We start from the raw sequence: 144,179 nt of genomic DNA, 5'->3' as shown, positions 1-144,179 counted from the left end.
TACAAGGCAGGATGGATCCATGACACCACCACCACCAGCCTGAGCCGCTGATACAAGGCAGGATGGATCCATGACACCACCACCACCAGCCTGACCCGCTGATACAAGGCAGGATGGATCCATGACACCACCACCACCAGCCTGACCCGCTGATACAAGGCAGGATGGATCCATGACACCACCAGCACCAGCCTGAGCCGCTGATACAAGGCAGGATGGATCCATGACACCACCAGCACCAGCCTGACCCGCTGATACAAGGCAGGATGGATCCATGACACCACCACCACCAGCCTGAGCCGCTGATACAAGGCAGGATGGATCCATGACACCACCACCACCAGCCTGACCCGCTGATACAAGGCAGGATGGATCCATGACACCACCACCACCAGCCTGACCCGGTGATACAAGGCAGGATGGATCCATGACACCACCACCACCAGCCTGACCCGCTGATACAAGGCAGGATGGATCCATGACACCACCACCACCAGCCTGACCCGCTGATACAAGGCAGGATGGATCCATGACACCACCACCACCAGCCTGACCCGGTGATACAAGGCAGGATGGATCCATGACACCACCACCACCAGCCTGACCCGCTGATACAAGGCAGGATGGATCCATGACACCACCACCACCAGCCTGAGCCGCTGATACAAGGCAGGATGGATCCATGACACCACCACCACCAGCCTGACCCGCTGATACAAGGCAGGATGGATCCATGACACCAGCACCACCAGCCTGAGCCGCTGATACAAGGAAGGATGGATCCATGACACCACCATCACCAGCCTGACCCGCTGATACAAGGCAGGATGGATCCATGACACCACCAGCACCAGCCTGACCCGCTGATACAAGGCAGGATGGATCCATGACACCACCACCACCAGCCTGAGCCGCTGATACAAGGCAGGATGGATCCATGACACCACCACCAGCCTGAGCCGCTGATACAAGGCAGGATGGATCCATGACACCACCACCAGCCTGACCCGCTGATACAAGGCAGGATGGATCCATGACACCACCACCACCAGCCTGAGCCGCTGATACAAGGCAGGATGGATCCATGACACCAGCACCACCAGCCTGACCCGCTGATACAAGGCAGGATGGATCCATGACACCACCAACACCAGCCTGACCCGCTGATACAAGGCAGGATGGATCCATGACACCACCACCAGCCTGAGCCGCTGATACAAGGCAGGATGGATCCATGACACCACCAGCACCAGCCTGACCCGCTGATACAAGGCAGGATGGATCCATGACACCACCACCACCAGCCTGAGCCGCTGATACAAGGCAGGATGGATCCATGACACCACCACCACCAGCCTGAGCCGCTGATACAAGGCAGGATGGATCCATGACACCACCACCACCAGCCTGACCCGGTGATACAAGGCAGGATGGATCCATGACACCACCACCACCAGCCTGAGCCGCTGATACAAGGCAGGATGGATCCATGACACCACCACCACCAGCCTGAGCCGCTGATACAAGGCAGGATGGATCCATGACACCACCACCACCAGCCTGACCCGGTGATACAAGGCAGGATGGATCCATGACACCACCACCACCAGCCTGACCCGCTGATACAAGGCAGGATGGATCCATGACACCACCACCACCAGCCTGACCCGCTGATACAAGGCAGGATGGATCCATGACACCACCACCACCAGCCTGACCCGCTGATACAAGGCAGGATGGATCCATGACACCAGCACCACCAGCCTGACCCGCTGATACAAGGCAGGATGGATCCATGACACCACCACCACCAGCCTGACCCGCTGATACAAGGCAGGATGGATCCATGACACCAGCACCACCAGCCTGAGCCGCTGATACAAGGCAGGATGGATCCATGACACCAGCACCACCACCAGCCTGAGCCGCTGATACAAGGCAGGATGGATCCATGACACCACCACCACCAGCCTGAGCCGCTAATACAAGGCAGGATGGATCCATGACACCACCACCACCAGCCTGAGCCGCTGATACAAGGCAGGATGGATCCATGACACCACCAGCACCAGCCTGAGCCGCTGATACAAGGCAGGATGGATCCATGACACCAGCACCACCAGCCTGACCCGGTGATACAAGGCAGGATGGATCCATGACACCAGCACCACCAGCCTGACCCGGTGATACAAGGCAGGATGGATCCATGACACCACCACCACCAGCCTGAGCCGCTGATACAAGGCAGGATGGATCCATGACACCACCACCACCAGCCTGAGCCGCTGATACAAGGCAGGATGGATCCATGACACCACCACCACCAGCCTGAGCCGCTGATACAAGGCAGGATGGACCCATGACACCACCACCACCAGCCTGAGCCGCTGATACAAGGCAGGATGGATCCATGACACCACCACCACCAGCCTGAGCCGCTGATACAAGGCAGGATGGATCCATGACACCACCAGCACCAGCCTGACCCGCTGATACAAGGCAGGATGGATCCATGACACCACCACCACCAGCCTGAGCCGCTGATACAAGGCAGGATGGATCCATGACACCACCACCACCAGCCTGACCCGCTGATACAAGGCAGGATGGATCCATGACACCACCACCACCAGCCTGACCCGCTGATACAAGGCAGGATGGATCCATGACACCACCACCACCAGCCTGACCCGCTGATACAAGGCAGGATGGATCCATGACACCACCACCACCAGCCTGACCCGCTGATACAAGGCAGGATGGATCCATGACACCACCACCACCAGCCTGACCCGGTGATACAAGGCAGGATGGATCCATGACACCACCACCACCAGCCTGAGCCGCTGATACAAGGCAGGATGGATCCATGACACCACCACCAGCCTGAGCCGCTGATACAAGGCAGGATGGATCCATGACACCACCACCACCAGCCTGACCCGCTGATACAAGGCAGGATGGATCCATGACACCACCACCACCAGCCTGAGCCACTGATATAAGGAAGGATGGATCCATGACACCACCATCACCAGCCTGACCCGCTGATACAAGGCAGGATGGATCCATGACACCACCAGCACCAGCCTGACCCGCTGATACAAGGCAGGATGGATCCATGACACCACCACCACCAGCCTGAGCCGCTGATACAAGGCAGGATGGATCCATGACACCACCAGCACCAGCCTGAGCCGCTGATACAAGGCAGGATGGATCCATGACACCACCACCAGCCTGACCCGCTGATACAAGGCAGGATGGATCCATGACACCACCACCACCAGCCTGAGCCGCTGATACAAGGCAGGATGGATCCATGACACCAGCACCACCAGCCTGACCCGCTGATACAAGGCAGGATGGATCCATGACACCACCAACACCAGCCTGACCCGCTGATACAAGGCAGGATGGATCCATGACACCACCACCAGCCTGAGCCGCTGATACAAGGCAGGATGGATCCATGACACCACCAGCACCAGCCTGAGCCGCTGATACAAGGCAGGATGGATCCATGACACCACCACCACCAGCCTGAGCCGCTGATACAAGGCAGGATGGATCCATGACACCACCACCACCAGCCTGAGCCGCTGATACAAGGCAGGATGGATCCATGACACCACCACCACCAGCCTGACCCGGTGATACAAGGCAGGATGGATCCATGACACCACCACCATTAGCCTGACCCGCTGATACAAGGCAGGATGGATCCATGACACCACCACCACCAGCCTGAGCCGCTGATACAAGGCAGGATGGATCCATGACACCACCACCACCAGCCTGACCCGGTGATACAAGGCAGGATGGATCCATGACACCACCACCACCAGCCTGACCCGCTGATACAAGGCAGGATGGATCCATGACACCACCACCACCAGCCTGACCCGCTGATACAAGGCAGGATGGATCCATGACACCACCACCACCAGCCTGACCCGCTGATACAAGGCAGGATGGATCCATGACACCACCACCACCAGCCTGACCCGCTGATACAAGGCAGGATGGATCCATGACACCCCCACCACCAGCCTGACCCGCTGATACAAGGCAGGATGGATCCATGACACCACCACCACCAGCCTGACCCGCTGATACAAGGCAGGATGGATCCATGACACCACCACCACCAGCCTGACCCGGTGATACAAGGCAGGATGGATCCATGACACCAGCACCACCAGCCTGACCCGCTGATACAAGGCAGGATGGATCCATGACACCACCACCACCAGCCTGAGCCACTGATACAAGGCAGGATGGATCCATGACACCACCACCAGCCTGACCCGCTGATACAAGGCAGGATGGATCCATGACACCACCACCACCAGCCTGACCCGCTGATACAAGGCAGGATGGATCCATGACACCACCAGCACCAGCCTGACCCGCTGATACAAGGCAGGATGGATCCGTGACACCACCACCACCAGCCTGAGCCGCTGATACAAGGCAGGATGGATCCATGACACCAGCACCACCAGCCTGACCCGCTGATACAAGGCAGGATGGATCCATGACACCACCACCACCAGCCTGACCCGCTGATACAAGGCAGGATGGATCCATGACACCACCACCACCAGCCTGAGCCGCTGATACAAGGCAGGATGGATCCATGACATCACCACCACCAGCCTGAGCCGCTGATACCAGGCAGGATGGATCCATGACACCACCACCACCAGCCTGACCCGCTGATACAAGGCAGGATGGATCCATGACACCAGCACCACCACCAGCCTGACCCGCTGATACAAGGCAGGATGGATCCATGACACCACCACCACCAGCCTGACCCGCTGATACAAGGCAGGATGGATCCATGACACCACCACCAGCCTGAGCCGCTGATACAAGGCAGGATGGATCCATGACACCACCAGCACCAGCCTGAGCCGCTGATACAAGGCAGGATGGATCCATGACACCACCAGCACCAGCCTGAGCCGCTGATACAAGGCAGGATGGATCCATGACACCACCACCACCAGCCTGAGCCGCTGATACAAGGCAGGATGGATCCATGACATCACCACCACCAGCCTGAGCCGCTGATACAAGGCAGGATGGATCCATGCTTTCATGTTGTTGACATCAAATTCTGACCCTACCATCCGAATGTCGCAGCAGAAATCGAGACTCATCAGACCAGGCAACGTTTTTCCAATCATCTACTGTCCAATTTCGATGAGCTTGTGCAAATTGTAGCCTCAGTTTCCTGTTCTTAGCTGAAAGGAGTGGCACCCGGTGTGGTCTTCTGCTGCTGTAGCCCATCTGCCTCAAAGTTGGACGTACTGTGCGTTCAGAGATGCTCTTCTGCCTACCTTGGTTGTAACGGGTGGCGATTTGAGTCACTGTTGCCTTTCTATCAGCTCGAACCAGTCTGCCCATTCTCCTCTGACCTCTGGCATCAACAAGGCATTTCCGCCCACAGAACTGCTGCTCCCTGGATGTTTTTTCTTTTTCGGACCATTCTCTGTAAACCCTAGAGATGGTTGTGCGTGAAAACCCCAGTAGATCAGCAGTTTCTGAAATACTCAGACCAGCCCTTCTGGCACCAACAACCGTGCCACGTTCACAGGCCACAAATCACCTTTCTTCCCCATACTGATGCTCGGTTTGAACTGCAGGAGATTGTCTTGACCATGTCTACATGCCTAAATGCACTGAGTTGCCGCCATGTGATTGGCTGATTAGAAATTAAGTGTTAACGAGCAGTTGGACAGGTGTACCTAATAAAGTGGCCGGTGAGTGTATAAGATAAGGTTATAACTTCAATATGTGTCTTTAAATTATGTTAATGTCATGTACTGCTTATGTTTTCCCACTCGTTTCTCATGCATTTGTTTAACTGTCAAAATCGATGACATCCGTCATCCACTTATTTTCCTGCATGGCGCTTCCCGCTCCGGTACCGCGCCAAAAAATATGTATATAAAGATTGTCCACAATCAGACTATGTAATACAACTGAAGAAGGATCCGGTCCGGGTCCAAAACGCATCTTGATTTTACCAATTTTTAATGATTTTTAATGGTTTTATTGGATCAATAAACCTAATTTTTGGAACACAGTGCGCTGGGTCTTTTCTAAGATCTAAGGGGCAGTCCATCGGGTCTCCAGCAATAGAGACCACCCTCTACAATTGTCCTCATCGGTACCACCACCGAAACTACTCCCCGAAGGCAGCATCCCGCTCCATTCTACATGCGATCATATGCGTTGTGCCATCAGCACAACACAACAAGGTGAGTGCGCACTCAGCACATGCACCAAACTATAACTACTGAGGATTTCTACACATCGAGCGCCCCCGTTCTCCCCTCTCTTATCCTCTCCTGTGGGATACTGCTGAGCTGTGTATCTAATCCTATCCTGTGTGATACTGCTGAGCCGTGTATCTAATCCTATCCTGTGTGATACTGCTGAGCCGTGTATCTAATCCTCTCCTGTGTGATACTGCTGAGCTGTGTATCTAATCCTCTCCTGTGTGATACTGCTGAGCTGTGTATCTAATCCTCTCCTGTGTGATACTGCTGAGCCGTGTATCTAATCCTATCCTGTGTGATACTGCTGAGCGGTGAATCTAATCCTCTCCTGTGTGATACTGCTGAGCCGTGTATCTAATCCTCTCCTGTGTGATACTGCTGAGCCGTGTATCTAATCCTCTCCTGTGTGATACTGCTGAGCCGTGTATCTAATCCTCTCCTGTGTGATACTGCTGAGCTGTGTATCTAATCCTCTCCTGTGTGATACTGCTGAGCTGTGTATCTAATCCTCTCCTGTGTGATACTGCTGAGGTGTGTATCTAATCCTATCCTGTGTGATACTGCTGAGCGGTGAATCTAATCCTCTCCTGTGTGATACTGCTGAGCTGTGTATCTAATCCTGTGTGATACTGCTGAGCTGTGTATCTAATCCTATTCTGTGTGATACTGCTGAGCTGTGTATCTAATCCTCTCCTGTGTGATACATGCTGAGCTGTGTATCTAATCCTCTCCTGTGTGATACAGCCTGCTGAGCTGTGTATCTAATCCTCTCCTGTGTGATACTGCTGAGCCGTGTATCTAATCCTCTCCTGTGTGATACTGCTGAGCTGTGTATCTAATCCTCTCCTGTATGATACTGACTGCTGAGCTGTGTATCTAATCCTATCCTGTGTGATACTGCTGAGCCGTGTATCTAATCCTCTCCTGTGTGATACTGCTGAGCTGTGTATCTAATCCTCTCCTGTGTGATACTGCTGAGCTGTGTATCTAATCCTCTCCTGTGTGATACTGCTGAGCTGTGTATCTAATCCTATCCTGTGTGATACTGCTGAGCTGTGTATCTAATCCTATCCTGTGTGATACTGACTGCTGAGCTGTGTATCTAATCCTATCCTGTGTGATACTGTCTGCTGAGCTGTGTATCTAATCCTCTCCTGTGTGATACTGCTGAGCTGTGTATCTAATCCTCTCCTGTGTGATACTGACTGCTGAGCTGTGTATCTAATCCTATCCTGTGTGATACTGTCTGCTGAGCTGTGTATCTAATCCTCTCCTGTGTGATACTGCTGAGCTGTGTATCTAATCCTCTCCTGTGTGATACTGACTGCTGAGCTGTGTATCTAATCCTATCCTGTGTGATACTGACTGCTGAGCTGTGTATCTAATCCTATCCTGTGTGATACTGCTGAGCTGTGTATCTAATCCTATCCTGTGTGATACTGACTGCTGAGCTGTGTATCTAATCCTATCCTGTGTGATACTGTCTGCTGAGCTGTGTATCTAATCCTCTCCTGTGTGATACTGCTGAGCTGTGTATCTAATCCTCTCCTGTGTGATACTGACTGCTGAGCTGTGTATCTAATCCTATCCTGTGTGATACTGTCTGCTGAGCTGTGTATCTAATCCTCTCCTGTGTGATACTGCTGAGCTGTGTATCTAATCCTCTCCTGTGTGATACTGCTGAGCTGTGTATCTAATCCTCTCCTGTGTGATACTGCTGAGCTGTGTATCTAATCCTGTCCTGTGTGATACTGCTGAGCCACTGTGTATCTAATCCTCTCCTGTGTGATACTGCTGAGCCACTGTGTATCTAATCCTCTCCTGTGTGATATTGCTGAGCTGTGTATCTAATCCTATCCTGTGTGATACTGCTGAGCGGTGTATCTAATCCTCTCCTGTGTGATACTGCTGAGCTGTGTATCTAATCCTCCCCTGTGTGATACTACAGAGCTGTGTATCTAATCCTCTCCTGTGTGATACTGCTGAGCTGTGTATCTAATCCTATCCTGTGTGATACTGACTGCTGAGCTGTGTATCTAATCCTATCCTGTGTGATACTGACTGCTGAGCTGTGTATCTAATCCTATCCTGTGTGATACTGACTGCTGAGCTGTGTATCTAATCCTCTCCTGTGTGATACTGCTGAGCTATGTATCTAATCCTATCCTGTGTGATACTGCTGAGCTGTGTATCTAATCCTGTCCTGTGTGATATTGCTGAGCTGTGTATCTAATCCTGTCCTGTGTGATACTGCTGAGATGTGTATCTAATCCTATCCTGTGTGATACTGCTGAGATGTGTATCTAATCCTATCCTGTGTGATACTTCTGAGATGTGTATCTAATCCTGTCCTGTGTGATACTGCTGAGATGTGTATCTAATCCTATCCTGTGTGATACTTCTGAGATGTGTATCTAATCCTCTCCTGTGTGATACTGCTGAGCTGTGTATCTAATCCTATCCTGTGTGATACTGCTGAGCCGTGTATCTAATCCTATCCTGTGTGATACTGCTAAACTGTGTATCTAATCCTATCCTGTGTGATACTGCTGAGCTGTGTATCTAATCCTATCCTGTGTGATACTACTGAGCTGTGTATCTAATCCACTCCTGTGTGATACTGCTGAGCTGTGTATCTAATCCACTCCTGTGTGATACTGCTGAGCTGTGTATCTAATCCACTCCTGTGTGATACTGCTGAGCTGTGTATCTAATCCTGTCCTGTGTGATATTGCTGAGCTGTGTATCTAATCCTCTCCTGTGTGATACTGCTGAGCTGTGTATCTAATCCTATCCTGTGTGATACTGACTGCTGAGCTGTGTATCTAATCCTATCCTGTGTGATACTGACTGCTGAGCTGTGTATCTAATCCTCTCCTGTGTGATACTGCTGAGCTATGTATCTAATCCTATCCTGTGTGATACTGCTGAGCTGTGTATCTAATCCTGTCCTGTGTGATACTGGTGAGCCGTGTATCTAATCCTGTCCTGTGTGATATTGCTGAGCTGTGTATCTAATCCTGTCCTGTGTGATACTTCTGAGATGTGTATCTAATCCTCTCCTGTGTGATACTGCTGAGCTGTGTATCTAATCCTGTCCTGTGTGATACTGCTGAGATGTGTATCTAATCCTATCTTGTGTGATACTGCTGAGCTGTGTATCTAATCCTCTCCTGTGTGATACTGCTGAGCTGTGTATCTAATCCTCCCCTGTGTGATACTGCTGAGCTGTGTATCTAATCCTCTCCTGTGTGATACTGCTGAGCTGTGTATCTAATCCTATCCTGTGTGATACTGCTGAGCTGTGTATCTAATCCTCTCCTGTGTGATACTGCTGAGCTGTGTATCTAATCCTCTCCTGTGTGATACTGCTGAGCCGTGTATCTAATCCTATCCTGTGTGATACTGCTGAGCTGTGTATCTAATCATCTCCTGTGTGATACTGCTGAGCTGTATATCTAATCCTGTCCTGTGTGATACTGCCTGCTAAGCTGTGTATCTAATCCTCTCCTGTGTGATACTGGTGAGCTATGTATCTAATCCTCTCCTGTGTGATACTGCTGAGCCGTGTATCTAATCCTGTGTGATACCTCCCTCACATCTCCTCTTATTCTTACAGTTTGGGTTATAATAATCTCCCAGACACGTCCTGCGTCCCGTTGGCTTCTGTAATAAGGAATAATCCGGACCTGAAGACACTTGACCTGTCTGGTAACCCCCTGGCTGGTCCTGACCTCAGTGTCCTGTCTGGTAACCGCCTGGCTGGTCCTGACCTCAGTGTCCTGTCTGGTAACCGCCTGGCTGGTCCTGACCTCAGTGTCCTGTCTGGTAACCGCCTGGCTGGTCCTGACCTCAGTGTCCTGTCTGGTAACCGCCTGGCTGGTCCTGACCTCAGTGTCCTGTCTGGTAACCCCCTGGCTGGTCCTGACCTCAGTGTCCTGTCTGGTAACCGCCTGGCTGGTCCTGACCTCAGTGTCCTGTCTGGTAACCCCCTGGCTGGTCCTGACCTCAGTGTCCTGCTGGAAGCTCTGTCCGGTCTCCGCAGGTTGGAGGGATTAGAGTAAGTATAAGATATAATGAAGATTCTCTGGGTAATAGACACTTTGGGGCACATTTACTTACCCGGTCCAGTCGCGATCCAGCGGCGCGTTCTCTGCTCTGGATTCGGGTCCGGCCGGGATTTATGAATGTAGTTCTTCCGCCGTCCACCAGGTGGCGCTGCTGCGCTGAAAGTCATCTCATCGCGCCGGAATGCACCACCTCGGACCAGGTGAAGGTAAGCGCTCCCCAAGCGACACTTTTTCGTTTTTTAAATGCGGCGGTTTTTCCGAATACGTCGGGTTTTCGTTCGGCCACGCCCCCCGATTTCCGTCGCACGCATGCCGGCGCCGATGCGCCACAATCCGATCGCGTGCGCCACAATCCCGGGGCAATTCCGGTACAATTGGCGCAAATCGGAAATATTCGGGTAACACGTCGGGAAAACGCGAATCGGCCCTTAGTAAATGACCCCCTTTGTATCTAATCCTCTCCTGTGTGATACTGCTGAGTGGTGTATCTAATCCTCTCCTGTGTGATACTGCTGAGCTCTGTATCTAATCCTGTGTGATACCTCCCTCACATCTCCTCTTATTCTTACAGGTTGTATAATAATGATCTCCCAGACACGTCCTGCGTCCCGTTGGCTTCTGTAATAAGGAATAATCCGGACCTGAAGATACTGGACCTGTCCTATAACCGCCTGGCTGGTCCTGACCTCAGTGTCCTGTCTGGTAACCGCCTGGCTGGTCCTGGCCTCCGTGTCCTGTCTGATAACCGCCTGGCTGGTCCTGGCCTCCGTGTCCTGTCTGATAACCGCCTGGCTGGTCCTGACCTCAGTGTCCTGCTGGAAGCTCTGTCCGGTCTCCGCAGGTTGGAGGGATTACAGTAAGTACAAGATATAATGAAGATTCTCTGGGTAATAGACACTTTGTATCTAATCCTCTCCTGTGTGATACTGCTGAGCCGTGTATCTAATCCTCTCCTGTGTGATACTGGTGAGCTGTGTATCAATCATACCCTGTGTGATACTGCTGAGCCGTGTATCTAATCCTCTCCTGTGTGATACTGCTGAGCTGTGTATCTAATCCTCTCCTGTGTGATACTGCTGAGCTGTGTATCTAATCCTGTCCTGTGTGATACTGCTGAGATGTGTATCTAATCCTATCCTGTGTGATACTGCTGAGATGTGTATCTAATCCTATCCTGTGTGATACTGCTGAGATGTGTATCTAATCCTATCCTGTGTGATACTGCTGAGATGTGTATCTAATCCTCTCCTGTGTGATACTGCTGAGCTGTGTATCTAATCCTCTCCTGTGTGATACTGCTGAGCTGTGTATCTAATCCTCTCCTGTGTGATACTGCCTGCTAAGCTGTGTATCTAATCCTCTCCTGTGTGATACTGCTGAGCCGTGTATCTAATCCTCTCCTGTGTGATACTGCTGAGCTGTGTATCTAATCCTCTCCTGTGTGATACTGCTGAGCGGTGTATCTAATCCTCTCCTGTGTGATACTGCTGAGCTGTGTATCTAATCCTCTCCTGTGTGATACTGCCTGCTAAGCTGTGTATCTAATCCTCTCCTGTGTGATACTGCTGAGCTGTGTATCTAATCATCCCCTGTGTGATACTGCTGAGCTGTGTATCTAATCCTATCCTGTGTGATACTGCTGAGCTGCGTATCTAATCCTCCCCTGTGTGATACTGCTGAGCTGTGTATCTAATACTCTCCTGTGTGATACTGCTGAGCTGTGTATCTAATCCTGTCCTGTGTGATACTACAGAGCTGTGTATCTAATCCTCTCCTGTGTGATACTGCTGAGCTGTGTATCTAATCCTATCCTGTGTGATACTGCTGAGCTGTGTATCTAATCCTCTCGTGTGATACTGCTGATCTGTGTATCTAATCCTATCCTGTGTGATACTGCTGAGCTGTGTATCTAATCCTATCCTGTGTGATACTACAGAGCTGTGTATCTAATCCTATCCTGTGTGATACTGCTGAGCTGTGTATCTAATCCTATCCTGTGTGATACTACAGAGCTGTGTATCTAATCCTATCCTGTGTGATACTGCTGAGCTGTGTATCTAATCCTATCCTGTGTGATACTACAGAGCCGTGTATCTAATCCTCTCCTGTGTGATACTGCTGAGCTGTGTATCTAATCCTATCCTGTGTGATACTGCTGAGCTGTGTATCTAATCCTCTCCTGTGTGATACTGCTGAGCTGTGTATCTAATCCTCTCATGTGTGATACTGCTGAGCTGTGTATCTAATCCTCTCCTGTGTGATACTGCTGAGCTGTGTATCTAATCCTCTCATGTGTGATACTGCTGAGCTGTGTATCTAATCCTCTCCTGTCTAATACTGCTGAGCTGTGTATCTAATCCTATCCTGTGTGATACTGCTGAGCTGTGTATCTAATCATCTCCTGTGTGATACTGCTGAGCTGTATATCTAATCCTGTCCTGTGTGATACTGCCTGCTAAGCTGTGTATCTAATCCTCTCCTGTGTGATACTGGTGAGCTGTGTATCTAATCCTCTCCTGTGTGATACTGCTGAGCTGTGTATCTAATCCTCTCCTGTGTGATACTGCTGAGCTGTGTATCTAATCCTCTCCTGTGTGATACTGCTGAGCTGTGTATCTAATCCTGTGTGATACCTCCCTCACATCTCCTCTTATTCTTACAGTTTGGGTTATAATAATCTCCCAGACTCGTCCTGCGTCCCGTTGGCTTCTGTAATAAGGAATATTCCGGACCTGAAGACACTTGGCCTGTCTGGTAACCGCCTGGCTGGTCCTGACCTCAGTGTCCTGTCTGGTAACCCCCTGGCTGGTCCTGACCTCAGTGTCCTGTCTGGTAACCGCCTGGCTGGTCCTGACCTCAGTGTCCTGTCTGGTAACCGCCTGGCTGGTCCTGACCTCAGTGTCCTGTCTGGTAACCGCCTGGCTGGTCCTGACCTCAGTGTCCTGTCTGGTAACCGCCTGGCTGGTCCTGACCTCAGTGTCCTGTCTGGTAACCGCCTGGCTGGTCCTGACCTCCGTGTCCTGCTGGAAGCTCTGTCCGGTCTCCGCAGGTTGCAGAGATTAGAGTAAGTAGAAGATATAATGAAGATTCTCTGGGTAATAGACACTTTGTATCTAATCCTCTCCTGTGTGATACTGCTGAGTGGTGTATCTAATCCTCTCCTGTGTGATACTGCTGAGCTCTGTATCTAATCCTGTGTGATACCTCCCTCACATCTCCTCTTATTCTTACAGGTTGTATAATAATAATCTCCCAGACTCGTCCTGCGTCCCGTTGGCTTCTGTAATAAGGAATAATCCGGACCTGAAGATACTGGACCTGTCTGGTAACCGCCTGGCTGGTCCTGACCTCAGTGTCCTGCTGGAAGCTCTGTCCGGTCTCCGCAGGTTGCAGGAATTACAGTAAGTACAGGATATAATGAAGATTCTCTGGGTAATAGACACTTTGTATCTAATCCTCTCCTGTGTGATACTGCTGAGCTGCGTATCTAATCCTCCCCTGTGTGATACTGCTGAGCTGTGTATCTAATACTCTCCTGTGTGATACTGCTGAGCTGTGTATCTAATCCTGTCCTGTGTGATACTACAGAGCTGTGTATCTAATCCTCTCCTGTGTGATACTGCTGAGCTGTGTATCTAATCCTATCCTGTGTGATACTGCTGAGCTGTGTATCTAATCCTCTCGTGTGATACTGCTGATCTGTGTATCTAATCCTCTCCTGTGTGATACTGCTGAGCTGTGTGTCTAATCCTCTCCTGTGTGATACTGCTGATCTGTGTATCTAATCCTATCCTGTGTGATACTGCTGAGCTGTGTATCTAATCCTATCCTGTGTGATACTACAGAGCTGTGTATCTAATCCTATCCTGTGTGATACTGCTGAGCTGTGTATCTAATCCTATCCTGTGTGATACTACAGAGCTGTGTATCTAATCCTATCCTGTGTGATACTGCTGAGCTGTGTATCTAATCCTATCCTGTGTGATACTACAGAGCCGTGTATCTAATCCTCTCCTGTGTGATACTGCTGAGCTGTGTATCTAATCCTATCCTGTGTGATACTGCTGAGCTGTTTATCTAATCCTCTCCTGTGTGATACTGCTGAGCTGTGTATCTAATCCTCTCATGTGTGATACTGCTGAGCTGTGTATCTAATCCTCTCCTGTGTGATACTGCTGAGCTGTGTATCTAATCCTCTCATGTGTGATACTGCTGAGCTGTGTATCTAATCCTGTCCTGTGTGATACTACAGAGCTGTGTATCTAATCCTCTCCTGTGTGATACTGCTGAGCCGTGTATCTAATCCTCTCCTGTGTGATACTGCTGAGCTGTGTATCTAATCCTCTCCTGTGTGATACTGCTGAGCTGTGTATCTAATCCTCTCCTGTGTGATACTGCCTGCTAAGCTGTGTATCTAATCCTCTCCTGTGTGATACTGCTGAGCTGTGTATCTAATCCTATCCTGTGTGATACTGCTGAGCTGTGTATCTAATCATCCCCTGTGTGATACTGCTGAGCCATGTATCTAATCCTCTCCTGTGTGATACTGCTGAGCTCTGTATCTAATCCTCTCCTGTGTGATACTGCTGAGCTGTGTATCTAATCCTATCCTGTGTGATACTGCTGAGCTGCGTATCTAATCCTCCCCTGTGTGATACTGCTGAGCTGTGTATCTAATACTCTCCTGTGTGATACTGCTGAGCTGTGTATCTAATCCTGTCCTGTGTGATACTACAGAGCTGTGTATCTAATCCTCTCCTGTGTGATACTGCTGAGCTGTGTATCTAATCCTATCCTGTGTGATACTGCTGAGCTGTGTATCTAATCCTCTCGTGTGATACTGCTGATCTGTGTATCTAATCCTCTCCTGTGTGATACTGCTGAGCTGTGTGTCTAATCCTCTCCTGTGTGATACTGCTGATCTGTGTATCTAATCCTATCCTGTGTGATACTGCTGAGCTGTGTATCTAATCCTATCCTGTGTGATACTACAGAGCTGTGTATCTAATCCTATCCTGTGTGATACTGCTGAGCTGTGTATCTAATCCTATCCTGTGTGATACTACAGAGCTGTGTATCTAATCCTATCCTGTGTGATACTGCTGAGCTGTGTATCTAATCCTATCCTGTGTGATACTACAGAGCCGTGTATCTAATCCTCTCCTGTGTGATACTGCTGAGCTGTGTATCTAATCCTATCCTGTGTGATACTGCTGAGCTGTGTATCTAATCCTCTCCTGTGTGATACTGCTGAGCTGTGTATCTAATCCTCTCATGTGTGATACTGCTGAGCTGTGTATCTAATCCTCTCCTGTGTGATACTGCTGAGCCGTGTATCTAATCCTCTCATGTGTGATAATGCTGAGCTGTGTATCTAATCCTGTCCTGTGTGATACTACAGAGCTGTGTATCTAATCCTATCCTGTGTGATACTGCTGAGCTGTGTATCTAATCCTATCCTGTGTGATACTGCTGAGCTGTGTATCTAATCCTATCCTGTGTGATACTGCTGAGCTGTGTATCTAATCCTATCCTGTGTGATACTGGAGAGCTGTGTATCTAATCCTATCCTGTGTGATACTGCTGAGCTGTGTATCTAATCCTCTCCTGTGTGATACTGCTGATCTGTGTATCTAATCCTATCCTGTGTGATACTGCTGAGCTGTGTATCTAATCCTCTCCTGTGTGATACTGGAGAGCTGTGTATCTAATCCTCTCCTGTGTGATACTGCTGAGCTGTGTATCTAATCCTCTCATGTGTGATACTGCTGAGCTGTGTATCTAATCCTGTCCTGTGTGATACTACAGAGCTGTGTATCTAATCCTATCCTGTGTGATACTGCTGATCTGTGTATCTAATCCTCTCCTGTGTGATACTACAGAGCTGTGTATCTAATCCTGTCCTGTGTGATACTACTGAGCTGTGTATCTAATCCACTCCTGTGTGATACTGCTGAGCTGTGTATCTAATCCTCTCATGTGTGATACTGCTGAGCTGTGTATCTAATCCTGTCCTGTGTGATACTACAGAGCTGTGTATCTAATCCTATCCTGTGTGATACTGCTGAGCTGTGTATCTAATCCTGTCCTGTGTGATACTGCTGATCTGTGTATCTAATCCTCTCCTGTGTGATACTGCTGAGCCACTGTGTATCTAATCCTCTCCTGTGTGATATTGCTGAGCTGTGTATCTAATCCTATCCTGTGTGATACTGCTGAGCTGTGTATCTAATCCTCTCCTGTGTGATACTGCTGAGCTGTGTATCTAATCCTCCCCTGTGTGATACTACAGAGCTGTGTATCTAATCCTCTCCTGTGTGATACTGGTGAGCTGTGTATCTAATCCTATCCTGTGTGATACTGCTGAGCTGTGTATCTAATCCTCTCCTGTGTGATACTGCTGAGCTGTGTATCTAATCCTCTCCTGTGTGATACTGCTGAGCAGTGTATCTAATCCTCTCATGTGTGATACTGCTGAGCTGTGTATCTAATCCTGTCCTGTGTGATACTACAGAGCTGTGTATCTAATCCTATCCTGTGTGATACTGCTGAGCTGTGTATCTAATCCTATCCTGTGTGATACTGCTGATCTGTGTATCTAATCCTCTCGTGTGATACTGCTGATCTGTGTATCTAATCGTCTCCTGTGTGATACTACAGAGCTGTGTATCTAATCCTGTCCTGTGTGATACTACAGAGCTGTGTATCTAATCCTATCCTGTGTGATACTGCTGAGATGTGTATCTAATCCTATCCTGTGTGATACTGCTGAGCTGTGTATCTAATCATCTCGTGTGATACTGCTGATCTGTGTATCTAATCGTCTCCTGTGTGATACTACAGAGCTGTGTATCTAATCCTGTCCTGTGTGATACTACAGAGCTGTGTATCTAATCCTATCCTGTGTGATACTGCTGAGATGTGTATCTAATCCTATCCTGTGTGATACTGCTGAGCTGTGTATCTAATCCTCTCGTGTGATACTGCTGAGCTGTGTATCTAATCCTATCCTGTGTGATACTGGAGAGCTGTGTATCTAATCCTCTCCTGTGTGATACTGCTGAGCTGTGTATCTAATCCTCTCATGTGTGATACTGCTGAGCTGTGTATCTAATCCTGTCCTGTGTGATACTACAGAGCTGTGTATCTAATCCTCTCGTGTGATACTGCTGATCTGTGTATCTAATCCTCTCCTGTGTGATACTGCTGAGCTGTGTATCTAATCCACTCCTGTGTGATACTGCTGAGTTGTGTATCTAATCCTGTCCTGTGTGATACTACAGAGCTGTGTATCTAATCCTCTCCTGTGTGATACTGCTGATCTGTGTATCTAATCCTATCCTGTGTGATACTGCTGAGCTGTGTATCTAATCCTATCCTGTGTGATACTGGAGAGCTGTGTATCTAATCCTCTCCTGTGTGATACTGCTGAGCTGTGTATCTAATCCTCTCATGTGTGATACTGCTGAGCTGTGTATCTAATCCTATCCTGTGTGATACTGCTGAGCTGTGTATCTAATCCTATCCTGTGTGATACTGGAGAGCTGTGTATCTAATCCTATCCTGTGTGATACTGCTGAGCTGTGTATCTAATCCTATCCTGTGTGATACTGCTGAGCTGTGTATCTAATCCTATCCTGTGTGATACTGGAGAGCTGTGTATCTAATCCTCTCCTGTGTGATACTGCTGAGCTGTGTATCTAATCCTCTCATGTGTGATACTGCTGAGCTGTGTATCTAATCCTGTCCTGTGTGATACTACAGAGCTGTGTATCTAATCCTATCCTGTGTGATACTGCTGATCTGTGTATCTAATCCTCTCCTGTGTGATACTACAGAGCTGTGTATCTAATCCTGTCCTGTGTGATACTACTGAGCTGTGTATCTAATCCACTCCTGTGTGATACTGCTGAGCTGTGTATCTAATCCTCTGCTGTGTGATACTGCTGAGCTATGTATCTAATCCTGTGTGATACTGCTGAGCTGTGTATCTAATCCTGTGTGATACCTCCCTCACATCTCCTCTTATTCTTACAGGTTGGCCCATAATAATCTCCCAGACACGTCCTGCGTCCCGTTGGCTTCTGTAATAAGGAATAATCCGGACCTGGAGATACTTGTCCTGTCTGCTAACCCCCTGGCTGGTCCTGACCTCAGTGTCCTGCTGGAAGCTCTGTCCGGTCTCCACAGGTTGGAGGAATTAGAGTAAGTACAGGATATAATGAAGATTCTCTGGGTAATAGACACTTTGTATCTAATCCTCTCCTGTGTGATACTGCTGAGCCGTGTATCTAATCCTCTCCTGTGTGATACTGGTGAGCTGTGTATCAATCATACCCTGTGTGATACTGCTGAGCCGTGTATCTAATCCTCTCCTGTGTGATACTGCTGAGCTGTGTATCTAATCCTCTCCTGTGTGATACTGCTGAGCTGTGTATCTAATCCTGTCCTGTGTGATACTGCTGAGATGTGTATCTAATCCTATCCTGTGTGATACTGCTGAGATGTGTATCTAATCCTATCCTGTGTGATACTGCTGAGATGTGTATCTAATCCTCTCCTGTGTGATACTGCTGAGCTGTGTATCTAATCCTCTCCTGTGTGATACTGCCTGCTAAGCTGTGTATCTAATCCTCTCCTGTGTGATACTGCTGAGCCGTGTATCTAATCCTCTCCTGTGTGATACTGCTGAGCTGTGTATCTAATCCTCTCCTGTGTGATACTGCTGAGCGGTGTATCTAATCCTCTCCTGTGTGATACTGCTGAGCTGTGTATCTAATCCTCTCCTGTGTGATACTGCCTGCTAAGCTGTGTATCTAATCCTCTCCTGTGTGATACTGCTGAGCTGTGTATCTAATCCTATCCTGTGTGATACTGCTGAGCTGTGTATCTAATCATCCCCTGTGTGATACTGCTGAGCTGTGTATCTAATCCTATCCTGTGTGATACTGCTGAGCTGCGTATCTAATCCTCCCCTGTGTGATACTGCTGAGCTGTGTATCTAATACTCTCCTGTGTGATACTGCTGAGCTGTGTATCTAATCCTGTCCTGTGTGATACTACAGAGCTGTGTATCTAATCCTCTCCTGTGTGATACTGCTGAGCTGTGTATCTAATCCTATCCTGTGTGATACTGCTGAGCTGTGTATCTAATCCTCTCGTGTGATACTGCTGATCTGTGTATCTAATCCTCTCCTGTGTGATACTGCTGAGCTGTGTGTCTAATCCTCTCCTGTGTGATACTGCTGATCTGTGTATCTAATCCTATCCTGTGTGATACTGCTGAGCTGTGTATCTAATCCTATCCTGTGTGATACTACAGAGCTGTGTATCTAATCCTATCCTGTGTGATACTGCTGAGCTGTGTATCTAATCCTATCCTGTGTGATACTACAGAGCTGTGTATCTAATCCTATCCTGTGTGATACTGCTGAGCTGTGTATCTAATCCTATCCTGTGTGATACTACAGAGCCGTGTATCTAATCCTCTCCTGTGTGATACTGCTGAGCTGTGTATCTAATCCTATCCTGTGTGATACTGCTGAGCTGTTTATCTAATCCTCTCCTGTGTGATACTGCTGAGCTGTGTATCTAATCCTCTCATGTGTGATACTGCTGAGCTGTGTATCTAATCCTCTCCTGTGTGATACTGCTGAGCTGTGTATCTAATCCTCTCATGTGTGATACTGCTGAGCTGTGTATCTAATCCTGTCCTGTGTGATACTACAGAGCTGTGTATCTAATCCTCTCCTGTGTGATACTGCTGAGCCGTGTATCTAATCCTCTCCTGTGTGATACTGCTGAGCTGTGTATCTAATCCTCTCCTGTGTGATACTGCTGAGCTGTGTATCTAATCCTCTCCTGTGTGATACTGCCTGCTAAGCTGTGTATCTAATCCTCTCCTGTGTGATACTGCTGAGCTGTGTATCTAATCCTATCCTGTGTGATACTGCTGAGCTGTGTATCTAATCATCCCCTGTGTGATACTGCTGAGCTGTGTATCTAATCCTATCCTGTGTGATACTGCTGAGCTGCGTATCTAATCCTCCCCTGTGTGATACTGCTGAGCTGTGTATCTAATACTCTCCTGTGTGATACTGCTGAGCTGTGTATCTAATCCTGTCCTGTGTGATACTACAGAGCTGTGTATCTAATCCTCTCCTGTGTGATACTGCTGAGCTGTGTATCTAATCCTATCCTGTGTGATACTGCTGAGCTGTGTATCTAATCCTCTCGTGTGATACTGCTGATCTGTGTATCTAATCCTCTCCTGTGTGATACTGCTGAGCTGTGTGTCTAATCCTCTCCTGTGTGATACTGCTGATCTGTGTATCTAATCCTATCCTGTGTGATACTGCTGAGCTGTGTATCTAATCCTATCCTGTGTGATACTACAGAGCTGTGTATCTAATCCTATCCTGTGTGATACTGCTGAGCTGTGTATCTAATCCTATCCTGTGTGATACTACAGAGCTGTGTATCTAATCCTATCCTGTGTGATACTGCTGAGCTGTGTATCTAATCCTATCCTGTGTGATACTACAGAGCTGTGTATCTAATCCTATCCTGTGTGATACTGCTGAGCTGTGTATCTAATCCTATCCTGTGTGATACTACTGAGCTGTGTATCTAATCCTATCCTGTGTGATACTGCTGAGCCGTGTATCTAATCCTCTCATGTGTGATAATGCTGAGCTGTGTATCTAATCCTGTCCTGTGTGATACTACAGAGCTGTGTATCTAATCCTATCCTGTGTGATACTGCTGAGCTGTGTATCTAATCCTATCCTGTGTGATACTGCTGAGCTGTGTATCTAATCCTATCCTGTGTGATACTGCTGAGCTGTGTATCTAATCCTATCCTGTGTGATACTGGAGAGCTGTGTATCTAATCCTATCCTGTGTGATACTGCTGAGCTGTGTATCTAATCCTCTCCTGTGTGATACTGCTGATCTGTGTATCTAATCCTATCCTGTGTGATACTGCTGAGCTGTGTATCTAATCCTCTCATGTGTGATACTGCTGAGCTGTGTATCTAATCCTGTCCTGTGTGATACTACAGAGCTGTGTATCTAATCCTATCCTGTGTGATACTGCTGATCTGTGTATCTAATCCTCTCCTGTGTGATACTACAGAGCTGTGTATCTAATCCTGTCCTGTGTGATACTACTGAGCTGTGTATCTAATCCTATCCTGTGTGATACTGCTGAGCTGTGTATCTAATCCTGTCCTGTGTGATACTGCTGATCTGTGTATCTAATCCTCTCCTGTGTGATACTGCTGAGCCACTGTGTATCTAATCCTCTCCTGTGTGATATTGCTGAGCTGTGTATCTAATCCTATCCTGTGTGATACTGCTGAGCTGTGTATCTAATCCTCTCCTGTGTGATACTGCTGAGCTGTGTATCTAATCCTCCCCTGTGTGATACTACAGAGCTGTGTATCTAATCCTCTCCTGTGTGATACTGGTGAGCTGTGTATCTAATCCTATCCTGTGTGATACTGCTGAGCTGTGTATCTAATCCTCTTGTGTGATACTGCTGATCTGTGTATCTAATCGTCTCCTGTGTGATACTACAGAGCTGTGTATCTAATCCTGTCCTGTGTGATACTACAGAGCTGTGTATCTAATCCTATCCTGTGTGATACTGCTGAGATGTGTATCTAATCCTATCCTGTGTGATACTGCTGAGCTGTGTATCTAATCATCTCGTGTGATACTGCTGATCTGTGTATCTAATCGTCTCCTGTGTGATACTACAGAGCTGTGTATCTAATCCTGTCCTGTGTGATACTACAGAGCTGTGTATCTAATCCTATCCTGTGTGATACTGCTGAGATGTGTATCTAATCCTATCCTGTGTGATACTGCTGAGCTGTGTATCTAATCCTCTCGTGTGATACTGCTGAGCTGTGTATCTAATCCTATCCTGTGTGATACTGGAGAGCTGTGTATCTAATCCTCTCCTGTGTGATACTGCTGAGCTGTGTATCTAATCCTATCCTGTGTGATACTGCTGAGCTGTGTATCTAATCCTATCCTGTGTGATACTGCTGAGCTGTGTATCTAATCCTATCCTGTGTGATACTGCTGAGCTGTGTATCTAATCCTCTCCTGTGTGATACTACAGAGCTGTGTATCTAATCCTGTCCTGTGTGATACTACTGAGCTGTGTATCTAATCCACTCCTGTGTGATACTGCTGAGCTGTGTATCTAATCCTGTCCTGTGTGATACTACAGAGCTGTGTATCTAATCCTATCCTGTGTGATACTGCTGAGCTGTGTATCTAATCCTATCCTGTGTGATACTGCTGAGCTGTGTATCTAATTCTATCCTGTGTGATACTGCTGAGCTGTGTATCTAATCCTCTCATGTGTGATACTGCTGAGCTGTGTATCTAATCCTCTCCTGTGTGATACTGCTGAGCTGTGTATCTAATCCTCTCCTGTGTGATACTGCTGAGCTGTGTATCTAATCCTCCCCTGTGCGATACTGCTGAGCTGTGTATCTAATCCTCTCCTGTGTGATACTGCTGAGCTGTGTATCTAATCCTCTCGTGTGATACTGCTGATCTGTGTATCTAATCGTCTCCTGTGTGATACTACAGAGCTGTGTATCTAATCCTATCCTGTGTGATACTGCTGAGCTGCGTATCTAATCCTCTCCTGTGTGATACTACTGAGCTGTGTATCTAATCCTATCCTGTGTGATACTGCTGAGCTGTGTATCTAATCCTGTCCTGTGTGATACTACAGAGCTGTGTATCTAATCCTATCCTGTGTGATACTGCTGAGCTGTGTATCTAATCCTATCCTGTGTGATACTGCTGAGCTGTGTATCTAATCCTCTCCTGTGTGATACTGCAGAGCTGTGTATCTAATCCTCTCCTGTGTGATACTGCTGAGCAGTGTATCTAATCCTCTCATGTGTGATACTGCTGAGCTGTGTATCTAATCCTGTCCTGTGTGATACTACAGAGCTGTGTATCTAATCCTATCCTGTGTGATACTGCTGAGCTGTGTATCTAATCCTATCCTGTGTGATACTGCTGAGCTGTGTATCTAATCCTCTCGTGTGATACTGCTGATCTGTGTATCTAATCGTCTCCTGTGTGATACTACAGAGCTGTGTATCTAATCCTGTCCTGTGTGATACTGCTGAGCTGTGTATCTAATCCTGTCCTGTGTGATACTGCTGAGCTGTGTATCTAATCCTATCCTGTGTGATACTGCTGAGATGTGTATCTAATCCTATCCTGTGTGATACTGCTGAGCTGTGTATCTAATCCTCTCGTGTGATACTGCTGAGCTGTGTATCTAATCCTGTCCTGTGTGATACTACAGAGCTGTGTATCTAATCCTATCCTGTGTGATACTGCTGAGATGTGTATCTAATCCTATCCTGTGTGATACTGCTGAGCTGTGTATCTAATCCTCTCGTGTGATACTGCTGAGCTGTGTATCTTATCCTCTCCTGTGTGATACTGACTGCTGAGCTGTGTATCTAATCCTCTCGTGTGATACTGCTGATCTGTGTATCTAATCCTGCCCTGTGTGATACTACAGAGCTGTGTATCTAATCCTCTCCTGTGTGATACTACAGAGCTGTGTATCTAATCCTATCCTGTGTGATACTGCTGATCTGTGTATCTAATCCTCTCCTGTGTGATACTACAGAGCTGTGTATCTGATCCTATCCTGTGTGATACTGCTGAGCTGGGTATCTGATCCTCTCCTGTATAATACTGGAGAGCTGTGTATCTAATCCTCTCCTGTGTGATACTGCTGAGCTGTGTATCTAATCCTCTCATGTGTGATACTGCTGAGCTGTGTATCTAATCCTATCCTGTGTGATACTGCTGAGCTGTGTATCTAATCCTCTCGTGTGATACTGCTGATCTGTGTATCTAATCCTCTCCTGTGTGATACTGCTGAGCTGTGTATCTAATCCACTCCTGTGTGATACTGCTGAGTTGTGTATCTAATCCTGTCCTGTGTGATACTACAGAGCTGTGTATCTAATCCTATCCTGTGTGATACTGCTGAGCTGTGTATCTAATCCTCTCCTGTGTGATACTGCTGAGCTGCGTATCTAATCCTCTCGTGTGATACTGCTGATCTGTGTATCTAATCCTCTCCTGTGTGATACTGCTGAGCCACTGTGTATCTAATCCTCTCCTGTGTGATATTGCTGAGCTGTGTATCTAATCCTATCCTGTGTGATACTGCTGAGCTGTGTATCTAATCCTCTCCTGTGTGATACTGCTGAGCTGTGTATCTAATCCTCCCCTGTGTGATACTACAGAGCTGTGTATCTAATCCTCTCCTGTGTGATACTGGTGAGCTGTGTATCTAATCCTCCCCTGTGTGATACTGCTGAGCTGTGTATCTTATCCTATCCTGTGTGATACTGCTGAGCTGTGTATCTAATCCTCCCCTGTGTGATACTGCTGAGCTGTGTATCTAATCCTATCCTGTGTGATACTACAGAGCTGTGTATCTAATCCTATCCTGTGTGATACTGCTGAGCCGTGTATCTAATCCTCTCCTGTGTAATACTGCTGAGCTGTGTATCTAATCCTATCCTGTGTGATACTGCTGAGCTGTGTATCTAATCCTATCCTGTGTGATACTGCTGAGCTGTGTATCTAATCCTCTCGTGTCATACTGCTGAGCTGTGTATCTAATCCTCTCCTGTGTGATACTACTGAGCTGTGTATCTAATCCACTCCTGTGTGATACTGCTGAGCTGTGTATCAAATCCTGTCCTGTGTGATACTACAGAGCTGTGTATCTAATCCTATCCTGTGTGATACTGCTGAGATGTGTATCTAATCCTATCCTGTGTGATACTGCTGAGCTGTGTATCTAATCCTCTCCTGTGTGATACTGCTGAGCTGTGTATCTAATCCTCTCCTGTGTGATACTGCTGAGCTGTGTATCTAATCCTCTCCTGTGTGATACTACAGAGCTGTGTATCTAATCCTATCCTGTGTGATACTGGAGAGCTGTGTATCTAATCCTCTCCTGTGTGATACTGCTGAGCTGTGTATCAAATCCTGTCCTGTGTGATACTACAGAGCTGTGTATCTAATCCTATCCTGTGTGATACTGCTGAGATGTGTATCTAATCCTATCCTGTGTGATACTGCTGAGCTGTGTATCTAATCCTCTCCTGTGTGATACTGCTGAGCTGTGTATCTAATCCTCTCCTGTGTGATACTACAGAGCTGTGTATCTAATCCTATCCTGTGTGATACTGGAGAGCTGTGTATCTAATCCTCTCCTGTGTGATACTGCTGAGCTGTGTATCTAATCCTCTCCTGTGTGATACTGACTGCTGATCTGTGTATCTAATCCTCTCCTGTGTGATACTGCTGATCTGTGTATCTAATCCTCTCCTGTGTGATACTACAGAGCTGTGTATCTAATCCTATCCTGTGTGATACTGCTGAGCTGTGTATCTAATCCTATCCTGTGTGATACTGGAGAGCTGTGTATCTAATCCTCTCCTGTGTGATACTGGAGAGCTGTGTATCTAATCCTCTCCTGTGTGATACTGCTGAGCTGTGTATCTAATCCTATCCTGTGTGATACTGCTGAGCTGTGTATCTAATCCTCTCGTGTGATACTGCTGATCTGTGTATCTAATCCTCTCCTGTGTGATACTGCTGAGCTGTGTATCTAATCCACTCCTGTGTGATACTGCTGAGTTGTGTATCTAATCCTGTCCTGTGTGATACTACAGAGCTGTGTATCTAATCCTATCCTGTGTGATACTGCTGAGCTGTGTATCTAATCCTATCCTGTGTGATACTGCTGAGCTGTGTATCTAATCCTCTCCTGTGTGATACTGCTGAGCTGTGTATCTAATCCTCTCATGTGTGATAATGCTGAGCTGTGTATCTAATCCTGTCCTGTGTGATACTACAGAGCTGTGTATCTAATCCTATCCTGTGTCATACTGCTGAGCTGTGTATCTAATCCTATCCTGTGTGATACTGCTGAGCTGCGTATCTAATCCTCTCGTGTGATACTGCTGATCTGTGTATCTAATCCTCTCCTGTGTGATACTACAGAGCTGTGTATCTAATCCTGTCCTGTGTGATACTACAGAGCTGTGTATCTAATCCTATCCTGTGTGATACTGCTGAGCTGTGTATCTAATCCTCTCCTGTGTGATACTGCTGAGCTGTGTATCTAATCCTATCCTGTGTGATACTGCTGAGCTGTGTATCTAATCCTGTCCTGTGTGATACTGCTGAGCCACTGTGTATCTAATCCTCTCCTGTGTGATACTGCTGAGCCACTGTGTATCTAATCCTCTCCTGTGTGATATTGCTGAGCTGTGTATCTAATCCTATCCTGTGTGATACTGCTGAGCTGTGTATCTAATCCTCCCCTGTGTGATACTGCTGAGCTGTGTATCTTATCCTATCCTGTGTGATACTGCTGAGCTGTGTATCTAATCCTCCCCTGTGTGATACTGCTGAGCTGTGTATCTAATCCTATCCTGTGTGATACTACAGAGCTGTGTATCTAATCCTATCCTGTGTGATACTGCTGAGCTGTGTATCTAATCCTATCCTGTGTGATACTGCTGAGCTGTGTATCTAATCCTATCCTGTGTGATACTGCTGAGCTGTGTATCTAATCCTCTCGTGTCATACTGCTGAGCTGTGTATCTAATCCTCTCCTGTGTGATACTACTGAGCTGTGTATCTAATCCACTCCTGTGTGATACTGCTGAGCTGTGTATCTAATCTTGCCCTGTGTGATACTACAGAGCTGTGTATCTAATCCTATCCTGTGTGATACTGGAGAGGTGTGTATCTAATCCTCTCCTGTGTGATACTGCTGAGCTGTGTATCTAATCCTCTCCTGTGTGATACTGACTGCTGAGCTGTGTATCTAATCCTCTCCTCTGTGATACTGCTGAGCTGTGTATCTAATCCTCTCATGTGTGATACTGCTGAGCTGTGTATCTAATCCTGTCCTGTGTGATACTACAGAGCTGTGTATCTAATCCTATCCTGTGTGATACTGCTGAGCTGTGTATCTAATCCTATCCTGTGTGATACTGCTGATCTGTGTATCTAATCCTCTCCTGTGTGATACTACAGAGCTGTGTATCTAATCCTATCCTGTGTGATACTGCTGAGCTGTGTATCTAATCCTCTCCTGTGTGATACTGCAGAGCTGTGTATCTAATCCTCTCCTGTGTGATACTGCTGAGCAGTGTATCTAATCCTCTCATGTGTGATACTACAGAGCTGTGTATCTAATCCTATCCTGTGTGATACTGGAGAGCTGTGTATCTAATCCTCTCCTGTGTGATACTGCTGAGCTGTGTATCTAATCCTCTCCTGTGTGATACTGACTGCTGAGCTGTGTATCTAATCCTCTCGTGTGATACTGCTGATCTGTGTATCTAATCCTCTCCTGTGTGATACTACAGAGCTGTGTATCTAATCCTGTCCTGTGTGATACTACAGAGCTGTGTATCTAATCCTATCCTGTGTGATACTGCTGATCTGTGTATCTAATCCTCTCCTGTGTGATACTACAGAGCTGTGTATCTAATCCTATCCTGTGTGATACTGCTGAGCTGTGTATCTAATCCTATCCTGTTTGATACTGGAGAGCTGTGTATCTAATCCTCTCCTGTGTGATACTGCTGAGCTGTGTATCTAATCCTCTCATGTGTGATACTGCTGAGCTGTGTATCTAATCCTGTCCTGTGTGATACTACAGAGCTGTGTATCTAATCCTATCCTGTGTGATACTGCTGAGCTGTGTATCTAATCCTATCCTGTGTGATACTGCTGAGCTGTGTATCTAATCCTCTCGTGTGATACTGCTGATCTGTGTATCTAATCCTCTCCTGTGTGATACTGCTGAGCTGTGTATCTAATCCACTCCTGTGTGATACTGCTGAGTTGTGTATCTAATCCTGTCCTGTGTGATACTACAGAGCTGTGTATCTAATCCTATCCTGTGTGATACTGCTGAGCTGTGTATCTAATCCTATCCTGTGTGATACTGCTGAGCTGTGTATCTAATCCTCTCCTGTGTGATACTGCTGAGCTGTGTATCTAATCCTCTCATGTGTGATAATGCTGAGCTGTGTATCTAATCCTGTCCTGTGTGATACTACAGAGCTGTGTATCTAATCCTATCCTGTGTCATACTGCTGAGCTGTGTATCTAATCCTATCCTGTGTGATACTGCTGAGCTGCGTATCTAATCCTCTCGTGTGATACTGCTGATCTGTGTATCTAATCCTCTCCTGTGTGATACTACAGAGCTGTGTATCTAATCCTGTCCTGTGTGATACTACAGAGCTGTGTATCTAATCCTATCCTGTGTGATACTGCTGAGCTGTGTATCTAATCCTCTCCTGTGTGATACTGCTGAGCTGTGTATCTAATCCTATCCTGTGTGATACTGCTGAGCTGTGTATCTAATCCTGTCCTGTGTGATACTGCTGAGCCACTGTGTATCTAATCCTCTCCTGTGTGATACTGCTGAGCCACTGTGTATCTAATCCTCTCCTGTGTGATATTGCTGAGCTGTGTATCTAATCCTATCCTGTGTGATACTGCTGAGCGGTGTATCTAATCCTCTCCTGTGTGATACTGCTGAGCTGTGTATCTAATCCTCCCCTGTGTGATACTACAGAGCTGTGTATCTAATCCTCTCCTGTGTGATACTGGTGAGCTGTGTATCTAATCCTCCCCTGTGTGATACTGCTGAGCTGTGTATCTAATCCTATCCTGTGTGATACTACAGAGCTGTGTATCTAATCCTATCCTGTGTGATACTGCTGAGCTGTGTATCTAATCCTATCCTGTGTGATACTGCTGAGCTGTGTATCTAATCCTATCCTGTGTGATACTGCTGAGCTGTGTATCTAATCCTATCCTGTGTGATACTGCTGAGCTGTGTATCTAATCCTCTCGTGTCATACTGCTGAGCTGTGTATCTAATCCTCTCCTGTGTGATACTACTGAGCTGTGTATCTAATCCACTCCTGTGTGATACTGCTGAGCTGTGTATCTAATCTTGCCCTGTGTGATACTGCTGAGCTGTGTATCTAATCCTATCCTGTGTGATACTGGAGAGTTGTGTATCTAATCCTCTCCTGTGTGATACTGCTGAGCTGTGTATCTAATCCTCTCCTGTGTGATACTGACTGCTGAGCTGTGTATCTAATCCTCTCCTCTGTGATACTGCTGAGCTGTGTATCTAATCCTCTCATGTGTGATACTGCTGAGCTGTGTATCTAATCCTGTCCTGTGTGATACTACAGAGCTGTGTATCTAATCCTATCCTGTGTGATACTGCTGAGCTGTGTATTTAATCCTATCCTGTGTGATACTGCTGAGCTGTGTATCTAATCCTCTCGTGTGATACTGCTGATCTGTGTATCTAATCCTCTCCTGTGTGATACTACAGAGCTGTGTATCTAATCCTGTCCTGTGTGATACTACAGAGCTGTGTATCTAATCCTATCCTGTGTGATACTGCTGAGATGTGTATCTAATCCTATCCTGTGTGATACTGCTGAGCTGTGTATCTAATCATCTCGTGTGATACTGCTGATCTGTGTATCTAATCGTCTCCTGTGTGATACTACAGAGCTGTGTATCTAATCCTGTCCTGTGTGATACTACAGAGCTGTGTATCTAATCCTATCCTGTGTGATACTGCTGAGATGTGTATCTAATCCTATCCTGTGTGATACTGCTGAGCTGTGTATCTAATCCTCTCGTGTGATACTGCTGAGCTGTGTATCTAATCCTATCCTGTGTGATACTGGAGAGCTGTGTATCTAATCCTCTCCTGTGTGATACTGCTGAGCTGTGTATCTAATCCTCTCATGTGTGATACTGCTGAGCTGTGTATCTAATCCTGTCCTGTGTGATACTACAGAGCTGTGTATCTAATCCTCTCGTGTGATACTGCTGATCTGTGTATCTAATCCTCTCCTGTGTGATACTGCTGAGCTGTGTATCTAATCCACTCCTGTGTGATACTGCTGAGTTGTGTATCTAATCCTGTCCTGTGTGATACTACAGAGCTGTGTATCTAATCCTCTCCTGTGTGATACTGCTGATCTGTGTATCTAATCCTATCCTGTGTGATACTGCTGAGCTGTGTATCTAATCCTATCCTGTGTGATACTGGAGAGCTGTGTATCTAATCCTCTCCTGTGTGATACTGCTGAGCTGTGTATCTAATCCTCTCATGTGTGATACTGCTGAGCTGTGTATCTAATCCTATCCTGTGTGATACTGCTGAGCTGTGTATCTAATCCTATCCTGTGTGATACTGGAGAGCTGTGTATCTAATCCTATCCTGTGTGATACTGCTGAGCTGTGTATCTAATCCTATCCTGTGTGATACTGCTGAGCTGTGTATCTAATCCTATCCTGTGTGATACTGGAGAGCTGTGTATCTAATCCTCTCCTGTGTGATACTGCTGAGCTGTGTATCTAATCCTCTCATGTGTGATACTGCTGAGCTGTGTATCTAATCCTGTCCTGTGTGATACTACAGAGCTGTGTATCTAATCCTATCCTGTGTGATACTGCTGATCTGTGTATCTAATCCTCTCCTGTGTGATACTACAGAGCTGTGTATCTAATCCTGTCCTGTGTGATACTACTGAGCTGTGTATCTAATCCACTCCTGTGTGATACTGCTGAGCTGTGTATCTAATCCTCTGCTGTGTGATACTGCTGAGCTATGTATCTAATCCTGTGTGATACTGCTGAGCTGTGTATCTAATCCTGTGTGATACCTCCCTCACATCTCCTCTTATTCTTACAGGTTGGCCCATAATAATCTCCCAGACACGTCCTGCGTCCCGTTGGCTTCTGTAATAAGGAATAATCCGGACCTGAAGACACTTGTCCTGTCTGCTAACCCCCTGGCTGGTCCTGACCTCAGTGTCCTGCTGGAAGCTCTGTCCGGTCTCCACAGGTTGGAGGAATTAGAGTAAGTACAGGATATAATGAAGATTCTCTGGGTAATAGACACTTTGTATCTAATCCTCTCCTGTGTGATACTGCTGAGCCGTGTATCTAATCCTCTCCTGTGTGATACTGGTGAGCTGTGTATCAATCATACCCTGTGTGATACTGCTGAGCCGTGTATCTAATCCTCTCCTGTGTGATACTGCTGAGCTGTGTATCTAATCCTCTCCTGTGTGATACTGCTGAGCTGTGTATCTAATCCTGTCCTGTGTGATACTGCTGAGATGTGTATCTAATCCTATCCTGTGTGATACTGCTGAGATGTGTATCTAATCCTATCCTGTGTGATACTGCTGAGATGTGTATCTAATCCTCTCCTGTGTGATACTGCTGAGCTGTGTATCTAATCCTCTCCTGTGTGATACTGCCTGCTAAGCTGTGTATCTAATCCTCTCCTGTGTGATACTGCTGAGCCGTGTATCTAATCCTCTCCTGTGTGATACTGCTGAGCTGTGTATCTAATCCTCTCCTGTGTGATACTGCTGAGCGGTGTATCTAATCCTCTCCTGTGTGATACTGCTGAGCTGTGTATCTAATCCTCTCCTGTGTGATACTGCCTGCTAAGCTGTGTATCTAATCCTCTCCTGTGTGATACTGCTGAGCTGTGTATCTAATCCTATCCTGTGTGATACTGCTGAGCTGTGTATCTAATCATCCCCTGTGTGATACTGCTGAGCTGTGTATCTAATCCTATCCTGTGTGATACTGCTGAGCTGCGTATCTAATCCTCCCCTGTGTGATACTGCTGAGCTGTGTATCTAATACTCTCCTGTGTGATACTGCTGAGCTGTGTATCTAATCCTGTCCTGTGTGATACTACAGAGCTGTGTATCTAATCCTCTCCTGTGTGATACTGCTGAGCTGTGTATCTAATCCTATCCTGTGTGATACTGCTGAGCTGTGTATCTAATCCTCTCGTGTGATACTGCTGATCTGTGTATCTAATCCTCTCCTGTGTGATACTGCTGAGCTGTGTGTCTAATCCTCTCCTGTGTGATACTGCTGATCTGTGTATCTAATCCTATCCTGTGTGATACTGCTGAGCTGTGTATCTAATCCTATCCTGTGTGATACTACAGAGCTGTGTATCTAATCCTATCCTGTGTGATACTGCTGAGCTGTGTATCTAATCCTATCCTGTGTGATACTACAGAGCTGTGTATCTAATCCTATCCTGTGTGATACTGCTGAGCTGTGTATCTAATCCTATCCTGTGTGATACTACAGAGCCGTGTATCTAATCCTCTCCTGTGTGATACTGCTGAGCTGTGTATCTAATCCTATCCTGTGTGATACTGCTGAGCTGTTTATCTAATCCTCTCCTGTGTGATACTGCTGAGCTGTGTATCTAATCCTCTCATGTGTGATACTGCTGAGCTGTGTATCTAATCCTCTCCTGTGTGATACTGCTGAGCTGTGTATCTAATCCTCTCATGTGTGATACTGCTGAGCTGTGTATCTAATCCTGTCCTGTGTGATACTACAGAGCTGTGTATCTAATCCTCTCCTGTGTGATACTGCTGAGCCGTGTATCTAATCCTCTCCTGTGTGATACTGCTGAGCTGTGTATCTAATCCTCTCCTGTGTGATACTGCTGAGCTGTGTATCTAATCCTCTCCTGTGTGATACTGCCTGCTAAGCTGTGTATCTAATCCTCTCCTGTGTGATACTGCTGAGCTGTGTATCTAATCCTATCCTGTGTGATACTGCTGAGCTGTGTATCTAATCATCCCCTGTGTGATACTGCTGAGCTGTGTATCTAATCCTATCCTGTGTGATACTGCTGAGCTGCGTATCTAATCCTCCCCTGTGTGATACTGCTGAGCTGTGTATCTAATACTCTCCTGTGTGATACTGCTGAGCTGTGTATCTAATCCTGTCCTGTGTGATACTACAGAGCTGTGTATCTAATCCTCTCCTGTGTGATACTGCTGAGCTGTGTATCTAATCCTATCCTGTGTGATACTGCTGATCTGTGTATCTAATCCTCTCGTGTGATACTGCTGATCTGTGTATCTAATCCTCTCCTGTGTGATACTGCTGAGCTGTGTGTCTAATCCTCTCCTGTGTGATACTGCTGATCTGTGTATCTAATCCTATCCTGTGTGATACTGCTGAGCTGTGTATCTAATCCTATCCTGTGTGATACTACAGAGCTGTGTATCTAATCCTATCCTGTGTGATACTGCTGAGCTGTGTATCTAATCCTATCCTGTGTGATACTACAGAGCTGTGTATCTAATCCTATCCTGTGTGATACTGCTGAGCTGTGTATCTAATCCTATCCTGTGTGATACTACAGAGCTGTGTATCTAATCCTATCCTGTGTGATACTGCTGAGCTGTGTATCTAATCCTATCCTGTGTGATACTACTGAGCTGTGTATCTAATCCTATCCTGTGTGATACTGCTGAGCCGTGTATCTAATCCTCTCATGTGTGATAATGCTGAGCTGTGTATCTAATCCTGTCCTGTGTGATACTACAGAGCTGTGTATCTAATCCTATCCTGTGTGATACTGCTGAGCTGTGTATCTAATCCTATCCTGTGTGATACTGCTGAGCTGTGTATCTAATCCTATCCTGTGTGATACTGCTGAGCTGTGTATCTAATCCTATCCTGTGTGATACTGGAGAGCTGTGTATCTAATCCTATCCTGTGTGATACTGCTGAGCTGTGTATCTAATCCTCTCCTGTGTGATACTGCTGATCTGTGTATCTAATCCTATCCTGTGTGATACTGCTGAGCTGTGTATCTAATCCTCTCATGTGTGATACTGCTGAGCTGTGTATCTAATCCTGTCCTGTGTGATACTACAGAGCTGTGTATCTAATCCTATCCTGTGTGATACTGCTGATCTGTGTATCTAATCCTCTCCTGTGTGATACTACAGAGCTGTGTATCTAATCCTGTCCTGTGTGATACTACTGAGCTGTGTATCTAATCCACTCCTGTGTGATACTGCTGAGCTGTGTATCTAATCCTCTCATGTGTGATACTGCTGAGCTGTGTATCTAATCCTGTCCTGTGTGATACTACAGAGCTGTGTATCTAATCCTATCCTGTGTGATACTGCTGAGCTGTGTATCTAATCCTGTCCTGTGTGATACTGCTGATCTGTGTATCTAATCCTCTCCTGTGTGATACTGCTGAGCCACTGTGTATCTAATCCTCTCCTGTGTGATATTGCTGAGCTGTGTATCTAATCCTATCCTGTGTGATACTGCTGAGCTGTGTATCTAATCCTCTCCTGTGTGATACTGCTGAGCTGTGTATCTAATCCTCCCCTGTGTGATACTACAGAGCTGTGTATCTAATCCTCTCCTGTGTGATACTGGTGAGCTGTGTATCTAATCCTATCCTGTGTGATACTGCTGAGCTGTGTATCTAATCCTCTCCTGTGTGATACTGCTGAGCTGTGTATCTAATCCTCTCCTGTGTGATACTGCTGAGCAGTGTATCTAATCCTCTCATGTGTGATACTGCTGAGCTGTGTATCTAATCCTGTCCTGTGTGATACTACAGAGCTGTGTATCTAATCCTATCCTGTGTGATACTGCTGAGCTGTGTATCTAATCCTATCCTGTGTGATACTGCTGATCTGTGTATCTAATCCTCTTGTGTGATACTGCTGATCTGTGTATCTAATCGTCTCCTGTGTGATACTACAGAGCTGTGTATCTAATCCTGTCCTGTGTGATACTACAGAGCTGTGTATCTAATCCTATCCTGTGTGATACTGCTGAGATGTGTATCTAATCCTATCCTGTGTGATACTGCTGAGCTGTGTATCTAATCATCTCGTGTGATACTGCTGATCTGTGTATCTAATCGTCTCCTGTGTGATACTACAGAGCTGTGTATCTAATCCTGTCCTGTGTGATACTACAGAGCTGTGTATCTAATCCTATCCTGTGTGATACTGCTGAGATGTGTATCTAATCCTATCCTGTGTGATACTGCTGAGCTGTGTATCTAATCCTCTCGTGTGATACTGCTGAGCTGTGTATCTAATCCTATCCTGTGTGATACTGGAGAGCTGTGTATCTAATCCTCTCCTGTGTGATACTGCTGAGCTGTGTATCTAATCCTATCCTGTGTGATACTGCTGAGCTGTGTATCTAATCCTATCCTGTGTGATACTGCTGAGCTGTGTATCTAATCCTATCCTGTGTGATACTGCTGAGCTGTGTATCTAATCCTCTCCTGTGTGATACTACAGAGCTGTGTATCTAATCCTGTCCTGTGTGATACTACTGAGCTGTGTATCTAATCCACTCCTGTGTGATACTGCTGAGCTGTGTATCTAATCCTGTCCTGTGTGATACTACAGAGCTGTGTATCTAATCCTATCCTGTGTGATACTGCTGAGCTGTGTATCTAATCCTATCCTGTGTGATACTGCTGAGCTGTGTATCTAATTCTATCCTGTGTGATACTGCTGAGCTGTGTATCTAATCCTCTCATGTGTGATACTGCTGAGCTGTGTATCTAATCCTCTCCTGTGTGATACTGCTGAGCTGTGTATCTAATCCTCTCCTGTGTGATACTGCTGAGCTGTGTATCTAATCCTCCCCTGTGCGATACTGCTGAGCTGTGTATCTAATCCTCTCCTGTGTGATACTGCTGAGCTGTGTATCTAATCCTCTCGTGTGATACTGCTGATCTGTGTATCTAATCGTCTCCTGTGTGATACTACAGAGCTGTGTATCTAATCCTATCCTGTGTGATACTGCTGAGCTGCGTATCTAATCCTCTCCTGTGTGATACTACTGAGCTGTGTATCTAATCCTATCCTGTGTGATACTGCTGAGCTGTGTATCTAATCCTGTCCTGTGTGATACTACAGAGCTGTGTATCTAATCCTATCCTGTGTGATACTGCTGAGCTGCGTATCTAATCCTCTCCTGTGTGATACTACTGAGCTGTGTATCTAATCCTATCCTGTGTGATACTGCTGAGCTGTGTATCTAATCCTCTCATGTGTGATACTGCTGAGCTGTGTATCTAATCCTCTCATGTGTGATACTGCTGAGTTGTGTATCTAATCCTCCCCTGTGTGATACTACAGAGCTGTGTATCTAATCCTCTCCTGTGTGATACTGGTGAGCTGTGTATCTAATCCTATCCTGTGTGATACTGCTGAGCTGTGTATCTAATCCTCTCCTGTGTGATACTGCAGAGCTGTGTATCTAATCCTCTCCTGTGTGATACTGCTGAGCAGTGTATCTAATCCTCTCATGTGTGATACTGCTGAGCTGTGTATCTAATCCTGTCCTGTGTGATACTACAGAGCTGTGTATCTAATCCTATCCTGTGTGATACTGCTGAGCTGTGTATCTAATCCTATCCTGTGTGATACTGCTGAGCTGTGTATCTAATCCTCTCGTGTGATACTGCTGATCTGTGTATCTAATCGTCTCCTGTGTGATACTACAGAGCTGTGTATCTAATCCTGTCCTGTGTGATACTACAGAGCTGTGTATCTAATCCTATCCTGTGTGATACTGCTGAGATGTGTATCTAATCCTATCCTGTGTGATACTGCTGAGCTGTGTATCTAATCCTCTCGTGTGATACTGCTGAGCTGTGTATCTAATCCTGTCCTGTGTGATACTACAGAGCTGTGTATCTAATCCTATCCTGTGTGATACTGCTGAGATGTGTATCTAATCCTATCCTGTGTGATACTGCTGAGCTGTGTATCTAATCCTCTCGTGTGATACTGCTGAGCTGTGTATCTTATCCTCTCCTGTGTGATACTGACTGCTGAGCTGTGTATCTAATCCTCTCGTGTGATACTGCTGATCTGTGTATCTAATCCTGCCCTGTGTGATACTACAGAGCTGTGTATCTAATCCTCTCCTGTGTGATACTACAGAGCTGTGTATCTAATCCTATCCTGTGTGATACTGCTGATCTGTGTATCTAATCCTCTCCTGTGTGATACTACAGAGCTGTGTATCTGATCCTATCCTGTGTGATACTGCTGAGCTGGGTATCTGATCCTCTCCTGTATAATACTGGAGAGCTGTGTATCTAATCCTCTCCTGTGTGATACTGCTGAGCTGTGTATCTAATCCTCTCATGTGTGATACTGCTGAGCTGTGTATCTAATCCTATCCTGTGTGATACTGCTGAGCTGTGTATCTAATCCTCTCGTGTGATACTGCTGATCTGTGTATCTAATCCTCTCCTGTGTGATACTGCTGAGCTGTGTATCTAATCCACTCCTGTGTGATACTGCTGAGTTGTGTATCTAATCCTGTCCTGTGTGATACTACAGAGCTGTGTATCTAATCCTATCCTGTGTGATACTGCTGAGCTGTGTATCTAATCCTCTCCTGTGTGATACTGCTGAGCTGCGTATCTAATCCTCTCGTGTGATACTGCTGATCTGTGTATCTAATCCTCTCCTGTGTGATACTGCTGAGCCACTGTGTATCTAATCCTCTCCTGTGTGATATTGCTGAGCTGTGTATCTAATCCTATCCTGTGTGATACTGCTGAGCTGTGTATCTAATCCTCTCCTGTGTGATACTGCTGAGCTGTGTATCTAATCCTCCCCTGTGTGATACTACAGAGCTGTGTATCTAATCCTCTCCTGTGTGATACTGGTGAGCTGTGTATCTAATCCTCCCCTGTGTGATACTGCTGAGCTGTGTATCTAATCCTATCCTGTGTGATACTGCTGAGCCGTGTATCTAATCCTCTCCTGTGTAATACTGCTGAGCTGTGTATCTAATCCTATCCTGTGTGATACTGCTGAGCTGTGTATCTAATCCTATCCTGTGTGATACTGCTGAGCTGTGTATCTAATCCTCTCGTGTCATACTGCTGAGCTGTGTATCTAATCCTCTCCTGTGTGATACTACTGAGCTGTGTATCTAATCCACTCCTGTGTGATACTGCTGAGCTGTGTATCTAATCTTGCCCTGTGTGATACTACAGAGCTGTGTATCTAATCCTCTCCTGTGTGATACTGCTGAGCTGTGTATCTAATCCTCTCCTGTGTGATACTGACTGCTGAGCTGTGTATCTAATCCTCTCCTCTGTGATACTGCTGAGCTGTGTATCTAATCCTCTCATGTGTGATACTGCTGAGCTGTGTATCAAATCCTGTCCTGTGTGATACTACAGAGCTGTGTATCTAATCCTATCCTGTGTGATACTGCTGAGATGTGTATCTAATCCTATCCTGTGTGATACTGCTGAGCTGTGTATCTAATCCTCTCCTGTGTGATACTGCTGAGCTGTGTATCTAATCCTCTCCTGTGTGATACTACAGAGCTGTGTATCTAATCCTATCCTGTGTGATACTGCTGAGCTGTGTATCTAATCCTATCCTGTGTGATACTGGAGAGCTGTGTATCTAATCCTCTCCTGTGTGATACTGGAGAGCTGTGTATCTAATCCTCTCCTGTGTGATACTGCTGAGCTGTGTATCTAATCCTATCCTGTGTGATACTGCTGAGCTGTGTATCTAATCCTCTCGTGTGATACTGCTGATCTGTGTATCTAATCCTCTCCTGTGTGATACTGCTGAGCTGTGTATCTAATCCACTCCTGTGTGATACTGCTGAGTTGTGTATCTAATCCTGTCCTGTGTGATACTACAGAGCTGTGTATCTAATCCTATCCTGTGTGATACTGCTGAGCTGTGTATCTAATCCTATCCTGTGTGATACTGCTGAGCTGTGTATCTAATCCTCTCCTGTGTGATACTGCTGAGCTGTGTATCTAATCCTCTCATGTGTGATAATGCTGAGCTGTGTATCTAATCCTGTCCTGTGTGATACTACAGAGCTGTGTATCTAATCCTATCCTGTGTCATACTGCTGAGCTGTGTATCTAATCCTATCCTGTGTGATACTGCTGAGCTGCGTATCTAATCCTCTCGTGTGATACTGCTGATCTGTGTATCTAATCCTCTCCTGTGTGATACTACAGAGCTGTGTATCTAATCCTGTCCTGTGTGATACTACAGAGCTGTGTATCTAATCCTATCCTGTGTGATACTGCTGAGCTGTGTATCTAATCCTCTCCTGTGTGATACTGCTGAGCTGTGTATCTAATCCTATCCTGTGTGATACTGCTGAGCTGTGTATCTAATCCTGTCCTGTGTGATACTGCTGAGCCACTGTGTATCTAATCCTCTCCTGTGTGATACTGCTGAGCCACTGTGTATCTAATCCTCTCCTGTGTGATATTGCTGAGCTGTGTATCTAATCCTATCCTGTGTGATACTGCTGAGCTGTGTATCTAATCCTCCCCTGTGTGATACTGCTGAGCTGTGTATCTTATCCTATCCTGTGTGATACTGCTGAGCTGTGTATCTAATCCTCCCCTGTGTGATACTGCTGAGCTGTGTATCTAATCCTATCCTGTGTGATACTACAGAGCTGTGTATCTAATCCTATCCTGTGTGATACTGCTGAGCTGTGTATCTAATCCTATCCTGTGTGATACTGCTGAGCTGTGTATCTAATCCTATCCTGTGTGATACTGCTGAGCTGTGTATCTAATCCTCTCGTGTCATACTGCTGAGCTGTGTATCTAATCCTCTCCTGTGTGATACTACTGAGCTGTGTATCTAATCCACTCCTGTGTGATACTGCTGAGCTGTGTATCTAATCTTGCCCTGTGTGATACTACAGAGCTGTGTATCTAATCCTATCCTGTGTGATACTGGAGAGGTGTGTATCTAATCCTCTCCTGTGTGATACTGCTGAGCTGTGTATCTAATCCTCTCCTGTGTGATACTGACTGCTGAGCTGTGTATCTAATCCTCTCCTCTGTGATACTGCTGAGCTGTGTATCTAATCCTCTCATGTGTGATACTGCTGAGCTGTGTATCTAATCCTGTCCTGTGTGATACTACAGAGCTGTGTATCTAATCCTATCCTGTGTGATACTGCTGAGCTGTGTATCTAATCCTATCCTGTGTGATACTGCTGATCTGTGTATCTAATCCTCTCCTGTGTGATACTACAGAGCTGTGTATCTAATCCTATCCTGTGTGATACTGCTGAGCTGTGTATCTAATCCTCTCCTGTGTGATACTGCAGAGCTGTGTATCTAATCCTCTCCTGTGTGATACTGCTGAGCAGTGTATCTAATCCTCTCATGTGTGATACTACAGAGCTGTGTATCTAATCCTATCCTGTGTGATACTGGAGAGCTGTGTATCTAATCCTCTCCTGTGTGATACTGCTGAGCTGTGTATCTAATCCTCTCCTGTGTGATACTGACTGCTGAGCTGTGTATCTAATCCTCTCGTGTGATACTGCTGATCTGTGTATCTAATCCTCTCCTGTGTGATACTACAGAGCTGTGTATCTAATCCTGTCCTGTGTGATACTACAGAGCTGTGTATCTAATCCTATCCTGTGTGATACTGCTGATCTGTGTATCTAATCCTCTCCTGTGTGATACTACAGAGCTGTGTATCTAATCCTATCCTGTGTGATACTGCTGAGCTGTGTATCTAATCCTATCCTGTTTGATACTGGAGAGCTGTGTATCTAATCCTCTCCTGTGTGATACTGCTGAGCTGTGTATCTAATCCTCTCATGTGTGATACTGCTGAGCTGTGTATCTAATCCTGTCCTGTGTGATACTACAGAGCTGTGTATCTAATCCTATCCTGTGTGATACTGCTGAGCTGTGTATCTAATCCTATCCTGTGTGATACTGCTGAGCTGTGTATCTAATCCTCTCGTGTGATACTGCTGATCTGTGTATCTAATCCTCTCCTGTGTGATACTGCTGAGCTGTGTATCTAATCCACTCCTGTGTGATACTGCTGAGTTGTGTATCTAATCCTGTCCTGTGTGATACTACAGAGCTGTGTATCTAATCCTATCCTGTGTGATACTGCTGAGCTGTGTATCTAATCCTATCCTGTGTGATACTGCTGAGCTGTGTATCTAATCCTCTCCTGTGTGATACTGCTGAGCTGTGTATCTAATCCTCTCATGTGTGATAATGCTGAGCTGTGTATCTAATCCTGTCCTGTGTGATACTACAGAGCTGTGTATCTAATCCTATCCTGTGTCATACTGCTGAGCTGTGTATCTAATCCTATCCTGTGTGATACTGCTGAGCTGCGTATCTAATCCTCTCGTGTGATACTGCTGATCTGCGTATCTAATCCTCTCCTGTGTGATACTACAGAGCTGTGTATCTAATCCTGTCCTGTGTGATACTACAGAGCTGTGTATCTAATCCTATCCTGTGTGATACTGCTGAGCTGTGTATCTAATCCTCTCCTGTGTGATACTGCTGAGCTGTGTATCTAATCCTATCCTGTGTGATACTGCTGAGCTGTGTATCTAATCCTGTCCTGTGTGATACTGCTGAGCCACTGTGTATCTAATCCTCTCCTGTGTGATACTGCTGAGCCACTGTGTATCTAATCCTCTCCTGTGTGATATTGCTGAGCTGTGTATCTAATCCTATCCTGTGTGATACTGCTGAGCGGTGTATCTAATCCTCTCCTGTGTGATACTGCTGAGCTGTGTATCTAATCCTCCCCTGTGTGATACTACAGAGCTGTGTATCTAATCCTCTCCTGTGTGATACTGGTGAGCTGTGTATCTAATCCTCCCCTGTGTGATACTGCTGAGCTGTGTATCTAATCCTATCCTGTGTGATACTACAGAGCTGTGTATCTAATCCTATCCTGTGTGATACTGCTGAGCTGTGTATCTAATCCTATCCTGTGTGATACTGCTGAGCTGTGTATCTAATCCTATCCTGTGTGATACTGCTGAGCTGTGTATCTAATCCTATCCTGTGTGATACTGCTGAGCTGTGTATCTAATCCTCTCGTGTCATACTGCTGAGCTGTGTATCTAATCCTCTCCTGTGTGATACTACTGAGCTGTGTATCTAATCCACTCCTGTGTGATACTGCTGAGCTGTGTATCTAATCTTGCCCTGTGTGATACTGCTGAGCTGTGTATCTAATCCTATCCTGTGTGATACTGGAGAGTTGTGTATCTAATCCTCTCCTGTGTGATACTGCTGAGCTGTGTATCTAATCCTCTCCTGTGTGATACTGACTGCTGAGCTGTGTATCTAATCCTCTCCTCTGTGATACTGCTGAGCTGTGTATCTAATCCTCTCATGTGTGATACTGCTGAGCTGTGTATCTAATCCTGTCCTGTGTGATACTACAGAGCTGTGTATCTAATCCTATCCTGTGTGATACTGCTGAGCTGTGTATTTAATCCTATCCTGTGTGATACTGCTGAGCTGTGTATCTAATCCTCTCGTGTGATACTGCTGATCTGTGTATCTAATCCTCTCCTGTGTGATACTACAGAGCTGTGTATCTAATCCTGTCCTGTGTGATACTACAGAGCTGTGTATCTAATCCTATCCTGTGTGATACTGCTGAGCTGTGTATCTAATCCTATCCTGTGTGATACTGCTGAGCTGTGTATCTAATCCTATCCTGTGTGATACTGCTGAGCTGTGTATCTAATCCTCTCGTGTGATACTGCTGAGCTGTGTATCTAATCCTCTCCTGTGTGATACTACTGAGCTGTGTATCTAATCCACTCCTGTGTGATACTGCTGAGCTGTGTATCTAATCCTGTCCTGTGTGATACTACAGAGCTGTGTATCTAATCCTATCCTGTGTGATACTGCTGATCTGTGTATCTAATCCTATCCTGTGTGATACATCTAGACAGATAGAGACCTTGTATATGTGAGCAGCACTCCATGATGAATGATAACACGGTGCAGTCTAGAGCCGACAAGGAAACACCAGAAAGGTCCAATGTTCTGTGTGACTGTAACAATTCCTGCACCAGAACCTTATTCCGGGTCTCAAACAGATAGAAGAACGTCCTGAGAAGTCGCTCCTTGTAATTCAGCCTCCGTCCTCCTCCTGTAATGAAGTTCCTCAGCCAAGTGATGACGTCTCTGGAGGCCTGAGCTGCTGGTGTGTCCAGGTATCCGGTTAGTAGTGACCTGGTGGTGGCATCTGATAGACCACACAGGAAGCGGAGGAACATCTCACCTCGTCCATCAGGATAGGATTTGGCTTTCTCTAGTGATTTCTGTAACTTCTTAGGAGAATAATCGGCATAATGCACAAAGGCAGAGAAGAATTCCTGGACAGTGAGATGTAAGAAGGAATAGGACACAGGTTCCTCCGATTCCATCAGGAAACTTGATAAGAGCTTTGACTTATTGTCCACCTGGAAAGACTCCAGATCCCGACCATCAAATATAATTAGGTGATTCATGACCCCATGTTCTGCCATCCATCCCATGGACTGCAGGAGCTTCTGGGCGCCACTTTTCTCCGGGCTGTGATTGGACAGGATGTTGGCGACAAATATGGCAAAGAGCTGGGTCACGGTTCTGGGTAATAATGAGACCTGCTGGTCACTACTTGTGGTCTGGAAGCTCCTGGATAATACTGTACAGATGATCCAGCAGTAGGACGGGAGGTAACAGAACGTGTACAATGTGTCATTCTGCCTCACATAGGTAAAAGCCTTTTCTGCCAGTTCAGGGTCACGGAAGAAATTGTCAAAGTAAATCTTTCTTTCTTCTGTGAAGAATCCACTGATTTCTACCATTCGCTGGAAATCCCTACAATCCATTGATGCCAGTCTGGTCGGGCGACTGGTCATCAGAACAGAACAACCATTAAGAAGAGACTTTCCCACCAAACTGACCACAATGTGACCACAACGTTCCGGCTCTTTAGGGTCGGAGCACAAGTGACGGGATGTGAAATCCATTGTCTGATTGCTTTCATCTAATCCATCAAATATAAAGAGAAGTTTCTCTGGATCTTGTAGGATGTTCCCGAGCTGCTGCCACAGATATGGGTAATGATGAAGGATCAGGGTCTCCAGACTAACCTTATCCCATTGGTTCAGTTCCCGGAATTTGAAGAAGAAGACAAAAGAGAATCTTTGATAGAGATCGCCCTTCACCCAGTCATAGACAATCTTCTGCATCAGCGTGGTCTTCCCTACCCCGGGCACTCCGCTCACCAGCACCATATGTGGTACCAGTCTGGACCAGTGGCACCAGCGGAACATCTTGTTGGGGGAAATACGTTGTAATTCATGATGTTTTTCCTTTACATATTCCTCATGTCTTGCCCCGGTCGCTATGAGCTCATTCTCAGAGCGTTCCCTAAAGTGATGAGTGGAGACAATGATGAGGGTCACATAACGTGTGCAGAAGGGAAAACTCTCCTCCTCCTGGTTACATCTCGGAGGTTTGTTCTCTATCAGTTTCTCCGTTTTCTCATATAAATGTTTCTTGTGATGGTTCTGGATTTCTATGGAAAATACAGAAAATAAAAGTGAAGATAAGAGGCTGAGACAAGACACAATCTTTAGTAGGAGAAATGTACAGATAGAAGAGGTTATAGATCAGATATTGTAGATGCCATAGATCAGGTGTAATGGAAAGATGGAGACGTGTCATGTGGCTCTGAAATAACACAAATGCTGTGATGGGGACTTGAAGGTCGTATTCTTGGGACCAGGACTGTAATTAGGCAGAGCAAATTAGCACCTGCTACTTCCGTGAACATTACCTGATGCTCCCAGAACACCCTGCTTAGCTACAATGGTACAGGCTCAGACTGGTCCAGTGGTGCACCCGTGAATCTCCTGGGGGGTCCAACAACTGTGCCAACACAGTCACATATTGCAACTAGTATAAAATTGTATACTTAATGGGGCACCAAGGGTCCGAATCACGTTTTTTCGCCGGGTTTTCCGAATTTTATCATTTTGCGCCGAATTGCCCAGGGTTTTTGGCGCTCGCAATCGGATTGTGTTGCATCAGCGCCGGTTTGCATGCAACTAAAAACGGGGGTCGTGGCCTTCGGAAAACCCGACGGATTCGGAAAAATCGTGCTATTTAGGAATAGGATGGTGAACTCCGGCCGACCTCGGCGCAGCAGCGACACCTAGTGGACATCGGGCGCACGACTTTAGTGAATCGCCGTAGACCCGATTCCACGTCGGAGAATGCGCCGGGTAAGTAAATGTCTTGAAGCACATTGGGGCACATTTACTAAGAGCAGTGCAGTGTGTACTATGTGCAGTGTCCTGTGTTTAGTGCAGGGGGCGCCAGATTCAAGATTTCTGGCACCTATTCTTCATAATTCTGGCTCCCCCTGCACTGCTCCAACAGGGTGCACCTTTTTTTGGTGCCCGTTTAACATGGGGCATGCGTGCACTTCTGTCAGACTTCCATGTTAAATGTGGTTCACGGTCTGACTGAGCCCCGGAGCGCCTATTTCAGGGCAGAATTTTGTGTTGCGTCGGGTATAGTGCAGCCGCGCCACAAATGTGTCTTGGACATTTCTTAATTACCTTATGAAAAAGAACAGAGTACTGAGTGGTCACTGCTCCTGCCTGTGAGTATCTGTGTAGGCTTTTCCTGAACTCTTGCAGACATCCCTTATCTTATCATTTATAGCAGGACTTGTGATACCTGGTGGTGCTCTAGTACAAACACAGGGTAATGTTCATTTCAAAATTGTTGGAATAATAATACTGTATGCAACAACTACTTTTGTATGTATTCATACCTCCCAACTTTTGTGGAGGAGAAAGAGAGACAAAATGGCAGCGATTTTTTTTACCCACAGAAGCCACAATCCTAGCCGCGCCCCTAACCACACCCCCTGGCCACGCCACTGCTCATACCTTCAACGCTTCCACTGGCACCAATGTATATTTATGTATATAATTGGGGGGCATATTCCACTCCCCCTAGACAATGAGCATGTCCCCCCCCAGACAACGGGCATGTCCCCCCCTCAGACATCGAGCATGTCCTCCCCTAGACAACGAGCATGTCCCCCCCCAGACAACGAGCATGCCCTCCTAGACAACGAGCATGTCCTCCCCTAGACAATGAGCATGTCCCCCCCCAGACAACGAGCATGCCCTCCTAGAAAACGAGCATGTCCTCCCCTAGACAACAAGCATGCCCCCCCCAGACAACGAGCATGTCCTCCCCTAGACAACGAGCATGCCCCCCCCAGACAACGAGCATGTCCTCCCCTAGACAACGAGCATGTCCGCCCCCAGACAACGAGCATGTCCGCCCCCAGACAACGAGCATGTCCCCCCCAGACAACGAGCATGCCCCCCCTAGACAACGAGCATGTCCTCCCCTAGACAACGAGCATGCCCCCCCCCCAGACAACGAGCATGTCCCCCCCCTAGACAACGAGCATGTCCCCCCCAGACAACGGGCATGTCCACCCCCAGACAACGAGCATGCCCCCCCTAGACAACGAGCATGTCCCCCCCAGACAACGAGCATGCCTCCCCTAGACAACGAGCATGCCCCCCCCTAGACAACGAGAATGTACCCCCACCTAGGCAACGAGCATGTCCCCCCCTAGACAACGAGCATGCCCCCCCTAGACAACGAGCATGTCCCCCCCCCCTAGACAACGAGCATGTCCTCCCTTGTGGCTGCGTGCCCTTTTTTGTGTGTTTGTGTTATTTTTGTCTTCCAGGACCGTGCCTGCTGTGGACTGCTTGGGATTCGAAGGATTACGTCGATGACCGACATTTCTAACAAATAAAATGGTCAACGAGGGTGTGTCTGCGTTTTTTGTCCAATAAAATTTTCTGAAAACGGTGTGATTATTTATTTTTTTGCGACACTCTTCATAGTTTGCCGTAGTAGTGGTGCCGGCTAGGTGACGGTGCTCATTACTAAGGGCTGGCCTTAGTGTTTGCCTTAATTTTTTTGGCAAATTCACACTAACGCCCATACCATTACCCCGGTACCCACCGCCACCAGGGGTGCCGGGAAGAGCCGGGTACAAACCAGTACCTGACCGTCTATAGATGGTCAGGTAGTGGGGCGGCTGCAGGCTGTTATTGTTGCGCTGGAATAGCCCCCTAACAGTGACCTATCCCAGCTCAGTAATGGCAGGCTGCTGCTGCTTTATTGTATCAGGCTGATTTGAAAAATAGGGGGAGCCCCATGCCGTTTTTTCTTCAAATTTTTGACAAAAATATGCGTGGGGTTCCCCCTTTAAAGGGAGCTCCCAGGCTGTTTCCCCCATTTTTACAAAAAAATGGGGGGAAAAACGGCATGGGGTGCCCCCTATTGTTCAAATCAGCCTGATACAAAAAAGCAGCAGCAGCCTGCCATTACTGAGCTGGGATAGGTCACTGTTAGGGGGCTATTCCAGCGCAACAATAACAGCCTGCGGCCGCCCCACTACCTGACCATCTATAGACGGTCAGGTACTGGTTTGTACCCGGCTCTTCCCGGCACCCCTGGTGGCGGTGGGTACCGGGGTAATGGTATGGGCGTTAGTGTGAATTTGCCAAAAAAATTAAGGCAAACACTAAGGCCTGCCCTTAGTAATGAGCACCGTCACCTAGCCGGCACCACTACTACGGCAAACTATGAAGAGTGTCGCAAAAAAATAAATAATCACACCGTTTTCAGAAAATTTTATTGAACAAAAAACGCAGACACACCCTCGTTGACCATTTTATTTGTTAGAAATGTCGGTCATCGACGTAATCCTTCGAATCCGAAGCAGTCCACAGCAGGCACGGTCCTGGAAGACAAAAATAACACAAACACACAAAAAAGGGCACGCAGCCACAGGGGAGGACATGCTCGTTGTCTAGGGGTCAGGGGTAGACATGCTCGTTGTCTAGGGGGGGGGGAAATGCTAGTTGTCTAGGGGGGGGACATGCTCGTTGTCTAGGGGGGGGGGATGCTCGTTGTCTAGGGTGGGGGGGGACATGCTCGTTGTCTAGGAGTCGGGGGGAGACATGCTCGTTGTCTAGGGGGGGGGAATGCTCGTTGTCGGGGGGGGGGGGCATGCTCGTTGTCTGGGGGGGGACATGCTCGTTGTCTGGGGGGGGACATGCTCGTTGTCTAGGGGTCAGGGGGAGACATGCTCGTTGTCTAGGGGGGGGAAATGCTCGTTGTCTAGGGGGGGAAATGCTCGTTGTCTAGGGGGGGTCATGCTTGTTGTCTAGGGGGGGGGAGACATGCTCGTTGTCGCAGTAAAGGGGAGGGGTCCTATGGAGCGCAGTAAAGGGGAGGGGTCCTATGGACCGCAGTAAAGGGGAGGGGTCCTATGGAGCGCAGTAAAGGGGAGGGGTCCTATGGAGCGCAGTAAAGGGGAGGGGTCCTATGGAGCGCAGTAAAGGGGAGAGGTCCTATGGAGCGCAGTAAAGGGGAGGGGTCCTATGGAGCGCAGTAAAGGGGAGGGGTCCTATGGAGCGCAGTAAAGGGGAGGGGTCCTATGGAGCACAGTAAAGGGGAGGGGTCCTATTGAGCGCGCAGTGAAAGCTATAAAAAACACATTTGATATTTTCCTTCCCGCTTCCCAGTACAGGGCCTGGAATATTTAATACCGTCACTAGGAAGTATACTTTGTTACGCAGAAACAGGCCTCACACAGCTCTGTACGTGGAGAAATAAAAAAGTTATTGATTTTTGAAAGTGGGGAGTGAAATATGGAAAGGCAAAAATCGTTCCGTCAGAGTAATGGAGCAGACGGCCGTGTATGACCATTCTGCTCCATTACTGTCACAGAGCGATGACATGGACCTTATGTGGACCCCAACACACCCCTCGTTTTCATGATCTATGGGGGTCACATCACTGAAACCCCCACACATCAGCAGGTTAAGCCCTGTCCTATGGATAGGGCCTAACTTGTATTTGTGGGAAAACCCCTTTAACCCCTTAACGCTCTGTGTCGTAGCTCTACAGCGCAGAGGTATAAGGAGTGTATGAAGAGGGCTCACGGGCTGAGTCCTCTTCATACAAGGTGGGGGGTTTTGCATGTTGCAGAAAACCCCCACCGCTAATAACCGCAGTCGGTCATTCTCGCCGGCAAAGTCTTTTTTACGATCGCTGTGCCCCCGAACGTCATCGGGGGGCGGCGATCGTTTGCCGTGGTAGCCTTGGGTCTTCTTTTGACACGAGGCTACATGGCTTCTGCAGGTTCGTTACAATGAGCCAGAAGTATTGCAGTATATGGTAGGAGCGATCTGACCATCTAGGGTTAATGTACCCTAGAGGGTCTAAGAAATAGTGGAAAAAAAAAGAAAAAAAAAAGTTTTAAAAATAAAAAAAATGTATAAAATATTAAAAATTCTAATCACCCCCCTTTCCCTAGAACGGATATAAAACATAATAAACAGTAAAGATCACAGACACATTGGGTATCGCCGCGTCCCAAAATGCCCGATCTATCAAAATATAAAAACAGTTACGGGCGGCGGTGACCTCCGAGGCGGGAAATGGCGCCCAAATGTCCGAAATGCGACTTTTACACCTTTTTACATCACATAAAAAATGAAATTAAAAATGATCAAAATGTCGCACAGACCTCAAAATGGTAGCAATGAAAACGGCGGCTCATTTCGCCAAAAATGACCCCTCCCCCAGCTCCGTGCACCGAAATATGAAAAAGTTATTAGCGTCAGAAGATGGCAAAAATTTTCTTTTTTTTTTTTTGCACACATTCGTTTAATTATTGAAAATGTATTAAAACACAATAAAACCTATAAATCCGGTATCACCGCGATCGCACCGAACCAAAGAATAAAGCTGAGGTGTTATTTTGAGTGCACAGTCAAAGTCGAAAAAACTGAGCCCACAAGGACGTGACACGTGCGGTTTTTTTTTTTTAATTTTCCACATTTGGAATTTTTTGCAGCTTCGCAGTACACGGCATGTTAAAATAAATAACATTACAGGAAAGTAAAATTTGTTACGCACAAAATAAGCCCTCACACAGGTCTGTACACGGAAACATGAAAAAGTTATGGATTTTTGAAGTTGGAGAGCGAGAAATGAGAGGAAAAACCCTGCGTCTTTAAGGGGTTAAGGGATTAAGTATATGGTACAATAAAAACAGAATAGAAGGGCACTGGGGGGGGTTAGGGATGGGGGCAGGGGGTCTATGGGGGAAAGTGTTTAACCCTTTAGCTGCTGCCTGCAGTCACTGTAGAGTACCTGTTATCACACTGCAGCAGCTGCACACACTCGGCTCTGCTTCATCAGACGAACTTCAGTGAGGAGCAGGAGGAGGTGGGGGCAGGGAGCTATTGATGTAGCAGAGCTGGAGAGTTCCTGCCTGCACGGAGGGGATGATGTAGCAGAGCTGGAGAGCTCCTGCCTGCACGGAGGCTGATCCCCTGGGGCTGCTGTGCAGGGGCAGTGCAGAGAATATGACACTCTGCACTGCTCCATCCATCCATCCATCCATGTGCCGAGTGGCAGCCTGAGGACAGGGAGGGCTCTGCCTCCCAGGGGAGGGGATGGGGGAGGTGCCGGCTCTGCAGCAGACAGCCTGGGAGCTGGAGAGGAGGAGGACGCTGCACCCCGCCCCCTGGCTTCTCTGTATCCTGAGCAGGACGGAGGCGGGACTCGGGGGCGGGACTCGGGGGCGGGACAAGACGGAAAAATCCGTGAAAACGCAGAAATAACCGGGACTTTCACTTAACGGTCCGTGCAGGCGGGACAAGGGTTAAAAAATGGGACTGTCCCGCCCAAAACGGGACGGTTGGGAGGTATGTGTATTACATGTATGAGCCTTTGTCTAGGGATATTGTCAATGTTAATAAAGTTAGGCTGTCAAAGAAAGAAAAAAAAAACTGAGACAGGAAGAGACAGCACAGACATCTTTCCTTGCTGCAGATGGACTGATAGCAGGACAGACATGTTACACTGGATGCTGAGAAATTCTGGGAGTTCTGTTCATAAATAAAGTTCCTTTTACTATTCCACTACTGGAGAATGATGTGGATAATCTGCTGCTAACAGGTTATGGGCCCAGCATCCAAGTATTCCAGTATCACAGGACAATAGGAAAGTGTGAACAGTAAGAAGATAAAAGAGAAAGATAAGATGGCAGCCAGCAGCAATCCTGGGAAGTTCTCAGTGCCTGACAAACCAGAACTAGCAATCCTGGAAATACAAGGTGAAGATGCTTCTAATAAGAGAAGGTACATGGAAATATACACAGGAGCCCAAGCCTGATCCTCCATCAGATGAATGGATAGAGAAGGATCAGAAAGCACAGAGCACTATCTCCCTCAGTATAGATGATGACCAGATTGTACACATATGCAAATGTAACACTGCAACGGACATGTGGGAGGAGCTACAGAAAGTGCATGAAAGAACAAATCTCAGCAATAAGCTTTATCTAATGAGGAAACTGTATCAGTCTAAGTTAAGCACGGGCCAGAATATGCAGGACTACATCAGAGACACCCTAGAAATAGTGGAGCGCCTGCGCGGTATAGGAGAAGACATAAAGGACTTCCATGTTGCTGCACTGTTACTCAGTGGTCTCCCAGAAAGCTACGACACGCTGGTCACCGCACTGGATGCACGGCCGGATGATGAGCTCACATTAGAGGATGTTAAAGGCAAACTTGTGGATGAGTACAAGAGAAAAACAGAGAGTGCAAGCAGCAGTGATGTGTCCAGCGCAGAATCTGCATTAAAGACGCAGGACCATACAACACACAAGAGTCATATAAAGGAAACACGTGAATGTTTTGTATGCAAGAAACCCGGTCACTTAAAGGCAAACTGCAGAGTCTGGAAAGCAAAAATGAATCTGCTTAAAGGAAAAGGGAATAATCAGAAGGCCAGAAGTGCTATTAAAGAAGAAAAGGACCCTGTCTGTGTTGAATCAGCATTTAATACAAGTACAGGCAGATCAGCGAGGCATGTATGGTGTATAGACTCTGGTGCTACAAGTCATATGACAAATAACAGAAGTTTCTTTTCTAAGCTAAACCAAAGCAGATCAGAAAAAGTAATCTTAGCCAATGGTCAGTATATAACTTCAGAAGGAATAGGAGATGGCTGCCTCCACTGCCAAGGCTCTCCAACAGAAACCAGAAAGATCCAAGTAAAGAATGTTCTCTATGCTCCAAGTCTTGAAAGCAACTTGTTATCGGTGAAGAAACTCACAAGAGAAGGGAATGTAGTTACTTTTAAGGATGACAACTGCATCATCACAAGAGAGGGTCATACTGTCAAACAAGAACAACATGAGAATTGCCTCCATGTGTGGCATAGGCGTCTTGGGCACAGAGACCCAGAAGCAATAAGAACGCTAGTTCAGCAAGAGCTTGCTAAGGGCGTACAATTGACCAATGCAGTCAAAAGATGAAATGTACTAGTTGCCTTAAAGGTAAAATGACAAGGAAATCATTTCCTAAACACAGCACCATTACATCAGCACAGCCACTGGACTTGATTCATACAGATGTGTGTGGCCCAATGAGAACTCAAACACCTGGAAAGAAGAGATATTTTCTGACATTTATTGATGATTATTCTAGATATACAATTGTCTATTTGCTTCACAGCAAAGGTAAAGTTGCAGAGAAACTAGAAGAGTCCATAGCTGAAGTATCCAACAAATTTGGAAGAATGCCAAAGATACTACGTGCTGACAATGGAACTGAATACACAAGTGGTAAGACACAAGCTATATTAAAAAGAAATGGAATCTTGTTCCAGACCACCATGCCATACCACCCAGAACAGAATGGTATAGCAGAGAGAAAGAACCGAACTCTTTGTGAAAGTGCTACCAACAACATATTGGGGAGAAGCAATAATGACCGCTTGCTATCTTCAAAACAGATTACCAGGGAAAGCTACTAAGAAAACTCCATATGAGCTATGGAATAATAGGAAGCCAGAACTAAAGCACATAAGAATATTTGGAAGTAAAGCATTTGTCCATGTCCCTAAGGAAAAGCGTACAAAGTGGGAAGCTCATGCAAAGGAAGGAATCCTGGTAGGCTACAGTGAAACTCAAAAAGGATACAGAATCCTGCACCCAGAGACCAACAAGGTGACAATCAGCAGAGATATAGTGATAGATGAGAACTCTGTATCACTCAAATGTCATGAAGTTACTCCAATAATTCCACTTGAGCAACAGTCACAAATTCAAGGAAACAATGAAGAAGACACTGAAGTGTGGGTCGGCTCTAAGGCTGCTGAAGAAGAGACTGTAATACCAGCTGAACCCTCAGTCAGGAGATCCAACAGACCAAACAAAGGTATTCCAGCTAAACGACTGTCCTACATAGCGAAGACACTTTGTCAGTCAGAGCCTCAGTCATGGGATGAGATGCAACAACTGCCACTCCATGAAAAGCAGAAATGGATTAAAGCTGCAGATGAAGAGATGGAATCCCTCCAACAGCTTCAGACATGGAAGATTACCAAACTACCACAGGGTAAGAAAGCAATCGGATGTAAGTGGGTTTTCAAAACCAAGTATGACTCTGATGGTAGAGTGCATAGATTTAAGGCAAGATTAGTTGCAAAAGGGTACTTACAAAAATATGGAGAAGATTAGATGCTACATTTTCTCCAGTTGCTAAACAAACAACATTTAGAGTGTTAATGTCTGTAGCAGCTGTGCAAAACATGAAAGTAAGACATTTAGACATTAAGACGGCTTTTCTAAATGGTGACATAGAAGAAGAGGTTTATAGGTCTCAACCAGAAGGTTATATTAAGAAAGGAGAAGAACACCTTGTGTGTAAACTGCAAAAATCTCTTTATGGTCTAAAGCAATCAGCAAGAGCGTGGAACACTAAACTGAATGATGTTCTACTGAAAGAGGGGTTTACAAGAAGTCAAGCTGATCCGTGTTTATACACCAAATGTATAGCAGATAAGTGGATGGACGTTCTTCTGTATGTTGATGATGTTATTATAGCTCATCAAGAAGAAGCTGAAATTACAAAGGTAGGAACAATTTTAAACCAACATTTTGAAACAAAGGATCTTGGAAATGTGTCACATTATCTAGGAATCCAGATCCAGAGAGAACATGATGGAAGTTTCCTTCTCAACCAGAAAGCTAAAATTGTCTCAGTTCTCAACCAGTTTGGGATGTCAGAAGCCAAAGGTGCTTCAACACCAATGGATCCATCTTACCTGAAGTTGGAAGGAGAAGATGACTTACTACCTAATAATGAGAGCTACAGAAAAGTAGTGGGGGCGCTACTGTACATAGCCACTACTACTCGCCCTGATATCACAGCGACAATGGGCATTTTGTGCAGACGTGTAAGTAAGCCACGTCAAAGAGACTGGAATGCTGTTAAAAGAGTCCTCCAATATCTAAAGCAAACTCAAGCTATGAATCTAAGGATATCTGCAAATGGTGATCTAAAGCTCACAGCCTACGTGGACGCATACTGGGCTGGAGATTTAAGTGATCAAAAGTCAACAAGTGGTTACTTGTTCAAATTGGGAGAAAGTCCAATTTCTTGGTCAAGCAGAAAGCAGGTGTCGGTTGCATTATCATCTACAGAGGCAGAATACATTTCGGCGGCTCATGCCAGTCAAGAAGTAATTTGGTTGAACCAACTATTAGAGGATCTCGGTGAAACTCCAACTCAACCTGTTACCATTTATGAAGACAACCAAGGATGTATTAACCCCTTAGCGCTCCGCGCCGTAGCTGTACTGCGCAGCTTCCCACTATTGGCGCTCAGTGCAGTACAGCTACTGCGCGAGCGCATACTATATTAGAATTGTCACCACGTCGCGAGACGTGGTGACATCGGGCTGAAATTTGGGTGACAGAGGCAGGAGGAGTTCCTGTCTCCGTCACCCGACCAATCAAATCGGTCCCGCCCGCCGATCGCCGTGATTGGCCAGTCAAACCTGACTGGCCAATTACAGCGATTTTAGGCTAAAAAACGTGCTTTTAGCACTTTCCTCTTCCTCCAGCGGCACCATTTTGGTTTGGTATCGCTGGAGAGAGGAAAGAGCGTTACTGTGTGCACCAAAATACACTTTTACACTATAAATAGTGTTCTGATCCTTATCTGATCCCTATTGTTCCCTACAAATTCCCATCCCTATCTGTTTTTTCCTGCGTCCTGTGTGTTCCCTGTGTGATCGCCTTGTGTGATCCCACGTGTCTTCCGTTTTTCCCTGTCAGTCCCTTCTGAACCCAAACGCTCTTTTCAGTGCGCTGTGTTAGCGTTGTTCTGCACTGGACGCACTTTTCAGTGCGCCGTGTGAATAGCGCTGCACAGAATCTTTAGCAATCTTAGCGGTAGTTAGTTTGTCTTAGGGCAAGCTAGGTGCATTTGTAGCGCCTTTTTGCGCGGTGCACATAGGGTTTTTTTCGGTGCCTGGTAATATTTTTTTCCAGAACGCCGTAGGTGTACCCGTACTTAGCTATTTTTTGTGTGTGCCATCTGTGCGGCTGGTCCGTGTGGCTTGGTGTGCATTATCTTTTTTTTTTGTGTGCTATCTGTGCGGCTGTGCGACATGGATGGAAGGACAAAAAATAGAGTCTCCAGTTATTAATTTATCAGCGTGCATTGTCGACAATCATACCGTATCTGCCCTAAGCAAGGGCTTAGGTTTCTCTCCCTCTTTTGATTTCAACTTATATAATACCATCTTAGATGTAAATAAATTCATTAGAAATATCACTGTACGTAAACACTTCATGGGCATTCACATGGAGGAGGGAGTTTTACCTATAGTCCCATCAGTAGTAACAACCGAAGGGGGAGGCATACCAGAGATTGAGAGTAGGTCCTGTTCACAGGGTACACTCAACTTCGTTGATCAAAGTAACATTTTAATGTTAAAAGTTCTTCAGTGCGAATCCCTAGCTATCTCAGATAAACTAACTAAACCTTTCAAAACTCGCAATCCTTCATTTTACCCTGCAACCTCCAGAAGTGACGTCATGGACACCTTCCAGGAGCTGGTGGAAAGGGAGCTCACTAAACTGAAATTTTCAAGCTCTAAAAACAAAAAGAAATTTAATCTTACGAGAGCTGAGGCATTAGCACTGAAAAATTTAAGGGAGAATAATAACCTCACAGTCCGCTCAGCGGACAAGGGGGGCTCCATTGTCTTGTTGGATACAACACTGTATAAGATCTTAAATGAAACCATACTTGAGGATGTGACCACATATAGAAAACTCCCTGGTGATCCCACCAGTGCATTTAAAGAAGGTCTAAGCAAATTATTACAGGAGGGACTTACATTAGGGGCCATAGATGAAAATACTGTAAAGTATCTTTTTGTGGAACACCCCGTCACCCCAGTTTTCCACTCTCTCCCCAAGGTCCACAAGGGCAAGTTCCCTCCACCCATGAGACCCATTGTGGCTGGTATTGGGAGCCTTGGGGAGAGACTGGGCAACTGGTTAGATTTTTATCTGCAACCATTGGCGAGTGTCTCTCCAACATTTCTTAAAGACACGCAGCATGTTCTCAATGTGGTAAATGAACTAGAGTGGGAGGATTCTTGGGGATGGGCCACATGTGATGTGGTAGCATTATACCCTTCTATACCGCACGATCAGGCCATCCACTATTTAGCCATTCATTTGAATGATTTCAGCGCTTATTCAGATGGCCTAAAAGAATTCCTCATTATGACTACGGAATTTCTCCTAAAACATAATTTCTTTATCTTTGATGGGCAATTTTATTTGCAGGTAGGGGGGGCCCCAATGGGGGCCCGTTTTTCCCCCTCCCTCGCAAATATCTACATGACACAGTGGGAGCTACTGTATTTGTTTTCGGATAATAACCCCTTTAAACATGCTATACAATGGGCAGGTCGCTTCATTGATGACCTGTTATTTATTTGGAAAGATTGTGAATTTTCATTTAACCAGTTTAAAGAGTATATTAATATTAACAATATGAACCTAAGATTTACAGGCACATTTGATGATACAGAGATACCATTTTTAGACATTGTGTTGAGAGGCAATAGAAACCAAATAGAAACCCTACCATATCGTAAGGACACAGCGGGTAATTCTTTACTGCTAGCCACATCGTGCCACCCTAGACATGTCATTAATAATATTCCTACAGGGGAATTAATAAGAATAAAACGTAATTGCTCCGATACACACAAATTTAATTCAGAAGCAGACAAGGTGTGTGGCCGACTAAGGGAAAGACAGTACAATTCTGAAACGTTAAAAAAGGCTAGAGATAAAGTAAATAAAACACAGAGACAATCTTTGTTAAAACCTAAAGCCCAAACACTTAATCTTAACGAGGGATCCCAAAGGCCCATTGTATTTGTTACTACGTATAGCAACCAATTTAATAAAATTAAAAATATCATTAGAAAATATACACCAATATTAGAACAGGATGAGGGAATAGCAAAATGCTTGCAGGGTGGTATCAAATACAGTTCAAAATGGGCCCCTACAATAGGCAATCAAGTCAGTCCCAGTATGTTTAATAGCCATAAATCCAAGAGGGGATTCACATGGTTACACTATCCAGGTAACCATAAATGTGGCCATAAAGTCTGCAAAGTTTGTCCTTTGTTGGACACAGAAGACTTTGTCACATCGTTTGTCAATAACACCAGACATAAAATAGGTACATACATTAATTGCAATACATCTTACGTAGTCTATGTGATCTGCTGTAATGTATGTAGACTCCAATATGTGGGGTGCACCACTGGCCCCTTGAAAGTACGTATAAGACGCCATTTATCAGATGTTTCCAGTACCCAATGCAACATCTCGGCGGTGTCAAAACACTTCCGGGATGTTCATGGAGAGAACACTTTGTCTTTCTCCTGGAGAGGCATAGAGAAAGTGCACCGTCCACCCAGGGGAGGTGATCACAGGAGGAAACTCCTGAATCGAGAGGCTTTTTGGATATTTTCTCTGGAAAGTAGGGTGCCTTTGGGGTTAAATTCCAGAAGAGATTTAATACTCTGGTATAATTGAGCAACGAATATGGAACCTGTGATACAGTACAATATGGATGATTATATGGTCAAGTAGGTTATTTAAATTACGGATGGATACACGAAGCCATATTTTATCTTCTCCTCGATATCCTAGCATATTTTCAGACAATGGGATCGTACATCATGCTTTACCAAGATAGAGGTTAATCAATGCTATCGACGTCTTGCATTTTATGCAGACGGGTATATAAAGTTAGTTCGGATAGGAGAACTTATTATGTTGCATACCCACTTCAGGAACGAATTATTCGTTTCACATTGTAGATACACAGGTTGTCCACCTAGATCCCTGGAATAAGGTTCACATGAGTATGACAGGGTCGGTTAGTGAGAATTTTATAACAGCAGAATTTTTCTGTTTTTTCTGTTCATGCAATGTTATTTGGAATAGACCGCGATTTAAAAGGATGCGCCTCTTTTGTGGGCAATGCTAGAGATATATAATTGTAGAACCTTTATATTATTAAATGGGTTAACTCCTAACATATAAACTGTCTTCATACCGCTAACTCATGTCCGAATATCAACATTTCATTATCATATGTAACAAATGTTCCAACAACAAGGTATGTCTTTAATGTGTTTTTATCAAATTGGACTAGGGATGGATCGCTCCCCTTTTTTATTTTTAGGCCACTAATAGGCTTAAGCGAAAATTTGCTGTTACGTACTAGGTGGTACCACGTGATCCATTCCCCGCCCAACAGGTGTGTTACACAGTGTTTAAATGTCCAGTCAATGTTTTTTGGTGGTGGACCATGACTAAGTCTTAACCAGACGAAACGCGTAGGTCTTTCTACGTCCATGTGCTGCATGTTTTGTGACTTTTTATCCATGAAATAAAACTGTTGAAATATTTCAAGCGTCCTCCGTGATCGTGCTGGAACTTTTATCTATTTGAGTTTCCTATGCTCGTGTGGGCTTACACGTTTACCCGTGCACCTTGGAGGTCTGCAAGAGAGGAACTACTGGTGAGCTGGCTTTTTCCTTTTTCTATCTGTGCGGCTTGTCCGTGTAGTTTAGTGCGCATTATTTTTTTTGTGTGCTATCTGTGCGGCTTGTCCGTGTAGTTTAGTGCGCATAATTTTTTTTGTGTGCTATCTGTGCGGCTTGTCCGTGTAGTTTAGTGCGCATTATTTTTTGTGTGCCATCTGTGCAGCTTGTCCGTGTAGTTTAGTGCGCATTATTTTTTTTGTGTGCTATCTGTGCGGCTTGTCCGTGTAGTTTAGTGCGCATTATTTTTTGTGTGCCATCTGTGCAGCTTGTCCGTGTAGTTTAGTGCGCATTATTTTTTGTGTGCCATCTGTGCAGCTTGTCCGTGTAGTTTAGTGCGCATTATTTTTTTTGTGTGCTATCTGTGCAGCTTGTCCGTGTAGTTTAGTGCGCATTATTTTTTGTGTGCCATCTGTGCAGCTTGTCCGTGTAGTTTAGTGCGCATTATTTTTTTTGTGTGCTATCTGTGCAGCTTGTCCGTGTAGTTTAGTGCGCATTATTTTTTTTGTGTGCTATCTGTGCGGCTTGTCTGTGTAGTTTAGTGCGCATTATTTTTTTTGGTGTGCTATCTGTGCGGCTTGTCCGTGTAGTTTGGTGTGCATTATCTTTTTTTTTGTGTGCTATCTGTGCGGCTTGTCCGTGTAGTTTGGTGTGCATTATTTTTTTTTTTGTGTGCTATCTGTGCGGCTTGTCCGTGTAGTTTAGTGCGCATTATTTTTTTTGTGTGCTATCTGTGCGGCTTGTCCGTGTAGTTTAGTGCGCATTATTTTTTGTGTGCCATCTGTGCAGCTTGTCCGTGTAGTTTAGTGCGCATTATTTTTTGTGTGCCATCTGTGCAGCTTGTCCGTGTAGTTTAGTGCGCATTATTTTTTTTGTGTGCTATCTGTGCAGCTTGTCCGTGTAGTTTAGTGCGCATTATTTTTTTTGTGTGCTATCTGTGCGGCTTGTCTGTGTAGTTTAGTGCGCATTATTTTTTTTGGTGTGCTATCTGTGCGGCTTGTCCGTGTAGTTTGGTGTGCATTATCTTTTTTTTTGTGTGCTATCTGTGCGGCTTGTCCGTGTAGTTTAGTGCGCATTATTTTTTTTGTGTGCTATCTGTGCGGCTTGTCCGTGTAGTTTAGTGCGCATTATTTTTTTTGTGTGCTATCTGTGCGGCTTGTCCGTGTAGTTTAGTGCGCATTATTTTTTGTGTGCCATCTGTGCGGCTTGTCCGTGTGGCTTGGTGTGCATTATCTTTTTTTTTTGTGTGCTATCTGTGCGGCTTGTCCGTGTAGTTTAGTGCACATTATTTTTTGTGTGTGCCATCTGTGCGGCTTGTCCGTGTGGCTTGGTGTGCATTATCTTTTTTTTTTGTGTGCTATCTGTGCGGCTTGTCCGTGTAGTTTAGTGCACATTATTTTTTGTGTGTGCCATCTGTGCGGCTTGTCCGTGTGGCTTGGTGTGCATTATCTTTTTTTTTTGTGTGCTATCTGTGCGGCTTGTCCGTGTAGTTTAGTGCACATTATTTTTTGTGTGTGCCATCTGTGCGGCTTGTCCGTGTAGTTTGGTGCGCATTATCTTTTTTTTTTTGTGTGCTATCTGTGCGGCTTGTCCGTGTAGTTTAGTGCACATTATTTTTTGTGTGTGCCATCTGTGCGGCTTGTCCGTGTAGTTTGGTGTGCATTATATTTTTTTTTTGTGTGCCTGCTAGACGGTTTATCCGTGTAGTTTGGTGCACATTATCTAATTTTTCTTGTTCTCTATTTTTTTTTGTGTGCAATGTCTCAGAAGACGTACACCGTGTTGGAGGCATATAACATGCTTGCCTCTGACACCGAGTCAGCTAGTGGGGATGATGGTCCCTTTTACCTATCATCATCCTCCTGCTCATCTTCCAGTGACCTGGAAGGACCCCCAAGAAGGCGCCGTAGGGTTCCAGGGACTTCTGCAATTGAAGTGCCTGGGACTTCTGCAGGAGAAGTTTCTGGGACTTCTGCAGGAGAAGCGTCTGGGGCTTCCACTGACCCCACATGGGTAGCCCCAGATAATTATACCCCTCAGGTCCCTGACTTTTTGGGCCATCCTGGCATTAACTTTGACACGACAGGGCTCAGAGCTGTAGACTTTTTTAAGTTTTTCTTTGATGAGGAGCTGCTAAATATTATTATATTTCAGACAAATCTCTACGCTGCACAGCATATGCCCAAAACCCCACGTCCTTTTATGCACAACCCTACAGGTGGACCCCTGTCACTGCAGCAGAGATGTACAAGTATTGGGGCATAATACTCCTTATGGGGATAGTAAAGAAGCCTTCAATCAGGGACTACTGGAGCACAGATATACTGTACCACACCCCCATGTTCCACATGGCAATGAGCAGGATGCGCTTTGAAGCCATCCATAAGTTTTTGCACTACACTGACAACACACAGTGCCCACCCAGAGGTGACCCCAGTTATGATCGGTTATTTAAGGTCAGGCCCATATTAGATCATTTTAGTGCGAAGTTTGCCCAGGCATATACTCCCGCCAAACATGTGAGCATAGACGAGTCCCTGGTACAATTCAAAGGGAGACTTCAATTCCGCCAGTACCTGCCCAATAAGAGGGCAAGATATGGTGTGAAAATGTATAAGCTGTGCGAAAGTTCATCAGGGTACACATACAAGTTCAGGGTATATGAAGGGAAGGACTCCACTATAGTGCCCCCAGAATGCCCCCCCTTCCTGGGTGTTACAGGGAAGATAGTGTGGGATTTAGTGCACCCACTGCTGGACCAGGGCTACCACCTCTACCTGGACAATTGGACAATTTCTACACCAGCACCACCCAGAAATACTGCGGCATGCGGCACTGTACGCAGAAATCAGAGAGGTCTCCCTAAGTCGCTGCTTGGGCAAAAACTTAAAGGGCACGAAAGCAGGGCACTATGCAGCGACTCTGTATTGTGTGTTAAGTACAAGGACAAGAGAGAGGTCCTTGTATTAACCACAATACATGAGCACACCACCACCCCTGTCCCAGTACGAGGTGCCAGTACAGAAACCCCCAAGCCAGACTGTATTTTAGATTATAACAAATACATGGGAGGGGTGGACTTGTCTGACCAGGTGCTTCAGCCGTACAATGCCATGAGGAAGTCGAGGGTGTGGTACAAGAAGCTGGCCGTGCACATCATGCAGATGGCATTGTATAATGCTTATGTGCTGCATCGATATACCGGCCAGAGGGGAACTTTCCTGGAATTTCAAGAGATGGTAATAAAGTACTTTCTTTTTGGAGACCAGGAAGGGGGGAGTGCTAGCACATCTGGAAGTGAGGCCACATCACGTATTGTACCAGGGCAGCACTTTCCAGGAGTAGTTCCCCAAACAGCCAGCAAGGGAAGGACACAAAAGAGGTGCAGGGTGTGCTCCAAAAATGGCATTCGGAAGGACACCATTCATCACTGTGAGACATGCCCAGAAAAACCAGGGTTATGTATGAAAGATTGCTTCCGAATTTATCATACATCCCTGGATTTTTAGAGTACCCCGTTGTTACCCTGACGCACAGCTTATACATCATGCCGCACCTTCCCTTCTAAGCCCTGCCATGTGCCCAGCCTGTAGATTACTGTCCCGTATGCTTTACCCGGGAAAACATGCATCATGATTTTTAGGGTGTTTGTCTCCCATGGCAGCAGCTGGGCACAAAATGACATAATAGATATTTTTTACTATGCACTATCCATTTTGCACTTTTTCAGGGGTCCACCTGTGGGGTTAAAATGCTAACTATACCCCTAGATTAATTCATGGAGGGGTGTAGTTTCCAAAATAGGGTCAGTTCTTAGGGGTTTCTACTGTACTGGCCCCTATTGGCATCTACAAATCTTTCATGATGCCAAAAAGAAAAAAAAAAGTACAATGTCTGTGCTCCAACAAGTTATTCCCTTTTGAGCCCTGCCGTGTCTCCATCCTACAGATTATTGCCTCCTATGGGGTATTGCCCTAACCGGGGTAACCCGCAGAATGATTTTTGGGGTGTTTGTCTAAAGTGGCATGAGTTGGGCAAAATACTTTTGTCACTTCAATGGCATATTTGATAAATTGCAATACAATTGTTTCTCTGCACTACTCACTTTGTATTACATTTGAGCCAGCACCTTAGGGGTTAAAATACTCATACAAGCCTACATACATTCTTTGAGGGGTGCCCTTTCCAAAATGGGTTCACTACTTGGGCTTTCTATTGTACTGGTACCTCGGGGGTACCCCCCATTACCAATCTAGTGAAAACGAAGCTTGAAAACCTAAATTGTGCTTCTTTCTTCCTGACCCCTGCCGTGTGCCCAGCCTGTAAATTATTGGCACATGTGTGGTATTGCCGTACTCGGGACAACCCGCAGAATGATTTTTGGGGTGTTTGTCTGAAGTGGCATGGGTTGGGCACAGTATATGAGGCACTAAAATGACATTTTTGAGATAAAAACGCAATTTTTACTCTGCACCATTTACTTTGCATAAAATTTTGACCAGCGTGTCGGGGGTTAAAATGCTCACCACAACCACCGATAAATTCTTTGAGGGGTCTAGTTTCCGAAATGGTGACATTTTGGGGGGTTTTCTATTGTACTTTTACTTCAGGGGCTCTTCAATTACACTGTGGCACCACAAAATATTTGCAGCCAAATTGGCTTTCCAAATTCCCAGTACCGCTAGCTCTGTTCTGGACATCGCTGTGCGGGGAAACAGCAGCTGACATCCACATGTCTGGTATCGCCGTACTCGGAAGAAGCAGGGCAAGAAATTAGGAATATATATTTACCTCAAATTCCTTCTGAATGTATCCATTTTAGGGCTAAATTGGAAAGATTGAAATCAAAAATTGAAATTTCAAAATTTCCACTCCATTTTCATATGCTTCCGGAAAAATAATTAAAGACTTCTTAAATGCTGATTTGAATAGGTTGAGATGTTAGGTTCATAAAATGGTGTTACTTGTGGGGGTATATAGTACATAAGCCTTTATAGGGCACTTCCAAACTGAATTGATCACCAAAAAGTTCGCATTTTTCAAATTTCAAGAAAATCTGAGAAGTTGCTACTAAAACTTCAAACCTTCTCACATCCATAAAAAAAAATGGAAACTTAAAACAAATAATGGATATAAAAAGAAGACCAATGGCAAAAGGTTTCTATCAAAAAAAAATTGTGGTATCACTTTTTGTCTAAAAAGTATAACATTTGAAACTTTGAAAATAGTCATTTTTTTCAAATTTTTCCTAAATTTTTGAATTTTTACCCCCCAAAAAAGGAACGGATCACCGAAATGACACTACTAACATAAACTACAATGTCTCACGAGAAAACAATCTCAAAATCACAGGGATATCTTAAAGCGTTGAAAAGTTATTACCACAGGAAGAGACACTGGTCAAATTTCAAAAAAAAGTTGCGAGCCTTAACCTGCAAACAGACTGCGTCCTTAAGGGGTTAAACTTGCCAGCAGTGAAAGGATTAATGCCAGGACCAAGCACATTGATGTAAGACATCACCACCTGCGTGATTTAGTGGAACGAGGTATCATTGACTTTGTCTACTGCGAAACTGACAAGATGATAGCGGATGCCATGACAAAGCCATTGCCAAGAACCAAGTTTGAAGATTTCAGGAACATGATGGGACTGACTGGATAAGTAATTGTTGAGTGGGGGTGTTGGAATAATAATACTGTATGCAACAACTACTTTTGTATGTATTACATGTATGAGCCTTTGTCTAGGGATATTGTCAATGTTAATAAAGTTAGGCTGTCAAAGAAAGGAAAAAAAAAAAACTCTGAGACAGGAAGAGACAGCACAGACATCTTTCCTTACTTTGCTGCAGATGGACTGATAGCAGGACAGACATGTTACACTGGATGCTGAGAAATTCTATTACTATTCCACTACTGGAGAATGATCTGAATAATCTGCTGCTAACAAAAATCAAGAACAAACAGAATGGCTCTCCCCAATGTTCTGCCTGTTTGTTCCTTTACTAGAAAAATACTCACATACTAAAATGTTTGCACGGGGAGGGAAGGAGACATGCAGGACCTCACACGGCTACAAGTGAACTACAGCCGTGTCACGCTCAAGGCGCTTCATCTGGCTGACTTGTGGTTTTTCTAGATTTTGAAACGGACATTACCCGTGCGAGCAGGAAAGAATGTGCAAAGTCCGACAGAAAACTGGTGCAGGGGCTTTAGTAAATCTGAGCCAATGACTAGAAGTGCGAATATATATAACAATCAATCAGGACAAAACATTTAAAATCAATTTGTAAAATTGTACTAATGAGGCAGAAGGTCTCTGGAGGGTGTTACCCGTCTACAGGTTTCTCACAGAGTGGATTTAGGGACCAGCGGCCAGGAGATAGTTTCTGAGGAGAAGGAAGAGGAATACGAGTTTTCCTCACAGCAGGTGGTGTCCAACGCAGTTCATGGGCCTCAAAGGAGCGTCACAAGGTCAGACGCCACGGAGGAGACACCACCCACCGAGGACAGCTTGCCTCTTGCCTCTGGTTCGCCTACATTAGCCCATATATGCTCCAGTGCCTGTGCAACAAACACAGAGGTGCCCGTGTAGCCAATAGTGCCAGTCACTGGGCGGCCGCCATGCTGGATCCACGCCATAGAGATAAAATAATATCCTTTATTCCACCACTAGAGCTCATGATATTAAGGGAATGCACAATCTGAGGCCGAGGAGCAAGAAGTCACCAATGGAGCAGGGGCAACAAGGGGACCATTAAGGAGAAATAGGAACCAAGGCTGCAGTTTTTCAGTAGAATGCAAGGAGTCCAGTAGACGGGCAAGTCCTTTGTAGGTAATATACACTGACGCAATTCTTAGTCCACGTAAGAATCGTTTATATTCGAAACGCGTTAGTTTCACACTGTTTTCTCAGGACGCAATGACCATATTTTTAACTTTCAAGAAATAAAGTGTTTTTAACAGTATAAATTACCTACAAAGGCCTTGGCCGTCTACTGGACTTTACTTGTAGTTTTTAACTCAGATCATTATACAACATGTTTTTTGTCCTCCAAATTTGCTTTTGCCCAGACCGCCTAAATAAGACTATGGCTGATACCCCAGACCCCCCTCTCCGGACAATGGCTGCTACCCCAGACCCCCCCCTGTCCGGACAATGGCTGATACCCCAGACCCCCCTCTCCGGACTATGGCTGCTACCCCAGACCCCCCCCCTGTCCGGACAATGGCTGCTACCCCAGACCCCCCCCCTGTCCGGACAATGGCTGATACCCCAGACCCCCCTGTCCGGACTATGGCTGATACCCCAGACCTCCCCTGTCCGGACAATGGCTCATACCCCAGAACCCCTGATCAGACTATGGCTGATACCCCAGACCCCCCTGTCCGGACAATGGCTGATACCCCAGACCCCCCTGTCCGGACAATGGCTGATACGCCAGAACCCCTGATCAGACTACGGCTGATACCCCAGACCCCCTGATCAGACTATGGCTGATGTCTAAGAGCTCCCGGATCAGACATTGTTTGATGCTCCAGAACTCACAGACGAGACTATGGCTGACACCGCCTAGACCTACCAGACGAAACTTTAATTGACGCCCACAGACCAGACTATGGCTATCACCCCAGATCTCCCAGATCAGACTATGGGTGACACCCTAGAGCTCCCACATAAGACTTTGATCAACGCCCTAGAGCACACAGACCAGACTATGGCTGATGCCCCAGCCCCTCGGACCAGACTATGGCTGATGCCCCAGCCCCTCGGACCAGACTATGGCTGATGCCCCAGCCCCTCGGACCAGACTATGGCTGATGCCCCAGCCCCTCGGACCAGACTATGGCTGATGCCCCAGCCCCTCGGACCAGACTATGGCTGATGCCCCAGCCCCTCGGACCAGACTATGGCTGATGCCCCAGCCCCTCGGACCAGACTATGGCTGATGCCCCAGCCCCTCGGACCAGACTATGGCTGATGCCCCAGCCCCTCGGACCAGACTATGGCTGATGCCCCAGCCCCTCGGACCAGACTATGGCTGATGCCCCAGCCCCTCGGACCAGACTATGGCTGATGCCCCAGCCCCTCGGACCAGACTATGGCTGATGCCCCAGCCCCTCGGACCAGACTATGGCTGATGCCCCAGCCCCTCGGACCAGACTATGGCTGATGCCCCAGCCCCTCGGACCAGACTATGGCTGATGCCCCAGACCCTCGGACCAGACTATGGCTGATGCCCCAGACCCTCGGACCAGACTATGGCTGATGCCCCAGACCCTCGGACCAGACTATGGCTGATGCCCCAGCCCCTCGGACCAGACTATGGCTGATGCCCCAGCCCCTCGGACCAGACTATGGCTGATGCCCCAGACCCTCGGACCAGACTATGGCTGATGCCCCAGACCCTCGGACCAGACTATGGCTGATGCCCCAGACCCTCGGACCAGACTATGGCTGATGCCCCAGACCCTCGGACCAGACTATGGCTGATGCCCCAGACCCTCGGACCAGACTATGGCTGATGCCCCAGACCCTCGGACCAGACTATGGCTGATGCCCCAGACCCTCGGACCAGACTATGGCTGATGCCCCAGACCCTCGGACCAGACTATGGCTGATGCCCCAGACCCTCGGACCAGACTATGGCTGATGCCCCAGACCCTCGGGCCAGACTATGGCTGATGCCCCAGACCCTCGGGCCAGACTATGGCTGATGCCCCAGACCTTCGGGCCAGACTATGGCTGATGCCCCAGACCCTCGGACCAGACTATGGATGATGCCCCAGACCCTCGGACCAGACTATGGATGATGCCCCAGACCCTCGGACCAGACTATGGCTGATGCCCCAGACCCTCGGACCAGACTATGGCTGATGCCCCAGACCCTCGGACCAGACTATGGCTGATGCCCCAGACCCTCGGACCAGACTATGGCTGATGCCCCAGACCCTCGGACCAGACTATGGCTGATGCCCCAGACCCTCGGACCAGACTATGGCTGATGCCCCAGACCCTCGGACCAGACTATGGCTTATGCCCCAGACCCTCGGACCAGACTATGGCTTATGCCCCAGACCCTCGGACCAGACTATGGCTGATGCCCCAGACCCTCGGACCAGACTATGGCTGATGCCCCAGCCCCTCGGACCAGACTTTGGCTGATGCCCCAGCCCCTCAGACCAGACTATGGCTGATGCCCCAGACCCTCAGACCAGACTATGGCTGATGCCCCAGACCTCCAAGATGAGATTATGACAGACGCCTCATGATAAAATATCTAATAGTGTAGAAGATAAGAAGCAGTACAGCCTGGCTCCATGCTTGATATAAAAGCCAACATACTGGGTGCTATAATCTGTTACCTGTTTGAGTGGTGTCAGGATATTGTTTTCATGAAGTTGAGGATGGAGAAGGATTCCACAATTAGTGCCAATCTATTCCATCAAATGTCTTCTTACAAGTGACATTAAACTCTGAAATTAAACTTGAACCCTCCCTCTTAATTTTTACATTTTAGGTTTTATGTGTCATGTATAATGCTGGTGTTTTCTTCTGTGGTCCCGGTAAAGCTGATCCCTCTGCACACTTTATCGTTGTATCCTGCACCTCGTTCTGTGCTGGATTGAACTTTTCCAGCTTAATGAGCTTCAACACATCTTCCAAGACTTTCTTATACAAGTGAGCCGTAAGGCATTCGCCAATAATTTTTGAGAAAATCAGATTTGTCATAAACTAGTCTTTGTGTGCGCCTTTATGTAGTTGGAGCTTGTCCTCTGAACTTTTAATTTGATCTCCTGTGATCGGCAGGGGACACCTGTACGCAGCGCTGAATAGTTGTCCTGACAGTCTACCTGTATAGTGGTGACAGGGAGGAATTGCAGCTCTGATCCCTATTTAGTTGAATATTTGTGATGAACTATCCTGAAGGTAGGCAATAAGTCAGGAAAATCCATACAAAAAAGTATGGGCCCATTAGTGATCAGAACCTCCCCGGCCGTCCTCCTGCTGTATCTGGTTCTCCTCATTGTTACTATAATCTGTATATAATGTGCACTTACCTCTCAGCGCTGGGGGTAGGTTCTGTCCTTCTTCATCCAGTAGGATTTCCCCCGGCAGATCCTCACCTAATAAGAAATGAGAGATTTGTAGGATTTTCTATGGACCTCATCAGCGCTGGATGTACACATGTCATATACATATGAGGAGATATAGGACCGGGACCAGGTGTAAGGGTCATAAGGACTAAGCTGGGGGCAATGGCAGGAGCCACAGATTGGATCAGAAAAAACTGAAGATATTTTTAAATAAACACCTACAGTGGATCAATACGACGGCCCGAGACACAACAATAATCCTACAGCATCCGGAGGAAAGCAGGATTAGTATTAGCAATCTATAGAAAACATAACGCTCAAGCATATATATATATATATATACTCCTGGAACACACAGACCTCACCAGCGCCGCTTCAGCAGATGAAGGTGAATTGTAGAAACCACTGGTTCACTGAATCGCGCAGAACTCACCATATCGAATGACTTCAACTATTATCAGAGCAGAAGCAGTATAACATTTAACAAGCGACTGGATTTTGGCGCAATTGCACCGACTTTCATGTGACACAAATCATGGGCCGGGTTGTCGGACAACCCGACTGATTCGGACTACTCACGGGATTTAAAATTTAAATTGTGTCTCAAGACATGCAGTCACATGCCCGGGGAAGAAGAAGGTGAACGGGGAAGCGGCAGATGCAGGATATCGGATATCTTGTTGAATTGCGCCAGACCTCATCCTCGTCGGACAACGCACGTCGCTCAGGGAAGTAAATGTGCCCCATATAGTTTCAATCACACGATTTTACCCGTTTTACAAATTAGGTTTCATAAAATATTTGTAACTTTCTGGAAACCAAACAAGAAAAACAATTAAAACAGCTCAATACAACATAATAAGAGCTTTATTTTCCCCAAAATCAAACACAATAGGGCTCATTTACTAGGGGCCACACGGAGCGCACTTTCGTCGGAAACATGCAGGATTAAGGGGCCCAGGATCTACGGGGAACGCACCTTGGAGATCACGACAGGTAAGTAAATGTTCCTGTGAGTGACTCCAGCGTTCTGAGAATGATAGAACACACTGGGGCACATTTACTGACCTGTCCCTGTACGTAGATCGTGCGCCTGATATCCTGCATGTGTCGCTTTCCCGCTCAGGTCCGACAGAGTTCACCTTCTTCTTCCTGGTGTATGTAAGTGCTTGGCTTGAGACATAATTTAAACGTTAAATCCTGCGGTTAGTCCGAATCAGATGGATCGTCTGACGGCCACGTGATTGCGATACAATCTGATCGCGTGCAACACAATAGCTGGCGCGATCCCCGTAAAGTCGGAAAACCCAACGAAAATGTGGCCGCAGGGCCCTTAGTCAATAAGCCCCAATCCCTCGTATTAGAACACAAATCAATGAAGATGGTCAACGAAGATGAGAGAACAGACCAGCGCCTTGTGCTCTAGGTATCCAGCTATGCTCAGACGCTCTCTCTGAAGGGCTTTGGCAGGGGAAGGTTGGTCGACAGATTTAAAGGTGATGATATTGGCAGGAAGAGGAAGGATTGAGGAGGAGCGTGGAGGAACCTGAGGTTGTACCTCATGGGATAAGGAGGATGTCAGGGGGCATGGAGGAATACAGGTCACTCCTGAATGCACTTGGGGGCTCAAATACAGGAGTAGAAGCCTACGGCAGAAGAGTTTCTAGAAAACCTGCTCAGAACCAGAAATTTGAGCACAAAAATTTGGAACAAAATGGGAATGCACCATTTAGGAGGTAGATGGATCTTGTAAAATACTGTATTGATCTTCTTTTTTGACTAAAGACTGAAAAGTTGGGAGCAAAACTACTTTACTCGAGTCTTTGAATAGTTCATATAATTTGTAGACTAGGCCAAAGCAGAACTGCTTGGAGTTTCTCTAGATCTACCAGAATCGGATAATATAATCCAGGATCGGTAACAAGGACGTGGGAAAGTGCATTTAATCATTTTAGCCTAGAAGGAGATCTTCCAGTTCTCAACTGCTCTCATGTGGGTTTGGTTATTAGTAGATCCTGTTTGGAGAAGACTTTGGTCCCATAGATATTGCTGTAAAGCTCAGTATAGAAGAGGGGGGTACTAATGTTTACAGTCATTGTTGTCACATAAAAGCAGGGATAGAGGGACCGGTCCTTCTTCTCTAGAAAAAGAACCCAAGCTCCTTCCAAAAAGTAAGACCTCAGAATAAAACGAGAGGGTCTAGGTTTATCCACTATACAGAATATTCTCACATGGCTAGTGTCTGGCTAGTTATGGGATTTACATCTTTTACATATTTTTTTAGGTTTCACTCAGATGATAAAAACAGAAGCCCAACAGAAATGGTGCAGATGGACTCTAATGTAACCTATTAGTGATCTACTAAAATCAACAGATATTTTAGACTTTTATAGTTATATAGTTAGACTTTTATTTCTCTGTTACAAAAACTTTCAAAACAAAATCAGAAAAAAATTGAATTCTGTTTGGTGCCAAAAAAGGGCAATGCATGGACTGGTCCATAACCCTGACTCGCTGAAGAGAGGCTGCAGAGGTGAGGCACCAGCATAGGGGTTTGTTTTCTCTCATTTCTTGCTTAGAGTATGTCTATGTGAGCAGCCGGGGTACCAACCATCAGATTGTCCTGGAGAAGATGAAGAAAAATATAGGCCTCCAAAAACAGGGAACCAGGAATATCACAAATCCAAGGATTCAGGACAATCTCCATTGTGTCCAGAAGGGGACAGGCAACATATAGACAGAGATGCTTGTGGCTTTCTATACTAAAGTATAACAAGTCTACCACCTTTCAAAGTAGTCCTGGAACATAGTGTGTGTCTCCCCATTTGACAACTGGGATAATTTACTGTATGATCACAGATCACCAAAGACGATTTCTGTTTTGCACCGCATTTAACAGGGGATTTTGGTGCATCGGCGCCGCTTGCATGCGACACAAATTGGGGGGCGGCCCGTCAGACAGCGCGACGGATTCGGACTACGCACGGGATTTAACATTTCAAATTGTGTCGCAAGACACACACTGGTAAGAAGAAGGTGAACTCCGGGGACCTGAGCGGGGAGCGACACATGCAGGATATCAGGCGCACGATCTTAGTGACTCTCCGCACAGCACATTATACATGGACAATGCACTTACATGCACCGGGAAGAAGAAGGTGAACTCCGGGGACCTGAGCGGGGAAGTGACACATGCAGGATATCGGGCGCAGGATCTTAGTGACTCCCCGCACAGCGCATTATACACGGACAATGCACTTACATGCACCAGGAAGAAGAAGGTGAACTCCAGGGACCTGAGCGGGGAAGCGACACATGCAGGATATCGGGCGCAGGATCTTAGTGACTCCCCGCACAGCGCATTATACACGGACAATGCACTTACATGGACCAGGTAGAAGAAGGTGAACTCCGGGGACCTGAGCGGGGAAGTGACACATGCAGGATATCGGGTACAGGATCTTGGTGACTCCCCGCACAGCGCATTATACACGAACAATGCACTTACATGCACCAGGAAGAAGAAGGTGAACTCCAGGGACCTGAGCGGGGAAGCGACACATGCAGGATATCGGGTGCACGATCTTAGTGACTACCAGCACAGCGCATTATACACGGACAATGCACTTACATGCACCGGGAAGAAGAAGGTGAACTCCGGGGACCTGAGCGGGGAAGCGACACATGCAGGATATCGGGCGCAGGATCTTAGTGACTCCCCGCACAGCACATTATACACGGACAATGCACTTACATGCACCAGGAAGAAGAAGGTGAACTCCGGGGACCTGAGCGGGGAAGTGACACATGCAGGATATCGGGTGCAGGATCTTAGTGACTCCCCGCACAGCGCATTATACACGGACAATGCACTTACATGCACCAGGAAGAAGAAGGTGAACTCCAGGGACCTGAGCGGGGAAGCGACACATGCAGGATATCGGGTGCACGATCTTAGTGACTCCCCGCACAGCGCATTATACAGGGACAATGCACTTACATGCACCGGGAAGAAGAAGGTGAACTCCGGGGACCTGAGCGGGGAAGCGACACATGCAGGGTATCGGTGCAGGATCTTAGTGACTCCCCGCACAGCGCATTGTACACGGACAATGCACTTACATGCACCAAGAAGAAGAAGGTGAACTCCAGGGACCTGAGCGGGGAAGCGATACATGCAGGATATCAGGCACAGGATCTTAGTGACTCCCCGCACAGCATTATACAGGGACAATGCACTTACATGCACCAGGAAGAAGAAGGTGAACTCCGGGGACCTGAGCGGGGAGGTGACACATGCAGGATATCGGGCACAGGATTTTAGTGACTCCCTGCACAGCGCATTATACATGGACAATGCACTTACATGCACCAGGAAGAAGAAGGTGAACTCTGGGGACCTGAGCGAGGAAGTGACACATGCAGGATATCGGGTGCAGGATCTTAGTGACTCCCCGCACAGCGCATTATACACGGACAATGCACTTACATGCACCAGGAAGAAGAAGGTGAACTCCAGGGACCTGAGCGGGGAAGCGACACATGCAGGATATTGGGTGCAGGATCTTAGTGACTCCCCGCACAGCGCATTATACACGGACAATGCACTTACATGCACCAGGAAGAAGAAGGTGAACTCCAGGGACCTGAGCGGGGAAGAGACACATGCAGGATATCGGATGCATGAGCTTTGTGAATTGCGCCGGACTTAATCTTCGCCGGACCGTCCGGATCGGGGGTCGTGACAGGACCGGGTAAGTAAATTTGCCCATAATGTCAAGATTAATCACAGGCAGCTGCATTGGTCAAAATAAAATGTCAGATTTGGCAACTATAATATAACATCTGATGAGGGGAATTCAGATCTGAAAACATTCTCCTATGGAAAGTAAAGTGTCAGGCTTCACAACAGATGAGATCCATCCATGTGGCATCTATTTTTCACTGATGCTTATAAACTGTGGTCTAAGAGTAATCCATAAAACGCAGTTCAGTGCATCACATGATGACACACAGTCAGTTAACTCCGAAGTTACCTGGCCCCAAAAATCGTCTTCTGTATAATCGTGAATCCTTTAACGGATTCACGATTATTCATGAACAAGTGAGTGCTTATCTCATCCATTCCAATTTTCTGGGAAAAGAAAGGCGTTCCTGGAGGATTGTGCACCTGGAGCTGAGCGGGTTCGTTGGCGTGTGTGTATACACAACAGTGGCATAAATAGTTTTAGCACAGCTGGAGAGATCTAGCCTCGTATATAACTCTCATCCTTACTTATAAAATCATATTCAGCTAAGGGCAGTGAGGCCAGAGCAGCTTCTCTGACTTCCCATAAGTCTGTGCTCTCCTCTCTCCCACTAGGAGTTCTAGGACACAAATTATTACACACACATATACATCTATGCGCTGTTAGACACATAGACCTATAATCTAATACAGCTTTATGACTACTATACTCATTACCAGATGTTCAGAAGATGCTATCACTCTTTCCTCATTCTAGGACAATGGAGGATGGGGAGTACATAGAACGGAGGAGACAGAGCACACACAGAGATAAAATGAGGGAGCTGCTGCTGCTTCATGTAATTACTGGGCAGAGATCAGAATTAGCTCAGTGCACATCCCCACCCCCTCAGCCTTCTGTGCCATAGACTGCTCTTCTTTCACTCTACGGATTGTTATTAGCAACCTCTTAGCATCCAGAATGCTGGGGTGACGGAGAAGGCTGGCACAGAATGATAGCGGAGAAAAAGCGGCACTAAGGTAATGAAATTACACTGGGAAAATGTAAGTTTTCAGCTATTGCAGCTATAGAACAAATATTACTTTGAAGTGCAGCTGGAGAGTTTATAAACAGCTCTATGAACTGAACAATGTAAAAGTATGTTACTACATGTATGTATTCTACATTGTTATGTCATTGTTAGTGAGTGTCAAATTAACCGACTAACTTAGCTTTATGGCAAGGTGTCGTTAAACCCGCCTGGAGATGGCTCGTGGGTAAGCATGCGCAGACTCTAAGTTTCCCTTTGGGTTTGGGATTTTTGTGGCCTGTGCGACCCGGACATATTGTGGGATTGAACAGCCAATCCGAGAAATGAATGCCTCTAGCAATTAGCTATGGCTTTGACTAGCCAGGGGGACAGTCACAGCCATGGCTACTACCTAGGGGTGTTCATTTCTGAGATTGGCTGTTCGACCAACTATTCAGCAATACGTCCAGATTTAGAGGCTACACGAACGGAAACTTCGGGTCCCATCATCTACTCAGGGGCTTTAGTATTTTATGTTTTTTAGGTATTAAAACATTATAAACTATATAAATGTTGTATCTCCATAATTGTACTGACGCACGAGGTTGTGTCTTCTGCGCCTCTTTCCATAGTCTGTGAAAATAAAGCCATATTTTTTGTCATTCCGGCCTATTTGCAATTTTTTCCAGCTTTCTAGTCCACCGTACAGAAACTCAAATATTTCCATTAGAAATTTCCCGGCAGATAAATAGTCCTCATATATCTCTGTATATGGAAAATGAAAAAGTTAAGGTTCTGGGAATGATGAAAGTAAAAACCAAAAATGCTAAAGCTGCCCCATCTGTACACTTACACAATGCCAGCAATGACTGATCCAGAAGAGATATCCGCATTATTCTTGACAAATTTTTGAGAGCCCCGGATATGATGGGTGACACATGTCATACACAATGTTACCTCTGTGGCCGAGCTCCTCCAGTACAGCGGCCAGGACCGGGGAACCGTGATCCTTCCGTAATACATGAAGACTGACCCACAATGTTATCACAGCTTCTCTTCCTCTCCGGAAAATCTCCTGGAGTAAATCCTGGGCCAAGTTTTTTCTATCATGTTGTAGATCCTTGTATTTCTAGGACACAAGAAAGATCAGACATAAGGGACATTATACAAGGAGACGGAATACACAGGGTTAATATATATACAGAGATATTTCATGTCAGTCTTCTCCATAATTCGATATGTACATCCAGAAGAGCTCCCATCAACAGTCCGTAGCAACACTGGTCTGGATTGGGTCACAAAGGACTGAGATTATGGGGACCTAACCCCGGCACATCATGTCCTCTCACCTCCAGACCTGGGATATTCCGGGAGCTCAGCTCATGTAGAAGTGATGGAAGACTCAGGTTCTCCATGATTTGGAGCAGATCCTCCTGGAAATATTCATACGTCATCCTCAGGACATGAGGTGGATAGTGACAAAGCTGCAGGTAGAACTTTTGGGTCTCAGCATCTGGAAGAGAAGAGACACAAGGATGAAATCTTCCAGGACATGTAGAGGGATGACAGCAGTGGATGGAGAATATTCCTGTCCTGGATCATTGTACAAGGTTCCACTAATGAGAAATTCCCATTCCCTGTAATATATGGGCACGGTGTCTCCATCCCCAGGTGTGCCCACTGCATACATTGCCGACCCACCCATCCACAGTAATTACAGTGGTGACCTCAGGATCATCAGGCTGTTTATATATTCACAATGCAGACATTTATATATTGGTACAGTTTGAATAGTTATATAATTAGTGGCAGGCTAAAAACGTATTTATTCAGGGCGCAGTGTGGATAATTATATATTCAGTGTCAGGATCGGTGGTAGTGGATCCTCTGGACCACCACGGACGATGACGTAAGCCGATACCCGAGACCGGAGTCTAAGTGGCAACCGGTTTTCACCAGTGCCCACCGCAAAGCGGGTTGGACTTGCTGTGGTGTGGTACCACCAGGTCGTTCCACAGGTGCAACTTTGTCCGCGGTGGCGGCCAAGGCGAAGTACAGAATTGTAAGGCAAGCTCATGGTTGGTGACAGGCAGGAGGTCAAGACAGGCAGCACAGGATTACAGTCGAGGACGTAGAGGTAGGTCAGGACAGGCAGCACAGGATTACAGTCGAGGACGTAGAGGTAGGTCAGGACAGGCAGCACAGGATTACAGTCGAGGACGTAGAGGTAGGTCAGGACAGGCAGCACAGGATTACAGTCGAGGACGTAGAGGTAGGTCAGGACAGGCAGCACAGGATTACAGTCGAGGATGTAGAGGTAGGTCAGGACAGGCAGCACGGGATCGGAGTCAGGAATGGAATCAAGGTCACAACGGGAAACCTAGATAATCGCAAATGGCATGGAACAAAGCTTTCTCTCAGGCATAGAGCACAAAGATCCAGCAGGGTGTATAGGGAGAGGCAGGTTTCTATAGAAATCTGGGAAATGGCCAGCGCCAATTAATGATGCGCTGGCCCTATACATTTTTTTAAGCCGGCACACGTGCGTCCTAGGAGACGGGGATGTGCCCACGGCCAAAGGACCAGGAACAGGGGTGGAGAAATGTAAGAAGCGCGGGCAACATGGGTTGCGGGAGCACCCGTGACAGTACCCCCCACTTCTCTCCCCCCCCCTCTTCTTGAACTGGAGGAATTTCTGCAGAAGCCCACGATCCAGAATGTTGTCTTCTGGCTCCCAAGACTTCTCCTCCGGCCTGAACCCCTTCCAGTCAACAAGAAAGAACCGCTTCCCTCTGAATGACTTCATACCCAGGACCTCCTTGACCTCATAGACATCGGTGGAATCCGCCTCAGGAGCTGGAGGTGGTACTTGCCGGGAGAAGCAGTTCAGGATGACAGGTTTCAGAAGGGAGATGTGGAAGGAAATCGGGATGCGCATGGTGGGAGGAAGGCAAAGCCTGTAGACCACGGGATTGATGCGCTTCAGCACCTCAAATGGACCCAGATAGCGAGGACCAGGCTTGTAGCTGGGGGATCTTCACCCGGACGTATCTAGAAGACAGCCCCACCTTATCACCTGGAGACAAGATTGGAGGAGACCTGTGTCTCTTGTCGGCCTGGGTTTTGGTGTTGGCTGATGCCCGAAGTAGAGACTGCTGTTTTTGCTCCCAGATTGACTTGAGATCTTGAACCAATTCCTCCACATCAGGAACATCAGAAGAGGTGGGCGTTGATGTCATCCAAAGACAACAATGAAAGGAGTGGCAGATTCGGAGTCCAGAGAATTATATGAGAATTGTTAATAGAGAAGACCAATTGTCCTGACGAGCAGAGACAAAGTGCAGTATATAGCAACCCAAGAGTCTGGTTGACCCTCTCCACTTGACCATTAGTCTGCAGATGATATGCAGACGAGAAATCCAGTTTAACTTGCAGTTGACCGCACAGGGACCGCCAGAAACGGGAAACAAACTGGACCCCACGGTCCGAGACAATGTGCAGGGGAGATCCAGGTAGCCGGAAGATGTGCAGGAAGAACAAGCCTGCAAGGCATGGAGCCGACGGCAGACCTGGCAGAGGAAAAAAGTGGGACATCTTAGATAAGCAATCTGTTACCACCCAGATGACTGTAATACTGGAAGAAGATGGGAGATCCGTAATAAAATCCATGGCTATGTGAGTCCACGGGCAACTGGGTATCGGCAACGGCAGGAGCAGACCTGCTGGCTTGAGACATGATGACTTGTTACGCGCACAGTAAGCGCAGGAACCCACAAAACCTCGAACATCCTTGACCAGATCTGGCCACCAGTAGTACTGAGACATGAGAGCAATAGATCTTTACACCCCAGGGTGCCGCAAAGCGGGTTGGACTTCCTGCGGCGTGGTAGAGGCAGCACAGGATTACAGTCGAGGACGTAGAGGTAGGTCAGGACAGCCAACACAGGATCGGAGTCAGGAACGGAATTGAGGTCACAACGGGATATCAGGATAATCGCAAATGGCATGGAACAAAGCTTTCTCTCAGGCATAGAGCACAAAGATCCGGCAGGGTGTATAGGGAGAGGCAGGTTTATATAGAACTCTGGGAAAGGCCAGCGCCAATTAACAATGCGCTGGCCCCTTAAATTTTCTGAAGCCGTCATACGCACGCCCTAGCAGACGGGGACGCGTGCGCACGGCCGGGGGATCGGGAACAGGAGCGGGGAAAGGTAAGAAGTGCGGGCGTCACCCTGGGGAACACGGTGGGGCACAGGTGAGCCCGCGACCCGAAATACGGGTAGGGGGAGCACCTGTGGCATTCAGGATGCACAGTGTGAATAATTATATATTCAGGGGGCACAGTGTGGATAGTTATATATTCAGGGGGCACTGTGTGGATAGTTATATATTCAGGGGGCACAGTGTGGATAGTTATATATTCAGGGGGCACTGTGTGGATAGTTATATATTCAGGGGGCACTGTGTGGAGAGTTATATATTCAGGGGGCATAGTGTGGATAATTATATATTCAGGGGGCACTGTGTGGAGAGTTATATATTCAGGGGGCACAGTGTGGATAGTTATATATTCAGGGGGCACTGTGTGGGTAGTTATATATTCAGGGGCACAGAGTGGATTATTATATATTCAGGGGCACTGTGTGGATAGTTATATATTCAGGGGGCACTGTGTGGATAATTATATATTCAGGGGCACAGAGTGGATTATTATATATTCAGGGGGCACTGTGTGGATAGTTATATATTCAGGGGGCACTGTGTGGATAGTTATATATTCAGGGGGCACTGTGTGGATTATTATATATTCAGGGGGCACTGTGTGGATAGTTATATATTCAGGGGGCACTGTGTGGATAGTTATATATTCAGGGGGCACTGTGTGGATAGTTATATATTCAGGGGGCACAGTGTGGATAGTTATATATTCAGGGGGCACTGTGTGGATAATTATATATGCAGGGGGCACTGTGTAGATAATTATATATTCAGGGGCACTGTGTGGATAGTTATATATTCAGGGGGCACTGTGTGGATTATTACATATTCAGGGGGCACTGTGTGGATAGTTATATATTCAGGGGGCACTGTGTGGATTATTATATATTCAGGGGGCACTGTGTGGATAGTTATATATTCAGGGGGCACTGTGTGGATAGTTATATATTCAGGGGGCACTGTGTGGATAGTTATATATTCAGGGGGCACTGTGTGGATAGTTATATATTCAGGGGGCACTGTGGATAGTTATATATTCAGGGGGCACTGTGTGGATTATTATATATTCAGGGGGCACTGTGTGGATAGTTATATATTCAGGGGGCACTGTGTGGATAGTTATATATTCAGGGGGCACTGTGGATAGTTATATATTCAGGGGGCACTGTGGATAGTTATATATTCAGGGGGCACTGTGTGGATAATTATATATTCAGGGGCACTGTGTGGATAGTTATATATTCAGGGGGCACTGTGTGGATAGTTATATATTCAGGGGGCACTGTGTGGATAGTTATATATTCAGGGGGCACTGTGGATAGTTATATATTCAGGGGGCACTGTGTGGATTATTATATATTCAGGGGGCACTGTGTGGATAGTTATATATTCAGGGGGCACTGTGTGGATAGTAATATATTCAGGGGGCACAGTGTGGATAGTTATATATTCAGGGGGCACTGTGTGGATAGTTATATATTCAGGGGGCACTGTGTGGATAGTTATATATTCAGGGGGCACTGTGTGGATAGTTATATATTCAGGGGCACTGTGTGGATAATTATATATTCAGGGGGCACTGTGTGGATAATTATATATTCAGGGGGCACTGTGTGGATAGTTATATATTCAGGGGGCACTGTGTGGATAGTTATATATTCAGGGGGCAATGTGTGGATAGTTATATATTCAGGGGCACTGTGTGGATAGTTATATATTCAGGGGGCACTGTGTGGATAGTTATATATTCAGGGACACAGAGTGGATTATTATATATTCAGGAGGCACTGTGTGGATTATTATATATTCAGGGACACAGGAAACACTTCACAGTCATTACAATGTACACAAACTTTACAAAGATACTAATATAAGGGAACAAGATATAATATTAATATTAAAAGAAGTGAGAAGTTGAGGAGGAAACTTTACCATCACTGGTAGATATAATGTCCATTGTGGATGTTTGATAGTTGATCAATTCTGCAAGATAAGAAAAACCTTCATTACAATAAGAAGACACAGAACGAGTTACCCCCATCACATCCTGACTCTTCCATCGTCTCTGTCTATACATTGCTCTGTCTATTGGGGATTGTTGTCAGTTGATTGAACTGCAGTTTTTTGCCAGGTTTTTTCAAATTCCTTTATTGAAAGAGTAACAATTGTACATAAAAAAGCATCAGATTGTAATGGTTACATGTTTGTTATTTCCATATTCTGTATGTACAATAAAGCATAAATTGGTATATTCTTCTGGATATCTATAGATCTATGAATGTAGCAAGTATTACATATCCATAAGGTCTAAATCTTTACAATACTATATTGATAAAGAAACAAAGTTTGAACAAGAATGTGGGGATGGAAAGGCGTAGGAAAAGAGGGGAGGGAAGGTTGGGTACAGTATTCTTAGTCTGCCAGGGTGGTGTAATCAGGAGAATTTACACATTTTATCCAAGGGTCCCATGTCTGCATGTGAACTGTCGCTGAGCGTTGATGCTCTGCAGAGAGCTCCTCCATCTTCTGCAAATGTCATATTTCAGTGAACCAGTCTGTCACTGAAGGTACTCTAGTGGATTCCCATAGTCTTGGGATCGTGCAGCAATCAAGAGGAAGCCAACCAGGGGCCTTCTAGCCTTAGTGAGGGGTGTATCAGGCATGGATAGTAGGAGTTGTGCTGGTGGCAGGGGTCCACTACCACCTAGACAAAATTTTAAAGTTAGTTTCCTGAGTTTTGCCGGAAACCGATATTTTATGACAAAGCTCAAACGCTTTTAGCCAGTCTTCTGGTGTGAAGGTTGTTCCAAGCTCTTTCTCCCACATTTTCACATAAGGAGGGGGTGTTTTTGCCCATTCGTCTTGGAATAGACCATAAAGGACTGATATAGTGTGGGGAGTTGTTGAGGAAGATGTGCACAAGTTTTCGAAAGGCCTGGTTTCTCGATGTAGGTTTAGGAGATTTTTGTGTGAATTGTAAAAATGGGATAGTTGAGTGTATTCCCGAGTTGTGCAGGGCATGTCCAAATATGAAGGGAATAAGCTGTTGAGAGGGCGAAGGGAATCATTTTCTAGGAGATCTATGAATCTAAGGGGTGTGTTCCGTCTGAGGGGGCTTAGAAAGTCTGGTTTGGTCCCCGGGGGAAAATCAGGGTTATCTGTGATTGGGGTCATGGGCCCATCAGGGTCAAATAGGCGAGAGTCCGCGTCAAGTCTTTTAAGTGTTTTAAGGACCTGAAGTGCCACAAAGGGGAGGGTGTTTTGGCGGTGGGCCAACGAGGTGTAGGTATGCGACCAGGGCAAGGTAGTCAATGGGAGATAAGCTATCTTCAAGTTGAACCCATAGCTTTTTCTTTTTACCGTGAAACCAGTCCAGAATCCGTGCATAGGATGAGGCGAGGTAGTAGCTTTTACAATCTGGAAGTCCTAAGCCCCCTTGCAGTTTCCTAAGAATCAGCGTGGTTCTAGCTATTCTGGGGGAGCAAGCGGACCAGAGAAACTTGTTGATGATGCTTACTAATTTCCTAAAGAACAATTTGGGTAGTGCCAATGGGATTGTCTGGAAGAGGTATAAGAGTTTTGGTAATCTTAATTGAATTTACTCTTCCTACCCAAGAAATCTGTTTGGACGCCCAGTTTGTCAGTTCCCTTTTAGTTTTTTGTAGGAAGGTGTCATAGTTCAATGCATAAATGGATTTAAGGTCTGAAGGGATTTGGATTCCCAAGTATGTAATGGCTTTTTGCTGCCAGGTGAAAGGAAATCTAGAGCTTAAGTGTCTTGTTTCCACTTCTGAGAGGCCTATGCCCATCGCTATACTTTTGGTTAAATTGATTTTATGATTACTGAAATAGCCAAAGGTTTCAAGGGCTTTCATAAGTGGAGGTAATGAAGAGCTTGGGTCAGTTAAATATAGGAGGACATCGTCCGCAAAGGCGGAACATTTATATTCATGGTCTCCAATCGTGATTCCTGTTATTTCGGGATTTGTTCGGATGGCATTTAGGAGATGCTCTATTACCAAAGCGTACAATAGGGGGGGATGGGGGGCAACCCTGTCTTGTTCCATTGAGAATAGAAAAAGAGGGGGAAAGTGAGCCATTAATTTTTATTTGCGCTTGGGGTGTACTATATAGGGATTTGATCCTAGTTCTTATTATCGGACCCAAACCTATTTGCGATAGAGTTTCTTCTAGGAAGGTCCAGTTCACCCTATCAAACGCTTTTTCAGCGTCGAGTGAGAGCAAGAGAGTAGGGACCCTCTTCTGAGTAATCTGGTGTACTAGGGAGAAGGATTTCAGGGTATTATCTCTGGCCTCTCTAGAGGGTATAAACCCTACCTGATCAGGGTGGACCAGGTTCTCCAGGAGTTTCGCAAGCCTACACGCAATCATTTTTGCATAAATTTTGGTGTCTGTGTTAATGAGCGATATAGGTCTGTAACTGGGGCAAAGTTGGGGGTCTTTCCCTTCTTTAGGGATTATTGTGATGTGGGCGTGAAGAAATGAAGGTGGGAAGGGGTTGGACGGGGAGGTTGCATTAAATGTGTCTAATAAGCTTGGTGAGACCTCGTTCAGTAAGGTTTTATAGAAAGCTGCAGTGTACCCGTCAGGCCCAGGACTTTTGCCCCCCGCTAGAGAGTTTATAACAGATTGGAGTTCTTCTAAAGTGAAGGGCAAGTCAAGTTTTTCTGTGTCTGCTTTTGTCAAGGTGGGGAGAGCCGTGCTGCGGATATATTGGTTCAGTGATTGCATGGGGTGTGGTGGTGCAAAGGCCGTTGATGGCCGCGGGGAGGTTGTAGAGGGACTGGTAATATGAGGAGAAGGCTTCGGTGATCTCTTCAGTGGAATGAACCATTGCACCGGCACTATTTTTGATCGAGGCTATGTAGGTTGAGGCCCTTTTGTTGCGTAAAGCTTTAGCTAGAAGCCTGCCCGGTTTATTCCCCCATTCGTATAGAGAGCGGGCACAGAGGTGTTTGTATCGTTTTTGTTTGGCTTCAATTAGGGTATTAACCCCTACGGGACGCAGCCTCTTTTGGCCTTAAGGACGCGGTCCCATTTTTCAAATCTGACCTGTGTCACTATAAGTGGTTATAGCTTTGGAACGCTATAAGATATCCAGGGGATTTTGAGATTGTTTTCTCGTGACACATTGTACTTCAAATTAGTTTAAAAATTTGGATGAAATCTTTTGCGTTTAGTTATGAAAAAAACCAAAATTTGGCAAAAATTTGGAAAAATTCTTTATTTTCAACATTCTAAATTCTCTACTTTTGATGCAGATAGTCATAGCACCCAAATAAATTCATAACTTACATTTCCCAAATGTCTGCTTTATGTTGGCATGGTTTTTTAAGATTCCACATATTTTACTAGAATGTTATGAGGCTCAGAATTTAGGTATCATTTTTCACATTTTTTGTAAAATCACCAAAACCCGTACTTAGATGGACCTGCTCAACTTCTAATTGACACCGAGAGGCCTAAATAATAGCGAGACTCATAAATTACCCCATTGTGGAAACTACACCACTCAATGTATGAACAACCACTTTTAAGAAGTTTGTTAACCCTTTAGGTGTTTTATAGGGGTTAAAACAAAATGGAGGTGCAGTCTGCAAATTGTAATATTTTTTCACAATACACTCATTTTGGGTGGAAAATTAAACATTTACAATGGATTAAATTAAAAAAGGCTCCACAAAGTTTGTTACCCAATCTCTCCCGAGTACACGGATACCCCATATGTGGTGGTAACCTGCTGTATGGGCGCACGGCCGGGCATAGAAGGGAAGGAGGTGCCATGCAGATCAGATTTGCTATGTCACATTGTACAGGCTAAAATTTTTTTCTTTTTTTAATGTGGACCTATAGGGGCTTATTTCTTTTGCCACATGAGATGCACTTTTCTGGTACGTAATTTCGGGGAATCTATAGGCTAATTGGTGAGATTTTATTAACTCTTTGTTGGTGGAGGAAATGAAAATCATCACTTTTTAGGAAGATTTTTGTTTGTTTTTTTTTGGCCGTTTACCATACCATAAAAATAGTATATTATTTTTATTCTATGGGTCGCCACGATTACGAAAAGACCTCATTTATATAGATTTTTTATTTTTTCCCATTTTTACTGAATAAAAAGTAATTTGGCAAAAATGTTGTTAATTTTAGCATCACCGACTTTCATATGCATAACTTTTTTATTTTTCGCCTCACAAATCTGTTTAAGGGCTTATTTTTTGCGAGAAGGATGGTTCTTTTTAGTGGTCTTATTTTAGATTGCATAACATTTTTTAAATTAATTTTTAGAGCATTTTTTATAGGGTATTAATTGAAAATTGTCTTTTTTTTGGAGCTTTTTTTGGGGTTTTTTTAACGGGGTTCACTTGGCGAATCTAATAATGATTCTGTTTTATTATTCAGATTGTTACGGACGCAGGGATACCAAATATGTGGGGGTTTTGTGTATTTTATTCAATTGTACTGAATAAAAACCAATTTGGAGAAAATCTTGTTCATTTTAGCATCACCATCTTTTCATATGCATAACTTTTTTATTTTTCGGCTGACAAATCTAGTTAGGGGCTTATTTTTTGCGAGAAGAGTTGTTCTTTTTAGTGGGCTTATTTTGGAGTGCATAACATTTTTTAAATCACTTTTTAGAGCATTTTTTATAGGGTATTAATTAAAAATTATCTTTTTTCGGAACGTTTTTGCGTTTTTTTTTCTACGGCGTTTACCGTGCGGGTCCAGTAACGATTCGGTTTTATTATACAGATTGTTACGGACGCGGCAATACCAAATATGCGGGTTTTTTTTGTGTTTTTGTGTTTTTTATACTTTATTAAGTGTTTTTATAGGAAAGTGACATTTTAGGGGCTTATATTTTAATGTATTTATTTTTTATTTATTGTAATGTGATAACTTTAGTGTTTTTTACTTTTTTTTACTTATACATACTTGAACTTAAACCAGTGATGCTCTGATCACCGGTTTAAGTTCAATACACTGCTCTACAATACTATTTTATTGTAGAGCAGTGTAAACTGTCTGAGCAAGCTTGCGCATGCTCAGACAGTTTACAGTCAGACCCGGAAGGGGTCTGGCTGCCATGGCAACCGGGCAGCTCCGAGGCACATGCCAGTCCTCGGAGCTGCCCAGAAGTGGATCGGATCCCCCGGTAAGCGGCACGGGGGATCCGATTCACGGCGCAGACACCCTTACACGCCGCGGTCATGCTTGACCGCGGCGTGTAAGGGGTTAACACCCGCGATCGGAGCCGGCTCCGATCGCGGGTGTTAGCGCAGGCTGTCAGCTGTACTAGACAGCTGACAGCCGCTGCTTCTGGTGCCGGCTCCGTTCGCGAGCCGGTGCCAGAAGCAGGACGTTATAGAACGTCCCCGTGCGCTAAGCATCTAGCCCCGGGGACGTACTATAACGTCCTGGTGCGCCTAGGGGTTAATTTGATGTCTTACTGCTGTAAGCTCCCCGAGTGTTGCCAGAAGGAGGTTTTGTTTATGTTTGGCTTCTAGATTATGAAGGGTATCTGTTAGGGATTTAAGTTTAATCCCGGCAGCTTTTTTTAGGTGTGATCCATGTTTTATAAGGATACCCCTCAGGTTTCGCTTCAGAATTTCCCACTTAAAGGCCGGGAGTGTGGTGTCATGTTGATGGTCTAAGTGAAATCTATTGGTAACTTCTTTTAATTCTGTGAGGCATAGCTGAACTTGGAGAAGAGATTCGTTTGACCTCCAATTAAACGGGGTACGTTTGCCTGGCAGAAGGGATAAAGTACATGTTACTGGGGCATGGTCTGAGGCGATGATTGAGCCAATCTCGGAGCTCATTGCGGATGGGAGAAGGTGATGCTGGATGTAAATGTAGTCAATCCTACTGTAGGAGTTATGGACCTGGGAATAGAAAGTGTAGTCCCTTTCTTCTGGGTGGTGTAACCTCCATATATCACATAATTGTAAAGAGTGAAGGAGTTTGCGCAAACGATTAAGTTTGCCGTATGATACTGAGGATTTGCCTGCTGAGGTGTCCAGTAGAGGATTTATGGCGAGATTGAAGTCACCACAAAGAATTAGGGTGCCCCTTGCAAACTCAGTTAGATCCTCTAAGATTTTGAGTAGATAATTTGTCTGGTTAATGTTCGGAGTACAGGCGGTCCCCTACTTAAGAACACTCGACTTACATACGACCCATAGTTACAAACGGACCACTGGATATTGGTAATTTCCTGTACTTTAGTCCTAGGCTACAATAATCAGCTGTAACCGTTATCACAGGCGTCTGTAATGAAGCTTTAGTGTTAATATTGATTCCCAACATTTTTAAAATCCAATTGTCACAGAGACCAAAAAAGTTCTGGCTGGGATTACAATGATAAAATATACAGTTCCGACTTACATACAAATTCAACTTAAGAACGAACCTACAGACCCTATCTTGTATGTAACCCGGAGACTGCCTGTATAGATATTTGCGAAGGTGTATTCTGCGCCTTGAATGTCACATTTTATAAAGAGGTATTTGGCCTCGGGATCCAATTTAGAGTCTAGTACTGTACAGTGTGCAGATTTGTGAATGAAAATTGAGACACCTTTGGATTTATTCTCCGAGTTCGTACAGTGAAATTGTGTGGGGTAATGTTTACTCTTAATTACTGGCATGTGGTTCATCTTAAAGTGAGTCTCTTGTACACATAATATGTGAACCCTCTGCTTATGAAACGAGTACAAAATCTGTGTCCTTTTCTCGGGTAAATTTAAGCCTTTGGTATTGAAAGAGGCAATTTTAAACGGGAGGGCAGATGTTGTACTCATTGTCTCTAGGCCCTTGGTTGTGTCTGGTTTTAAATTGCAATGATGTTATTGGGAAAGAGGGGGGAGGGGGGGTTAGGAAAGGGGTAAAGGATGAGGTATTAAACACTTGTGTCAGGGGTCGAAAAAGAAAATAAAAAGAAAACTTCCGGGTTGGTAACTAACCCAGCGAGGGTACTATTTGAGGTAGTGCTTAAGCACAAATTTCAACCGTAGTGTCTTACTACAGCTACACCTATGGGGGTAAGTGGTTAAGACAAGATCAAATAAGTCAAAGTAATAGATTAATAAAAGAACAAACAAACAATGACATAAAGTTCCGTAGAGGCCTTTTGGTTTTGCTGGAGAAACGGTAACTATATTTGGGGCTAACATATATGTAAAGAACGTTGGCGGGGGGTAGGGGTGCGGAATAGTGGCATTTTGCTTTGTTTGCCGCATCCATGTTTCAGTTAAAAGAGGAGGGAGTATCAAAGTCCTTTTAACTATTCTGCTGGGAAGTGCAGGGGCGATTTGCTGCTCAGATCAGACCTAAAAAACCTAGAAAGAATAATCCCAGGTTGGTATGGTGGTTAACCTATAAGAACATAGAATTTTGTATAAACGATACAGAACCTCCATGTTTCTGTAGTAAACATAAACCAGTTCCTTGGATTTAATTGAAAGAGGGGCGGACCCTGTTTCTTTGGCGTTGTGGGCGAGGTGAGGTAGATCCTGAGGACCATTCTGACCCGGCTGTAGTTGGACCTGAGGGTAGGCTAGGACGATCAATTGATGGAAGATCCCAGTCAGGGAGCGACATTGAAGGGAGATTTAGAGATCTTAGGAAAGAGGGCAGCTCCTCCGGATGTGAAAGGGATGCTTGACCGTTGGTGGAACGTGCATGGAGAGCAAAAGGAAAACCCCATCTGTATGTGGCTCTCTGTCTGAGGGTGCGCCTGGAGAGATCTGGGAACAATGCAATTTATGCTCCATCAAAGTCCAAGTCGCCTTTTTGTCTTGCTTTTAGCATTATTTGATCTTTTATAGCGAAGAAGTGGACTCTGCATATGACGTCACGCGGCCTAGCAGGATCAGAACTCCGGGCTCGGAGAGCCCTATGAGCACGGTCGATTTCTATGTGGGTATCTACAGGTCGATCCAGTAACAAATTGAATATTCCAGTGAGGGTAGGAATGAGATCAGCAGCATGCGTTGCTTCCGGGAGTCCCCTGATTCTGATGTTATTTCGACGGTTTCTATTCTCTAGGTCATCTAGATGGGATGCTAACTGTCTCATTTGAGCATTTTGATTTGCTGCTTTCTCTTGTATCTCTGATATGGCGACAGTGACCTCCTCTCTGAATGTTTCAAGAGCACCGACTTTATCTTGTATTGCGTTAACCTCTGTTTGGACCTTCTGTAGATCCTGGTGCCAAGCTCCCTTTAGATCTGTTGCTAGTGTATCCATATCTCCCTTAGATGGAAGGAGTGCTAAGAGAGCTTGTAATTCAGGGTGACCCTGTAATGCACGGATAGCAGCTTCCGGGGATGGTAGGTTAGCCTGTGGTGTCCCTCCTACCTCCCTTTCAGTATCCTTCTGGGATGTGGGTAGAGATAATAATAATAATAATCTTTATTTATATAGCGCCATCATATTACGTAGCGCTTTACAAATCATAGGAAACAAATACAAATATAATATAACATGACAGAGCACAACATTTGTATGGAACAACAGGAGTGAGGTCCCTGCTCGCCAGAGCTTACGGTTTATGAAGATGATGGGGTAACACGAGGTAAAAGAATATTTAATGGTCAAGCCATTCTTCTTAGGGAATAGAACAAAATATAATAAATGCAATTGCTGTCGCTTGAACCACTCAGCCGTCATCTTATATACCAGGTCCAGGGTGAATGGGACTGCAGAGAAGTCTGGTGCCTGTTGGTTGCTGGATAACAGATGGGAGGACGACACAGGACGGGTTAGTAGAAGAGTTAAAACTTCATGCAGTTAATGAGTGTTATAGGCTTGCCTAAAGAAATGGGTTTTAAGAGCACGTTTGAAACTTTGGAGGTTAGGTATTAGTCTGATAGTCCGGGGCAGAGCATTCCATAGAATTGGTGCAGCTCTAGAGAAGTCTTGGAGACGCGAGTGGGAGGTCCGCACTAGGGTAGAGGTTAATCTAAGATCACTGGCGGATCTAAGAGCACGGGTTGGGCGATAGACTGAGATAAGAGAGGAGAGGTAGGGGGGTGCAGCATTATACAGAGCTTTATGGATGAGGGTTATTATTTTAAACTGTATTCGAAAGGAGACTGGCAGCCAGTGCAGCGACTGGCATGAACTGGAGGCATCCGTGTAGCGTTTAGTCTGAAAGACGAGCCTGGCTGCTGCATTAAGAATCGATTGGAGAGGAGAGAGTTTGGTGAGTGGAAGACCGGTTAGTAGAGAGTTACAGTAGTCTAGTCGAGAGTGAATCAGAGCAACAGTTAGCATTTTACAGGTTTCAAATGTGAGAAACGGTCGGATTCTGGAGATGTTTCTGAGATGCATCCGGCAAGAGCGAGCAAGAGATTGAATGTGTGGCTCAAAGGAGAGGTCGGAATCCAACACAACCCCAAGACAGCGGGCCTGCTGCTTTGGGGTTATGGTGACCCCACAGACTGATATGGAGAGGTTAGGATAGGCTCTGTTAGTGGATGGTGGAAAGACAAGAAGTTCGGTCTTAGAAAGATTAAGTTTCAAGAAGAGAGAGGACATGATGTTAGAGACAGCAGAGAGACAGTCACTAGTGTTCTGGAGTAAGGCAGGAGTGATGTTACGTGCTGAGGTATACAGCTGGGTGTCATCAGCATAAAGATGATATTGAAAACCAAATCTGCTGATGGTTTGTCCAATGGGTGCAGTATAGAGGGAGAAGAGGAGAGGACCTAGGACTGAGCCCTGAGGAACCCCGACAGAGAGCGGAACAGAAGAAGAGATAGATCCAGAAAAGGAGACACTGAAAGTGCGGTCAGAGAGATAGGAGGAAAACCAAGAGAGTGCAGAGCCTTTTAGGCCAATGGAGCAAAGCATCCTGAGGAGGAGCTGGTGGTCCACAGTATCGAACGCTGCGGAGAGATCCAGAAGAATGAGGAGAGAAGAGTCACCTTTGGATTTAGCAGTGAGGAGATCATTGGAGACTTTAGTAAGAGCAGTTTCAGTAGAATGCATAGGGCGGAAACCAGATTGCAGGGGGTCAAGGAGGGAGTTATTTGAGAGAAAACGGGAAAGTCGAGAATAGACCAGGCGTTCCAGGAGTTTGGAGATGAAAGGGAGGTTAGAAACTGGTCGGTAGTTAGCAGCACTGGATGGGTCCAGGGAAGGTTTCTTTAGTAAAGGGGTAACAATAGCATGCTTGAAAGAAGAGGGAAAGACACCAGAAGAGAGAGAGAGGATGAAGATTTTAGTTAGGTGAGAAGTGATTGCTGGGGAGAGAGACTGTACCAGATGTGAGGGGATGGGGTCACTGATGCAGGTAGTGGGGCGAGCAGAGAGAAGAAGCCTGGACACTTCTTCCTCTGTGACTGGCTCAAAGGAAGAGAGTGAACAGGGTAAGGTATCAGAGAAAAGTGGATTTATGGAGTTAGTGGACTGAGAAATTACTTCCTGGCGAATACAGTTGATTTTATCTTTAAAGTAGGTGCCAGATCTTCAGCCCCAAGGTCTGTGACCGGTGGCTGCACCTTTGGTGTTAGTAAGGAGTGAAGAGTATTGAAAAGCCTTTTGGGGTTGTTAGAAAGAGAAGATATTAGATTAGTAAAATATTCCTGTTTAGCAAGATGGAGAGCGAAGTTATAGGATTTAAGCATAAATTTAAAGTGAAGAAAGTCACAGACGTTCGGCACTCCTGGCGCACTTACGAAGGAAACGGGTTAGTGCCGTTTGCCAAGGTTGCCTACATCTGTGTCGAAAGGCTCGAACCGATGGTGGTGCCATCTTGTCCAGGGCGCTTTTGAGAACATGATTGTAATGATTAGTGGCCAGGTTAGGACAGGAGAGAGAGGAGATGGGGGACAGCGATGGCTGCACAGTTTCTATGAGGTGGGGAACACTGATGGCACGTGGGTTCCGGTATGTGTGATAAATGGACTTATTCTGTACAGGACAAGAACTATTTACAGTAAAAGAGAGAAGGTTATGGTCTGAAAGTGGAAAGTCATTGTTAGTAAAGTTAGAGACAGAAGATAGCCCTGGTGTGCCTGGATCTTCATTTAATAAAGGGCGTTTGGAGGGGGGACTTTGTACAGGTGTATTAACCCCTTTGGGCCCTTTTCTTGGGGTTTCTAAAGCAGGCTGTGAGGGGTTCCCACTAGGTGCTTTGAATGGCGGTGCCATTATGTTGTATATTGGAGTGTTAGTCTCCTGCTGTCTGGTGGATGTGCTCCTGTTGTTCCCTGCTGGGTGTGAGTGTCTGGATTGTGCTCACCTTTGGCTGGGCCTTCTATCACAGAGGAGAGGCCTAGTGCTTTGCGGCTGCTCGGTGAGGCTGCAGGCTTCTGGGGTCCACGTGTGTGGATCGTTGGCGCGTCTTCCGTGCTTCTGTGGGTGAAGAGCACTCCTGCGTGTGTTCTGGTCCGCCGTTGATCAAGGACCGGCGCCTGCCTCTGCTTCTCACCTGACAATACTCCTTATCGCTCTGGTGGCGGGTCACTGCTGGCGTTCTTGCCTTCGCTCCACGTGGAGCACAAGATGGCCGCGGGCTGGGGGATGGATCGCGGGACTCTGCTTCGGAGGATGAAAGGTGATCCCGAAGCGGCGCAAAGAAGTTGAAGGTCGGGGTTTCTTGTGTCCGGTTCCTAAGTCGGCTGGATGCCTTTCTTGTACCCAATTTCCCCATATATGGTGGCTTTTAGCCCCTTTTTAGCTTGGCCAGGCACGGAGCACTGATTATGTGCGTCTGTCCGGCATGCTGGTCAGGCCACGCCCCCGCCAGTTTTCTTTTATTACCAATGGATAAAGCAAACCACATCTCTGCACCCCCGAGGGCTGACACGTGGAAAATCCGAGGGATAATATAAAGAAAACGTATTGTTTCCATAGGTAAAAAGACACAGTAAAGAGCGATCCATTCACACACCTGTATATTCCACACGACATCCGCCGGGAATGTGGATAATTCTAGGAGTAATAAACACCATGTAGCGCTGTACACTCACCGGCCACTTTATTAGGTACACCATTCCATGATGCGAATCTCCCGTTCCACCACATCCCAAAGATGCTCTATTGCAGTGATGGCGAACCTTTTAGAGACTGAGTGCCCAAATGACAACCAAAAGCCACATAGTTTTCACAAAGTGCCAAATGCCAGTTTAATGTAACTTATTGCTCCCTGCTGTGTCACAGATTTGAACGTATTGGCGTCCTGAAGACACCAATACAGTAGAAAGATGGAGAAATTTGGATTATTATTACAGCTTCCCTCTAGGGTCCCCTTAACAGGATGAATCACAGGACCTGAGAAGGGGCTTCAACGACAAATCGTGCTGAACATGGCACGTTCTGGGCTGCCTGTGACTGCAGGAGGAGGAGTCCTGAATGGTGACCTTTGTGCTGGGTGATGGTCTGGGTTCCCACAGAGAGGGCTCCGAGTGCCACCTCTGGCACCCGTGCCATAGGTTCGCCACCACTGCTCTATTGGATTGAGATCTGGTGACTGTGGAGGCCATTTGAGTCCAGTGACCTCATTGTCATGTTCAAGAAACCAGTCTGAGATGATTCCAGCTTTATGACATGGCGCATTATCCTGCTGAAAGTAGCCATCAGATGTTACAGGGTACATTGTGCTCATAAAGGGATAGACATGGGAAGCAACAATACTCAGGTAGGCTGTGGCGTTGTACCAAGGGGCCCAAAGAGTGCCAAGAAAATATTCCCCACACCATGACACCACCACCACCAGCCTGAGCCGCTGATACAAGGCAGGATGGATCCATGACACCACCAGCACCAGCCTGAACCGCTGATATAAGGCAGGATGGATCCATGCTTTCATGGTGTTGACGCCAAATTCTGACCCTACCATTCGAATGTCGCAGCAGAAATCGAGACTCATCAGACCAGGCAACGTTTTTCCAATCTTCTACTGTCCAATTTCAGTGACCTTGTGCAAATTGTAGCCTCAGTTTCCTGTTCTTAGCAGAAAGGAGTGGCACCCGGTGTGGTCTTATGCTGCTGTAGCCCATCTGCCTCAAAGTTGGACGTACTGTGCGTTCAGAGATGCTCTTCTGCCTACCTTGGTTGTAACGGGTCACTGTTGCCTTTCTATCAGCTCGAACCAGTCTGCCCATTCTCCTCCGACCTCTGGCATCAACAAGGCATTTCCGCCCACAGAACTGCCGCTCACTGAATGTTTTTTCTTTTTCGGACCATTCTCTGTAAACCCTAGAGATGGTTGTGCGTGAAAATCCCAGTAGATCAGCAGTTTCTGAAATACTCAGACCAGCCCTTCTGGCACCAACAACCATGCCACGTTCACAGGCCACAAATCACCTTTCTTCCCCATACTGATGCGAGGTGTGAACTGCAGGAGATTGTCTTCACCATGTCTACATGCCTAAATGCACTGAGCTGCCGCCATGTGATTGGCTGATTAGAAATTAAGTGTTAACCAGCAGTTGGACAGGTGTACCTAATAAAGTGGCCGGTGAGTGTGTATATATATATATATATATATATATATATATATATATATGGACAGAGACCATATAACACGTGACAGGACATATATATATTGTGGGGTATTGCTCAGGTATAAGCTAGGTAGCGGTCGCAGACAGAGGGAAAGAGACAGTTCTCAGTTCAGTTCAGTGTTTATTCACACCACAAAACAAATGGAACAAAAATCCAGCATTGTCTTCATTCTTGTTTAAAACATAAACATACAGACCAGGCTTGGCCTTCTCACCCAGTAGCAGGGTCTTCACAAATAGTCCAAATTGTTGGTGTATGTTCACACCTTGCAGAAGCTGCTGCATAGCACTTAGTCCATTTAAAGTCCAAAACAGCCAACCTGTCCTCCTAGACAGGTCACGTGTTTGCTCTTGGAACAAGCTTCTCCCTCTGAGACTAGAGCTCACTCCACTCTCTTGTGCACACTTCCAGCTCAGCTTTGTTAGCTGGAACACCCTGAAAACCCGGTTTGGACCGGTGCTTGAAGTTTGGTCCGGTGCTTGATTTCAGCTTGCTGCATTACTCTGAGCAACACAAGCTGAGAGGATAATACCTCCCATCCAGCAACAAACCCCTGACTGTGTCACATACCCCCTCCCTTTGTTCAACCTTGAGGGGATGAACACTCGCCAGACAGTGCACCCGGGACAGGGCATCTGCATTCCCCTGTAGCCGGCCTGCTCTGTGTTCCACTGTGAATTTGAAGTTCTGTAGAGACAAGAACCATCTGGTGACCCGAGCATTCCTCTCCTTGGCCTGGCTCATCCACTTGAGAGGTGAATGGTCAGTCACCAGTCGGAACTTCCTCCCCAACAGATAATAGCGGAGAGACTCGAGTGCCCACTTGATGGCTAGGCACTCCCTCTCCACTATACTGTACCTGGTTTCGGCTGGGGTGAGCTTGCGACTCAGGAACCCAACAGGATGCTCTTCCCCATTAATTTCCTGAGATAGTACAGCACCGAGGCCCACTTCAGAGGCATCGGTCTGTACTACAAACTCCCTCTTGAAGTCGGGTGTCACCAGGACTGGTGACCCGCACAAGGCCGACTTCAAAGCGGAAAAAGCCTTCTCCGCTTGGTCATTCCAGCGAACCATCACTGTCTTACGTCCCTTCAGGAGCCCTGTCAATGGAGCCGCTACAGTAGCAAAATGGGGAATAAATCTCATATAATACCCCACCATCCCCAGGAATGACTTTATTTGCCTGGTGGTGACAGGCCGTGGCCAACTCCGTATTGCCTCTACCTTATTCATCTGGGGTTTGATGACTCCACGCCCAATGATATAGCCTAAGTACCGTGCCTCCTCTAGCCCTATGGCACATTTCTTTGGGTTAGCAGTTAGCCCGGCCCTACGGAGGGAGTCTACTACAGCCTGCACTTTTGCCAGATGACTCTCCCAGTCAGCACTGAAAATGACAATATCATCGAGGTACGCTGACGCGTAACGCCGATGTGGACGAAGCACAATGTCCATTAAACGCTGGAACGTGGCCGGGGCGCCATGCAGGCCAAAGGGTAACACTTTATACTGAAATAGTCCCTCAGGTGTGATAAAGGCAGTTTTCTCCTTGGCAGCCTCCGTCAAGGGCACTTGCCAGTACCCTTTAGTGAGGTCCAAGGTAGAAAAATACCTGGCCTGTCCTAAGCGCTCAATTAGCTCGTCCACCCGGGGCATGGGATAAGCATCAAATTTGGACACTTCGTTCAGTTTACGAAAATCGTTACAGAAACGTAGCGTCCCATCTGGTTTGGGTATCAAAACTATTGGGCTTGCCCACTCACTTCTTGACTCTTCAATTACGTCCAGCCGCAGCATCAACTGTACTTCCTCCGTGATGGCTTGTCGCCGAGCTTCGGGCACCCGGTACGGCTTTAGCCGGACTTTTGCCTGGGGCTCCGTGACAATGTCATGTTGGATTACGGAAGTACGTCCAGGGAGGTCAGAGAACACGTCCGTGTTCCGACTAATGAACTCCTTGGCCTCTTGAGCCTGTTTAGGGGAAAGGCTGTCAGCAATGCGCACTGTGGCAGCCGCTTCCCCGGGAACAGTTGGAGGTACTGGTTTCCCTTCCCCTAAACATACCGGCTGCGGGGTGCTCCCAACGCAGGTCTCCCTATCTCTCCAAGGCTTTAGCAAATTGACATGGTAGACCTGCTCTGGCTTCCGCCGCCCTGGCTGATGTACCTTGTAATTTACATTGCTTACTTTTTCCAGAATTTCGTAAGGGCCTTGCCACCTTGCGAGGAACTTACTGTCTACCGTTGGTACTAAAACCAAGACTCTGTCTCCTGGGTTAAAGCTCCGTACCTTAGCTACTCTATTGTAGACCTGACTCTGGGCTCGCTGAGCCGCCTCCATATGTTCCCTGACAAGGGGCAACACTGTCTCCATCCGCTCCTGCATCTTAGTGACATATTCAATGACACTCTTATGCGGAGTGGGCTGTTGCTCCCATGCCTCTTTGGCCACGTCCAGCAAACCTCGGGGATGTCTGCCATATAGTAATTCAAAGGGCGAGAACCCAGTAGAGGCCTGGGGCACCTCTCGCACTGCGAACATAAGATAGGGCAGAAGCAGATCCCAGTCCCTTCCATCCTTGGACACTGCTCTTTTCAGCATATTTTTCAAAGTTTGATTAAATCTCTCCACCAGGCCGTCTGTTTGGGGGTGGTAAACTGAAGTCCTTAACTGTTTAATCCCCAGCAACTTGCAGAGTTCCTTCATGACCTTCGACATGAAGGGAGTCCCCTGGTCTGTCAGAATCTCCTTAGGTATCCCAACCCTTGAAAACATCTCCATTAACTCCTTAGCTATAAGTTTGGCAGAGGTATGACGCAGTGGCACTGCTTCTGGATACCGGGTTGCGTAGTCAAGGACAACTAAAATATGTTGGTGACCCCTAGCAGATTTAGGTACTGGACCCACAAGGTCCATGGCAATTCTCTCAAAAGGTACCTCGATAATTGGGAGGGGTACTAGGGGACTGCGGAAGTGCTGCTGGGGGCTAGTTATTTGACAGGTCGGACAGGACTTACAAAACTCTTCCACCTCTTTGAACACACTGGGCCAGTAAAATCGCTGCAGTATACGGTCCTGGGTTTTCTGCGGCCCAAGGTGTCCACCTAAAACATGTTGGTGAGCAAGATCCAGTACCATCCTACGATATGCCTGAGGCACTATTAATTGTTCAACATTCTCACCCCGTAGTTGGGTGACCCGATACAGTAAATTATGGTGAACCACAAAACGAGGAAAAACTGCCTCAGCTCCTGGTTGTTGTGGCTCACCTTCAACCATTAACACATTCCCCCAGGCTCGGGACAGAGTCTGGTCCCGGAGTTGCGCCGTACCAAAATTGTCACCAGAGACGTTTAAGTCTGACAATTCAGGGCCTGGCGGCAAGTCCTCTACTTCCCCAACCATTACATTCATTGGTAGTGTCTCCCCATCATCCACCGAAGTGGCGGTCACCCCTACCGCTGGCCCTTCCGCCTCGGGTTCCCAAGGTTCTGGTTCTAGGTCTGGAACATGACCTTCAGCTATTGCTCTCCCTGACCCCTGGGGACTGACATGCAGTAACGATGGCCATAGTGCAGAGAATAATGGAAAGTCTCTTCCTATAATTAGGTCATAGGGCAGATTTGATGCTACTGCCACCTCGTGGACTTTCCTCCCAGCAGGTGTTTTTATGACCACCAGTGCGGTTGGATAATCTTTTAAGTCTCCATGAATACACAAAACTCGAACCTTGCGACTAGTGAACTGAGAGGGTAGCGCCAGGGTATCCCGTACTATGGTCACTAGGCTCCCTGAGTCAAGTAGTGCATTAGCCCTGCACCCATCAACGGACACTGGGCACATGGGAGGTGCCCTATCTGCATCCAGGACGTCAGCGGTACATACAGGCCGTGCATAGAAGGAAGTACGGCGAGCGTACCCACAGTCCATAGGTTCGGAGGCCAAGGGGCAATTTGCAGCCACATGTCCCAGGACATGACAGCGCCAACAGCGGAGTGTGGGGACCTCACGAATCTTTGTGGAACGTTGTTTGGACATCGTTGGGGAGCTACTCCCAGCAGAAGGTCGGGGCTTTTCCTCAGTCACTGCAAGTGGGGGTGAGGGACGGGGTGGCTTACGTGTAGGGGTACAGTCCCGCACAAAGTCCTGGGTGGCTATGTAACGTTCCACCAGACCAACCAGCTGGTCTAAATTACCTGGGTCACCTTGACCTACCCAGCGCTGAATGGCAACCGGCAGAGTGCGCACAAAACGGTCTACCACCACCCTCTCCACTATTTGGGCTGGGGTTAAAGTCTCAGGCTGAAGCCACCTTTTTACCAGGTGCAGTAGGTCATAAGCTTGAGACCTGGCAGCTCGGGATTCCACAAACCCCCACTGATATACACGTTGGGCCCGCACATAAACATTGACCCCCATGCGTGCCAGGATCTCACCTTTCAACTTCTTGTAGTCCAGGGCATCCTCCTGAGTGAGGTCAAAATATGCCTTTAACGCATCGCCAGTCAGGAACGGGGCCACCACTTCAGCCCACTGGTCAGGCTGCAGCCCCTCACGCTCTGCCGTTCTCTCGAACACCGCCAGGAAGGCCTCTACGTCATCCTCCGCTGTCAGCTTTCTCAGCGCAGTTCGGACTCTCTCTCTGGCCGCAGGCTGTAGCTGGGTCACCACTGTTGGAGTCTCACGCAGCGCCTTTATTTGTTGTAGCAGTAAGTCGTTAGTCTGTTGCTGGGCCTGCATAGCCTCAGAGTGTGCCATCTGCTGCTGAACATTAGCTTGCACAAGTTGTTTAATCAGCTCCTCCATCTTGTCCGGTGATGCTAGCTGAAACTTTGCAGGTTTAATCCACGACATGCAATGGTGCCCAGAAAAAAAAAAAGAACTCCGGTTTTGCACCACCCTCACTGCGTTTTGCCCGCTCCAAGCCACCAATTGTGGGGTATTGCTCAGGTATAAGCTAGGTAGCGGTCGCAGACAGAGGGAAAGAGACAGTTCTCAGTTCAGTTCAGTGTTTATTCACACCACAAAACAAATGGAACAAAAATCCAGCATTGTCTTCATTCTTGTTTAAAACATAAACATACAGACCAGGCTTGGCCTTCTCACCCAGTAGCAGGGTCTTCACAAATAGTCCAAATTGTTGGTGTATGTTCACACCTTGCAGAAGCTGCTGCATAGCACTTAGTCCATTTAAAGTCCAAAACAGCCAACCTGTCCTCCTAGACAGGACACGTGTTTGCTCTTGGAACAAGCTTCTCCCTCTGAGACTAGAGCTCACTCCACTCTCTTGTGCACACTTCCAGCTCAGCTTTGTTAGCTGGAACACCCTGAAAACCCGGTTTGGACCGGTGCTTGAAGTTTGGTCCGGTGCTTGATTTCAGCTTGCTGCATTACTCTGAGCAACACAAGCTGAGAGGATAATACCTCCCATCCAGCAACAAACCCCTGACTGTGTCACAATATATACAGCAGATAAGAGAGGGGGATATTACCTGGGGGCTGCACAGTGTGGACAGAGACCATATAACATGTGACAGGTCATATATATATATATATATATATATATATATATATATATACAGCAGATAAGAGAGGAGGATATTACCTGGAGGCTGCACAGTGTATACAGAGACCATATAACATGTGACAGGACATATATATATATATATACAGCAGATAAGAGAGGGGGATATTACCTGGGGGCTGCACAGTGTGGACAGAGACCATATAACATGTGACAGGACATATATATATATACAGCAGACAAGAGAGGGGGATATTACCTGGGGGCTGCACAGTGTATACAGAGACCACATAACATGTGACAGGACATATATATATATATATATATATATATATATATATATATACAGCAGATAAGAGAGGGGGATATTACCTGGAGGCTGCACAGTGTATACAGAGACCATATAACATGTGACAGGACATATATATATATATACAGCAGATAAGAGAGGGGGATATTACCTGGAGGCCGCACAGTGTATACAGAGACCATATAACATGTGACAGGACATATATATATATATACAGCAGATAAGAGAGGGGGATATTACCTGGAGGCCGCACAGTGTATACAGAGACCATATAACATGTGACAGGACATATATATATATATATACACAGCAGATAAGAGAGGGGGATATTACCTGGGGGCTGCACAGTGTATACAGAGACCATATAACATGTGACAGGACATATATATATATACAGCAGATAAGAGAGGGGGATATTACCTGGAGGCTGCACAGTGTATACAGAGACCATATAACATGTGACAGGACATATATATATATACAGCAGATAAGAGAGGGGGATATTACCTGGAGGCCGCACAGTGTATACAGAGACCATATAACATGTGACAGGACATATATATATATACAGCAGATAAGAGAGGGGGATATTACCTGGAGGCCGCACAGTGTATACAGAGACCATATAACATGTGACAGGACATATATATATATACAGCAGATAAGAGAGGGGGATATTACCTGGGGGCTGCACAGTGTATACAGAGACCATATAACATGTGACAGGACATATATATATATATATACAGCAGATAAGAGAGGGGGATATTACCTGGAGGCTGCACAGTGTGGACAGAGACCATATAACATGTGACAGGACATATATATATATATATATATATATACAGCAGATAAGAGAGGGGGATATTACCTGGGGGCTGCACAGTGTATACAGAGACCATATAACATGTGACAGGACATATATATATACAGCAGATAAGAGAGGGGGATATTACCTGGGGGCTGCACAGTGTATACAGAGACCATATAACATGTGACAGGACATATATATATATACAGCAGATAAGAGAGGGGGATATTACCTGGGGGCTGCACAGTGTATACAGAGACCATATAACATGTGACAGGACATATATATATATACAGCAGATAAGAGAGGGGGATATTACCTGGGGGCCGCACAGTGTATACAGAGACCATATAACATGTGACAGGACATATATATATATACAGCAGATAAGAGAGGGGGATATTACCTGGGGGCTGCACAGTGTATACAGAGACCATATAACATGTGACAGGACATATATATATATATATATACAGCAGATAAGAGAGGGGGGTATTACCTGGGGGCCGCACAGTGTATACAGAGACCATATAACATGTGACAGGACATATATATATACATATATACAGCAGATAAGAGAGGGGGATATTACCTGGAGGCTGCACAGTGTATACAGAGACCATATAACATGTGACAGGACATATATATATATATATATATATATACAGCAGATAAGAGAGGGGGATATTACCTGGGGGCCGCACAGTGTATACAGAGACCATATAACATGTGACAGGACATATATATATATATATACAGCAGATAAGAGAGGGGGATATTACCTGGAGGCCGCACAGTGTATACAGAGACCATATAACATGTGACAGGACATATATATATATACAGCAGATAAGAGAGGGGGATATTACCTGGGGGCCGCACAGTGTATACAGAGACCATATAACATGTGACAGGACATATATATATATATACAGCAGATAAGAGAGGGGGATATTACCTGGGGCCGCACAGTGTATACAGAGACCATATAACATGTGACAGGACATATATATATATATACAGCAGATAAGAGAGGGGGATATTACCTGGAGGCCGCACAGTGTGGACAGAGACCATATAACATGTGACAGGACATATATATATATATATACAGCAGATAAGAGAGGGGGATATTACCTGGGGGCCGCACAGTGTATACAGAGACCATATAACATGTGACAGGACATATATATATATACAGCAGATAAGAGAGGGGGATATTACCTGGAGGCTGCACAGTGTATACAGAGACCATATAACATGTGACAGGACATATATATATATATATACAGCAGATAAGAGAGGGGGATATTACCTGGAGGCCGCACAGTGTATACAGAGACCATATAACATGTGACAGGACATATATATATATATATATACAGCAGATAAGAGAGGGGGGTATTACCTGGGGGCTGCACAGTGTATACAGAGACCATATAACATGTGACAGGACATATATATATATATATACAGCAGATAAGAGAGGGGGGTATTACCTGGGGGCCGCACAGTGTATACAGAGACCATATAACATGTGACAGGACATATATATATATACATATATACAGCAGATAAGAGAGGGGGATATTACCTGGAGGCTGCACAGTGTATACAGAGACCATATAACATGTGACAGGACATATATATATATATATATATATACAGCAGATAAGAGAGGGGGATATTACCTGGGGGCCGCACAGTGTATACAGAGACCATATAACATGTGACAGGACATATATATATATATATACAGCAGATAAGAGAGGGGGATATTACCTGGAGGCCGCACAGTGTATACAGAGACCATATAACATGTGACAGGACATATATATATATACAGCAGATAAGAGAGGGGGATATTACCTGGAGGCTGCACAGTGTATACAGAGACCATATAACATGTGACAGGACATATATATATATACAGCAGATAAGAGAGGGGGATATTACCTGGAGGCCGCACAGTGTATACAGAGACCATATAACATGTGACAGGACATATATATATATATATACAGCAGATAAGAGAGGGGGATATTACCTGGGGGCCGCACAGTGTATACAGAGACCATATAACATGTGACAGGACATATATATATATATACAGCAGATAAGAGAGGGGGATATTACCTGGAGGCTGCACAGTGTATACAGAGACCATATAACATGTGACAGGACATATATATATATATATACAGCAGATAAGAGAGGGGGATATTACCTGGAGGCCGCACAGTGTATACAGAGACCATATAACATGTGACAGGACATATATATATATATACAGCAGATAAGAGGGGGATATTACCTGGAGGCTGCACAGTGTATACAGAGACCATATAACATGTGACAGGACATATATATATACAGCAGATAAGAGAGGAGGATATTACCTGGAGGCTGCACAGTGTATACAGAGACCATATAACATGTGACAGGACATATATATATACAGCAGATAAGAGAGGGGGATATTACCTGGAGGCTGCACAGTGTATACAGAGGCCATATAACATGTGACAGGACATATATATATATATATATACAGCAGATAAGAGAGGGGGATATTACCTGGAGGCTGCACAGTGTATACAGAGACCATATAACATGTGACAGGACATATATATATATATATATATATATATATACAGCAGATAAGAGAGGAGGATATTATCTGGGGGCTGCACAGTGTATACAGAGACCATATAACATGTGACAGGACATATATATATATATACAGCAGATAAGAGAGGGGGATATTACCTGGGGGCCGCACAGTGTATACAGAGACCATATAACATGTGACAGGACATATATATATATATACAGCAGATAAGAGAGGGGGATATTACCTGGAGGCTGCTCAGTGCGGAGAGAGAAATAAGTTCTACCAGGAAGAGAGAAAAGTAAAATACTTGAATATGGGACAGAACTGCACAGGTGACATTTTTGTGATTCCTGGGTGCTATGACCCTGTACAGGATGAGGGTATTTCTGCAGTGATGGTTACACATAAGTAAGGCAGGGCAGTGTGATAGATATATTTCTCTACTGACGCCATTTTGGTCCAATCAGACCCCCTCTCGTCTTCGCCAGGGTTCATGCTGCCCACTGTCCAGCCATGTCATTTTTTGTGAACTGTTTGGAAATTACTGTGTCCTCGCTGTTACTTACCTTGTCTTTCTGCAGCTTCTCTGTCTGGAGGCCATGTTGTGACTTATACAGAGCTAACACAAGGACAATTAGTATAAACATTCTGTTTTTATGAAAACAAGGCCTCTGGAAGAAATGGTGCATAGTTCATCAACATTTTGGAAGAATGTCTTAAAGGGAGGTTTTGGTATATTCAGGCTGGCCTATAGCATTGCAGTATTTTATCACCTTTTCTCGCCCCTATGCAGATGATTTGCTGTGTTTTATATATATGTGGCTTCACGCTAATAAACATTGACTCTGCATTTTCTAAGAGACTGGAGTGTGTGTTGTAGTGTCTGCTCTCATCCCAATACTGGTAGCCATTTTAAAAACAGTTAATATGGAAGTCACCTTACAACTCATAAGGACTGATGGGCGTTACTAAATATTGACATCTGACCATCGAGGAGTCCGCAGGAGTCCAGGCAACCAGTGACCAGAACTGACAATGAGCGCTCGAGGTAAGTCTACTTTATTGTCTGCCTTGACTGTCGCTTCTTTTTCACTGGCTGGATGGACTGGGTAAGGTTATTTCCTTGTGTGATTTTATGTACTTTGCCTTTAAATGTCCATATATAACAATATGCTCACTATAATTGTGGCAAAGAACCACTTGTAAGGTGACTGGACAGTGACGGACAGTCGGAAAGTCTGTGATGTTAGCTGAAGCTGTGAGACGAGAGGAAGTAACCGTTAGATGTCTGCAATGCTAAAGTAGGAGGTATTCTGTTGTGATTATCATAGTGTCAGTGATACAGTTTTGTCATTAAGGGTTGCCCACAGAAGTAAGTCTCAGAGATTTGCAGAAAACTGCCCTGGCCAGCTGTGCACTCCACTCCCTTGGGAGTCTGGACAGTCTTGTAGGGGTGTAAGAACTAGTTAAGTCTGAAGGAGAGCGACTTGGAGGGTCAGTTTGAGGGCAGTGAGTTGTTGTAGTCATTCCAGTCAGGCAGTGATCCAGTGTAGAGTCCTTTGTGGAAGACTCAGGTGTCTAGTTTCTTTGGGGTCAGGAAATCGAGGTGTCGGCATCCGTTGTGAAACCCTCTTGAGTCTGTGGGGACAGGCTCCTTTGACAAAATTGTGGTTGCGGACATTTATGATGGGTAAGGAACAGAGTAACTTGAGCCAGGGCCACTGTGGACCAGGGACATATTGTTCCTCATATGAAGGGAAAGATGCACAGACAGAAGGTTGGCTTCATGTAAGTAGATAGTTGGTTTTTGAGGGTGAGAGGTATGTAGAAGGACTAATGGAAAAGTGCAAAGTTGACATAATGGAACATAAGGGCTGGTAGCATTGTGGTGAAAAGAAAAGTAGTAGTGAAGTTTTGAAGGTTCTGGATATGTCATACGATCCCTTGAATGTACATGATGGAGAAAACTTGAACAGACACTTAGAGCCTCTGGGTTTGACGGATAGACCAGGACAGAGTGAGAGAAGTCCAGAAGAAGTGCCCGCTGAAGAAAGAGACGGGCGATAAGGGACATTGCAAAGTTTTTGGTGGAGAGAAAATTTGAAAAAAGGAGATTTTATGTATTTTCTTCCCTAAAAAAAGGGGACAAAATGGTGTCTAGGATACAAACCAGCACCCTCTTAGACTCCACCCCCTTAACCCATATCAGCACAGGGGGTGGATTCAGGGAGTCTGGAGATACTTGTTATAATTGTGGTGACCCCAGGTTCTCCCCACACCATGTCACTAGTCACGCCCTTGTATCCGGTGGTTAGAAAAGATGACACGCCCTACCATCCTTCAGCGGCAGTTAGAACAGTTAATTGCTGAAAACAACTGTTTTTTGTCTTAGTTTTAGCTGAACACCCCAGAAGAATCATGATAGATATCTGGAATAAAAGCCGGCAGAGGTGAATAGTCCAGATTTCTGCTGAGAGAATTCTTGGAGTGGGAAGTTTTTGTTTGTTTTGCTTATGTTTCAGTTAAAACTTATTTGATGCTGACGATTAAAGAAAAGTTGCCATGTGTCAAAAAAGTATATCCTGTATTTGTTTATGTTTTTTTGGGAGTTTGAAGCTTAACCCCTTATCACCGACACTAGTTTTCAGCTCAATGACCAGACTCGATTTTTCAAATCTGACAAGTCTCACGATAATTGGTTATAACTTCGGAACACTTTAACATATCCCGGTGATTTTGAGAATGTTTTCTCGTGACACATTGTACTTCATGTTAGTTATAAAATTTAAGTGATAAGTTTTGCATTTCATTCTGAAAAAAAGTGAAAATTTGGCAAAAGTTTGTAAAAATTCTTCATTTTCCAAGTTTGAAATGTTCTGGTTTCCAGACAGGAAGTAAAACTACCCAAAAAGTTTGATAATTAACATTTACAGAATATCTGCTTTATGTCGGATGATATTTTATGCTTCCGGTCATTTTTCTCGGATGTTATGAGCCGCAGAACTTTAGGTGCGATTTTTCTTATTTTCATGACAATTGCCATAACTCACATTTTGAGGGACAACTCAGCTTTCAAGTGACTTTGAGAGGCCTAAATAATAGTAAAACCCCATAAATTACCCCACTATAGAAAGTTCACCCCTCAACATATGTAAAACAACTTCTATTAAGTCCATTAACCCTTTAAGTGTTTCACATGGGTTAAAAAATATGGACCTGCGATTTAGAAACTATGGAATTTTTTTGGAAATACATTCATTTAGGCCAAAACTGACATTTTCAGAATAAATTAAATGATGAAACGCACTGCAACGCTTGATGCCCAATTCCTCCCGAGTGTACTGATACCACATATGTGGTGGTAAACTGCTGTACAGGCGCACGGCCGAGCATAGAATGAATGGAGGCGCCATTCACAGCAGATTTGTATTGTCACATTGTACGACCTATACATTTTTATTTTTTTTTGGTAATGCGATCATATGAGGGCTTATTTTTTATGGGATGAGATACAATGTATAAATAATTTATTTTGGGAGTCTAAAGCTTATTCATGAGATTTTATTAACTATTTCAAGGGGGACACAAACAAAATCATCAATTTTTATTTTGGATTGTGAGCATTCCCCTCCCCCCCCGCTCACCGTAACGTAAAAATAATATTTTATCTTTATTCTCTGGTTCACTACGATTGCGGTGATATCTCATTTATATAGTTTTTCTTATTTTGCTCAATTTTCCTGAGCAAAACCAATATTGGAGAAAATCGCATTGTTTTTACTATTGACAACTTTTCAGGGCCATAACTTCTGTATTTTTCTGTTGTCAGATCTGGTTGAGGGCTTCTTTTTTGCGAAAACAGTTGTTCTTTTCAGTCGTATCATATTAGGTACCGTAACTTTTTTTGATCACTTTTTAGAACATTTTTTGTGATGGTGTTTGATGAAAAATTGTATATTATGGGAAGTTTTTCGAGTTTTTTTTTTACGTAGTTCACCGAGCGGGTTCAAGATTGATTTAGATTTATTGTACAGATTAATACAGACGCGGTGATACCAAATATGTACGTGTTTTGTGTTTTATATACTTTATTTGCATTTTATGTGTTACTAGGGAGATTATGGGACTTTTATTTTATTTATTTATTTAATTATATTATAAAAAGATTAAATTTTTTTTTTTTTACTTTTTTACATTTTCTACTTCTTGGCTTGAATAAGCGATCATCCGATCGCTTATTCAAGCCTTTACACTGCAATACACTTGTATTGCAGTGTATAGTGTAAGTAACTGAGCGTTCTGATCCTGAGGCTGATGCAGCGCATGCTCAGTTACTTACAGCCGGGTCCTGCCAGGAAGGCAGGACCCGGTGAGAAGAGGAGCCGACAGCCCCGGGTCACTCGTCGGAACCCGGGGCAGCGGCAGGAGGGATCGGATCCCCCGGTAAGCACACCGGGGGGGTCCGATCCACGGGGGACACACTTGCACGCCGCGGTCATGCTTGATCGCGGCGTGCAAGGGGTTAAACACCCGGGATCGGAGTTTTTCCGATCCCGGGTGTTAGTGCCGGGTCTGGGCTGTGATATCACAGCCCGACACCGGCACCAGCGAGACCCGGTGTCCCGAAAACTTCTTCTGATGCGCCGCCGTAGAAAGGCGTCGCATCAGAAGAAGTACCCTTAATGACCGCCGTATAAACCCGATAGGGCGGTCATTAAGGGGTTAAATGAGAGGGAGGGGGGTGTGCCGATGTTTCAGAGCTGACACACACTAAACAATTAGTGGAGGAGTTTCACAGGGAACTGCTTACAGCTTTTGGACACATGGGGTATGAACTGACATTGTAGTGTACATCTAGTGCACTTGCCATCTTTTTTGTTAACGGACTAGAGACATCTCTGCCAGACTGGCGCACAGAGGCAACAAGACTATTACAGAAAGCCAGGGGGGAAACAGAGACCAGAATCGTCAGTTTCATAGACCACTGCCAAATTGAGACTGACAGCAGTTCCAGACGCATGAGCTCCAAGTGGGCGTGCTTCAGCTGCGGGGAGGAGAGACGTTACTGAAGTGATTGCCCACATTCTAGGAAACATCAGGGCAGGACTGGGGGGCGGTAAGGGACGGGACGTCAGCAGGCATCCCCCCTCTAAGACAGAGTTAGCTGCTATCATTGTAGAACTGATGTGTGACTCTCCCCTGCTAGCCCAGTGATGAGTAACCTGTTCCCAGTCAAGAAAAAGACTCAGAAAGAACAGACGGATACATGTAGGATGGTCCATGACCTCCGAGCTGCCAATGAGTGTACTGAAGCCCAGTGGTCCCTAACCCACACATTTGCAAGCCCGGAGGCGTATAGCCGTTGGGCTAATGACTGCACAAAGGGGTCTTATTTAGCGGGGTTCTATGTACAGGAATAGGCCCTCTTTAACGGAAGTGGTTTTTCCCTTTCCTTTCTGTCTCCCTGCGTATCCCAGGGAGGTGGGGGATACGTGACTAGGGGCGGGGCTTGTGTCGTGGGTGGTACAGGAAGTGGGCATAGCATAAATAGGGGCTGCAGACGTCACTCACCCTCTTTCTGGATTGCGTTTCCCACCCACCCTCCCTTTGTTTAAGGTACTTTCGGCGTTGCTTTTGTCACAGCTGGCGGTTAGTTGGGTTATTTGGCCTACATGCCCATTGGCTGGCAGGCATACAGGTGGGAGGGGTTTTGTTGCTCTTTGTTTGTTATTTAAATATGTTACCTGTTCAAATTATGTTTTAAATAATACAAAAAAATAATATAAAAAAAATAAGAAATGTTTATTACAATAATATATAAAGCTGTGGCCGACCCTCACGTCAACCCACATATGTTCAACTATAATACAAGTCTCTGTGTGTTTTTTATCAGCGAATATTGGTTTAGGTTTAAAGGGGCCTGAGCTCCCGGTGGTTTATGGTTTTAATTTTATTTGGGCAGTCCTCACTGGCAGCGGACCCCAGGGGTGTCATATTCTTCACTGTTATTCATTTGGCAAAGGTTTTTCCTCTCTGTGCCCCTACATGAGGATTGCCAGTACCTATTTGCCTTTACCAGTTCAGTATTCCAGTACACCTGGTGCAGATTCCCACAAGGGGGTGAAACTCACCCAGCCAATACCCCACGGCCCTACAGGGAGTAGACTGCCAGACTAGCCCCTTACTGGATGTTCTCTTCTTTTTGTGCCTCCATTTTACAGATTTGATAGGATGCATCTATTGACCTTATGTGTTTTCTGTCCCAGAAGGGTTGCAAAGCTTCCTGAGACAAGCTCCAGTACTGCCAGGAGAAGGTGGTCTTCCTAGGCCACTGCTTCTCAGCCACAGGCAGATACCTGACAGAGGAGAGAAGGCTGGCAGTCCAGAATATACAATAGCAGTAATGATCACCGCATCCACGTCCTTGCCAGCTTTATATTTAATCCCAAGTGCATATAAAGCACTGGGATAAATCCAGGTTACACTTACCTTTCACAGATGATAAAGTAGTTGGCGTCCTCTCGTTTCCTTGCCTCCCCAGGTTGGCGTTTCTCCGGCTATACTCGTCGATGAAGCACTCGGATAGCGGCTGATTCCAGGTGCGCGGGTTCAGTCTTCTGACTGGGGACTCGTATCACCTTGCTCGTGGTTCCGCAGTCTCGGAGTTGCCGCGGTTTCATCGCCAAAGGAGAAAACAAGATGCAATAGTGCAGACAGGTTTTTCTATTGGATATTTAGATAATTTAATCAATATACTCACAAAACATAAAATAAAACAGGCCTTCAAAAAGATTAAACGCACGTCCGGTCCATCCCAGACAGGAAGATGAATACATTTGATGTATTTATAGATGTGCAAAAATTTGTGAGATCCATAAATCTGAAAAAATACTTTATGTTGCATCCCTACGAAATCTCACAGAAATCTACTAAATACATTCACAGTGGATCCCAAATTTGTCAAATAATGATTGCATAAACACTTTTAAGCGCATTGTAATAAAACAACAGCGTAAGTCTAATTCTAACCTTTCTAATAAAGAGAAAAATGCATTACGCGACCTGCAGAAAGACCGCTCAATAGTGGTAAAACCAGCGGATAAGGGGGGGGGGGATTGTCATTATGGATAGGAACTATTATTTAGATGAGATGTACCGGATACTATCTGACGAAACCACATACTGTAAATTATAAGATAACCCCACGGAATTGAGGTTGATCTTAACGGGAGCCAAAGAGTTAGGCATTATTGATAGAGTTTGAATTTCTTAACATCAAATTCCCGAAATTCCCGACTATATACTTTCTACCTAAGTTGCATAAGAACAAAAAGCCCCCCCCCCCCCCCCCCCAGGACGACCTATAGTCGCAGGCATTGATTCTGTATCTAGCAGAATCTCGAAATACATAGATAAATTCCTACAGCCCCAAGTATGCAATACCCCTGCCTACCTTAAAGATTCAGGTGCCCTATTAAAATCATTAACCCCTTAAGGACCAGGCCCATTTTTCGTTTTTGCGTTTTTATTTTTCACTTCCCACATTCAAAAATCTATAACTTTTTTATTTTTCCATGTACAGAGCTGTGTGATGGCTTATTTTCTGCATAACAAATTGCACTTCGTAGTGGTAGTATTCAATATTCCATGCCATGTACTGGGAACCGGGGAAAAAATTCTAAATGCAGTGAAAATGATGAAAAAACACATTTGCGCCATTTCTTGTGGGCTTGGTTTTTACAGCTTTCACTGTGCGCCCCAAATGACAGGTCTACTTCATTCATTGGGTCAGTACGATCACGGGGATATCAAATTTGTATAGGTTTTATAATGTTTTCATACATTTACAAAAATTAAAACCTCCTGTACAGAAAAAAAATTCTTCATTTTGCCATCTTCTTGCGCTAATAACTTTTTCATACTTTGGTGTACGGAGCTGTGGGTGGTGTCATTTTTGCGACTTTTGATGACGTTTTCAATGCTTTTATTTTTAGGACTGTGCGACCTTTTGATAACTTTTTATAGATTCTTTTCTATTTTTCAAAATGGCAAAAAAATGCCATTTGCGACTTCGGGCACTATTTTCCGTTGCGGAGTTAAACGCAGTGAAAAACCATTATCATATTTTGATCGGGCATTTTCGGACGCGTCGATACCTAATGTGTTTATGATTATTACTGTTTATTAATATTTATATCAGTTCTAGGGAAAAGGGGTGATTAGAATTTTTGTTTTTTTTAAATAATTTTTTTTTTTTTTACTATTTTTCAGACTCCCTAGGGTACATTAACCCTAGGTTGTCTGATTGATCCTATCATATACTGTCATACTGCCGCTGGCTCTTTAAAGGCGATCAAAGGGTTAAAGCCCGCGATCGGTGCAAGCATGGGCTTTTGCTTCATTATGAAGCAAATGCCCGGTTTGTATGAGTAAGTATGAGTAAGAGACTGGAGTGTGTGTCTTAGCGCCTGCTCTCATCCCGTTACCGGTAGCCACCGGTTGAAGTCACCTTACAACTAATAAGGGATGTTTGAGCCCTAGATAAAGATAAAGGGTGATGTCACACAGGCCGTTTATAGGCCGTTTTTAGGGCATTTTTAGTTAGTGTGTTTTCAGATCGTAAAAAACGCATGCGTCTTTGTCCGGATTTCCGAATTGGCGCAATTAAAAATGGACAAAAATGCACAGGTTTTCAAAAAATGCATTCCTTTTTTAAAAAACGGATGTGTTTTTTAACGCATGCATTTTTTTACGATCTGAAAATGCACTAAACTAAAAACGGCCCAAAAACGGCCAAAGGGTTAACTCCGCAGACATCACATAATATATTATACAAGCCCTAAATTTACCAGCCAGGGCATAGCAGCCGCCTAATGACTGTACAGTTTGTAGAGGCGTCATGAGAGACACCGGGCGACTCCAGCGCCAAATGAGACTGACACGAAAGCTTAAAGGGGTGTTCTCATTACAGCAAATTAATGTCATTGTTTTTATTACAAAAAGTTATAGAATTTTCCAATATACTTTATGTATCAATTCCTTACAGTTTTGTAGATCTCTGCTTGCTGTCCTTCTATGGAAAGCTTCTATGTTTGCTTCCAAGCTGTACCTACCGACCACCTATGGAATTCAGCACAATAGGTTTTAGCGTCCATCTTCCCCTGACACAAGGACCATAACAGCCTCTGCCGGGGACTCCCGCTCAGGGATCTCATACAACAAACCAAGAGCTCTAAAGAAATCCTCCAGAGACTGAAGGCACGGGTCAGTGGGCGCCAAACAAAATGCCCAAATGCCCAAAAATGACACAATAAAGAATGGAGGATGTGCACCATTATCTATATTGTACTGCACATTGTCCAGCATAATATGTATATAACATATAGTGTGATGTATATATGCAGTATCTGTGATGTGTATATGGTGTCTGTATACACTGTATGTGAGTATGTTACATATGGCACTGTATGTATGTATATGCTGTACTCGCATGTGTGAGTATACTAATATGTATATTTTATATAGTGGGAAGGGGGGCCCCATGCAGTAGCCTGCTAGTGGGCCCTGTCTCTCCTAGTTACGCCACTGATGTGGATACAGTATATTATATTACCTCTCATATTACTAGCGTAGCACACTTGAATAGTTAATATATAGTATATAGCATGTATCTTAGGTGGCTAGACTTACATATATTATAATGTGTTGTTCTGTATCCGTGATTTATCCATATGGGTTGTTACATAATATTGTGCGGATGAACCTCCATATTATTTATTCATTGAATATTATTGTTGATTCATATGTATGTAATACCTAATGGAGGATACTAAATAACAACATTATACAGTGCTATGAGGATGGTATGCAGTATATCAAAGTCATAGACCAATAATGTTATCACAATGCTAAGCACGGAGGCCAATGTATGTCTGATGTATAGACCTATTGCCCTACCAACTTTTTATTTAATAATGAAATAAATCCTGGTGTTTATAGTTGAGACCTTTAGGTTTTCTTGTATTTAGGTGGAATATCCAGAATGCCTCCCTGTTATGTAAAACCTTGTGTCTGTCCCCTCCTCTCTTATTCCTATGGATACATTACTGTGATGGATCTCTACAAGATGTATTACAGCCCCAGATACATTTCTTTTATGACAACTCTCATCTTTTATGATGTCCCTCAAGTGTTCAATCAATCTCCCTGGTACAGCCAATGTATGACGAGGCAAAGATCTCGCAATGTATTATATATACCACATAGTTACTGTTGCAATTGAGATGTTTTTGATGTTATATATGGAAGTATTATCCGAATTAGTAAATAGTTTAGTCTTTTTGGCAAAGCGGCACGTTGGACATGGATGTACCACATCTATAAACCCCTTTGTAGTAAGCCATGTATTTTGTTGTAGTATAGGAAACTTGCTAGGGGAAACGATTGTCTATTGTGGGCGACCTCCCAGACACAATCCTGCAGCCCTGTTATAGATCTAGGCTAGCCTGTCGTCCTCCATCACAATGGGCAGGTTTCTCTCAACAATCTTTTTAATTTGAGTAAATTGATTTCTATGTTGCAGAATTAAATAAGGAGCATTATCAGATGTTTTAGGGGTATCTTCATTGGTTCCATATAGTAGTGTTTTACAGTATGTTTGGCTTTCTGCAATGACCAATCAGGAGAGCTCCTTTTTTTTAGATGGGAAATAACGTTGGTAGCCTCCATATGGTAATCCGGATTTGCACTGCGATTCCTTCACTCTCTCGTGAGTTCCCCCACGGGGATGGCTCTGATTGTATGCAGTGGTGTAACTAGTAGAGACAGGGCCCCCCTAGCAGGCTACTGCATGGGGCCCCCCTTCCCACTATATAAAATATACATATTAGTATACTCACACATGCGAGTACAGCATATACACATACATACAGTGCCATATGTAACATACTCACATCCAGTGTATACAGACACCATATACACATCACAGATACTGCATATATACATCACACTATATGTTATATACATATTATGCTGGACAATGTGCAGTACAATATAGATATAATGGTGCACATCCTCCATTCTTTATTGTGTCAGGTCGGATGACGGGGTCCCCTGACACCGGGGGCCCGCATTGTCAGGGGGCCCCATGATCCGACCTGACACAATAAAGAATGGAGGATGTGCACCATTATATCTATAGCGGCGGCTATGGCTGCTGGAGTTACACCCCTGATTGTATGGCTTGGATGGGAACTACTGGCGTGTAATATGGTGTCGCCAGAAGTCTCTTTTCTATGTGTTTTAGTTTGAATATTTCGCTTGTCATCGATGTTAATTTGTAAATCAAGAAATATGGTATTTTTATAATCCGAGTTATACGTAAAGCACAAGTTATATGGATTATCAGTGATGTACTTGATAAACAATGGTATGGCAGATACATCGCCCCCCGTATAATTAGGAGATTGGCGATGTATCTGCCATACCAGTGCATCGAGCGGATTGTCCTTAGCGTCCACATACTGCTCCTCCCAAACAGCCATAACAGGTTGGCAAGCTGCGGAGAATATTTAGCCCCCATCGAGACTCCTCGAGTCTGCAAATAATAGATCATTAGATCCCATGTAAGCTCTTTAATAACTAATTTGTGATTTAGTTCATAGGATTATATTTATTCAAATGATGGTCAAGTGCTTCCATTTGTTAAATATTGTTACATGTCTCTATTGTTCTATGTATCAGTAATTGATGCAGGTAATTATACTTTATGGTGTCAAACTGAAAATACGTCACTCGGTGGACACCAGAAGGACTCGATGATTCTTATATAAAGAGTCTCCTTTATTGGCGTCCTCCAGGTTACAGGATACAGGATACCAGATACTTGCACAGGTTATCAGTCACGTGTCCATGTCAGTCAGTGTATCAGTGAGAATATGTTCTGGTGGTGGCCGGGAGGTTTCCATCTTTTCCCGTAGCTCTTCATATGTCGTTATCCACCTGTCGTGTCTCCTCCATGTGTCTGTGAGAGACGTCCGAGATGTGAGAGCTCAAGAGTTTCAGCCAGCCTCTCGGTACCAGCCTCTCCGTGCCAACCTCTCCGTGCCAACCTCTCCGTGCCAGCCTCTCGGTACCAGCCTCTCCGTGCCAGCCTCTCCGTGCCAGCCTCTCCGTGCCAGCCTGTCGGTACCAGCCTCTCGTTACCAGCTTCTCCATACCAGCCTCTCCGTACCGGCCTCTCCGTACCGGCCTCTCCATACCAGCCTCTCCGTGCGAGCCTCTCCGTACCAGCCTGTGCACTGTATGTATTATATTGTATATGGCGCATGCTGTATGTATTATATGATATATGGCGGCACGCTGTATGTATTATATGGTATATGGCGGCACACTGTATATATTATATGGTATATGGGGGCACGCTGTATGTATTATATGGTATATGGAGGCACACTGTATGTATTATATGGTATATGGGGCACGCTGTATGTATTATATGGTATATGGAGGCACACTGTATATATTATATGGTATATGGGGGCACGCTGTATGTATTATATGGTATATGGAGGCACACTGTATGTATTATATGGTATATGGGGGCACACTGTATGTATTATATGGTATATGGCGGCATGCTGTATGTATTATATGGTATATGGCGGCACACTGTATGTATTATATGGTATATGGCGGCACACTGTATGTATTATATGGTATATGGCGGCACACTGTATGTATTATATGGTATATGGCGGCACGCTGTATGTATTATATGGTATATGGCGGCACGCTGTATGTATTATATGGTATATGGGGGCACGCTGTATGTATTATATGGTATATGGGGGCACGCTGTATGTATTATATGGTATATGGCTGCACGCTGTATGTATTATATGGTATATGGTGGCACGCTGTATGTATTATATACTATATGGCGGCACACTGTATGTATTATATGGTATATGGCAGCACGCTGTATGTATTATATGGTATATGGAGGCACACTGTATGTATTGTATGGTATATGGCGGCACGCTGTATGTATTATATGGTATATGGGGCACACTGTATGTATTATATGGTATATGGAGGCACACTGTATGTATTATATGGTATATGGAGGCACACTGTATGTATTATTTGGTATATGGGGGCACGCTGTATGTATTATATGGTATATGGGGGCACACTGTATGTATTATATGGTATATGGAGGCACACTGTATGTATTATATGGTATATGGGGGCACGCTGTATGTATTATATGGTATATGGGGGCACACTGTATGTATTATATGGTATATGGCAGCACACTGTATGTATTATATGGTATATGGGGGCACGCTGAATGTATTATATGGTATATGGGGGCACACTGTATGTTTTATATGGTATATGGGGGCACACTGTATGTATTATATGGTATATGGCGGCACACTGTATGTATTATATGGTATATGGCGGCACACTGTATGTATTATATGGTATATGGGGGCACACTGTATGTATTATATGGTATATGGCAGCACGCTGTATGTATTATATGGTATATGGGGGCACACTGTATGTATTATATGGTATATGGGGGCACGCTGTATGTATTATATGGTATATGGCGGCACGCTGTATGTATTATATGGTATATGGGGGCACGCTGTATGTATTATATGGTATATGGCAGCACGCTGTATGTATTATATGGTATATGGGGGCACACTGTATGTATTATATGGTATATTGGCGGCACACTGTATGTATTATATGGTATATGGTGGCACACTGTATGTATTATATGGTATATGGGGGCACGCTGTATGTATTATATGGTATATGGTGGCACGCTGTATGTATTGTATGGTATATGGTGGCACACTGTATGTATTATATGGTATATGGGGGCACACTGTATGTATTATATGGTATATGGCTGCACGCTGTATGTATTATATGGTATATGGCGGCACACTGTATGTATTATATGGTATATGGCAGCACACTGTATGTATTATATGGTATATGGCGGCACGCTGTATGTATTATATGGTATATGGTGGCACGCTGTATGTATTATATGGTATATGGGGGCACACTGTATGTATTATATGGTATATGGCAGCACGCTGTATGTATTATATGGTATATGGGGGCACACTGTATGTATTATATGGTATATGGGGGCACGCTGTATGTATTATATGGTATATGGCAGCACGCTGTATGTATTATATGGTATATGGGGGCACGCTGTATGTATTATATGGTATATGGCGGCACACTGTATGTATTATATGGTATATGGCAGCACACTGTATGTATTATATGGTATATGGCGGCACACTGTATGTATTATATGGTATATGGCAGCACACTGTATGTATTATATGGTATATGGCGGCACGCTGTATGTATTATATGGTATATGGCGGCACACTGTATGTATTATATGGTATATGGAGACACGCTGTATGTATTATATGGTATATGGTGGCACGCTGTATGTATTATAAGGTATATGGCGGCATGCTGTATATATTATATGGTATATGGCGGCACGCTGTATGTATTATATGGTATATGGGGGCACGCTGTATGTATTATATGGTATATGGAGGCACGCTGTATGTATTATATGGTATATTGAGGCACGCTGTATGTATTATATGGTATATGGAGGCACACTGTATGTATTATATGGTATATGGCGGCACGCTGTATGTATTATATGATATATGGCGGCACAGTGTATGTATTATGTGGTATATGGCAGCACACTGTATGTATTATATGGTATATGGCGGCACGCTGTATGTATTATATGGTATATGGTGGCACGCTGTATGTATTATATGGTATATGGAGGCACGCTGTATGTATTATATGGTATATGGAGGCACGCTGTATGTATTATATGGTATATGGCGGCATGCTGTATGTATTATATGATATATGGGGGCACACTGTATGTATTATATGGTATATGGAGGCACGCTGTATGTATTATATGGTATATGGCAGCACACTGTATGTATTATATGGTATATGGCAGCACGCTGTATGTATTATATGGTATATGGGGGCACGCTGTATGTATTATATGATATATGGCATATAGCGGCAGGCTGTATGTATTATATGGTATATGGCGGCACACTGGACCTATTATATATTACATGGGGGGGGGCACCCAATGTTTTTTTTTATAATATATGGTGGCATGCTGTATGTATTATATGGTATATGGCGGCACACTGGACCTTTTATATATTACATGGGGGGGCACCGGATGTATTTTATAATATATGGTGGCATGCTGTATGTATTATATGGTATATGGCGGTACACTGGATCTATTATATATTACATGGGGGGCACCCGATGTATTTTATAATATATGGTGGCATGCTGTATGTATTATATGGTATATGGCGGCACACTGGACCTATTATATATTACATGGGGGGGGCACCCGATGTATTTTATAATATATGGTGGCATGCTGTATATATTATATGGTATATGGCGGCACACTGGACCTATTATATATTACATGGGGGGGGCACCCGATGTATTTTATAATATATGGTGGCATGCTGTATATATTATATGGTATATGGCGGCACACTGGACCTATTATATATTACATGGGGGGGCACCCGATGTATTTTATAATATATGGTGGCATGCTGTATGTATTATATGGTATATGGCGGCACACTGGACATATTATATATTATATGGGGGGGCACCAGATGTATTTTATAATATATGGTGGCATGCTGTATGTATTATATGGTATATGGCGGCACACTGAACCTATTATATATTACATGGGGGGCACCGGATGTATTTTATAATATATGGTGGCATGCTGTATGTATTATATGGTATATGGCGGCACACTGGACCTATTATATATTACATGGGGAGCACCGCATGTATTTTATAATATATGGTGGCATGCTGTATGTATTATATGGTATATGGCGGCACACTAAACCTATTATATATTACATGGGGGGAACCGGATGTGTTTTATAATATATGGTGGCATGCTGTATGTATTATATGGTATATGGCGGCACACTGGACCTATTATATATTACATGGGGGGGGCACCCGATGTATTTTATAATATATGGTGGCATGCTGTATGTATTATATGGTATATGGCGGCACACTGGACCTATTATATATTACATGGGGGGGCACCCGATGTATTTTATAATATATGGTGGCATGCTGTATGTATTATATGGCGGCACACTGGACCTATTATATATTACATGGGGGGGCACCCGATGTATTTTATAATATATGGTGGCATGCTGTATGTATTATATGGTATATGGCAGCACACTGGACATATTATATATTATATGGGGGGGCACCGGATGTATTTTATAATATATGGTGGCATGCTGTATGTATTATATGGTATATGGCGGCACACTGGACATATTATATATTATATGGGGGGGCACCAGATGTATTTTATAATATATGGTGGCATGCTGTATGTATTATATGGTATATGGCGGCACACTGGACATATTATATATTACATGGGGGGCACCGGATGTATTTTATAATATATGGTGGCATGATGGATTGATTTTATATTATATGGGGGATTGTTGTATGTATTTTGTTCTTTGTGGTAGCTCGCTGTGATTATTATATAGTACACGGTGGGATGCTCTATGTATTTTGAATTGCTTTATTTTCAAATTAAACCAATATGATTGTGTCTGGTCTTGAAACTCCTTGATATATTACATATATGGGGGGGGGGGCGTCATTTTATAGCTCGCCTCAGGCAGCAGAAAGGCTAGGTTCACCCCTGGTACCGGCCTCTCCGTGCCAGCCTCTCCGTGCCAGCCTCTCCGTACCAGCCTCTCCGTACCGGCCTCCATGTGCCAGCCTGTCGGTACCAGCCTCTCGTTACCAGCTTCTCCGTACCAGCCTCTCCGTACCAGCCTCACTGTACCAGCCTCTCCATACCAGCCTCTCCGTACCAGCTTCTCTATACCAGCCTCTCCGTACCAGCTTCTCCATACCAGCCTCTCCGTACAAGCTTCTCCGTACCAGCCTCTCCGTTCCGGCCTCTCTGTACCGGCCTCTCTGTACCGGCCTCTCCGTGCCAGCCTCTCCGTGCCAGCCTCTCTGTGCCTGCCTCTCTGCACCAGCCTCTCCCTACCAGTCTCTCCGTACCAGCCTTTCCATATAAGCCTCTCTGTACCAGCCTCTCTGTACCAGCCTCTCTGTACCAGCCTCTCCGTGCCGGCCTCTCCGTACCAACCTCTCCGTACCAGCCTTTCCGTATAAGCCTCTCCGTGCCAGCCTCTCCGTACCAGCCTCTCCGTATCAGCCTCTCCGTACCAGCCTCTCCGTATCAGCCTCTCCGTACCGGCCTCTCTGTACCGGCCTCTCCGTACCAGCCTCTCTGTACCAGCCTTTCCATATAAGCCTCTCTGTACCAGCCTCTCTGTACCAGCCTCTCTGTACAGGCCTCTCCATACCGGCCTCTCCGTACCAGCCTCTCCGTACCAGCCTTTCCGTATAAGCCTCTCCGTACCAGCCTATCCGTACCGGCCTCTCCGTACCGGCCTCTCCGTACCGGCCTCTCCGTATCAGCCTCTCCGTACTGGCCTCTCTGTGCCAGCCTCTCTGCACCAGCCTCTCCCTACCAGCCTCTCTGTACCAGCCTTTCCATATAAGCCTCTCTGTACCAGCCTCTCTGTACCAGCCTCTCCGTACCGGCCTCTCCGTATCAGCCTCTCCGTACTGGCCTCTCTGTGCCAGCCTCTCTGCACCAGCCTCTCCCTACCAGCCTCTCCGTACCAGCCTTTCCATACAAGCCTCTCCGTACCGGCCTCTCCGTACCAGCCTCTCTGTACCAGCCTCTCTCTATACCAGCCTCTCCGTACCGGCCTCTCCGTACCAGCCTCTCCGTACCGGCCTCTCCGTACCGGCCTCTCCGTACCAGCCTCTCCGTACCGGCCTCTCCGTATCAGCCTCTCCGTACTGGCCTCTCTGTGCCAGCCTCTCTGCACCAGCCTTTCCCTACCAGCCTCTCTGTACCAGCCTTTCCATATAAGCCTCTCTGTACCAGCCTCTCTGTACCAGCCTCTCTGTACCGGCCTCTCCGTACCAGCCTTTCCATATAAGCCTCTCTGTACCAGCCTTTTCGTACCAGCCTCTCGGTCTCAGCCGCCATGACATTGTCTGTCTGTCATATATAGTCCTAGTAGAGGTGTGTCTTGTAGTGTCGGACGTTCTGTGTCCCTATATATGGTATTCATATATATTTAGGCTGGATGTAATGTACAGGAGCTCATCCCCAATGCTGATATAGATTGTGCTATTACTTAACTCTTCATGGTCTAAAAATAATGAATATTGTGATACATAATATTTATCCCCTTAAGGACGCAGGGTTTTTTCGCTCATTTCTCACTCTCCATAACTTTTTCATTTTTATGTGTACAGACCTCTGTGAGGCTTATTTTGTGCGTAACAAATTTTACTTTCCCGTAATGTTATTTATTTTAACATGCCGTGTACTGCGAAGCTGTAAAAAAATCCAAATGTGGAAAATTTGAAAAAAAAAACTTGTGTTTTTACAGCTTTGACTCTGCGCTCCAAATAACACGTCTACTTTATTCTTTGGTTCAGTGCGATCGCGGTGATACCAGATTTATACAGGTTTTATTGTGCGTTAATACATTTTCAAAAATTAAACGAATGTGTACAAAAAAGAAAAAACATCTTTTGCCATCTTCTGACGCTAATAAGTTTTTCATATTTCGGTGCATGCAGCTGTGTGAGGGGTCATTTTTTGCGAAATGAGCCGACGTTTTTTCTGCGACATTTTGATCACTTTTTATTCAATTTTTTATGTGATGTAAAAAGGTGTAAAAGTCGCATTTCGGACATTTGGGCGCCATTTCCCATCTCGGAGGTCTCCGCCAGCCGTAACCGTTTTTATATTTTGATAGATCGGCCATTTTTGTGATTTTTACTGTTTATTATGTTTTTTATCAGTTCTAGTAAAAGGCAGGTGATTTGAATTTTTTATATTTTATTAATTTTTTTTTCTTTTTTTCGACTTTTTTTTCACTATTTCTTAGACCCTCTTGGGTACATTAACCCTAGATGGTCAGATCGCTCCTACCATATAGTGCAATACTTCTGTATTGCAATATATGGCATTTTTGCATGTGATTCGTTACAATGAGCCACTGGCTCATTGTAACGAATCTGCAGAAGCCATTTAGCCTTGGGTCAAGAAGACCCGAGTCTACCATGGCAACCGATCGCCGCCGTCTTTTAAGTGCCACCGGTGACTTTGCCGGTGGCAACGGATGGGTTAATAGCCGCGATCGGTGCAAGCACCGACCTCGGTTTTTAGCGGTGGGGGTTTTCTGCAATATGCAACAACCCCCACCATTGTATGAAGAGGATTCAGCCCGTGAGCCCTCTTCATACATTCCCTGCACCTCTGCGCTGTAGAGCTACGACGCAGAGCGTTAAGGGGTTAACACCATTGCAGTTGTGAGGTATACTTGTATAAAGTGACGTGACCTCACACCCTATGAAATCCATCGCACGCGATCGGCGCCGGCATGCACGCGAAAGAAATCGGGGGGCATGGCCGAACGAAAACCCGATGAATTCTGAAAAACCACCGCATTTAAAACAAAAAATCTGTCACGGAGCTTGCACTTACCTTCACTCAGCCCGGCTCGGTGAACTCCAGTGCGTTCCGATGCTTTTCAGTGCAGCATCGCCCCCTGGTGGACGGCACAGGAAGTACCTTAATAAATCCCGGCCGGACCCGAATCCAGCGCAGAGAACGCGTCGCTGGATCGCGAATGGACCGGGTAAGTAAATCTGCCCCTATGTTTGCAGGATTTCATTGTTCTGAACACATGTCTATTGTGGCTGTGAGTGAGCTGGATGAACAGGGCAACAGGATACAATCACAAAATCCAGTCACAGACCACATCCACGGACAGATATCAAGAAGTGATCGAATGTGATCTGAAAAAGTTGTATGACTCCCGGTCCTCCGACAGCTTTGGCACCAAGCAAAATCTCACCTCACTTAGAAAAAGACGCCTACCGCATTATAAAAATGGCGGATAAAGGAGCTTGTGTCGTGGTTAGAGATGGGAAAATTTGTTGAAGTTCAGTTCGACCCGATTTGCCAAATTTTACGAAAAAATTTGATTCGACACGAATCGAATCATGACGAATCACGTTAAAAAGAGAGAGCCTGTAGTGTGTTGTAGAACGTTGTGCCATGCTTAAATATGCATAGGGAGCCTGGTTTGGGCTTCAGACAATGCTGTGTTTTAGTATGGCACGCACATGACAGCCGCCGCTCTTAGAATCGCTTCACTCTTCACTTCCATGTGCACTTACATAGGCCAACTTCACCAAATAAGCGAAGCGGGAACGCAGCCTGACAAGGTAACATCTGTGCCAGATTAAAAGGCCCGAGCTGAGGGCCAAGATTCCACTATAACATCACAGAGTGCACTCTCTTTACACTGACATCAGATGATTCCATAGATTACTACAGAACCTGTTCTGTTAAACGCGGATACATGTAGAAACCCCCCCCCCAAAACAGTGCAGAGGTTGTCAGCAGTAATTCTGCATTGACGTCACTGATCATTTTGCCCTTCTTTTCATCTGTCAGTGTACGTCAGCCAAAAACAAACAAGAGTGGATCCAAAACAGAGATGACCAGTAAATGGGATACTTGCATGTCCTCTGTGTTCTGTATCCACTCCTGCTTTTGTCTATCAATCCTGAGGCTTTTCATTCCTTCTGACAGATGAAATGAAGGGGAAAACTAAACATAGTGGCAACATCATAGAGTGGTGGAGGGCGAAAACAGCATTATGGAAATCTCAGGGTGTTCGAGGGAGACAGTGGTCAGTTGGCAGCAGCATGAGTAGCCGCAAAGTGGCACAATGACAAATTCTGGAGGTGGCAGCAACATGGTAAGCCACAGAGGGGAACGATGACAGAGCATGGAGGTGGCAGCAGGAGGCCACAGAGTGGCACAATGACAGTGTGGAGGTGGCAGTAACATGGTAGGCCACAGAGAGGCACAATGACATAGTGTGGAGGTGCAGGAGCAGCATGAGGTCAGAGAGTGGCACGATGACAAATTCTGGAGCTGGCAGCAACAAGGGAGGCCACATTGTGGCACAATGATGAAGTTTAAAATTAATTTGAAGTTGAAACTTTCCATTTAAATTTGAAGATTATACATTACAGTTTTCATGAAAATAGCAGGTCTTTGCCAAAAAAGAACTTCAAAGGTGGCACCAGCAGCAGCATGAGGTCAGAGAGTGGCACAATTACAGATTCTGGAGCTGGCAGCAACATGGGAGGCCACAGAGTGGAACAATGATAGACTGTGGAGGTGGCGGCAGCAGCAGCAGCAGGAGCCCACAGAGTGTCACAATGACAAAGTGTGAAGGTGACAGCAACATAGAAAGCCAAAGAGTGGCACAATGATAGAGTGTAGAGGTGGTGGTAGCAGCAGGAGCCCACAAAGTGGCACAATGACAGATTGTGTAGGTGGCAGGTAATTCCAGTCCCTGATAAAGATGGTGGGAGGCAGATGGAGCAGCTGGCAGCAGAAGTGTGGCATCAGGCGGGTGGAAGCATCAGAATAGTGGTTGAGGCAGGTAGTTAGAATCCAGACTAATTTCTTAACGTTTGGAGGAGGCGTCATGGCTGATCTAATCTGATGCATAAGGCATTGGCGAGTTGAAATCCTGGCCGATCCAAGCCTGATTCATCTTGAGAAAGGTCAGTCTCTCCACATTACGGGTGGATAAGCGGGTTCTCCTTGGGGTAACTATGGCCCCTGCTGCACTGAACACACGCTCTGATGCCACACTACTGGCCGGGCAGAACAGCTTCTCTACTGCAAACTCCGCAAGTTGCGCCACGCATCAAGTGGTCCATGGGATCCTCTACCTGAGGCGGTAAAGTGCTGTCCAAGTAGGCCACCACCTGCTGGTGCAGGATCTGCCCCATGTCCTGCTGCAGCTGCTGGTGGCGGCTACCCTCCTCACTAGACGGGTGAAGGAAGTTGCTTATTAAGGAATCTAGACTTGAGCTGCTGCTGATGGAGATGCTACTGCTCCTACTCCCCAGCTCCCCACAGCAGCCGTGGCAGAAGTACGTGAGCAATGACTGTCAGGAATCCCCAGGTCAGACCTGACAGAGGATGGACAATGGCGCACATAGGCAGCGGCCAACTGTGTGCACAGTATTTCTCTATAGTATGCCAGTTGTTTCTCCCTCTCAGCAGCTGGAAAATAGTCACCCATTTTTGACCGGTAGCGAGGGTCCAAGAGGATGGAGAGCCAAAAGTCCACCCTACAGCGGATGTTGACTATTCGGTTGTCACTAGTTAGGCAAAGTAGCATGCTGTGGGCCATCTGCGCAAGTGACTCTAAGGGACTCTCATCCTCCATCTCCACTGTACACTGCCACGGTGCTTCTGGGTCATCTGCCTCGTCTTCTACCTCCTCCAGATGCTCCTGCTCTTCCTCCTCTCCTGTCACCTGAGTGGAAAAACCACTGATTTCACCAGACTATGCTTGTGCTCCAATGTCCTCCTCATCCTCCTCCAGTTCAGCCCCCACTGGACTCATATGGCCATGAGATGTAGTCTCCACTTCTCCAGTGCCCTGACCAGACAGATTTTGCAGCATGAGTTCCAGGACATGAAGCAGTGGAATGATGTTATTCATCCCGCAGTCCTGGCAACTGACAAATAACGTGGCCTCTTCAAAGGGCCTGAGCAAACAGCAGGTGTCACGCATGAGCTGCCAGTGGCTGACATCAAAGTTACACAGGGGAGTACTACGGTTCGCTTGCATCATCAAAAAATCATTAATGGCTTTTCTCTGTTCATACAGGCGGTCTAACATATGGAGGCTGGAATTCCAACGGGTGGAAACATCGCATATCATACTATGTTGGGGGAGGCCGTTCTGACGCTGCAACTTGAGGAGGGTGTGCTTGGCTTTGTAAGAATGGCTGAAGTGCGTCCACAGTGTCCTGGTCATTTTTAGAATTTCTTGCAGATGGGTGGAAGACTTCAGGAACTTGTTGACTACCAGATTGAACACGTGAGCCATGCAGGGCGCACAAGTCATTAGTTCTCTGAAGGGTGCAGAGTCCACGACTTGGAAAGGGAGGGACTGCAGTACCAACAACTTGGACAAGAGCACGGTCAGCTTCTGCACCTTTGGATGGCTGGACGCATAGAGTTGTCTCTTTGTAATCGCCTCGCTCAACGACTGCTGGCGCCATGCGTAGTGAAGAGCAGGATCATCTGGACTAGGAGATGATGTCAAAGACAAACAGCTCCCTTCGGCAAAGGTGCTGGAGCCTTGACTTGCTGTAACAGCATGTGTGCTGCTGGTGCTGCGACGGCAGGATGGACCTCCATATATGTTCTACGTTTCTTCCAGGCCATTGGATGATGACGTTGCATTTGTTGGCGCAGGGCCGTGGTGCCAAGTTAGCTGCCTGGCCATGCTTGACTTTCTGCCCGTAGATTCTACATATACACACGCTCGGCTCCTCTGGTGTCTTAACAAAAAACTGACACACCACCGAGGTGGTGAATCTACTGCCAACACTCTGCACTGAGCGACTACTACCGCCGCTGCCTCGCTGAGCCCCTGTGCCACTGCTTACATGGACCTGTGAAGCGGAGTCTGTACCCCATGGCCGTTTGGCTCCTGTCCTCGCACTGCTCTTTGCCCGACGATGATGAATCCCCTGGTACACCCATCTCCCAAGTGCGATCAGCTACATCATCATCAATTTGCATTTCCCGGTCACTGCTACTCTCCTCACCGGTGTCAGTATGCACAGCCTGCCTACCGCACAAAGCAGCGGAAGTCTGCCCCACCTCTTCACTTCTAAGAAGCTGCTGACTGTCCTGAAACACTTTGTCTTCGCTGAATAGTGGTGTTGAGCCCAGACCACCTAGTAGCTCTCTGGCTGCGGGAAAGGAACAGGACAGAGGCTGGTTGAGGACAGGTGAGGGCTGCTGACCTGCTCCTCGACCATGCCAACTAATTGTTGTATCTGAGGGACCCACAGACTCTTGCCTGGGGTTGTCAGATGTTATATTTGAGGAATTGGATGACCTAGTCAACCAATCGACAACTTTTGAGTTGTTTATCAACACACTGCCGCTAGATGACAACGGCAGTTCTGGCCTCACAGAGTCACCTCTGCTGCGACATCCCCTTACTGTGCTGCGCCCTGTGCCTGCTCCACCTGCCACCTTTCTGTCTGACATAGTGGTTAATCAACTATGTTGATTTGACACGGATCTACTTCATTTATCAAAACAAATTGAAATTTGTGGTATACAGAAGCACAAGTACTGACACCCAGGACAAGGAGCAGAAATTACTACAGAATGTACGTTGATTTTACACTGATTTCTTCCTCTTCAATTCGCTATTTGGAGAGGGGTGTGACCAATGTTTCAGACACCATTGTTGCTCCGTGCAATCCGCAGTAACGCTGGGCGTTTCCACCATCGGCACGCCCTGCTCATCGGATCATAGGAGCCGTCTCCAAAGCTCCACCCATCTGTTTAGCGGCACAACCCTCATCCCTACATTCAACTGAAGCGGAAATAAAAACAAATAACAAAAGAGAAACAAAGTTGCGCTATCGCTGGTAAGTGTAATACTACAATTCAGTGAAGGTACATGATGCGGCCAGAATATATGAATAGGAAGAATCTCGCAAAAGGGGGGAAATGCGACACAGGGAAGAGGCAAGCCCCACCATCTATAAGGTGTGACACCATGGGATCCATAGTGCCCAGGAAGGTATAAAATAGAGAAGACCTGTCCATGCTGATACAAACTAAATGGTGCTTTGGCATGATGATCCAAGGCAAGTCACATACCCACACCATCCACACATAAGTGGAACTAGAGACTAAACAACACAGAGTGGAACTAGAGACTAAATAAAGAACTATTCATATCCCTTAGGTATTTTACCATCAAACAGTGGGATATATTAAATAAAGATAATTGTATATTATCTGTTCATTTAGCCCATCCGTTTGTAGGGTTCTTAGTGAGAATATCCATCTCCACTCACGTTGCATCATCTTTCCTGTGAAATCACCTCCCCTAGGGAAGGAATCCACTATCTCTGTGATCCGAAACTGTAGAGCCCTATGATCTCCAGCATGATGTTCCCACACAAGCCTCGAAATGCCAGTGTCTTCCCTGTTCTTGGTGTCGTTGATCCGCTCCCTCTAAGTCTTCTTCTAAACTCTCGGATAGTTTGCCCGACATATTCCATGCCACATGCACAACTCATGAAATAAATGACTCCAGTTGTCTCACAATTGGCAAATTGTCTTATCCAGAAGACTCTTCCTGTTTTGCCCTGAAAGCTCTTGCCCTTCGTGATGTATTTACAGGCTTTGCAGCCTCCACATCTGAATGTCCCCTTCGGTTTCTCTAGGAGACAGGTTCCTCTACCTGTTAGAGGTTTTAAATGACTGTGGACCACCAGATCCTTGATGTCACGACCTCTCCTAAATGTATAATCATCTATCACATCTGTGATGTCCTTGTGCATTTTAAGAATCTCCCAGTTCTCCTTGAGGATTTGTCGTATTTCCGAGTGACTATTGTCAAAAGTGCCGATAACACATATGTTTTGATCCTCATTTGTTTTTGCTCTGGAATTCAACAGGTCATTTCTTTGCCTAGTGAGTGCATGATGATTTGTCTCTTTCAGAATATAAGATGAATATCCCCTATCCCTGCAGGTCCTTTGCAGCTGAGAAATAGTCACTAGTTGAGGAGCAACTGCGACGCGTCCTTAGACACTGGCCCTTTGGAATCCCCCTTTTTAGGGAAACAGGATGCCAGCTCTGCCAACGTAAGAGACTATTCGTCGCTGTGGGTTTTCTGAACATGCGTGTCCCCAGATCGCCCGTGGGAGTCAGGCTTATGGTGAAATCCAAGAAGGTTATCTCATTGGGATTTGTTTCATAAGTAAAAAAGAGACCCAGTTGGTTAACAAAGTCCCTAACTGACTCCTCTGTCCCATTCCATAAAATGAGGATATCGTCTATGAACCTGAGCCACACCAATATGGCCCAGGTCCATTGCTCAAGGTCCTCTTGGAAAACAACCTCCTTTTCCCACCAGTCCAGGTGGGAGCACAAGGGCTCCCCATGGCCACTCCACTGAGCTGGTGAAAAAACTGACCCTCAAAGAGGAAGTAATTCCGCTGGAGTATGAAGTTAAGCAGGACGGAGGCATAATGGGCAGAGAATTGTATGCCCCTCGTCCCCTTATCATGTGGGGTGGAGCTGTAGAGGGCCTCTACATCCAGACTAGCAAGTAACATGCCTGGTGGAAGTACCACACCATCAATCCTTCTCTGAGCACATCCATTACATATGAGGGCAGAGACACCGCAAATGGACAGAGTATCGAGGTAAATACTTGTACGTGAGACTGTCCACTCCAGAGACAATTGGTCTTCCTTTAATTGGACAAGTCCCCTTATGAATTTTAGGGAGGGAGTAGAATGTGTCCGTGCTGGGATTTCTGGGGAGCATGTAATCACGTTCGTTCTTTGTGATGAGTTTTTTTCTCCAATGCTTTGTTGATAATGTGTCACAGTTCATGATGAAAATTGTCCAATGGACCTTTAGACAACTTTTTGTAACACTGTTGGTCCCTCAAGATCCACAAACACATCTCCACATATTTATCCCTATCCAGCGCGACCACATCCCCCCTTTATCTGAAGATTTTATTACAATCGAAGAGTCATTGCCCAGATCTCTCAGGGCTTTATGTTCACTTCTCGATAGATTAGACTGTTACATTAGAGGAGTCTATAGATAACAATCAATCTGTCACAACTCAGAGAAAGACATCTATGGGTGTGTTATCTTTTATAATCCGGGAAGGGGCCCTCCCCCAGAGACCTATCACCCTCTTCCATGAGTGCTTCAAGAATGTGAAAGTCTGGTATATCTGCCTCTGCAAGACCAAGTTCTTCACATTTCTTTCTATCACATAAAACCGGAAAAACGTCTTCCATTTAAGGCGTCGACAGAATAAATTCAGATCTTTTTTCCAACCAAAGACATCACATTGCGGGACTGCAACAAATGATAATCCTTTTGCTGATACATTCATCTCCTCCCTTGTTAAATTTCTCGCAGATAAGTTAATAATCTGCATATGGTCATGGGTGGCTTGATGCGGAGAGGCTATGGTTTTCTGAGGTGCTTTCCTCCCCCTCAATAGATAATCCAAGATTGAGGGTTCCTGACCTAAAAAACCTTCTCTACTTGGGTTGTTTGATTGCGCACCTCTTGTGCCCCTCTGCCCCCTACTGTCTCTTCCACCTTCGGCTCTTCCTCTAGATCCATTTGAATTGTTTGTTTCCTAGAAACACCCACCTCTTTGGCTCTGATACTGTGAACCCTCCGAATCAGAGGGGTCCCAATCCGATGATGACTGTTCTGTTTCACCAATCGTCTTCACCTTGCCGAGAAATTCAGGGATCCTACCCTCCTTGAAGTCTGGGGTGTCTCTACAATATTGGAAGGGCTTTCACTCTTTCACGTGTGCGATAAATTTCTCCAGTCTGTTGTAGAATACTTTTTTTCGTATAGTCGGGATGACTCACAAATGTATTTATATTCACAATGCCCTCGTCCAATAATTTAGTATTCTCCCTCTGTAGGGTCTTTTCTTCCTCTAGCGATAGTGCCATGAGCCTCAAGGAAGACTCTACAGACTTTCTCCCATTTGGACATCAATGTGGATGATCTAATCCTTGCAGCAGGCAAGAGCCCGGTCCTTAGCCCCGGGGGACAATCTTATTTTATAGATATGTTTCGAGTCTTTGAACCTCCCAAAAGGATCGCACCTGATTTTTAGAAGTCCGGGTCAATTTCCTAAAGGATGCGGAAATACTTGCACTCCGGCCCTGGGACGCTTATTCCCCCTCCGTGAACATCTCCCTCACATCCTCAGGCAAGACATCAGCACTCACTTTACCAGCCAGAAAACCTGCCATTCCTCACAGATATTACACAAAACAACAGGGAAACCTGATCCCAAAATTACATTTATGTTCCCTAAATAAGGATTGAAAAACTCAGTAAGAAAAAACTGCCTGTATCAGGGATCATTTATAACATATAAAAGTTATTATTAACAATGAGGCTTATGTATAGCACAAGAGCCCTAGAGATTATTTATCCCTAATGCGACTTAGACTCTCACTGAACCCCAAATGTGTACAACTGGTCAGATTTACAACTATCAACAGGGTCGGACTGGCCCCCCGGTGGACTGGAGGATCCTCCGGTGGGCCCCCGATGTCTCCGCTGCGCAGGGGCCTCCACCCCCTGCTGAGGCCCCTGCCAGTGAGTAACAGCAGTGGTACTTGGTGCGGCCATAAGCGGCCACTCGAGTAGCACCTTTGATGTAATTGCGCGGCCATTGCTGTACGTTCGCGGTGCGGCCTCTTTTTTTACCCGGCACGCGTTGCACTGTGACCTCTGATGCGCGGCAGCGTGATGATGCTGATGATGCGCACCTTGTTCTTGACAGTTCTTCTGCTGCAGGGAGAAGAGACGCGGAGAACGCGGGACGCTGTGACAGGTAAGTGGATTTTATTATTTTCATCTACTAGACTAAATATATCATAGGGGGCCACAGCAGTAATGGACAACATATAATAAGGGACTCCAAGGGGCCACTAGAAGACTATATACTGTAATGGGACTGGTTACAGGAATATATCATTAATAGCCAATATAGGAAATATACGGTATAGTAAGGGGGCACAAGGTTATTGCACATAAATACAGGTTAGGAGTAGTAGTACTGTGCTGTACCCATATATATATAGGATAGGAGTAGTAGTACTGTGCTGTGCCCATATATATATAGGATAGGAGTAGTAGTACTGTGCTGTGCCCATATATACAGGATAGGAGTAGTAGTACTGTGCTGTGCCCATATATACAGGATAGGAGTAGTAGTGCTGTGCTGTGCCCATATATACAGGATGGGAGTAGTAGTACTGTGCTGTACCCATATATACAGGATAGGAGTAGTAGTACTGTGCTGTGTCCATATATACAGAATAGGAGTAGTAGTACTGTGCTGTGTCCTTATATACAGGATAGGAGTAGTAGTACTGTGCTGTGTCCATATATACAGGATAGGAGTAGTAGTACTGTGCTGTGTCCTTATATACAGGATATGAGTAGTAGTACTGTTCTGTGCCCATATATACTGGATAGGAGTAGTAGTACTGTGCTGTACTCATATATACAGGATAGGAGTAGTAGTACTGTGCTTTGTCCTTATATACAGGATAGGAGTAGTAGTACCGTGCTCTTCCCATATATACAGGATAGGAGTAGTAGTACTGTGCTGTGCCCATATATACAGGATAGGAGTAGCAGTACTGTGCTGTGCCCATATATACAGGATAGGAGTAGTAGTACTGTGCTGTGTCCTTATATACAGGATAGGAGAAGTAGTACTGTGCTGTGCCCATATATACAGGATAGGAGTAGTAGTACTGTGCTGTGCTCATATATACAGGATAAAAGTAGCAGTACTGTGCTGTGCCCATATATACAGGATAGGAGTAGTAGTACTGTGCTGTGTCCTTATATACAGGATAGGAGAAGTAGTACTGTGCTGTGCCCATATATACAGGATAGAAGTAGTAATGCTGTGCCCATATATACAGGATAGGAGTGGTAGTACTGTGCTGTGTCCTTATATACAGGATATGAGTAGTAGTACTGTTCTGTGCCCATATATACAGGATAGGAGTAGTAGTACTGTGCTGTGTCCATTTATACAGGATAGGAGTAGTAGTACTGTGCTGTGTCCTTATATACAGGATAGGAGTAGTAGTACTGTGCTGTGTCCTTATATACAGGATAGGAGAAGTAGTACTGTGCTGTGCCCATATATACAGGATAGAAGTAGTAGTACTGTGCTGTGTGCTTATATACAGGATAGGAGTAGTAGTACTGTTCTGTGCCCATATATATAGGATAGGAGGAGTAGTACTGTGCTGTGCCCATATATACAGGATAGGAGTAGTAGTACTGTGCTGTGTCCATATATACAGGATAGGAGTAGTAGTACTGTGCTGTGCCCATATATATAGGATAGGAGTAGTAGTACTGTGCTGTGCCCATATATACAGGATACGAGTAGTAGTACTGTGCTGTGCCCATATATACAGGATAGGAGTAGTAGTACTGTGCTGTGCCCATATATACAGGATAGGAGTAGTAGTACTGTGCTGTGCTCATATATACAGGATAGGAGAAGTAGTACTATGCTCTTCCCATATATACAGGATAGGAGTAGTAGTACTGTGCTGTGCCCATATATACAGGATAGGAGTAGTAGTACTGTGCTGTGCCCATATATACAGGATAGGAGTAGTAGTACTGTGCTGTGCTCATATATACAGGATAGGAGAAGTAGTACTATGCTCTTCCCATATATACAGGATAGGAGTAGTAGTACTGTGCTGTGCCCATATATACAGGATAGGAGTAGTAGTACTGTGCTGTGCCCATATATATAGGATAGGAGTAGTAGTACTATGCTCTTCCCATATATACAGGATACGAGTAGTAGTGCTGTGCTGTGCCCATATATACGGGATAGGAGTAGTAGTATTGTGCTGTGCCCATATATACACAGGATAGGAGGAGTAGTACTGTGCTGTGCCCATATATACGGATAGGAGTAGTAGTATTGTGCTGTGCCCATATATACAGGATAGGAGTAGTAGTACTGTGCTGTGCCCATATATACAGGATAGGAGTAGTAGTACTGTGCTGTGCTCATATATACGGATAGGAGTAGTAGTATTGTGCTGTGCCCATATATACACAGGATAGGAGGAGTAGTACTGTGCTGAGCCCATATATACAGGGTAGGAGCAGTAGTACTGTGCTGTGCCCATATATACGGATAGGAGTAGTAGTATTGTGCTGTGCCCATATATACACAGGATAGGAGGAGTAGTACTGTGCTGTGCCCATATATACGGATAGGAGTAGTAGTATTGTGCTGTGCCCATATATACACAGGATAGGAGTAGTAGTACTGTGCTGAGCCCATATATACAGGGTAGGAGCAGTAGTACTGTGCTGTGCCCATATATACATGATAGGAGTAGTAGTAATCTGCTGTGCCCATATATACAGCATAGGAGTAGTAGTACTGTGCTGTGCCCATATATACAGGATAGGAGTAGTAGTACTGTGCTGTGTCCATATATACAGGATAGGAGTAGTAGTACTGTGATGTGCCCATATATACAGGATAGGAGTAGTAGTACTGTGCTGTGTCCTTATATACAGGATAGGAGTAGTAGTACTGTGCTGTGTCCTTATATACAGGATAGGAGTAGTAGTACTGTGCTGTGCCCATTTATGCAGGATAGGAGTAGTAGTAATGTGCTGTGCCCATATATACAGGATAGGAGTAGTAGTACTGTGCTGTGCCCATATATACAGGATAGGAGTAGTAGTACTATGCTCTTCCCATATATACAGGATACGAGTAGTAGTGCTGTGCTCATATATACAGGATAGGAGCAGTAGTACTGTGCTCTTATACAGGATAGGAGTAGTAGTACTGTGATAATATATACAGGATAGGAGTAGTAGTACTGTGATAATATATACAGGATAGGAATAGTAGTACTCTGCTGTGCCCATATATACAGGATAGGAGTAGTAGTACTGTGCTGTGCCCATATATACAGGATAGGAGCAGTAGTACTGTGCTCTTCCCATATATACAGGATATGAGTAGAAGTACTGTGCTGTGCCCATATATACAGGATAGGAGTAGTAGTACTGTGCTGTGCCCATATATACAGGATAGGAGTAGTAGTACCGTGCTCTTCCCATATATACAGGATAGGAGTAGTAGTACTGTGCTGTGCCCATATATACAGGATAGGAGTAGTAGTACCGTGCTCTTCCCATATATACAGGATAGGAGCAGTAGTACTGTGCTGTGCCCATATATACAGGATAGGAGTAGTAGTACTGTGCTGTGCCCATACATACAGGATAGGAGTAGTAGTACCGTGCTCTTCCCATATATACAGGATAGGAGTAGTAGTACTGTGCTGTGCCCATATATACAGGATAGGAGTAGTAGTACTGTGCTGTGCCCATATATACAGGATAGGAGTAGTAGTACCGTGCTCTTCCCATATATACAGGATAGGAGTAGTAGTACTGTGCTGTGCCCATATATACAGGATAGGAGTAGTAGTACTGTGCTTTGCCCATATATTCAGTATAGGAGTAGTAGTACTGTGCCAATATATGCCGAATAGTAGTATTTATTAGGACTTTTATGTAAAATATTTGATAAGAGGAGCACTAAATATAAGAATAATAATTAAGGAGAGCATCATATTATTTTCTCAGGGGTGTGCATGTAATATACTGAGGAGTCACAATGTAATATTTGATTTATGGAGAGGGCACAGTATGGCTTTTGTTATGGGGGTACAGTGTGGTCAGTTGTGTTGTGAGTGGTAAATATTATTTAGGAGCACAGTGTGGGACATTGTTATCCAGGTGACATTATGCTGTAGTGACGGTGATATTTTTAGTTGCACAGTGTGGAGATGTGCTACACAGAGATGAAGATATCTGGTGGAAAATCCTCCATTGATAAGAATAAAATGGGAGAAGTCGTCCTGCAATTCAGTACCCAAAGTAGAAGACGTGTGACATGTGAGGTACTGAGTCCCACTTCTGAGTCTGGTAACTGTAATTACTGACTATTTTTATGTGGTGCAGAGAACATATGGAGGAGGTGAAGGGTTATAGTTAGTTATTCTTATTGGTAAGTTAGTGCTAAGCACAATGCAGCCGCTGTGACCTCCTGTGAAATGACGAATATTTCTAGGCAGCGGTATGCTGGGCCCCCAGAATCAATTTCTCTGGTGGGCCCCGGGCGCTCCAGTCCGACCCTGACTATCAACCCTGGAATCTGCATTAGCACCTTGGCATATCGCAGAGCACAGCAGCCGGATGCTTATATGGATTTTGGGGCAGCTGTACGTGGTTTATTACACCGAAGTCTATTAAAGTGCAGAACAAGGAACCCAATGTGAGTGTCTCCAGATTCTTCATAAATCAACTACTCCGGATGGTCTCTATACAATTATCTTCTATAATCTACACCTAACGCGTTTCGCTGTTGTAGTTACAGACAGTTCATCAGACGCGTCTTAGAGATAGTTGGAGCTGAGCGCAGTAGTTGGAGCTCATTGTGATAATCTTAGGACTCTGACGAGTATTTATTCACAAATCTGCACTAATACAGAGACTTGGCATCTCCATATCCCAGTGTGTATGTTGTTTCAGGAGAAGTTCAGTGCTCGAGGTGTCCAGCTCATATCATTCAGCACTGACATAACCCTGTATGAGTCAGTGTCCTACACATATATATGTCGTCTATCTGACTTTGATTGTTTCAGCACTGTCTATGTTATCGCTCTCGTGTCCCGACACATTCCAAGCCATACAACGTACACTAGCGCTCAGGCATCTGACTCATTCATTGGACCTATTGTCAGAACACTAATGTCCCATCTAGCGGCGCTGCGGTCCATGCTATGATCACACGTTAGTCTGCTCAGCACATACATACGGGCTTACTATCTCCTTGTATTACACACTGAGATAACTCATCATGACAAGACCCCGGCTCTAGTACAGCCGCACGTCCCTCGTGCACAGCAAGGCTATTTACAACCTAAACTCCGCCCATTGGAGAGCGGTGTGACCAATGGGATGGGGCCCAAAAAGGCGTGGATTAATGTCTGACTGGGTCCTCAACCATATTAGACAATTATTACAAAAAGAGGCCTAAAGGTGGCCTCACTAAGACCCATTGGTCAAGTGGAAAGAAGCTAAATATAAAACCAGATAACTTTATTTTTATATATTTTAACCCCTAGGCCAGTGATGGCGAACCTTTTAGAGACTGAGTGCCCAAACTACACCCGAAATCCACGTATTTACCGTGAAGTGCCAACATAAAATTTTAAGCAGTAACTTATTGCTACCTGTTCTTTCACATCTTTCACTTGTATTGGCCGCCTGAGGCCACCAGTTAAAAGAAGGAGGGCAAATTCAGATTATCATTGTAGCTTCTCTCCAGGGTCTCTCTGTAAAGGAACAATGGTCGGGTCCAACATGATGACCTCCAGAGATAATGCAGTTCTGTCAAAACCTCACTTTTCCCGCAGTTCCAAACAGCCAAAGAAGTGTCGACTAGCACTGAGAGAGCGGCATCCTTTAATTTGCCTGGGACAGCAGGAAGATTGGAAGTGTTTGGTGAACTCTGTCCTGGGGTGAGGGCCTGAGTGCCCATAGAAAGAGCTCTGAGTGCCACCTCTGGCACCCGTGCCATAGGTTCGCCATCACTGCCCTAGGCGCACCACAACGTTATACTACGTCCCCTGGGCTACATGCTTAGCGCACCAGGACGTAGTATAACGTCCAGCTTCTGGGACCGGCTCACGAACAGAGCCGGTACCAGAAGCAGCGGCTGTCAGCTGCCTATCACAGCCGACTCCGATTGCGGGTGTTAACCCCTTACACGTCGCGGTCAAGCATGATCGCGGCGTGTAAGGGTCTTCCCCCTATGGATTGGATCCCCCGTGCCGCTTCCCGGGGATCCGATCCTCTTCTGGGCAGCTCCGAGGACTGGCATGTGCCCCGGAGCTGCCCGGTCTCCATGGCAGCCAGATCCCTTCCGGGTCTGACTGTAAACTGTCTGAGCATGCGCGAGCACCGCCAGACATTGTACACTGCTCTACAATAAAATAGTATTGTACAGCAGTGTATTGGACTTAAACCAGTGATCAGAGCATCAGAGAATCAGAGCATCGCTGGTTCAAGTTCAAGTAAGTATAAGTAAAAATATGCAAAAACACTGAACACTAAACATTATAATAAATAAAAAATAAATACATAAAATATAAGCCCCTAAAATGTCACTTTCCCATAAAAACACTTAATAAAGTATAAAAAACATAAAAACACAAAAAAACCCGCATATTTGGTATTGCCGCGTCCGTAACAATCTGCATAATAAAACAGAATCATTACTGGACCCGCACGGTAAACGCCGGAGGAAAAAAACGCAAAAAACGTTCCAAGAAAAGATCATTTTTAATTAATACCCTATAAGAATGCTCTAAAAAGTGATTTAAAAAATGTTCTGCACTCTAAAATAAGCCCACTAAAAAGAGCAACTATTCTCGCAAAAAATAAGCCCTTAACCAGATTTGTCAGCCGAAAAATAAAAAAGTTATTCATATAAAATGATGGCGATGCTAAAATGAATAAGATTTTCTCCAAATTAGTTTTTATTCAGTACAATTGAATAAAATACACAAAACCCCCACATATTTGGTATCGCTGCGTCCGTAACAATCTGCATAATAAAACAGAATCGTTATTAGATCCGCAAAGTGAACCCCGTAAAAAACAACCTAAAAAAACTCTCTGAAAAAAGATGATTTTTTATTAATGCCCTTTAAAAATGCTCTAAAAAGTGATTTTAAAAAGTTACGCAATCTAAATTAAAACCACTAAAAAGAACAATCATTCTCGCAAAAAATAAGCCCTTAAACAGATTTGTGAGGCGAAAAATAAAAAAGTTATGCATATGAAAGACGGTGATGCCAAAATTAACAACAATTTCGCCAAATTACTTTTTATTCAGTAAAAATGGTATGGTTAACGGGCAAAAAAAAAAAACACATAAAAATTTTCCTAAAAATTGATGATTTTCATTTCCTCCACCAACAAAGAGTTAATAACATCTCACCAATTAGCTATAGATTCCCCAAAATTACCTACCAGAAAAGTGCATCTCATGTGGCAAAAGAAATAAGCCCCTATAGGTCCTCAATAAGAAAAGAAAAAAATTACAGCCTGTACAATGTGATGATACAAATCTGCTCTGGATGGCGCCTCCTTCCCTTCTGTGCCCGGCCGTGCGCCCATACAGCAGGCACCACCACATATGGGGGATCGGCACTCGGGAGAAATTGGGGATCAAACTTTGTGGAGCCTTTTTCATTTAATCCATTGTAAATGTTTAATTTTCCACCCAAAATGAGTGTATTGTCAAAAAATATTACAATTTGTAGACCACACCTCCAATTTGTTTTAACCCCTATAAAACATCTAAAGGGTTAACAAACTTCTTAAAAGTGGTTTTTCATACGTTGAGGGGTGTAGTTTCTATAATGAGTCTCGCTATTATTTAGGCCTCTCAGTGTCAATTAGAAGTTGAGCAGGTCCATCTAAATACGGGTTTTGGCGATTTTACAAAAAATGTGAAAAATGGCCCCAAATTCTGATCCTCATAACATTCTAGTAAAACATGTGGAACCTTCCAACATAAGGCAGACACTTGGGAAATGTAAGTTATGAATTTATTTGGGTGCTGTGACTATCTGCATCAAAAGTAGAGAATTTAGAACGTTGAAAATAAAGAATTTTTCCAAATTTTTGCCAAATTTCGTTTTTTTTCATAACTAAACACAAAAGATTTCATCCAAATTTTTAAACTACTTTGAAGTATAAAGTGTCACGAGAAAACAATCTCAAAATCCCCCGGATATCTCACAGCGTTCCCACGCTATAACCACTTATAGAGACACAGGGCAGATCTGAAAAATGGGGCCGCGTCCTAAAGGCCAAAAGAGGCCGAGTCCCGAAGGGGAGTCCCAAACACACAAGCTTTAATCTTGAGAGGGTGGGAGATAGTTAGACAGGTGATTAGCAACGAAAATTGCAGGGAGACGTATTTTAAGCTCATGCATTGGGCAATCTTAGCTTTAACTTTCCCCTGTCCCAAGCACACCCGGAACGCCTCACAGCGCGCCCCAAATGCAGCCAACCTAGCACAGACCTTGGCATGGGATTTGGGAATTCCCAGAGATAAAGGGCCAATACATTGGAAAGGGTTGGCTTATAAAATTACGACTCTTACCACTAGACTGGTTATTTCACGATATACTGGGGAATGAGGAAGAGCTTAGACTCCCACATGTCATTTTGCAGGTGGCAAAGAGATGTATTCTCCAGAATTGGCTACTGGAAAACCCCCAGACATCGCATAAACCGTGCTTTTGTTTACTATGGTGTCTGTTAGAGTTATCAGATTCACGAGACTGCAAGGAGCTATGTATCTCTTTCCTGGGCTAATACAGGTAGCACATGACTAGTGTCATGAATGCCCCAAACGCAGGGTTATGCTAACAAAATGAGACGGACCAAACAACTCCTTACTATCACAGATCTCTGTTCCGCATCCAATCAATTTACCCCAGTAACTGATACTTATCCCCAGATCTATCAATTTTGTCTTAAAATATTGGGATCTGCCTCCATACCACCCCTCACAGCGTTTGAACGGATTAGTCTAAATAATTCCACATCAAAGGGTCTGATCTCAGATATATACGTTCTACTTATGACACAAACAAACCCAGAACCAGTTAGACACTCATATATGCTTAAATGGGAGGAATGGTTAGGTAAAACATTACCGGAGTCAGTATGGAAGATAGTTTGGGAGAATGCACCCAGAGGAGCTCTGTCAGCCATTTATAAAGAGAATCAGTATAAAATCCTGATGCAATGGTACCATACACCAATGCTACTCCACAGACTTAACCCACTTATTCCTGACATATGCTGGAGGTGCGATGGACCTGGGGCATCTTTATTTCACATCTTCTGGGACTGTCCATCTATCCAAACTTTCTGGTCTGAGGTACTCATGCTACTACAGAAAACCCTAGACACTACATTAGAAAAAGATCCGGTAACGTTTCTCTTGGGACTGCCTCCATTAGGACTAGGGAATCCCCGAACTAGGTTATTTCTACATATCTTGAGTGCAGCAAAAACTCTAGTTCCATTATTCTGGAAGAAGTCGACTCCCCCTACTTTATCAGATTTATGTACACGTGTGCGGCACATGAGAACACTGGAATATATGACCACCTCTCTACATGAAAAGACGGACCAATTCTGTACGATCTGGGCCTCTTGGGACGCTATAGAAGACGGCCTTCCTTAGTGACATAAACCTCATTACTATGGAGACACATAGGAGATCCATGGGTAGTTTCTTTTCTTCCGTATACACTGTTCTTCCTCCGGAAATGTTTATGTTTATTTTTCTTTAATTCCTAAATGCTGATATTTAGATGTGAAGTTTCAGAGTAATAATATGAAAATAGAAGCTTAACAGAAAATGGACCTCTCGATGGTCCTTGTTCATTCTTGTCCTTGATAACGACAAGTTATTTGCTGGACCAATACATTGTCTACATGATGTATATGTTCTGCTACCTATTGTGCAGGTTCTACAAGAACTTATTGTGAATACAATGTACACTTTTCATGACTATAACGATCCTGTTGTACTATCTGTTATTTTTGTGAAACTTTAAACTATTCAATAAAATGTAAGTTGGAAAAAAAACAAAATGAGACGGACCCCTGTATAATGGCAGCTTATATAAGACATCGGGGCTCATTTACTAAGTGTCTGCAGAGCGCATTTTTGTTGGGTTTCCCGACGATTTCCGTTTTGCGCCGCATTTCACAGGGGACTTTGGCGCATGCGATCGGACTTTGGCGCACTCGATCGGATTTTGGCTGTTGGACAGCCCAACGGATTCGGACAACGCACAAGATTTAACATTCAGAGTCGCGAGACGAACTTACAAGCACCGGGAAGAAGGTGAACTCCAGGGACCTCTGCGGGGAAGCAAAGGATGCAGGAAATTGGACGCATGAGCTTCATGAATCATGCCGGACTTCATCCTCGTCGGTCCGAATCAGGAATCGCGACAGGACCAGGTAAGTAAATTTGCCCCATGGTGTCAAACACGCGACACTTCCCAACGATATTACGTTTCCACCTTGTTGTACTCCGTAAATCAGAGCAAGATGGAGAAGATAGAAAAAAGAGAGAGTGTCCAGCTCACCCGAAACGCCAGATTTCAGTCCACACCATCAGAGGTGCACATTGACCTCCCTGGACTAGAAAGGGCAGACTGTGATACAAAAACAGGAGATCCTGACACATATGTGTGTAGAGATGGACATAGAACAGGTAAAAAGTAAAATACAATTCTTCTTTATTGGTATGTGTTGAGAGTACGAGATTCTCCACATAGTAGACATGACCTACGTGTTTCGGCTGTACGCCTTATTCATGGTCTAAGGATGCAAACCTTATATCCCATTTATAAAGTCCCTCCGCCATGGTCACATGGTGAGAAAACTCCTCCTCGTGATCATGTGATCAGAACATGATTACAAACATTTGGATGCAGAACACGCAGAGCCATATGATCCAGCAATTGTTATCACAGTACAGAACAGTACATCCAACTAGCTGTATTGCCAACCGGCTAAAGGAAACCACCAGGAGTATCTTCTTACTTTATCTAAGTGCATAGTGCATCTACATATTACAGATGGGAGTTACCTGCATTCACCAACAAGGGCAGCAAAAGTGATAGAGGACCAGTGTCCACATCTATAGAAACAATTGTAGTGTCTTAGTCAACATATTATTGCACATACCCATTTATACTGCTGGCTCCGAGCCGTGGTCAAATCACCCTAACACGCGCTTCGCATTGCTTCCGCTTCCTTAGGGGGCGTATAACTAATGAGTCTCTCCCCAATATTTATATAATATAACACCACTTAGTCTTACCTCTCACAGATAATCGCCAGTCCTAAGCGTGTGTCCACCCCCCGGGGGGCTCGGCTCGTCATCCCTAGCTCCTCTCATCCCCCACTTCCAGGTCATATCTATTGATTACTTATTTCCATTCTCACAGATGCCTGTTTAAAAATGCAGCATTGCTGAAAG

General features: G+C 45.4%; 1 protein-coding gene across 1 annotated transcript; it reads right to left on the bottom strand.

Moving 5' to 3' along the window:
• Positions 1–43,051: 43,051 nt before the first annotated feature.
• On the bottom strand, positions 43,052–84,050 carry LOC140068882 (NACHT, LRR and PYD domains-containing protein 3-like). The gene is made up of 8 exons (XM_072114244.1): positions 83,637–84,050; positions 82,910–83,041; positions 82,659–82,857; positions 81,231–81,281; positions 76,430–76,593; positions 76,038–76,209; positions 69,288–69,353; positions 43,052–44,730 (listed from the first exon to the last, which is right to left on the bottom strand). The coding sequence occupies exons 1-8, from the start codon at positions 84,048–84,050 to the stop codon at positions 43,052–43,054; spliced, it is 2,877 nt and encodes a 958-aa protein (XP_071970345.1).
• Positions 84,051–144,179: the final 60,129 nt, after the last annotated feature.

Source organism: Engystomops pustulosus, chromosome 7, assembly GCF_040894005.1.
Source record: "Engystomops pustulosus chromosome 7, aEngPut4.maternal, whole genome shotgun sequence".
Taxonomy (NCBI): Eukaryota; Metazoa; Chordata; class Amphibia; order Anura; family Leptodactylidae; genus Engystomops; species Engystomops pustulosus.
The sequence above is the reverse complement of the archived record's forward strand: the minus strand, read 5'-3'. Positions and strand labels throughout refer to the sequence as shown.

Bases quoted from the DNA above. Each gene is read 5' to 3' on its own strand.
- LOC140068882 (XM_072114244.1), bottom strand. From the start codon at position 84,050: ATGCAATCACTGAACCAATATATCCGCAGCACGGCTCTCCCCACCTTG. The intron at 83,042-83,636 runs GTAGGGTTTATA...TTCACCTGGCAG, and splicing joins ACCTGGTCCACCCTGATCAG to CAAAAAGCCATTACATACTT. The intron at 76,594-81,230 runs GTAAAGTTTCCT...CTTCTCTTCCAG, and splicing joins CATTATATCTACCAGTGATG to ATGCTGAGACCCAAAAGTTC.